The 144,179-nt window shown below is 37.9% G+C and overlaps 4 protein-coding genes, 4 long non-coding RNA genes and 1 pseudogene across 34 annotated transcripts; 7 read left to right on the top strand and 2 right to left on the bottom strand.

Moving 5' to 3' along the window:
- Positions 1–8,362: 8,362 nt before the first annotated feature.
- LOC112164421 (receptor-like protein 2) lies at positions 8,363–9,658 on the bottom strand. Its single transcript, XM_024300614.1, has one exon. It carries the CDS (start codon positions 9,656–9,658, stop codon positions 8,363–8,365), a length of 1,296 nt encoding a protein of 431 aa, XP_024156382.1.
- Positions 9,659–29,708: 20,050 nt separating this feature from the next.
- Positions 29,709–34,552, top strand: LOC121053051. Of its 2 annotated transcripts, XR_005810588.1 has the most exons (5): positions 29,710–30,054; positions 30,446–30,617; positions 31,085–31,145; positions 31,236–31,323; positions 31,528–34,552. It is a non-coding gene; the product is annotated as an uncharacterized LOC121053051 (long non-coding RNA). The 2 variants fall into 2 exon arrangements; XR_005810587.1 differs by having other exon boundaries at positions 29,709–30,617.
- Positions 34,553–46,830: 12,278 nt separating this feature from the next.
- LOC112164420 lies at positions 46,831–107,180 on the top strand (annotated as a pseudogene).
- LOC112164704 lies at positions 82,733–85,237 on the bottom strand. The gene is made up of 3 exons (XR_002922453.2): positions 85,203–85,237; positions 84,780–84,806; positions 82,733–82,891 (listed from the first exon to the last, which is right to left on the bottom strand). It is a non-coding gene; the product is annotated as an uncharacterized LOC112164704 (long non-coding RNA).
- LOC112164701 lies at positions 93,670–98,575 on the top strand. Of its 25 annotated transcripts, none has more exons than XR_005799602.1 (12): positions 93,670–94,047; positions 94,139–94,236; positions 94,341–94,400; positions 94,562–94,684; positions 94,858–95,044; positions 95,130–95,210; positions 96,252–96,371; positions 96,827–96,912; positions 97,209–97,327; positions 97,502–97,568; positions 97,860–97,982; positions 98,144–98,575. It is a non-coding gene; the product is annotated as an uncharacterized LOC112164701 (long non-coding RNA). The 25 variants fall into 25 exon arrangements; XR_005799603.1 differs by having other exon boundaries at positions 94,858–95,059; XR_005799614.1 differs by lacking the exon at positions 95,130–95,210 and having other exon boundaries at positions 96,887–96,978.
- Positions 107,181–117,520: 10,340 nt separating the features above from the next.
- LOC112164419 (receptor-like protein 2) lies at positions 117,521–118,366 on the top strand. Its single transcript, XM_024300613.1, has 2 exons — positions 117,521–117,604; positions 117,746–118,366. Exons 1-2 carry the CDS (start codon positions 117,521–117,523, stop codon positions 118,364–118,366), a joined length of 705 nt encoding a protein of 234 aa, XP_024156381.1.
- A 22-nt stretch (positions 118,367–118,388) lies between these two features.
- On the top strand, positions 118,389–119,339 carry LOC112164418 (receptor-like protein 2). The gene has a single exon (XM_024300612.1). The coding sequence runs from the start codon at positions 118,389–118,391 to the stop codon at positions 119,337–119,339; it is 951 nt and encodes a 316-aa protein (XP_024156380.1).
- Positions 119,340–125,333: 5,994 nt separating this feature from the next.
- Positions 125,334–128,901, top strand: LOC121049112. Of its 2 annotated transcripts, none has more exons than XR_005799341.1 (5): positions 125,334–126,715; positions 127,554–127,675; positions 128,167–128,235; positions 128,527–128,611; positions 128,695–128,901. It is a non-coding gene; the product is annotated as an uncharacterized LOC121049112 (long non-coding RNA). The 2 variants fall into 2 exon arrangements; XR_005799342.1 differs by having other exon boundaries at positions 128,167–128,240.
- Positions 128,902–136,576: 7,675 nt separating this feature from the next.
- LOC121049309 lies at positions 136,577–138,071 on the top strand. The gene is made up of 5 exons (XM_040506060.1): positions 136,577–136,890; positions 136,997–137,140; positions 137,241–137,300; positions 137,396–137,446; positions 137,530–138,071. The coding sequence occupies exons 1-5, from the start codon at positions 136,755–136,757 to the stop codon at positions 138,069–138,071; spliced, it is 933 nt and encodes a 310-aa protein (XP_040361994.1). The 5' UTR covers positions 136,577–136,754.
- Positions 138,072–144,179: the final 6,108 nt, after the last annotated feature.

Raw genomic sequence — 144,179 nt, 5'->3', positions numbered from 1 at the left:
ACAACTCACCTAGAGCAACAACAGCAAGCCCAACTCAACCCGACGTTCAAACCTCCCCCAAAAATCTCACCGGACCTAACCCAACACAAAGCCGGCCAATAACTCTCACTCTCGGAATACAACCCCTCACAAAACCCACGCACACCAATGCCCTCAGATAAACTCAGAAAGGTCAAGAGACGGCGTACCTGCTCACTCCTCCAAAAGGTACAGTGACAACGTCTCTCACAATACGACAATTTCAATCTCCTCACGACAAACTCCGAGCTCCAAACACACCAATGGCCTCAAAGTTCACCCAGTTCTTGTCTCAATCACCAACATGAACACAGAAACAGTAAACATCTCCATATCTCTCCTCTGTCCTTATATAAGGACCTTGAGATCACCGCGACCGTTGGAAGTGTAAGGACGATGGCCCCAGATCTCACCACGTGTCCGACATCCCTGAACGTTACAGAGGTCATGTGTTGTTGCCTTGGCTCCTCACCACTACGCCATATTACACGTTACAGACTCCAGTACACCGGTCTTCCCGCACACGAAAACAAATGGGATTGCCACACGTGTCGCGGGGGCATAACCTATGCGCCAAAGGAAGCACGCAACCCCACCGCCGATTCGCGATAACGACACAACATCGAAGCCTACACGACCTACTCACCCCAGCTAAGACTCCTCTTAGGTGGGGACTTGGGGGACTGGGGGTAAGGGTTGTACGGAAGCCACGTGGCATAAACTCGCCTTGAACTTCCGATACTTTTACCAATGACAAACTCCCCACCCAAGAGAACTCTTGACCGGGGACTTGGGGGACTTGTTGGTATACACATACCTCTCAGGCACAAGTATCAAAAGCACAAGGCTCGTATCGCCAATACACTAGCTAGATAAGCTCCCAGCTGGGGAGGTCCCGATACCCCATAGGGTGATATCGGGATCCTAGGCATCCCACATCGAAGGAAACAGGACCAAGCTCCCGTAAATCTGCTATATCAAGTTCATCTCCAATAACCTAAAGAGGTAAATATTTCTATCACTATCTATTATCACTATCTTATTTGATACTGACTTAGGCATCGGAGCGTTGAAGGCTGACACACCCGGTCTTCCCTTTGACCTCTATCTGTTTTACAGATAGGCGAAACTGATAGCGATAGTCTCAGGTCAACACATCCCGTGTTCAGTGGGACCTGACTACTCCCGAGACCACTGAAACACTTTCAATTAGAGCTATTGTCATGCCTTTACGTGCTTTCACTACTTCTAATCATGCCTATAATATATCACACTTGATATGCATTTACATGTCTCCACGATCCTTAGCATGTTTACAACAATGCAAAAAATATTATTAGCATCCACATTACAAGTACATGCTACACATGCCATGTTTCTATTTAATTACAATTTAATTAAATAAACATGTGACCATCAAACAAACTATGCCATATCTAGAAGCTTGTGACACCTATGACTTAATTAAACATGCTCGGATAAACGACTTGCTTGGGTTACGACTCACTTGGGTATCGAGCATGGCCACGACTTGCTTGGGCCACGCCCCGCATGCTCGCACAGCTCCTACCCGCTCAACTACACCCAACTTGCTCGAACACAACCTAACTCGCTTAAACACACCCAACATGCTTTAATTAACTTCCAAGTTCACAATGCTTCATACTATTCACCGGGAGCTGCTCCTAAAATTTTATATGGACACCCATTACACTTGTCACTATCTATTGTGCCTGTTACATGGCCATAAGATCCATATATTATTACTTGCTATACTTATTTGTCATTGTTCATACAATTACAAATTTTACATATACTTTATATGTAAGCATATGGTCTAGCCTCCAGTCACCTTACTTTGTCAAACTTTCCCCACGGGAAAGAGACTTAAACAGGTCTAGACTCCACGAGTCTAGGGTCTACTACCAACCGCCAAGCGGTAAGGCAACGCCTCATCATGTCGATGACCGCTACACGACATTGCAGTCAAGTTTTTCTCCTCCGGGAAAGAGTAAAGGGACCGGTTAACGCAGCCCACGGCAGCCATTGATCCGGCAGTTAACCCCGACGCTTGGGTATCAAAGATTAGGTTTGCTACCTAATGCCCACCGCCTCCACGGCACCTCCAAGCTTCCCGCTCACGAGATCTAACGCTCACGCCTCAGTGGCACCCCCGAGCTTCGCTCTCTTGCCTTCACGGCACCTCCGAGCTTCTCACTCATGAGCTCTAACACTCACGCCTCTGCGGCACCTCCCGAGCTTCGCGCTCTTGCCCCTGCGGCACCTCCGAGCTTCCTACTCACGAGCTCTAACGCTCACGCCTCTGCAGCACCCCCGAGCTTCCCGCTCACGAGCTCTAACGCTCACGCCTCTGCGGCACCCCTAAGCTTCGCGCTCTATCAGGTTGGATTGACCTGATATAGTTGTCACAGAAGTATGAGTAGGCAATAAGTTTTAAAAAAAAAACTTCTTATCTCGGAGTATGGTGTGCGTAGTAGCACTATCAGCCAGACAACAAACTTCCCCACAAGACATGCCTATTCATATATTTAATTCAATGGATCACATGTATGAAAATAAATAACTTTAGTGAATTAAACATCCAAGCATACCAAATTATGTAAAACTAATGTACATACCTCCAACAATATGGAGGATTTACTACATCACCAAGCATAAGTAACACCCTCCTTGGGAGGGCCCACAAGCCATGGTGGGGCCCAACCGAGACATGCATCCTGTAGCCTGATGTCCAAGCTACGCCACGGTAGTCGAAAGCGGCCAATACCTCGCCGGAAAGCCACCTTCTCGGCCTTGCCAACATGCCTCCACAATATGGCTTTCTAGACTAGAATAGTGGTTTCTTATCCCACATTGGAAAACATGTAAGGGAAGGAGCCTCCCTCCCCTATAAAAGGAGACTCTTTCCCACTTACTCACCATCCCATTACACACTTTGTAATCCTCTTGGGCCGGAAGGCCCAACACACATAGTTAAAGCTTTCAAGTGGACGTAGTCTCCCGCTAAGGCGGGAGACGAACCACTATACTTCTCGTGTCTCATTTACTCTCTATCTCTCTCTCTAAATGTTAATTAGACCCCCTCGGTCACTAACATTAACAACTAATATTCCAAAAATCACCAAAGATAATCTGCAAAATAGAAAGCATTATTCATAACAATAACATAGATATGGCACAAGTGCCTATTATGTCCATGTCCTTGAGTTTTCAATCCTCGATGTATCCATTGGCTGCTTGGAAATCAGTAATCTCCAAGGTGGTATCCATAGGGACTGACTCTTCCACAAGGTTGGCCTCTTGAGTTCCGCGTCTGGCGTGATACTCTCCTATCTCTTCATCTGTTGCACGACAAGTGCGAGACAAACGGTCAATGCCTCCACATCTATAACATAGATTATGCTGATTTTGAGGGCGACAGGTCAGGCCAGCGTTCTCTCTAATTTGAGCTTGTTGGACTTGGGCATTTCAGTTTCCACCACGTGGGTCTTGTTCACGTCCTCCTCGACCCCTGGGGCCATTGCCTAGGTGGTCACGGTCATATAGGCCATTTATGGGCCCATTTCTCCTTCCATGCCTCGGACGTTTAGACCTTCTTCCCCTTCCATTGCCCCGGTTCCTCCTTCCACGTTTATTTTCGTGATGGGCAATAGTATTTGCTTTAGGCAAAGGAACTGCTCTAGTGCCGGTGGGCCTTGCTTGATCATTCCTCAGAAGTAGGTTGTTGTTCTTTTCAGCGAGCAACAGGATGGTGACTAATTCTGAGAATCTAGCAAAGTTTCTCTCCATGTATTGTTGCTGCAGGACCATACAGGAAGGAGGGAAGGTGGAGAAAGTTTTCTCCAGTAGGTCAGCTTATGTGAGCTCTTCTCCACATAATTTTAGGAGTGACTGAATCCAGATTTTAGAGTTATACTCATTGATAGTCTTGAAATCCTGGAAACGTGTGTTCTGCCAATCGTGCCTTGTTTCCGGCAAGTAGATGGCCCTTTGATGGTTGAATCGCTCTTCTAGAGCGACCCAAAGAGATCGTGGGTCCTCTTCAGCTAAATATTTCACCTTGAGTGCTTCCTCCATATGTTTTCTGATGAAAATCATAGCCCTTACCTTCATGTCTTCAGGGGTGATGTTGTCAGCAATAATCGTTGATCTCATCTTATTTGCAGTTAGATGAAGCTTGACATCTTGGGTCCACTTGAGGTAGTTCCTTCCAGAAACTTCCAAAGCGACAAAGTCATGCTTGTTGAGATTTGACATTATCTACAAGGATTTAAAGGACAATAGTTAGTGCTATGGGTAATAACTTCCATAAGCAATCAATAAGAACTTCAGGTTCTATAACATGGTATAAAAAAATCGGATTAAACATGTAAAGTGAATTTGTGAAGAAACTTCAAGTTCCTTATATGGTATTATCGAAGCTACAGGTTCGATACACGTGAAATATTATTACTCAACCCTTTTGGTAACTCCAATTAAATACGACCAAGTAAGAAGAGATGAGGTTTAGGTGGAGCGAGGCTCGCTTAAGTACACAGCCTCATTGAATCTTACCTACACATGCATCGCATCTAACTGGATGAGCCTACTTGGAAAGATTCATAATCTTTCAGTGTTGTCGAAACTACAGGTTCGATACGTGTGAACTTCTGGTTTAATATTTATGTGTGAACTTCTGGTTCTTTAAGTACCTGCATTCCGCACATATATATCCTAACGCAAACAATTTAAGCGCAAACAATTTAAGCGGGTAAAATATTTAAATTTAATATGAGTAGGTAACACCACAAAATCACTATCATAATAAATCATGAAGGAAAGATGTATTATATATACTGACTACGAAGTCTAAACAAGTATATATAAATATTTGTCACAATATACATGAACTGAAGAAGTTGATAGCTAAATTAAAAGCTACTGATTTTCCTTTTTATCATTCAAATATGTCGATTGTAGTGTAAGAGAAATAAGTGTCTCTCATAGAGGATTAAGTGAAACTAAATGCTTCAACAAAAGTCATAAAACGTGACTGCAATTCCTACTGAACAACAGTCGAAAGACGAACAGAAACGCTAAGCAAAACTACCCAGAAAAATATAAAAATTTACAGAGATGCAGTAAACACACAAGGGCTCCAGCATGCAAAATTTGGTGAGTTTTGGAGTTGAATTACTATTTTAAATAAATACGGGAACACAGAGAACAGACGGTAAAATGAAACAGCAAAATCTGGTTTTTGCTTGGAAAAACCTACTTGGTTGTAGAGCTGGTAGATTGACGTTGATTGAATGATGAACCACCTCTTCTCTGCAACCCAAGAGTTATTCACCTCTTCTCTTGGCAATCTGCAATCCGAATCCTAGAGCTACTCGTGCTGATAACGTGTTGTAAAATGAAAGTGAAAGTGTTTCAGAAAATGGAGAGAGCTTTGATTCATATAGATGGGGTGTAGTATGTTGTGTATTTTCTTCTCCCAATAGAAGGGTTTATATAGGAGGACAAACTAGTGTGAAAGCCATAACAATAACTCTATTGTTATGGCTGCATTAATTACAAAGGATTATGTCAAGAATGTCAAGATCTTGCTGCAACTCTACATGGTTTCTGCTGCTCTACTTGCTGCTACTTCACATAGCTTCATGACACACAAGTCAACATATATTACCCTATACCTATTTACATGATATAGCCATAATAATTTACAACATGATGAATTATTTGCTAAAATCATCTTTTTGAACTTATGTTATGTCTTCCCTTTCCATATTTCTGAGGTTATGATGAAAAGAAGTTTTTCCATTTTCCTTTCCAATCAAAAACTTGCTTGCTTTGATAAAGATAATGTCTGTGAGAAGTTGGTAGTGTTTTACTCCAACCCTGAACTTCTGAAGGTTTGGAATCTCAAGTTTCGTACTTGCATGAAGGCCATAGGAAGGCACTTGACCTATGTATTGCAACGTACGGTTGCTCGAATAGTCGAATCCTATTTCACTTGGTATCACACTATCACTCCATCTATGATCTAATTCTTGAGGCCAATGCTCATATGGGTAGATTCAGGGTTAGGAGGATAGTTATCAGCCCCATTTTTACCCTCCAAAAGATAATAAAGTTATCGGCCCCATCTCCTTCCCTCTCTAGGAAGTTTAAGTGATTAGTGAAATTATATCTGGTGTGTTGTTTTGCTCTTTGTACTATTGGTCATTGTTTCCCTGAATTAATTGTTCATTTAGTAAAGAATGAAATTGCAATGTCCTTTCTCCTTTTTAAGCAAGATATAGTGGAGCTGCTGGAGCAGATATTCCAATTAAAAAAAATTCAACAGTAATTTAATTAGATAGCCTTATCACAGAAGGAAAAAAAAAATGAAGCCAATAGTTCTTGAAATTGTTATATTGTCATTGATCATTTATAAAACACTGAGCAAACAATCCTGAGTTAATAAACTTTGGCAGCATGCATAGCAAGCAAATTCTTCAAGGGAACATATTTCATATGTAGATAAGAATGCCTTTGAAGTGAAACCAGGACCAAATTTGCATTTCTTGAGCTCTGAAACTTCAATTCTATATCGTGTTGCTGTTTAATTTGCTGTGAGTAGAAGGCTCTTGCATGAACATCCAGCTTCTTAGCCGAGTGTTTTCTGTTTGAAGAAAAATCTTTAACCCAAATTTACACTGGAGAATATGTTCCCATTTAGAAGTTAAAAGTGCTTTTTTTGGCTCCTATCATCTTTCTTTCTGTGATTAGGCTCGAAATGAATTACTCCATCGGAGACTCTATCAGTCTGTTGCATGCTAGACCTTATTTAAGTGCCAGTCGAGATTATGCTAATCTTTGGTGGACTAATGTAGTTTCCTTAATGGTGTTGCAGGTAGAAAGAACTAAAATGAAGTTGGAATTGGAAGAAGGATAATGTGTGCATATGTTTTCTATCTGTTGCAAGAATTTTATGCTTGTTGCTCTCAAGTTCTCTCCACACAAGTGGCCTACAGAAGCAAATATATGTGTATATGATTATCTTGTTTTTTTTTTTTTGAAATAGAAGTTGATATCATTAGATCAACAACAAAAAGGCTGTAGTCTACCAAAACTTACATAAGAAATCCGGCAAGAAAATCCGGAGAACCTACCTAAGCTAAAGCACACTATTAAGGATCACTGGGACGCTCACATTTAAGCGAGCCTATACGAGAATGAAAAAACCTCGCCTCCTACGGAAAGAAATCATTCAACTAGCCCTCACTTGCCAATCACGCAATTGTGGTACAAGCAAAAAACTAGAAACGTCGTAGAAGACTCATAGAAGTTTATCCAACCTCACACAGGCTCAATACCCTAATACATTAGGGCCCAGCTTGCCTTGACCTGGGTCCAAGCCCGTAAGCCCCAGCCTAATCGAATCTTGTCCAACAAGAAGGTTTTCTTGCCCCATCAGCCTAAGCCCATAAAATTGAGCCCACAGATTTGAGCCCAACCACCCAACTACCCAAGCTTGACCCCAGGCCCAAGGGCCCAAGTCCAAACCCGAGCCAAGAGGGCAGAAACCCTAGGCCACTGCAGCAGTGCCGCCTCCGCTGCCGTAAGGCCCTCCGGTGGCCAGCCCATCCTCTGCTGCATCAGAACTTCGAGCAGAACCCCCGGTGGCCTTCCTCGCCTACCGGTGCAACCTAAAGCTAAAACCACCAGCCAAATCAAATCACTGCAGAGATCACAGATCCACACTCTGCAATCTGAGCACCTGCACAGTAGCCGGCGACTCGTTGATGCCTCCGGTGACACAACGATGTAGCTCTGCCAATTTCGAGCACCCGAAACAGCCGAAACCAGGGAGATCGAAGTCGTCCGCAAGCCACCTTCTCCACATCGACACCGTAGGACGCTCACGGGCTGGATCGAACCCAGAAAAAACAAGGTCAGAGAGGCCTCCAATTCAAAAACCTCTCGCCACAACCCACGATCGACGCTGAGGATCCGCTCCGCGCCGCCGCCTAACCACGCCGCTCCACGGACGCCGCCTTGCCTGAAGGAAGAACTTCGCCGCCAGTCGAAACCTAGGTTTCGAAACCAAAGTCGCTCCGAGAAGCTCGGAGACGCTTTCTTGAGAAGTTTTTATATGATTATCTTGTTAGGTGCCCAAAAAGAAATAATGTATTGTTATTTCCTCTGTTTGCCAACTACAGGCACTGATCTACACCATACGAAATATAAGTAACTATTATATGTGAAAATTTCATGCTTGTCAATGGAAATTCGTGGGAATGGTTTATTATGATTATTACAATAAGAGTAGTAGAGTACAGTGACTACTATCTAACTTCTAAACAAACCTTCTCTTCATGCTTGCCATACGCTTTGCTATCATCACATGGAACCTGTCTTGTACATTGTCTAGGAAATGGTAATATGCATACCTCCACTTCGTCATAAGCACTAAAGGACCACAGACTCCACAAAATCCTGTAATGAACCCAAGTGCCACAGAAACATAAAACCATGGAATTTGATGCTCCTTGGTGTCTACATCTTGGGTGCTCATATCAGGTGCATCAGCCCTCGTTGTTGTCCTACACTTATTCGGAAGTGGGGCACCACAAAGTTTCAGATTCCCCTCAAATGCTGAAGCATTGAAACTTTGGAGTTGAGTGCTTGATGGTATTGGTCCACCAAGATTATTGTAAGAGACATTCAAACTTGATAAGAAATTAAGACTTGTGAATGATGCCGGGATTTCTCCAGACAAATGGTTCATGGAGAGATCCAGTATCTCAATGTACTTCAGGTTAGATATTTGGTCTGGAATGTTGCCAGAGAAGTTGTTAGCACTAAGATCCAGCCATCGGAGAAGCTGCAATTGGCCAATCTCAATAGGTATATTCCCACTAAGGAAATTGTGACCTAGGTGTATAAATGGGTTAAAAAATAAATAATTGTACTGTTTTGTTACTGCATCAGCACTAGGTTGGTAGTAGATAGGCAGTTCAAGATAAAAACGACCTACTTGAGCTGCAGCTTGTCCAGATACTAACATAGGTAGTGTGCACAATTCCTTTGGAAATTCTCCAGAAAGTTGGTTGAATTCCATCAATAAAGCTTGCAGCCTTGGAAGAGTCCCCAGCCAACTTGGAATTGAGCCAGTGATTCTGTTGTTATTCAGATCCAAGACCAGTAACATTTTCAGCTTCGATAGCCATGAAGGAATTATACCACTGAGGTTACATGAATTCAAATTTAAAAGTAGAAGATTTTGAAATCCATTAAAATCCACCATTTCAACAATATTCGGCATTTCCTCACCTAAAAAACTGGATGCTAATGATAGGAATGCAAGGCGTTTGCAACCCATCAGTATCCTCATTGCCTCTTTGATATTTGTCAAACGTTTGTTCATACCAAGTGAGAGGAAGGACAGGGATTTCAATGAAAGAATTTCAGGCTCTATTTGAACCTCTAGATTATTGTTGGCCACTTGAATTGCTTTCAAGAACTTGCACGAGTAGAGGCTTCTCGGCAAGATACCAAAGAAGTTATTTTGTCGCAAGTCGAGTTTACTAAGTTGGCTAAGTTTGGAAAAATTGAGCATGGAGATATCACCTCCCAAGTTGTTGGCTCCCATACGTAGTTCAACAAGGTTTGTGCAATTCATCAAAGATAGGGGAATGAACCTTCCAGATGGTTGAAATCAAGGAGAATGTGTTTCAACTTGGAGAGCTTCCCAAGATGGGGAGGGAGCACACCACTCAATTGGTTATAGGAGAGGTCAAGGGTTGTAAGGTTGGTGAGGTTAGAAATTCTATCACTCACTGCTCCATACAATGAATTCCGAAGTAGTGAAATCTCTTCAAGTGTGGTAGAATTAAACATATCTTCTGGAAGCGATCCTGACAGGTAATTGTAACCAGCACGGAAGACCTGCAGTTTGGAACACTTCTCCAATCCAGAAGATATACTACCATTGAACTTATTGAAGGAAAAATCAAGGTGTCGTAACGAGGAAGAAGAAGGATGACAAATGGAGGATGGGATAGGACCGGAAAAGGTGTTGTTACTGACATTGAAACTAGTCAAATTCCAAGCTTGTTGGAAAAAAGAAGATGAAACTGCACCATGTAACCTATTGCTGGAAAGATCCACCATCCGAATATGACTGGATGGTAGAGAAGATGATAACACTCCAAAGAGAAGGTTATAGCTCAAATCTAGGATTTCGAGATCATTCATGGACAAGAAGAATTCAGTTTGATCTAGAGAACCATAAAGTGAATTGTGGGAGAGATTCAAGTGGGTGAGATGTGTGAGATTTCCGAGTGATGATGATAGAAAAGTACCTTCTTTGAGTTTAAGTCCTTTGGAAGGTAACTGCAAATGGGTGATCCAACCACCCTGATTACATGTGATGCCCTCCCAATTGCAACAATCAGCGGAAGTCCAATTCAACTGAGGAGAAGACAAAGTGAGAGCGAAGGACAGCAGAGAGCTGCGTTCGCTTTGGTTGCAAGCATGAATGTTTTCGAATGTGATATTGGAAGAGAATATCAAGAGCAAGAAGAAAAGGAATGCATTAGCCATTTGGTGATAAAGCTGCACTAGCAAGTCTGTTCGTTGTTTAGATCAGATTTCACTCATGTATTTATATTGAACTAAAATGAGGTCGATCAGCATTGCCACTTTAATTGATGACCACATGCATAGGTTCCCAGAATTCCGTCCATTACCCAGTCCGAACGGCTAAGAAAGATAGAGGCCGGCCATCATTTTCAGCTTGTCTTCCTTTGCTCATATAATTATCTACTGGTCACTGTTAACTTAGAGAGTACATAGCCTTAAAATTGAAAAAAAAGAGAGAAAAGAAATAGAAAATAAAGAAGAATTTTTTTTAAGAAAAAAACGAATTGTGCCTTGATCAGTTGAATTATGTTCACTTTGATCAGTTGGTGTACTACAACAAGTGAACAAGAACATTAAAGGAAAGCTGAGTTTCGACTCTGTTTCCAATGTGTCGGGGATTCAAGCCAAGAAGCTATTTCTTTGGGTTTCCGTGACTGGGATGCGTATGGAACAAGGGTCAGATTCATTGAGTTTTACGGGGGCTCTTTCCAAGAAATTGCCTGCTACTGTTGAGTCAATGTAAGGGAAGGATTGACAAAATAAGCGGACAGATGACTAGCTAATATCTTCCAAAAGAGTGAAAGATTCTCCAAGGCACTCTATGAATATGATTGATCATCTTAATTAGGAGTGAAAGATTCTCCAAGGCATTAATATGATTGATCATCTTAATTAGGAGTGAAAGATTCTCCAAGGCACTCTATGAATATGATGATTTGATATTTGGAGTTGACTTGCCCAGAGTAATCCGGTCTTCAATCTAACAGCCTCTGCTTGAAGGACTGGAGCAAAGCCAATAGGAATCGAACCTGAGCAAATGGCGGCAATTCCATTTTGATCTCTAATGACGAAGCTAGCGAAAGCTGTACCGCGTCACTTTTAACTAATCCATCAAAATTTAATTTGTAGTAATTGGGTAAAGGAGGTCACCATCCAATCATAGTTCTTCTCCTGAAAGCCCGTGGTGAGATTTTATTAGCTGCCCAAAAGTCAGTACGAAAAGTTTTAATACGAGTCATTGCATCATGAATTGTAGGAATTTTTTGTTGGAAAACAAGCTTATTTCGTTGATCCCATAGTTTCCAGCAAACAGTGATGACTTTTTCAATGAGTTAATGATGAGAAGAATTCCAGTTAGAAAGAAGCCAAGGAATGCATCTGAGATAGAAGGAATGTTAGGAATAAAACAGGATAATGATTTTCAAAGTTCAGACGAATAGGGACAATGGAGAAAAACATGATCAATGGATTCCGAATGTAGAGTACGAAATGGGCAAATATCTGGAATACTAGTGTAACATGCAAGTCGATTCGTAGTGGATACTGGATAGTTTGTCCTGAAGAAGAAGCCAAGCGAAAATTTTAATTTTGGGAGGCAATTTTAATCTTGGCACTTGACCTATGTCTTGCAACGGTTGCTCTAATCCTTTTTCTATGATCTAATTCTTCAGGTTAATGCTCGTATGTGTGGGTTCAAGTCAGTAGGAACGTTATCAGCTCCATTTCCAAAAGAGAAAAAAATGTTATCGGCCCATCTTCTGTTGACGAGTCTCTACGTTGACTCATGGTCAAGGCTGGCTGCTTATGGTGCTAGCAGAAAGGTGTTGATGTGGCATAGTTTGTTGAATGCCTAGCTGGATTTACAGGCTGTAATAAGTTTGTTAGAATGTTTGTTAGAGTATTCTAGTGGTAACTATAAATACTGTTGGCTTGTAATTTTGGGGTTTGCGGTTTGATTGTAAAAATAAACCTTCTGCTACTTTTCTGAAATTCTCTCTAGCTCTGCTTCTTCTTCTTCATTTATCTTTATCTTACACTGTGCTCAAGCATCTATGGCAGTCATGTTATCATCTTCTGCCGTCTATTGGAAGTTTAGATGAATAGTGAAATGACTAGACATGAAGCCCGCGTGATGCTGCGTGTTTATGTCTTTGTCCCTTAAATGTTATAAAAACCAATAAACATATATACTTTGGTCTCAATCTCCTCAGGTAAAGGATCTCATTCGTAACATGTGTGCATATGGTAAAAAACCCTAAGACGCCGCTCTTGATGTCCCAAACTCTAATATCAACTGCAACGGAAAAATGTCCATCAACAGCAGCGCGATGAGATCCATTGATGCAGTCACAACGTCCTTTGTAGCCTCTTTGGCCTTGGCCGGCAATGATGTCATTGACATCATCAAAATGGAGGGAGGTACGTAGCGGAGGGCGACACATTTGTATTTGCTTGCCAGACCTTTGGCACCAAAACTGGTGCTGAATGATCTCAGGCGACTATTTCGTCGAATATGGGTTTTGGAGGCGGGCTTCCAAATCCAACAACGAGCTGAGGATCGTTTTCTCATCTCTATTGATCTCCGACAAGACTACAACAAAGTACTGAGAGGTGGTCCATGACGATACAACAAGGCGCCGGTAATCCTGTAGATCTTTGATAGGGTGTCACCAATTCATCAGTTATCCATGACTGACCTCTTCTTCTGGGTGCTCATCACAAACGTACCACCAGACTTCGAAGAGCGCCATACGATCAGAAACATTGCATCTGTTGCTGGTAAATTTCTCGAACTTGATGACAAGTTGTTTAACACTACTGGAAGAATTAGGGTTCGGGTATCCCATGACATCTTGAAACTTTTTCACTTCAAAAAAACCCTAAAGTTGGACACAAATGTGATTGCTGAGATCTTGTTCTTCTTTGAGAATTTGGGAAGTAACTGTGATGTTTGTCATTTAATCTTCCATGAGAATGGAATCTGTCCACTAGCTGCTCAAGTGGTTCCTACACCACCGGTAGAGAAAACTCCAGATATAACATGCCCTCTGCTAGGCTTTGCAAATCAGATTGTTAATGGCACCTTCACTTTCCAGTGAGTGAAGACCCCTGTCCTCCCTCTTGTGAGTTGAATGCTATTTGGTCTGAAGGAACAGATATGAAAACCGATTATTATTTGAGAGCATGTGCTCCACTCCAAGGACATTGGGGAATGCAGCAACACAGAGCTAGCCCTTGTCCCTGTCAACACCAATGTCCCAAAACAGGGTCGTCCAACCTCTCCTTTCTCTTCACCAAAAAAGCTTAAGGGGATCTTGGAACTACTCGCCCTACCTGCATGCTCTGAAGCTCCTACTAAAAAGGTGAAGCACCTGGAGTTCACATCCAAGTTTACTAGCAAATCCCTATCCTTGGTGGATGCCAGGCTGTGTACTTGTCCCAAAGGAGGGGAATGGAACTAACACAAAGAAGAAGAAGCGGGGAAGGCCCCTAGGATCAAGGAACAAACAACCCTCTGGGAAGAGGATCGAGAAAGCACAGGAAGCCTGCTATGCTTTCCTTACTTAACCTCCAAGCCCTAGTGTAAAGGGCAAGGAGAAAAGTTAAGTTTTTATGTTTTAAACTTTGCCTATTTGCTTTGCTTTTCTTGCTTAGTACGTAGGCTCTCTGAAATAAGTGAGCATGGGAATATTCAAATGCGTAGGTCTAGTCTATGTATCATTGTGGTTGGTCCACAAACTTTTTATCTACCCATAGTCGGTAGAGGGAGGATATGTAATGACCTATTCTGGCTTGAGAAATTTATATAATATCGACATGATATTTATTCAAAAAAATCTCCTTAGGTAAAGGCTATTTTGACCAAAATATATGTATCCATAACTACTGAACAATAAGTAAATAATTAGATAAATAAAGAACTAAAATGTGAGGCCTTTGAAATAAAATTGGGCTTAAAAAAATAAAATAAAATAAAAAAAGAAGAAAGAACAATTGCAAAGAATGCAACAACCAGCTAAAGTAATTTCATAAAATGTTACAAAAGATAACTCAATCTTTCAGTTGTCTTCAAGTACATTGATGAAATTTTGAAAACTATGCCCTATTGCAAAAAAGTTTAAGAGACTCTCAGTCCTTAAGTCAACAACATTCAACCACACCAATTTCTTTCTCTACTCTCTTTTTCTTTTTTCCATGGCATGAGTCACCTACACCAATGTTAGGGTTAACCTCAACTATCTTCCCACTTCAAAAGTTGGCAAAAGCCCACATTGTGTGGCTTAATGTCATATCAAACTTGAAAATACCAGATAGAACAAACTGTTTAAGGTGATATAAGAAATGCACTTCAAAGCCAACACAACAATTGCTAACGTAGTGTAAACCTATCCACTGAGGAAACTTCACTGTGTGGCTTGCGACGTAGCCAACACGAGAAAATAAATCCACTATGAATCAAAGTGTTTACAGTAAACAAGTAGTGATGTTCATAACAATCACATTCACTAGCAACACAGCTAACTTGATTTACAACTGATCTAACTTTCTTTCCAATCAAGACAATATCTAAACAAGTCTATCTCCCAATCATCCTTGATATCAACGTCCCACTGATCTTGAGACTAAGGTATGCAAATGAACACAATATGCAAGGAGAATGAATAATATGCAAAGAGAGTTTTTGCAAAAATGATTTGTGATCACTTAAGCACCAAAGAGAAATACTACACAAATACTCCAAAAACTCTGCCCTTAGAATCAGTTTCAAAACCTTTTATAGAGGAGCAAGACTCCCCCTCAATCAAACCTCTGTATCAAATCTAATAAGATAAGGAAAGGTTTAAAATCTGATTTCAATAACCAATTAATACTTTCTAACTGTATGCAAACTTGATCTCTATCTGATATGCATATTGAAAACCTTTTGATGCAGATATGTATATCAATTTTAAATCATGTAAAATGATATGAAATGAATACCGCCTTTAACTCAAGATCAGTGAGAGTGATTCTCCTTGATTTTCTCTTCATGTTCTGCACGTTTCTTTATTCTTCCTTGAATCACCAAGAATGTTGGAGCAGTCCTCTCCTGGTCTTGTGCAATTTCTGATTTCCTAGTGACTTTGGGAAAGTTATGTGTTGAATGGTAATAGTCCAATATACTTACAAAACTTGTTCTATTCTGTCATCTTCAAGTTTATTGATGAAATTTTGAAAACCATGCGCTACTACAACAAAGTTTAAGAGACTCCTCAGTCCTTAAGCCAACAACATTCAACCACACCTCTCTACTCTCTTTTCCATCAGCTACACTAACGTTAGGGTCAACCACATCTATCTACCCAATTCAAAAGTTGGCAAAAACCCATATTTTGTAGCTTAATGTCATATCAAACTTGTTCTTTTCTGGTTAACCTGCATATCCATCCTCAAAGATTGAACACAAGAACAAAATCAAGATTGAGTTTACATAACTGGTGAAAACTGAAATCTATTACTTAACTTAAAGCTGCACTCAACATAAGAACAACTTAAATACATAGTCATACTATCATAAATAGAAGACATTAATCGACTAAGGCTGCTAATCCTCCTCTTCCTGCCAAAAGAGGAAGAAGAAAAAAACAATTCTGATGCCAAAAAGAAAGCATTACCGCCTATAACAAATACTTTCGTTACACTACTACATGCAATTTATATGTGTCAATATTTAAAAATTAGAAGGAAAAAAAGAAGAAAATAAATGGATTCAACTATCTTCCCACTTCAAAAGTTGGCAAAAGCCCACATTGTGTGGCTTAATGTCATATCAAACTTGTTCTATTCTGTCATCTTCAAGTTTATTGATGAAATTTTGAAAACCATGTGCTACTACAACAAAGTTTAAGAGACTCCTCAGTCCTTAAGCCAACAACATTCAACCACACCTCTCTGCTCTCTTTTCCTTTTTTCCATGGCATAAATCAGCTACACCAACGTTAGGGTCAACCTCAACTATCCACCCAATTCAAAAGTTGGCAAAAACCCATATTTTTAGCTTAATGTCATATCAAACTTGTTCTTTTCTGGTTAGCCTGCATATCCATGCATCCTCAAAGATTGAACACATGAACAAAATCAAGATTGAGTTTACATAACCGGTGAAAACTGAAATCTATTACTCAACTTAAAGCTGCACTCAACATAAGAACAACTTAAATACATTGTCATACTCTCATAAATAGAAAATTACACACAAGTATGATTTTGAAACTTTAATTGGCCATAAGGCCACCTAATTTATCTTGTACACATAAGGCCACTTGAATGTTCAAATTATCTCTTTTCTGACGATTTTACCCTTCCACCTAAACTAACCGCTCGACCCATCTTTCTCTCTATCTCTCTTGCGAAATCATCTCTCTCCTTCAGAGCCGTCTTCTTTTCCTCGTTCTAAATTTCTAGGGTTTTCTTCAATTTGAGCCGTCCGGTGAGGGATCTGAGGTCCGATTGCGGCGTCGAAAAGTCAAACAACAGAGCACTGAGGTCCAATTGCGGAGTCGGAGCAGGTGCAGCTTTCCGAGTCGAAGTAGGCCGGAATCGGAGCTGATTTCGAATCGCCGCAACAACAATTGAATTCGACGGCTCACGGAGGTCTGATTGGCAAGGCCGGGGAAGCAGGTCCAGTTGTTGGAGTTGAAGCAGGTCGAAGCCGAAGCTGAGTTCCGATCGCCGTCGAAGCATGCTGGAGCTTTTCTTCTTTAACTGCTTTGCAGATCCGGTTAAAATATGGAATTCTAGTGGTCAAAGCTGCCGAGCGTTGGAGGCCTCGACCTCTCCTATTATCCTTCAGTGGCGGCGGCGACAACACTATTCATTTCTTGACCTTATGGAGGATCTGAGCCTCCTTGCTCTTCTCCGGCAAGAAACTTGGCAGATGATCGTTTTTTTTTTTTTGGGAATAATTGACAACACGAACATGTCCTTGATTCTTTCATTTTTTTTTAAGATTTGTTTTGTTTTGTATGAGGATTGGTGATCTCTTCTTCTTTGGTTGATGATGAATGTTCTTCCTGGTACGAATTCATATATTTTGTGGTGATTGAGTTTTTTTATTTTATGTGTTCATTTGGTTTATGGTGGATTCAGATTCATTTGGATGTTCATATGTTTGTGTAGATTTAGATTCATTTGGATATTCATTTGAATGTTTTTCCTCGTATGACTTTGAGTGATCTTAAAGAAGAAACGAAAATTTTCTTTTGTTTTAATTGAAGCATTTGATATCGATAGATTTCACGTTAGTAGCTCTTTATAACTGTTATAGTGGTTTTTCAACATGGTGATAGTAGCTTTCAATGTCTCCGTTAGTATATTTTTAAGCTGATGTTAGTAGCTTTTGTTATAATGGCTTTTTAGCACATGGACAGTAGCTTTTTATTTTCATAGCTTTGTTAGACTTTTGATCATAGCTTTCTCAACCTATGAGAGTAGCTTTTTTTTCTACTTGGTAGTAACTTTTGGTTTTTTGTGAGAGTAGGTCTTGGTGTTGGTTAGTGTAGTTTTTGTTTTGCTTGATAGTAGCTTTTGGTGATGGTGAGGGTTGCTTTTATTACTGGTGATGGTGACAATAGCCATTTGTTGCTTGTGAGAGTATCTTTTTGTGTCGGTGACAGTAGCTTTTGTTAATAGTGTTAGTGGCTTTTGATTTTTTGGAGCATATCTTTTATTGGTAACAATAGCTTTTGTTACTGGTGATAGTAGCTTTTGTGACCTTGCCGGAAATCTCACCAGCATAACTTTTGTTGCTAGTAACAGTAGCTTTTATTGCTAGTGATAGTAGCTTTTGTGACATCGCCGGAAATCTCACCAGCGTAGCTTTTGTTGCTAGTAACAGTAGCTTTTATTGCTAGTGATAGTAGCTTTTGTGACATCGCCGGAGATTGCCGGAAATCTCACCAGAGTAGCTTTTGTTGCTAGCGACAGTAGCTTTTGGTGTTAGTGACAGTATATTTTGTAGTCGTCGGAGTTCGCCGGAGACCCACTGGAAGTTGGTCGGAGGTCGGTCGGAGACCTGCCGGAGTTGACCGGAGACCTCGCCGGAGAAAAGAGAGAGAATAGTTGTTGACTTTTTACTTTAGTGGCATTTATGTAAATATGTTAGTTTTTATATCCAAAATATAACACAATTTTTAATCTAGTGGCTTATGAGGGAAAAAATTAGTTGGTGGCCTTATGGCTAAAAAAACATTCAAAGGTGTACTTATATGTATGGCTAAATACTAGTTAGTACCCTGTTGTTTAGGTCCAAAATCAATTCAGTCCTTGAACCTCTAATTTCATCAAAAACACCCCTGCACTTTCAATTTTGATCTAATAGGTCCAATTCATTAGTATTCTATTATGAGTTCAAGTTATAGTTTGATTATTTGTTGAAAAAACTATTTATTTTTATTAGTAGGACTCACTCCTAAATTGACTATGCAGACCACCTCAACACCACATCATAAAACATAGGCCATATATGAGCCACATTAACAAGTTAAATAACTCAATTGTCAGAAAACTAACAAATTGGACCTATTAGATCAAAATTGAAAGTGTAGAGGTGTTTTTGATGAAATTAGAAGTTTAGGGACTGAATTGATTTTGGACCTAAACCACAGGGTAGTAATTTGTATTTAGCCCTTATATGTAATTAACTCTTATTATTATTTAGGGTTAATGCTCATACACCCTTGAATCATGAAAATACTTCTCATACACCCCTCTGTCTTATTTCTCTTCCTCTTTACACAATTTTTTCTCCCTTTTCTTCCTATCTACCTATCTTGTCAAAACCCTTAATAGTAGTACCCTTCTTTGTTGTCTTTTTCAGTTTGGTTTGCTGTCTATTTCATTGTTTACTTAACGAAAGTTTTTGAAATGTGGTGTGCCCATCAGAGTTTTATTTGTTTGAATATATATGCAGAGTTAACAGTCATCTTTTGATTCAAAGGTAAACAGTACGTATTACTATTCATAATTTCGATCGTTGACAGACTTGAATTAAATGCTATTTGCAAAAACACTAGCAAAGAATTGAAGAAAGAAAGAGAAAAGTTGAAGAAATTGAAAGACTATAGAGAAAGTCTTAATAGAGAAACTCTCAACTACTACTGAGATATTATTTATAGATTCCAAACTAGGATCTATAAAATTGAAGAAGATATTGATAATCTCTTATATGTACTTGAAGAGGAACAAAAACCTCTTGATTATTTGAACATTAGTTAGATTCGCAAATCACTGGTATCAGAGCCTATAAAGGGCTCAGCGGGGGAATCCCCAATGGGGACAATGTCTGATTTAATAATAGAGAGACTGAATTCTTTATTAAAATCTTCTGATGAAAAATATCAGCACCTGCAGAAAGAAATATCTAGATATAAAGATCATCTAGAAAAAATACCTGTTATAATCCACCAATTAGAAAAATTGGAAAACAAACTGGATTATATTAAGGAACTTCCAAAAATGGAAGAAGAAAAGCTAACAAGTGTTAGTACAAAAATCAATGAACAGCAAAAAACGCTGGATTCTATGAAAAATATATTGAAGGACAAGAAAGTGCCTACAGTAAAAATAAAGAAAACTAATGGATTCAAACCATTAGAAAGACTAGAAAAGAATCATGTTCCAAACATGATTTTTCTGGATCCATCAACTAGTTCCACTTGTATTCGGTATGAAAATCCGAAAGAAACTCGAGATGTCAAGATGATGAGCATATTCGGGAAAAAGAAAGGAGTACAACTCTTAAATGCTGAAGAATTCGAATATAACGAAACCGAGCATGAGGTAAAAAACGCCTTAATTCCAAAGCTAGATTTCAAACAAATCTACAAAAGGGGAACATTTGATCTGATGGATAGCCATCACTTCAAATTATTGTAATTTACAACCCCCTCCACAACAGGAGAAACAGATCTACTGCTGATCACTCCTGAAGAAGTTGCCAGAGCAAAAGCAAAAAATGATCAATTTATGCACATTGGAGCAGTCCAAGTCGGCATAAAATTACTTGCTCGAGAAGGCATAAACTGTTCAGTTGTATGTGTCTTACAAGACAATAGACTAACAGATTTTCAAGCTAGTCTTTTGGGAACCCTTGAAGCATCTTTATGCAATCAAGTGGCTTATTTCAACTGCTTCCCAAACTTCTCAACCAGCTTGAAAGATGCAGCTCACTGTCTAAGACTGAGAGTCAAGACAGATGACATATCCACGGAAAAAGATATGCAACAACTCACAATAGTATACAGAATATACTATAAACTGATGAGTACCATAGTAGAGCCAAAGACAAGGATATCAAATATCCCTGGTCTTACTACTGGATTCCTTACCAGTCAGAAGAACCATTCACAACAGATTCATAAGGTTACTTGGAATGAAGTAACTTTTCCTATTGAATGGAAATTATCTGGTCCGAAGCTACCAGCAGAAAATGCAAAAGCTAAAATTTATGAAAGTAGAAAGACTGGAGAAATCAGTCTAAATTTTGACAATCACTGAAAAAGTGATGTCTGTCCTGAAAACATCAGGATAAACAAAAATCTTCTCAGAATAAGTTACAGCACTAGAGAAGCTAGTGTTAGTGGTACAAAAAACTCTAAAGAACCATCAGAGTCCATCACTGAAGAAGAACTAGAAGCTAATCTAAATAGACCAGTTAATATGCTTAGAGCACAAAAGCTCTATGATCTCTATGAAGAAGTAGAATTCTGCGAAAATCCTGAACGATTAGAAAAACTAATTGAAGAAATGAAAAACTTCAATCCAGGAAAGGAAAGAAAACTCCTTCCCTACCAAGATATTGAAATGGAAGAAGGAGAAAGCTCCAAAACTTTCATCATTAGAGAAAAGGGAAAACTAAAACTTCCTATACAGAAAGCCCCTACGGGCAGAAATGGAGAAAGAAATTCTCAAAGATTTGTCCCAGAGGACAAGATACCCAGAGTACCGATTTCAAATTATGGTATCTGGCTAGATTTAGACAAAGCTCTTGTCACACCCCTGATTTTACACACTTGAAAATCGATATATATAACCCCATAATTATATATGCGTGAACATCCAGTCATCAATACAAAATACCTGGAATCTTTTTCCCTTTAACTTACGTAGATATTGATGCACTGAACCCTCAAAGTTAATATACACTCGCTCCATAGAGTTATATATTACACAAGCTTACGAATTAAATTGTCAATAACAAGATAAAACGTAAATGTAGCTCAGAGTAACTATACAACGGAAGTCCTTATCAACGGTAAAGTCACAAAGATGGCTTCCTACCGTAAAGCTGCAAAAGCGCCACCTCAGCTTCAGCCACGATTTCCCTGACCTGCAGGATTAACCCCTACACCATTCCATTGAATAGTGCACCGGGTTTCCACACAACAAAACCCGGTAAGCTTATAAAGCTCGTATGAGTAACTCAAAACCAATTACACAAATTTCACAAAAGCCTCATGCTCATAACCTCACTCCTAGCATTCAATTACACAAATTTTGGTCAAACAAGACTTCCTCAAGCAATGTTTGACGCCATCCTAACGCACTACGGCGAATTCCAACATCACACTCATTTCCCATTCCCCCCTAGGAGCCTTTGTCATCAACATGATATCAAAGGTGAAAATCAAAGAGTCACCTTCCTATCCTCAACACAGAGTACAATTCGTCACCGCTATGCTCTTAAGATAAATCAAACCATCAATCAATACAATCAAGAAGAAACAAGGAAATCACATATCAAAACAAGCCAAACAAATCATAGTAACCCCTGCATATAATTTAGTTCAGGAGGTCACATTAAGTCAAGCAATTCAAATCGTAGTAATCCTACACTCTGACGTCTGTAGGTAACCCCAACCATCACGGCAGTCCTCTCGATCTTTGTTAACTTAATAACAACTCAGCTCCGCTACCGAACAATCATCACACTGATCATCACCTAGATTTCCACCGATCATCACCCAGATATTCATCGTCCAACTGATCATCACCTAGATTTCAAGGATCATCACATAGATTCACGCAGATATCGCCACTCATCGCACAGATAGCGATCATCACATAGATTTCGTTGGTCATCACATAGATAGCGATCATCACATAGATTTCGCTGGTCATCACATAGATAGCGATCATCACATAGATTTCGCTGGTCATCACATAGATAGCGATCATCACATAGATTTCATGGCTAGTCATCACATAGATATCAACCATCCTACTCATATTCCTACACAAGCTACACAGATATTTCTATACAAGCTTTACATGACAGTCATCACAAAGATTCACCATACTGATGTCATCGATTCATTACACAAATATTCCTACATAAGCTTTTCATGACAATCATCACAAAGATTCACCACGAAGTCACTAATACATGAATATATATGTATATATATATACCCCATAATATATATATATATATATATATATATATATAGACACACATAGTCATCCACTCAGAAATGCCACCAATACCAACTATAGTCGTAGTTAACCTAATAACTCCAAAACAATAGGGTAGTCATGCTCATAACAAATATCGATCATATTCATAACAAATATTGATCCTGCTCATAACAAATAACAATCCTGCTCATAACAAATATCGATTCTACTCATAACAAACATCGATCCTGCTCATAACAATTATCGTGAGATTTCCCCAACAAACGATAAAGGTAATTCGTTCACAAATGAACCTTGTGAGATTACTCACCTTGAATCTCCCGCTGCGTCTTCAATTCAGGACAAGGCAGCCAATCCACAAAATAGCCATCCAAGGAGTACTACGTCACGTACCTAAGGAATTACAGCTCTCATTCAGTCAACGAATCACAAGGAATAACATTCGAAACCCTAAATCGAACCAAAATTCCCAAGGTGACGCCAAATGAGGCGAAACCACATCCGAGACCTCCCAAAGTCCTCGGAATACATCCACGATCGATGTGACCAAACCACAAGTCGATCGGACGCTCGAATCCTCAAGGATCGAATAAATCGATCGGTATGAAACTGCAAAAATCATAACAATTCCATACGAACTCCAAAATTTGCATATTATATATCGAAACGCTCGTATCAACGAGTAGAACATATATAATACCAAAACCAATTCCTTAAGTGGCCGGAACGCCACCACAGACGGTGGTGCACCGCCGCCGGCCAAAAACTCATTATTTCACAAAACTCCCAACATCAAAGTTCTTCATCTAAGCATGCTTGTGAACTTTTATAACTGGATCGAAGTCAGAAAACAAGCCTAAGGGATCGAAAACTACCTCACAAGCCGTGAACAGTGATCCCAACTGAGTTGATCGAAGTTTCACGTGAATCGATCCAAACAACCACCAGGGATCGATCGGCGAGGCTGCTCTAAGCTCAACCAAGAAGACTTGAAGCCTCACCGACGTCGGAACAAGGAATTCCGATCGGGTCCGAAAACACCAACCTGCACCGCCTTGCAGCGCCGCCGTGGAGGAGAATCGGTGCTAGAGGACACCAGAGGGACGACCAGACGGAGGAGACGATCCTATCTGGAAAGTTTCGTCGCCGGAAAAGTCGGGTCTGACCGTCCGGGTTCGGGTCGGGTCAGCCGGATAATTTCGATTCTGAAGGTAGCAGCCGAGAGAGAAGAGAGAGAGAGAAAGTAACTTCCGAAAATGGAAGAAATGAAAATAGTAAGTTTCCAACTTGCGAAACTTCTATTTATACCAAAATGGAAATTCCTTCCAATGGCCATAACTTTCTCATACGAACTCCGATTCTCGCGTTCCACATGTCCACGAACTCGTATCGACGCGCTCTACAACTTTCATGAAGGAAGTTTTTGGAGAATCCCAACGAATAAAAAGTCAATCTTTGTCAACCCCCCTAAAACCATATTCTTCAATTAATTATTCGCCCGAAACACTTCCGCTCCATCCACGAGCCACGAAACCGTCCAATAGTTATAAAATTAATTCCGGAAAATCCTCGGAAAATAATTACGAATTTCGGGGGCATCACAGCTCTAGACAAGAGAAAAACTCTTGACCAATGAGTAGACAGCCTGATGATGGCCTCTGCTCTTACCCTTGGAAAATTTGAAGCTTCTGATCTTCAGATGTACTTTGAAACCACTCTTACTGGAGTAGCAAAAAAGTATTACTTCTCTTTCAAGGAGACAGCCCGAGGAAAAGAATGGCTGGAAGAAATCAAAACTTCGAAATCTCCGTATGATTTTGCAGTACCCTTGTACAATCAGTTCTGTGGAGATCTCTCAAATCTGAGTGAAAAGGCTAAAGAAACGGCCAAATCAAATATCTATGCTCTCAAAATCTATGACATGAGATATTTTGAAGACAAATGAATGTTTTGAGAATCAAAAACTGGGAAGAAAGTAAGACAGAATCCTTAATGTCTTCTTATTAGGTGAACCCTAGTACATTCGTTTATAACTGCTTATGTCACGAAAAGGATGGTCTCCCTATTTTTGTGAAGAGTCAAAAAAGACTTATCACAAAGAATGCTTCATAGCTGAAGTAAGAAGAAAAACCAAGAATGGCCTTGTCAACCAATTGGTAGAACAAGAATATGAAGAATATTTCTCTGAACAAAAGGAGAAAAAGGTAAAAGCCTTGTTCCAAGAAATCATGGAACCATCTTCCTCAAAAATAAAGGAAGAAATCATCGATGAAGAAAAAATCGATGAAAATATTGAACTGGTTGAACCACCAGAAATTGTTCCAGAAGAATGTAAACCTTCCAAAGGAACAAGCTCAAGAAAATGAGCTTCAACAATCGAAGATCGTCTCTACTAGTAGATACAGCAACTACATAGAGATTGGACTAAAATTCCCTGATCACAAAAAATATATGACTACATGCCTTTGTAGATAATGGATCAGGATTTACTGTTGCAAAAAGATTTGCAATTCCAGACGAACTCTGGAAAGAAGATAAGAAAAAATCTGCTACTGGTGTCACATTTGACGGAAGTCACCTCACCATTAACAAAGTAGCAAAAAATGTTCATATCACCATTGGTGGAGGAACATTTATCATCCACAATGTCTGGCAGTCTGAAGGCCAAGGCTCAGATTTCTTGTGGGAAATGATTTCATTCTCCAACAGAGATTTATTCAGGATGAAGAAGTAATAGGCTTCAGAAAAGGAGAATGGGTGTTCTGGGCCGACAGGCTTACCCAAGCTAGAAATGTAGTAGGTCCAAACTTTACTACATAATATCAGATATCGCAACAGAATAGTGGTGATCTTACCCCCTACAAACCCAAATTTGAACCTATACTCCAAATCAAACAACAAGAAAAATTACTTGTTGAAGAATCTTCTGAAGAAGAAGAAGAAGAAGAAGAAGAAACTAGTGAAGAAGAAGAAGCTAGTTTCATCCATGAGCATAACCTTAAGCATTTACAGAATAAGCTTGAGTCTCAGAAAGTTCCCACTCTTGATAAAATCAAGAAACTACTCGAACAGAATATCGATGTAGATCCTCATAAGTTTTGGGAAGAAGACCCAGTGGTATGTGAATTAAGATTACATGACATGAATGCTATCTGTCATGTCAAAACCATTCCTCAATACAAAGAGGAAGATAAAAAGAATTCAGAAATGATATTGAAGATCTCCTGAACAATAGATTAATTCAACCTTCCACTAGCCCTCATCATGCTCCAGTATTCTACGTGAGAAATCATGCAGAAACTCTAAGAGGAAAAGCTAGAATGGTGATTGACTACAGAGATGTCAACAAGAAGACTGTCAAAGACGGTTATCAAATTGCTCAAGTAAGAGTATTGATCAACCAGCCCAGAGGAGCTAAAGTCTTTTCAAAATTCGATGCAAAGTCGGGTTTTTAGCAAGTCAAGATGCATCCTGAGAGTGTACTTCTCACTGCATTTGGAACACCACAAGGACATTATGAATGGTTAGTAATGTCTTTTGGTCTAAAGCAAGCTCCCTCAATTTTCCAGAGAAAGATGGACAACATCTTCAAACATGTTGCGGAGTTCTGTGTCGTCTACATAGATGACATCCTTGTCTTCTCCAAAAACAGAGAAGAACATATGAAACACCTCCACGAGGTTGTAAAGCTGATAGTTCAGCATGGAATTATCCTAGGAGGAAAGAAGATCTTCTTTATCCTTGATGAAGTTGATTTCCTAGGAATAACTATAAAAAATGGAGTGATAAAACTTCAACCTCATATCCTTGAGAAGATCTGGAAATTCCCAGATAGAATTCCTGTTGCTAAGAGTCTAGAGAGATTCCTTGGTGTCATAAATTATGGGAGAGATTTCATTCCTAAAATCTCAGGGTTAACAGCAATGTTATCACCTAAAACAAGTTCCAAAAGAAAATGGAACTTCACAGAAGATGATGAAAAAATTGTGAAGCAGATAAAAAATCTCTGCAAAAACCTCCCTCATCTACAACAACCAGAGGAAAATGATGAAATTATCCTCCAGACAGATGCGAGTGATAATTATTGGTCCGGTGTTGTTCTGGCAAAAACGCCTGGAACTAATATTGAAAAGATTTGCAAATTTTGTAGTGGCAAGTTCAGCCCTGCAGAACTGAATTATCCCACAAGGGAAAAAGAAATTTTGGCTGTTAAGAAAACAATTTTAAATTCTCCAGCTTTTCTTGGAAAACCCTTTACTGTACGCACCGATTGTGCTAGAGTAAAGAATTTCAAAAATTTCAAACTTGATAAAGCTGCTGATAGAGGAAGATTAGCAAACTGGCAATTATTTCTTAACCAATATGATTATGTTGTTGAATTAATTGCAGGAAACAAGAATTATCTTCCAGACACCTTGACCAGAGAACTGGCAATGTTCAGTCGAAAAGATGACGACGAAGGTCGTAATCCCAGAAGCAGAAGAACTGGGAAAGAACATGAAGTTGCTGAGGATCCCAAAGAAAAAATCCTCAAAAGATTCCTGCTAGGTCCAAAAGGACTAGCCACAACTGATCAATCCCAGGGTAAAGGATTGGCTAGCCTGTCTCAAACGGCAGACGGTAAAGGCTCATCAAGACCGTTGACGGCTGTTGCTTTGCCAAAAAGCAAACCTACTCCAACTGGAATAATAAATGTTTTTAACTATGAACTTCAAACATTTGATGCTCCTGTGTTCAGAACTGGCAGGAGACTAGTTTACCACCAGAAAGCAATTCTGGATAATCTCCTTTTTGCTTTTCAGGAAAGAAGCAGTGGTCTGATATTCCCAGCTCTCTTTGCACTAGCCGAAGAGCTTTATGAAAATGCTAGACCACAGTTTGAAGAACTCCATACACAGCAGAGTGCTGTTAGAAAAGAAAAAATTCACTTCCTAGAAGATCTAGAGAGTGCTAGGGTCCCTATCATAGCATTCAAAGAATCAGACTGGCATGACTTCCATAGTCTAATAGGAAGTCATAATTCTGAAGACCGTATTTCTCCAACCCTCTTCATTATTGCAGAACCATATGTTGGAAGATACTTAGTCAATGTTCAGAGTGAACATCCGCAGGTGCACAAGCTTTGGCTTGTTGAAAATGGTTTTGTCCATAATCTGTGGACTAAAACAAATGATGATCTCAAAGGTTTGCCGCCTATCATTGTCAACACAGTCAAAAATATTAGAAAAAATGACTGCATGCTTCGTCTGAAGTTTAGATCCACTCCTCCAGAATGGATCGAGAAGGCAAACGGTGAAGTTGAGTATATTTCTCCATATCATTATGAGAGAATTATTCAAAGGAAATATCTTCAGCCTGCCTGTGTTGGTTACAATGGCCAGCCAAACTCAAGTATCCCATGGATGAAAGCCATGGCTCTAGAATATATCAAAAAGATCATCTCTGAAGATATCAACAATATCTTCCTGGCAGCAGGAGAAAAAACTATTATCACTGCTTACGATCATCCTGACGTAGTCAGCAGTGACCTGTTCCTATCTCTTACCAGAAAAGAGATAGATTCGACATTGGCATGCTTACAGTGGGTGGAAAGACTTGAAACTGACAACCACTGCAAGATGTATGTTGATACAGACGTCGAAGACAACGCAACAATTGTCAGAATGGCCCAAGCAGACAACAACTCCTTTGTCTTTGGCCACAACTCAGAGACTGATGAGAACACGTGAAGCTACAGGTGAAGAATAAGCACCGAAAGTACAACTGTAGAACTTTTGACTTTATCAAAAGCTACTTTTGCTTTTTCAAAAGAAAAGAAAGGGACATGTCACCTACCATCTTTATGCCTTCCCCATCCGACCTCTACCAAAAAGAGCACTCAGGAAAGCAGAAGAGTTACAGAGTTGTTCTGTACATTTTGATGTTTTGAATTCTCGTTTGAGTTCTGCTCCCTATATAAGGAGCCTTAGTTTCAGTTGTTAGATATTCGAAAATTTCCATATCAGCTCTAGAGTAAAAAAAAAAAAAAAAACAGATTAGAAATATTGAGCAGAAGAGTCTTCTCTCAAATAGTATAGCGGTGTGCTTCTCTTCCTGTCTAAGTGTGAAGTAGTGTGCTTTCATTTACAAGTAAGTATCTGTTCTCATTCTTATGGATAGGTAAACAACCTTTTGTTGTTTACCTAAGAATGAGGCTCTGAATGTTTAACATGTATGTATATTTGAATAAATGAATTCAGATGGTTGCTCACCCACTTCTTCAACAAATATAGTTGTCATTTAGTTTCCTTAATTATATTTTGTCATCTAGATGCATGCATCCTGTAGAAATCCAAGGTTTTAATTGTATTATTCACCTGAAAAAAAAAAAAAAAGTTATAAAACAAAAAATTAGGACAAGCAACAGTGATTCCGCCTGTTAAAGTAACCGTTAGGTGAAAAACTTAAGCATGTTGAAGGCTAGTCTTGTTTTGGTTTGGACGTTTGAAAGCGAAGTTTTTTTTTTTTGGTTGAATAATATCGCTAAAACTACGGGTCAACATAGGATACAAGAGACATTATCCTGAAAAGACCTATCCCTATAAGTCTTTTCCTAAAAGTAATAGTGTAATACAAAAGTATTGTGCGGTTGGGCAAAATACAGAAGTTTTTTGAGTATACGGAAAAGGACACTAATTTACTATATACTAAAATTCACTTACTGTTTATTTAACAGTAAAAAATAGTAAAATATCGGTTCTGCCCTTGCTCGCTCTTTTCGTTTAACAGTAAAATAGCGGTTCTGCCCCCGAGTTGTATGTCGAAGTAAAAAGGCCTCTGAGTTTTTGTAGCGTGTTCTGGAAGCCTCCGTCGAGTGCAGCCAGATACAAACGGTTCATTTTACTTTCGGTTTTGTTCTCGGATACAGACACGCAGCGTGAAGAAAGAAGACGTAGATATCGATCCTTCACTATGAAATATAAAGTGCTGGATTTTTTTTCGTGCATAGAGAGAGTGAGAGACTGTGAAAGGAGAAGAGGAGCAATCGATCTGGATTCGTTTGGGTAGAGGTGCAGAGACGGAGAGAGATTGTGTAAGGAGAAGAGCAGGAACCGGTGTTGGTTTGGTTGCGAAGAGGTGGGTGCGTGCGAATATTGGGATCCAGTTTCAGCAAAAGCAAACTTCCAGGTAAATTTGGATCCTCTCCTTTAGAGCTTTTACCTTCTCGGGTGTCGTTACTTTGATAACGATTGATTCAATTATTCATATCTGATATCTAATTACGCGGATTGAGGGATTATTTGGGGTTTATGTGAAGTGGGTTTGCTTGAACAAGAGGTTTGCTTCTGTTGGGGATTTGTTTTTTTTTTGGTCTGGAAATTTATCTGGTGATGCAAGGCATTTACTTTTACCGAGCTGGAGGTTAGACGACTGTGGGTTTTCTGTGAAATTGGTAATTTTAAAGAGTTGAGATTGGTGATGATTGGTTTGATGAAAAGATTAGCATAATTATAGGAAAGGTGAAGGAAGAAATAGGTTCTGCGGCTTTGATTTTTTGTTTCATTGTTCACCTTTTCAGATCCGAGAAGGAGTTTGGGTAAAACCCAAATAAAATTGTAGTTGATTTCATCACCAATCTTTGCACTGGAGCGGTTAGGATTACCTGGGGCAATGTCTTCCTTGAGTAGGGAACTGGTGTTCTTGATTTTACAGTTCTTGGACGAGGAGAAGTTCAAGGAAACAGTTCATAAGTAAGTTTCGGTTTTATGATGATGTTTTGTTCAAGGAAAGAAGACAAACGTAAATAAGCATCCCAATTAAACCAAAACAGTAATGATAAAAGAGTGTAAAGCAAAGACATTATCATCTTTCTATTGGACTATTGGTTTAATTGTCTCTCTCTGTTTTTTTTATTTAACGAACATTAATTCTGTACTCTGAGCCTTGGCCTTTAGATTTGTATTGACTATTGTAGTTGTCCTCTTTAAATACAACTGAATATTTGCTCTCTTTAATCTCTCTCTCTCTCTCTCTCATAGAAATGTATACAAACGAAAACAAGCGAAATTCTAGGTTTCATTTCAATGATTTCATTTGAAACAAAAGTCAGGGTTTTTGATTTCTCGCTGTTATGATTGTTCTCAGCTTTGATTTTACTAACTGATCTAATCTCAATATGGCTTATTAACACACAACTATTCTGTCTGCATATCTTCAGGTTGCTATTCTTGAATTCTGTTTCCAAATAAAGAGCTCTAGAACTGATCCACAGTCTCAGAGTAATACTCTTCTTTTTGAAACTGAATTCTCTCCACCCACTATACCTAATCTTTCCTGAAAACTGAGAAATTTGCTGGTTTTCTGTTAAGGGAAAAAAATAAGTCGGTTCTGCAACGCTGATTGTGAATCTTCGACAGCCCAGTTGAGAGAACAGCTCCTGTTGTCGACAACGCTAAGGTGAAGCTTTAATTTCATCATCATATAGATCTGACATATTATATACCTTTCTTTGTATGAATAGATTCAATATTTGTTTGATCTATGAAAATGGTATAGGTGTTTTTTGTTCTTTCTTTTGTTATAGGATCAGCTAATTTCATATATACAGATTTGCATATATGAATTGGTTATAAGTATTTTTCTTTCTTTCTGTTTATGCAGAACTGGAGCCAAGGGGAAGAGAAGCATTTGGGTCTCGGTTTTGATAGGTGCAACGATATTGATCCAATTAGGTGTGTTTTTCCTTCTTTCTTTTGTTGCAAAATTGTTTTAAATCTTCTTTGATTTTGTTTGTGCTTTGTTTCCTTTGGCTTCTTTTGATTGATCCTCTTGAAGCTTTGTGTATAATTTGAAAGTCTATTCGATTTTGTAGTTTTTTATACAGAATTATTGTTTCTTTATTTGCTGAATTTCTGCTTTCGATGTAAATTTGGGTCATGCTTCTTATTTGAATTGGTCTAATCTGTGGGATTTGGTTAATTTCAGTGAGTGGTTTTTTTTTTTTTTGGTTTGGTTTTGTCTTTTTATTGCAGGCGATTTTCTGAAATTTGTTCTTAATTTCTTTTAGTGTTAGTGTTTTTAGTTAGTAGCCTAGCTATCTACCTATTAATATCATTATACTGTGCTAACAACAAATTCAAAGTTTAGATAGATTAGTCTCCAACATGATGGTGTATGTATGTACATCTTTTAAAGATAGAACCTTTGGTATCTCTGTTGTGTTGAACAAGTCACCTTTAATATCTTTGCTAGCCTAAAGCACTCTCTGATACAATCATAAACATGCTAGAGGCAAATCCTGCTGAAAATAATAGTGTAATTGAATCCCCTCCTATATTTGATTCGATTTTGTAGGTTTTTTTTTTCCTTCATGTTTTTTAATGTTATTTGTTGCTGGGATGTCATTATTTCCAGTTTTTTGTCAATTAACATTGGGATTTGTTTGTTGTCTTACAAGTTTTCGTGCCTTTGGGGCTGAAATTGTTACCTTTTTCATATTTTGGTGTCATGATCATTTGATTTGATTAAGGTAATTGAACTTAGTGGATTATATCTGCAAATAAATGAAAATGATAAACCTTATTAACATAGATTTTCTACTTTAAGCTTTTTATCAATTTTATGTCCCGTATAAAGAATGGAAGTGTAAAACTAATTAGGATTCCTAAACCTAATTGTGCCCACACTTTGCCGATATATCAAAAATAGTAATTTATGAGTAATTCCATCATTAAGAAGGCTATTTGAATACCAATTTCCAATATTCAAATTATTATTCTTAATGTGAAGACGCTTCTTTCTTTTCGAGATTTTTTCTTGAAATTGGCTAAAATCTCGTTCTACTTCACAACTAATAAGAAATTCATATGCACATAACTTTGCTTCCGTGGGCCACTTGTGTGAAGAGAACTTGAGAGCAACAAGCATAAAATTCTTGCAACAGATAGAAAACATATGCACACCTTATCCTTCTTCCAGTTCCAACTCCATTTTATTCTTTCTACTTGCAACACCATTAAGGAAACTACATTAGTCCACCAAAGATTAGCATAATCTCGACTAGCACTTAAATAAGGTCTAGCATACAACAGACTGATAGAGTCTCCAATGGAGTAATTCATTCAAGCCTAATCACACAAAGGAAGATGATAGGAGCCAAAAAAAGCACTTTTAACTTTTACATGGGAACATATTCTCCAGTGTAAATTTGGGTTAAAGAATTTTCTTCAAACAGAAAACACTCTGCTAAGAAGCTGGATGTTCATGCAAGAGCCTTCTACTCACAACAAACAGCAACACGATATAGAAGGTTTAGAGCTTAAGAATTGCAAATTTGGTCTTGGTTTCACTTCAAAGGCATTCTTATCTAACATATGAATATGTTCCCTTGAAGAATTTGCTGATTATGCATGCTGCCAAAGTTTATTAACTCAGAATTGTCTGCTCAGTGTTTAATAAAGGATCAATGACAAAATAACAATTTGAAGAACTATTGGCTTCATTTTTTTTTTTTGGTGATAAGACTATCTGCTTAAATCACTGTTGATTTTTTATTTTTTATATTATTATATACGAATATCTGCTCCACTATATCTTGCTTAAAAAGGACGAAGGACATTGCAATTTCATTCTTTACTAAATGAACAATTAATTCCGGGAAACAATGACAAATAGTACAAAGAGCATAACGACACTCCAGATATAATTTCACTAATCACTTAAACTTCCTAGACAGGGCATGAGATGAGGACGATAACTTTTTTATCTTTTGGAGGGTAAAAATGGAGCTGATAACTATCCTCCTAACCAAGAACCTACCCATATGAGAACTGGCCTCAAGAATTAGATCATATATGCAGTGATAGTGTGATACCAAGTGAAATAGGATTCGACTATTTGAGCAACCGTTGCAATACATAGGTCATAGGCCTTTTCTATGGGCTTCATAAAAAAATGCACACAAACATACATGATGCAAGTACGAAACTTGAGATTCCAAACCTTCAGAAGTGCAAGGTTGGAGTAAAACACTACAAACTTCTCACAGACATTATCTTTATGAAAGCAAGCAAGTTTTTGATTGGAAAGGAAAATGGAAAAACTTATTTTCATCATAACCTCAAAAATATGGATAGGAAAGACATATCATAGGTTCAACAAGATGATTTTAGCAAATAATTCATCAGAATTCTCCGATAAAAAATTTAGAATGACTACAAAAATCTCTTGATCCTGCAATTGTTGCTCTAAAAAACCAATCGAAAACATTATCTTCCTTTTCCTTTGTTTGATACTTTGATTCGGTTATCAACACTAATGGCATAAACATTTCACACATGTTCAATCACTCATAATTAAAACCTAAGCTCATTCTTCATGTACAACAACAAATTTTGTACAAAGAAACTCAGTCTTTAACTTGAAGTAGAAGTAAATGTTGGCTGTGGTTTCTTTGCTTCTTTTGCCCAACTCTTCAAAGTAAAATACTAAAATTAGAAATCTCAGAAACACAAAATCCAGTCTTTCCCATATAATTCACACAAAAACAGTAAAGGCATTACTTTTCTTTTTGAAGTAAAATTCCAAATTTACCTCACATTGGCTCCACACTAGCTCCTCCTCGGCAAGCCTTGCTCTTACATACAGGAATATCCTCGAACTGTTTAGCAGGCAATTTCTCGGACAGGCCCCAACGTAAAACTCAAGTGAATTAGACCCTTGTTCCATATGCATTCCTGTCACAGAAACCCAAATAAATAGCTTCTTGGCTTGAATCCCCGACACATCGGAAACAGAGCCGAAACTCAGCTTCCCTTTAATGTTCTTGTCGTAGTACACCAAGTCACCAACTGATCAAAGTGAACATAACATGGGTTTTCGAGATAGATCTCGAAGGTTCCATCGTCAGAGAGAGTGTAGGATCTTACGTTGTCGGGTAACAGACCCCTTGGGAGGCCGTACTTGGGGGGGGAGGTCATGGACGTCTGTGATTGATTGGAGCGAGGTGGATGGACAGTCGGGGTTGGGTTTGAGGTCTCTGCGGGATTAAGTTAATTGGGTTTCTGAGAAGAGGGTTAGGAGTAGAAGGAAGAGAGAGATTTGGGTTATGGATGAGGCCATTGATGATGTGCTATAGGAGAAGAAGGTGGGAATTGACTTTGGGAAGAACAGGGCCACAGGGGAACAGAAGCGAAGTAATTTAGATGAGTAGGGAAGGGTAAAGATGGGAAGAAAATTGTTTCATTGTTAGTAGGTACTTCTTGTTGGAGGGAAATTTCCGAAAGAGAGCATATATGTTGTAATAAAAGTTTTTTTTTTTTTCAGTCAATTATATTTCACTAAAATCAAAATTTGGTTCTTTCTTGGCCATCCAATATCCAAATGATACATAGAAAGAGATCTGAATAATTTGCATTGAGCCAATTTGAAAGTTTGAAGTCTAGCTAAATAAGACCCCATCCAAATTCAAATTGAATTTAAGTCTAGCTAAACTCTCGTTACTTTATTTTTATTTTTAAGTTGTTTGCTACCGATTTAGTTGATTTCTTTGATATTTATAATTTATTAGGTTAGTTCAGATGATAAGATGATATTTGTTTTTTTTTTTTTGAGGGCAACGGAAGACTAATCCATTGATCGAAATCATGACGACCTCACTCGATCAAGCATGAAGGGTACAAGCACCCCTCATATTACAATGCAAGCTCACGAAGAGTACTAAATAAAAAAGAAATCCATACTTGAAAACTAAAATCCTAAAGGAACTGCTGAAAAAGAATATGCAGAATGGAAAAAACTCCCTAATCCTACACTGCCCAAAAATGAAACCAATGTCCTGAACATCTTGACGCCTAAGACCCTTTTGGTGTACGTCGCGACATTCAACACACCCACAACAACATTCTAGGAACAGATGCAGGACAAACCATCCCAAAAAGCCCAAACCCGACCCAAGTGTGAGAAAATTAGGGGAATTGGGCTGTAGACCCAAGTCTCTAGACTGCATCCCTGCAGCCCAGAAAGGCAGAGGCCCAAGGCCCACTACCCACACCTTACGTGCCTCACACCCAGCCGCCAAATCTAGCCCTTCCGAGAAGCCTCCCGCCACCGCCAAATTAGTCTAACGGCCTCCCCAGGCAGAAAACCGTGGCAGCCATCTCGCCGCCCACCAAAGCCTGTGCTAGCCGCCGATCTGAACGCTGATCTCTAGCAGGAAAGCTCCGATCTCGCTCCTCCTCTAGTCCCGAAACCACCACCGATCTCCTCTTCTAGTCCCGACGCCGATTCACTCCGACTGGAAGCCGATGATGCAGGAAGAGCCTCCCCCAAAAGCCTGATGCTGACCACCGCCGTCGACCACAACGCAGCCCGAAAGAACCAAAATCGGGCTCGACCACAACGCAACTCGAGATCGAAGTCTCGTCCCCCTTGGTCTGGAAAACGACGCCGGAGCGCCCTGCTGCAGATCGGAGCCAAGGGACGCCGCTGCACTGCTCATGAAACCTTGGTTTAGGTTTCGGAATCACTCCGACTTTTTTGGAGCCCTTACAAACACTACAATTTACGATAAATTCTTACACCAAAATAATTAGATGATAAGATTATATTAAATAAAATATCTCAAATATGTACAATCCCTTAAATAAAAAAATAAAGGGGAAATGATCAGTTACCCAATTTTAGGCACCAAATTGCCCACTTGCTCCACTAACATTTTTTTAACCCCATTTACCCAAAACACTCTAAGGGATTATTTCCCTAATGCCCAATTAATTCTTTTTTTATTCTTTTTTGGGGCTTTTTTGCCCTCTCCTTCTTTCTCACTTAGAGAGAGAAGTCATCTTCCACCTTGATGTGCTCCGGTGACCAGTGGCCGGCCGTGGTCTCCTGCGACCGGTGACCTAAATCCGGCGACTAGTCACCGAAATCCCGAATCCGACTCCCGGACTGGTGACCGGATTCCGGCGTCTGATGTTATTACCCCCCAATAATAATATTATTGCCCCCCAGTAGCAAGTTTATTAGGGATCAATAATTAAAGGGTCAGGATCAATGGACACATTATTTGACACAGTTTTTGACACTTCATTTGAGCCCTCAGATATAAAGACATTTAATGGTCATGATTAATTATGGCAAATGACTTGGCATAAAATTTATTCTTAACAAAAAATAAAATAAAATAACGTAAAACTTTTGTAAAAACAAAAATAAAATAAAAGGTTTAACAAAAAATGATTAAGAACTGATAATACAGTCAAAAAGAACAAAGAAAAAAAGAAGCAAGAACAACATAACACGATCTTAGATTCTTGTTAAGTGAAAGATTGATAGACCAATTGTTCAGTACATCAAAAGAAAATAAAGAATAACCCAGAAACATTCATGGAGGAATCATTGAACATAAAGCCAAGAAAACCACAATAAGTAGAGAGGGAGAAAGAAGATGATTGATCACTACAATTTTGATTCTTAGTTATAGGTTAGAGAACAATTAGAAAACCATATCCATCAAAATTATGGTTGTAGGTTTCTCTTTATTGCATGATTCAGGTTTTGAAATTGGGGTTAATTATTTTTAGACTTTGTGAATTGTAAATAGTTAGAGAACACATACACACAGATATAAATATACATCTAGGAGAAGATCAACAAACCAATTTTGTAATAGAATGATTAAAATTTCTTGTACCAAAATATGGATTGTCAAAAGAATTCTTATAAAAAAGAAAAAATTGTGAAGAACTTGTGTTCGCAATATTTAGGAAATTCCCATTTGTTTCATCTTTATTACTTTGCCAAAGAATGAATGGAAGAATGGAAAATGACATTCTTATTCATAAAATGAGTTCTTGCTCTTTTGATCTTTCTTTTTTTTTTAACATGTTTTTTTGTTTTCTAATATCTTGTTAGACTTATTATTTTATTTTAGAAAAGAATTTTTAACAAATTTTATGTTTTTGTTGGGAGGAAATTTAATACCATGTCATTTTCCATAACTAATCTTGACCACTGAATGTGTTAATATCTAAGGGTTAACATAACGTGTAAAAAATTGTGTCAAATAGTGTGTCCATTGATCCTGACCCATAATTAAAAATGAAGATGTTTATAATTTTGAAAGTTTTTGTAGGTTTATCCAAATAAATAATCTTATTATTGCCTCATAATAATCTGATTACTGCCCCAATAAATATGTTATTTCCCTCCAATAATCTTTTTACTGCCGCCCAATAATCTTATTATTGGTGGGTGTAGGACGTGTGGGACGACAACCTAGAGAGAGAGTGAGAGAGAGAGAGAGAGAGAGGTGGGTTTGGTTTTTTGTTGGGTTTATTGGGATTTGATAGTGGGGTTGGGGGTGGAGGTTCACGCGTGGGGGGTGGGGAGTGGGGATGACGTGGGAGAGTGGATATCCTGCGCGTGGAGCTTCTACCATCTCCATCATTCATCATCATCTTCTACTTTGGTCAACTTCAGTTCAATTCCATCCACATCATCTTCTACCCAGAACCCAATTAGCCTCAAAACCTTTGAATTCGTTGAAAACAATCAGAACCCCTATTTGGTTATTTACCAAACAACGTTTTTCTCAATTGGGTCACTGAAAACTCCCCCTCCGTGGAGCTCAAGTCGGTCCTAAACGCAACAAGAACTGCTGCTCACCTCGTTCGATTGGAACGAGGCGGCCTGGATCGCATCGGATCGGACTGATCCGATTTGGACTGGGTTTCACAGATGCCTTGCTGTACTCATCTGCGGAATGGCTTGGAGGTGCAGGTTCGAGGTTTGCCGGGCGACGTCTAATCTGTCGCAGCCTGGATCGCATCTGATCGGACTGATCCGATTTGGACTAGGTTCACAGATCCAAGCTGGGGATCGATTTGCTTGGAGGAGGCGGCACTTTTATTTGGCGCGACGGGGATGGCGGAATGATGGCGTTGCCGGATTCGGGGGATGGAGGAGAGAAATCTGTGGGGTGGGGGGGGGGGGGAGAGAGTTGACAAGGAGAGAGAAATCGTTGGGGGGAGAGAGAGAGATAGATAAGTGTAATTCATTAATTAAAATGAGGGCAATACTGTCAATAGATGTTAGATTGGATAAATGGGGTTAAAAAACTCTTAGTGGAGTAAGTGGGCAATTCTTAAGTTGAAATTGGGTTAGTGGTCACAGCCCCTAAGATAAGAGAATAAGATAAAGGGAAATGATCAGTTACCCAATTTTCGGCACCAAATTGCCCGCTTGCTTCACTAACATTTTTTTAACCCCATTTACCCAAAACACTCTAAGGGAATATTTCCCTAATACCCAATTAATTGTTTTTTTATTTTTTAAATTTTTTTTAGGGATTTTTTTGTCCTCTCCTTTTTTCTCACTTAGAGAGAGAAGTCATCCTCCACCTTGCTGTGCTCCGGTGACCAGTGGCCGGCCGCGGTCTCCGGCGACAAGTGACCAGTCACTGGAATCCCGAATCCGACTGCCGGACTGGTGACCGGATTCCTGCGTCTGATGTTATTACCCCCCAATAATCATATTATTGCCCCCCAATAATAATATTATTGCCCCCCAGTAGCAAGTTTATTAGGGATCAATATTAATTAAAAATGAAGATGTTTATAATTTTGAAAGTTTTTGTAGGTTTATCCAAATAAATAATCTTATTATTGCCTCGTAATAATCTGATTACTGCCCCAATAAATATGTTATTTCCCTCCAATAATCTTTTTACTGCCGCCCAATAATCTTATTATTGGTGGGTGTAGGACGTGTGGGACGACAACCTAGAGAGAGAGTGAGAGAGAGAGAGAGAGAGAGAGGTGGGTTTGGTTTTTTGGGATTTGATAGTGGGGTTGGGGGTGGAGGTTCACACGTGGGGGTGGGGAGTGGGGATGACACAGGAGAGTGGATATCCTGTGCGTGGAGCTTCTACTATCTCCATTGACCATCTCCATTGTTCATCATCATCTTCTACTTTGGTCAACTTCAGTTCAATTCCATCCACATCATCTTCTACCCATAACCCAATTAGCCTCAAAACCTTTGAATTCGTTGAAAACAATCAGAACCCCTATTTGGTTATTTACCAAACAACGTTTTTCTCAATTGGGTCACTGAAAACTCCCCCTCCGTGGAGCTCAAGTCGGTCCTGCACGCAACAAGAACTGCCGCTCACCTCGTTCGATTGGAACGAGGCGGCCTGGATCGCATCGGATCGGACTGATCCAATTTGGACTGGGTTTCACCGATGCTTCGCTGTACTCATCGGCGGAATGGCTTGGAGGTGCAAGTTCGAGGTTTGCCGGGCGACGTCTAATCTTTGGTGGCCTGGATCGCATCTGATCGGACTGATCCGATCTGGACTAGGTTCACAGATCCAAGCTGGGGATCGATTTGCCTGGAGGAGGCGGCACTTTTATTTGGTGCGACGGGGATGGCGGAATGACGGCGTTGCAGGATTCAAGGGATGTAGGAGAGAAATCGGTGGGGTGGGGTGGGGTGGGGGGGAGAGAGAGAGAGATAGATAAGTGTAATTCATTAATTAAAATGAGGGCAATACTGTCAATAGATGTTAGATTGGGTAAATGAGGTTAAAAAACTCTTAGTGGAGTAAGTGAGCAATTCTTAAGCTGAAATTGGGTAAGTGGTCACGGCCCCTTAAGATAAAGATCCTATACGACGATTTTGTTTCTTTTCTCGTCAAAAAATTTTGTTACTAAGCAATTAGTATTCCTTGTACTTTGGTCAAAACCCTGAAAGTTATTCATGTGCTTTCTGTTCTGTTTTGTGTGTATTGTTCTCGATGCCTCATAAAAATTAGATTGAACAACTTTAGCCTTATCGACCCTCTTTAGTGCGGTAAAAGTTGATTCAAATGCTACTGGCATCTTCTTGTATTAATCGAAGTTAGATTAGATTAAAAAATTGGCTCAAAGTCTTTGGATGAAATATAAGAATATCATTGGTTTCACTTCCCTGTTAGGACTATGAAAATGTCTCAAGTTTAAAAGTGCTGCGAAGAGCCAAATAGTTAAGTCTGTTATCAATCTAGATGATGGAGCAAATCTTGAGGGCTGAGAGACAGAGACTGTAAAAAAAGGTTCTGAAGCTGAGGATATAGATTAGCACATGTAATATAAGGAGTAGAACAACAATGCTGGCTAATTAAATGATCAATAAAGTAAAAGACGTGCATTTTCATAGCATTTAAGACATCTGTGAGATCAAGAGAGTGGTTCAGGAGCCTCTTTGAAGTCCTTGTAGGATCACTTTCATGCAAACATTATCTGACCAAATGCAAGTTTAAGTGATTCATATTGGGACGTTTCTTACATTTCTGGTTTAAATGTTAATGTTCAATTCCTGTCTGCATAGTCTGGATGAAGATTTAATTGTGTTGTTTATGAGGTCATTGTTGTAAATGATAATGAATATTCATGCAATAGGTATTGCTTAATGTATGCGATTGACATACTCATAATGTATGCGATTGACATACTTATAATGTGCGATTGATAGACTCATAATGTATGCGATTGATATACTTGTAATATGCAATTGATTAGTATAACTATTATGTATTGCCTTTTGTATACATGATGTAACCATATATAAACCTCATGGTGAGATGAATACAATACAATACAATACAATTTTTCCAATTCTCTACAACATGTTATCAGCACGAGCCCTAAATACAAGAAAAAAACCAAACCAGAAAATTCTTCAAAACCTGCCACTGCCATCTTTTGAGCCTCACTGCCGCAGCTCCTAGCCCACGCTAGCCTCACCTGTGCACCTACCCCTGCAGCACCTACGCGCCCCTGCGCACGCATCCCCGCAGATTAGTCCTTTTATTTTTCAAGAATTTTTGTAATGGCAATATGCCTTAGTCAATAAATGACAATTGTGTTAAACACTTTCTTATGTGGTACACCCAATGAAATATGATGTCTAGGAAAGTCATTGAGATTAATGATACTTAAGAGAGCCTCGCTCCACCAACATCTCTCTCTACTTTCCTGGTCATATTTGATTGGAGTTACCAAACGGATAGAGTGACTACAATGTGTCTTAGTTTGATTTTATTTTGGATTAGACTTTTTGGGACCTTTGATGTAATCATTGGCTATCTTTATTAATAAAGTATCGTATTATTATTCGATGTCATGGACATGTTTTAAATCCGAACTTTATTATTTTTCAGTATGTTTCCTGGAGAGTTGGAATGCCTTGTTGATAGTGGCACCACACATACTATATTGCAACATATGCAACTATTTCTATGGATGACGCCTAGTCGATCTTCTGTGACTACGATGGCTGGACCATCACAATTGATTCATGGTCGAGGACCAGCTCAATTTATGTTGCCAAATGACACAAGTATTAATGTCATCGAAGCTCTATATGCTTCTAGGGCTGGAAGGACCCTATTGAGTTTTAAAGATATAAGAGCCAATAGTTTTCATGTGTAAACACATTGTGAGAATGGACAAGAGTTCCTTTGCATCACCTCTAATGACTACGGACATAAACGAGTATTAGAGAAACTTATGTGTCGCTCTAGTGGGTTGTATGCAACCACTATTTGAATTATTGTATCCAACCATATCATGAGAGATGACTTATGGGATTCTTACACATATAGGATTTGGCATGACCGTTTGGGACACCCAGGTCATGATATGATGATCCGTATATTAAAAACTTCACACGGACATTCATTTTTCAAAAAGAAAAGAAGTCAAAACCAAAATTCGATCCAAGGTATGGCTGGCGCCACTTACCCCTGCGGCCCAAAAGTGGTATTGACGCCACCAATACCTCCTTGGTTCCTTTTTCTACTTCTAAAGTCAATTGTGACTTCGTGGCTCAACCAGATACTTCCCTGGTTGCTTCTAAAGCCCCTCTTTCATTTTGCAAAGCCTGCTCTTTAGCAAAATTAGGATCGAGACCATCCTATGCAAAGGACACTAAAGAAAATATTCCATTCTTACAAAGAATCCAAGGTGATATTTGTGGACCTATTCAACCAACTTGCGGACCATTTAGATATTTTATGGTGTTGGTTAATGCATCGACATGATGGTCACATGTCATGCTATTGTCCTCAAGAAATGCTGCATTTGCTAAACTCCTAGCACAAATCATTAAATTAAGGGCTCACCACCCTGATCATCCCATTAAGTCAATTAGTCTTGACAATGCTGGAGAGTTTACATAAAAAACATTTGATGATTATTACATGTCCATTGGGATTGAGGTTGAACACCCTGTTCCTCATGTTCACACCCAAAATGGTCTCACAGAAGCTGCCATTAAAAGACTTCAAATGGTCGCTAGAGCATTGGTTATGCGCACTAATCTTCTTGTTTCTGCTTGGGGCTAAGCAATATTGCATGCAGCTGTGCTCATTCGTCTGAGGCCTACTGCCACTCAACCCTTTTCTGCGTCCCAGATGGTTACTGGATATGAGCCTGATGTCTCACACTTACGCATATTTGGGTGTGCAGTTTATGTGCCAATTGCGTCGCTACAGCGCACCAAAATGGGTCCTCAAAGACCATTAGGCATTTATGTTGGATATGACTCTCCAACCATCATCCTCTACTTAGAACCCTTGACAGGGCGATCTATTTACCGCTAGATTTTCGGATTGTCACTTTGATGAGACAGTCTTCCCATCGTTAGGGGGAGATAGGAACAATAATGTTCAACAGGAATGACAAGAATTGTCGTGGTCTGTCCCCACTTTGTCTCATCTTGATCCCCGAATCGCACATTCCGAAATTGAAGTGCGGAGAATTCTCCATCTTCATAATGTAGCAGACTCTATGCCTGATGCGTTTTCTGATATAGCTAAAGTGACAAGATCACATATACCTGCTGCAAACGTGCCTGCAAGGATTGATGTCCCTAAAAATCATAGACATGGCGCCACCCCTAGGGGTATTGGGCATGGCGCCTCCAACACTAATAGTGATGGCAATATGGCTCAGGCCGGGCTCCCAGCAAGGAAACGTGGGAGGCCCAAAGGTTCGATGGATTCTCGCCCGAGAAAGAAAGCGAGTTTGGCACAGAAAGATCCATTAATCATCGACATAAATAGCCCGTCTCATGAAGATATTCCGGATTATGGTTAAGTCCAAGAGACATCATTAGGGGACGCTCCAATGTTAGAACCAATTCCAGGGAATAGGGAGATCTCCATGAATTATACTAGTGTACATGAGACGTTGAATCGAGATTCTATTATCCTTGATGATGTGCTTGCATATTCTATTGCTCAAGGAATTATAGAACACGATGATATCGAACCTCGCTCCGTTTAAGAATGTCAACAAAGAGCAGACTGGCCTAAATGGAAAGATGCGATCCAGGTTGAATTGGATTCACTAACAAAGAGACAGGTATTTGGGCCTATAACACTGACACCCCCAAGTATAAAGCCTGTTGGCCATAAATGGGTCTTTGTTAGAAAGCGTAATGAGAAAAATGAGGTTGTTAGATACAAAGCCCGCCTTGTGGCGCAATGTTTCTCACAACGCCCTAGAATCAACTACAAGGAGACATATTCTCCCGTAATGGACGTTATAACGTTCCGCTACCTTGTTAGTTTAGTAGTTTCCGAAAAACTTGACATGTAGCTTATGGATGTGGTTACAGCATATCTCTATGGGGATCTAGATTCAGAGATATATATGAAGGTTCCAGATGGACTTCAATTACCCAAGTCAAGTGGCTCTAAACCACGGAGCGGGTTTTCAATAAGATTGAGACATTCACTATATGGGTTGAAACAATCCGGACGGATGTGGTATAACCGTCTAAGTCACTACTTGATTGGGAAGGGATATGAGAACAATGAAATATGCCCATGCGTGTTTATAAAGAGGACAGGTTCCGGATTTGCAATTGTAGCAGTTTATGTCAATGACATGAACCTAATTGGAACTCTAGATGAGTTAAAGGAAACTGCTAAGTACTTGAAATCTGAATTTGAGATGAAAGATCTTGGGAAAACACGGTTTTGCCTCGGACTAGAACTCGAGCACCGTAGTGATGGGATTATGATCCATCAGTCAGCATATACTCAAAAATTATTAAGGCACTTTAATGAAGATAAAGCAAAGCCTGTGAGTACTCCCATGATCGGTCGTAGTCTTGAGCCTTAAAAAGATCCGTTTCGTCCAAGGGATGAGGATGAAGACTTATTAGAGGCTGAAGTGCCCTATCTAAGTGCAATAGGCACATTATTGTACTTAGCTCAATACACAAGACCAGACATCTCATTAGCAGTAAACTTGTTAGCTCGACACAGTTCTGCGCCAACACGCCACCATTGGATTGGCATAAAGACAATCTTTCGATACTTGAGAGGTACGATTGATATGGTCTTGTTCTATCTGTACAGAGAGAAAAGAAATAACGGAAGTGTGGGATTGGACTCCACAAGGCAAAACGCTACCTTCCGTGCTCCTCCTCCCTTCCATCAAAATGACAACGATGTCTTGATGGGTTTTACTGATGTAGGGTATCTCTCTGACCCTCACAAAGGTCGCTCCCAAATGGGTTATGTCTTTACCATGGGAAGCACTGCGATATCTTAGAGGTCTACAAAGCAGACCCTTGTTGGTACTTCCTCAAATCATGCAAAGATTATCGCTCTACATGAAGCCATGTGAGAATGCATATGGCTAAGGTCTGTAGTTAGACACATTCGAGGAACTTGTGGTTTGAAGTCTACCACAGATGAACCTACATGCATTTATGAAGATAATGCAGCTTGTATTGAGCAAATGAAGTTAGGTTTCATCAAGGGCGACAACACCAAGCATATATCGCCTAAGTTCTTTTACAATCAGCAACAACAAACACTTCTAAATATTGAAGTGAATCAAATCCATTCAGAGGATAATGTAGCGGACTTGTTTACCAAGTCATTACCTAAATCCACCTTCGAGAAACATGTGAAGAGCCTCGGATTAAGAAAGTTATCCGAACTCCCATAATTGTAGAAATCAGGGGGAGACCTTGACATCAGGGGGAGGTATGATGTCTACATGTTCGATCTCGAAGAGTGAAGGACGTGTTGTGCTCTTTTTTCCCTTCGACCAGGGTTATTTTTGTCCCACAGGGTTTTTGTTACCTGACAAGGTTTTTAGTGAGGCAACGATCAAAACGTCATCACCGAGTTTGAGCGGCACATGGGGGAGTATGGAAGGATGTCGACTACTCCACATTCACGCTCGCTGTGCTCTTTTTCTCCTTCGACCAAGGTTGTTTTTCCCACAGGGTTTTTATTACTTGGCAAGGTTTTTGACGAGACAACTTAGAAGTGCATAGCAGAGGCAACACTATTGATATGGAATATCCAAGGGGGAGTGTTGTAAATGATAATGAATATTCATGAAATAGGTATTGCTTAATGTATGCGATTGACATACTCGTAATGTATGCGATTGACATACTTGTAATGTGCGATTGACAGACTCATAATGTATGCGATTGACATACTTGTAATGTGCGATTGATTAGTATAGCTATTATGTATTGCCTTTTGTATACATGATGTAACCCTATATAAACCTCATGATGAGATGAATACAATACAATACAATTTTTCCAATTCTCTACAACAGTCATCATCATTCTTGGGCTTCAGAAATAGATGTATCGATTATCGAATTTAACAAGTCCCGGAATTTGTAAATCGTCTTTACTATCACTTTTCTTTCTAATGGATAACACATATACAAACCATTTGAAATCTACTTCCCTTCTAAATAGAATGTAATATGAAATCTGCCATCATGAAGGAGCTTAAGGAGCTTACAATGCCAGATTAGATTTGATTTCTAGTGGTGTAAATCATGGAGTTTTAACTAAGCATATCCACAGAACATACCTAAATGCTTGCCAAAACTTTTCTATTGTTATTGTCACGTATAAAGAGCATGTATAATGGCTGGTAGCTTCTCATTGGTGGTTCTTGCTTACCTCTATACTTATAATTTGGTAAAATCTTCTTATGTCAAGCATCCTGACATGGCTAGTTTTGCAGGTTGACTCCGTATCATGCTATTGCAAAGTAGATGCAGGCTTAAAAACAGTTGCAGGGGCAAGAAAGTTTTTCCCAGGATCAAAACTTTGTATCCAGCCTGATATCAATCCAAACTCACACAAGGGGAAAAGTTCACGTAGGGAAAGGACGAGAATCCAGCCACCTCTTCTGCCTGGCCTACCTGATGATCTTGCAATTGCTTGTTTAATCAGAGTCCCTCGGGTGGAGCATAGAAAACTCTGTCTAGTTTGCAAAAGATGGTATCGCCTTCTGGCTGGAAACTTCTTTTATTCTCTTAGGAAAAGTCTTGGAATGGCAGAAGAGTGGGTTTATGTCATCAAAAGAGACCGCAATGGAAGAATCTCTTGGCATGCTTTTGATCCCACGTACCAGCTCTGGCAGCCACTTCCGCCCGTTCCTGGTGAATATTCTGCAGCGCTTGGTTTTGGTTGTGCTGTCCTTAGTGGTTGCCACTTGTACTTATTTGGAGGAAAAGATCCATTGAAGGGATCTATGAGACAGGTTATTTTTTACAGTGCTCGGACAAATAAATGGCACAGGGCACCAGATATGCTTCGAAAACGGCATTTCTTTGGTGCTTGTGTTATTAATAACTGCCTTTATGTAGCTGGTGGAGAGTGTGAAGGAATACAAAGGACTCTCCGTTCTGCTGAAATTTATGACCCGAACAAGAACCGGTGAAGCTTTATTTCAGATATGAGCACAGCTATGGTTCCCTTTATTGGGGTTGTTCACGATGGTATGTGGTTTCTAAAAGGACTTGGATCGCACCGTGAGGTAATGAGTGAAGCCTATTCTCCTGAAGCTAACACTTGGAACCCCATTAGTGATGGGATGGTTGCTGGTTGGCGCAACCCAAGTATTTCTTTAAATGGGCAACTCTATGCTCTGGATTGCCGTGATGGGTGCAAGGTTAGGGTTTATGATAGAGTGACAGATTCATGGAACAAATTTATTGATAGCAAGCTTCATTTGGGCAGTTCTCGTGCTTTGGAGGCTGCTGCACTTGTTCCTCTCAATGTGTTGCCTCTGATTTTCACCTCGGCCTATACAGTTGAGGGATCAAGGAACAACTGTCCTTCTCAATGAATAGAGTGCGGAGCGTGCCAGCACACGGCCAGAAGGCCAAGTGTGCAATTGTAGGTGTAGTAGATGTAGTGCCCGTGATTCTGACTTCGTCGAGCGATTGAAAGACGAGGAAGGAACAATCTCAGCTGAGGGTTCGATGCCTCTAGATTAAGGACTTGATGGCTGAAGGTCGGGTGAGTTAGGTGTGGTCGTGAGAGTATGAGTAAATATGAATTGCCTGGTCACAGGGCTTAGGTCAATTGGATCCAAGTAATAACAAGTAACTGAAAAGGTGAACTCGTAACGAATGAAATCTTCAAGATTAATAGCTACTATGCGACTACGAACAGTAAATAGCACGATCAAACAAGTAAAGCATAAAGACAATAAGGAGCAAATAAAAGATAATAACAACGAAACTGAAATCTGGAATGGCTGAAAATTATTAACTATTGTTTGAAAGAAAACAAAGAGAACAATTCAAAATCTATACTAGGCTACAAGGAAAGTAAAGTAACTGAAATTGTAACTAGCAGAGCAAACTAACTAAGGAACAAGCGGAAATTCTACCTAATGCAAAAGGTAAGGCGGAAACAAGAAAAGCTTGATGGCTTGAGTTTCAGGAGTTATGTGTCTATTGTCTTCTTTCGATGCTTCTATTTATATTGGCTGCTTTGTGACTTGAACTGATCTCTTGACTCTTTTAAATTGAGTGGAATTCGGCCTCCTCTTGGCTCAGTGACTCTATCTTGATTTGGCTCCAATACTTATCGTCGGTTGACTTGACACTGGACTCTATCTTGCTTTGGCTCTGATGGTCATCATCAACGGCTGTAATTAATCTTGAAGTAGACTATCTTGGATTGAACTCTCCTCATCGGCTAACGAACTTCAATTCGATTGAAATACTAACTTGATCAAATTTCATCTTTATCACTTATCGGCCTTCTCTGTCAATCGGCTATTATCTTCCCAAGTTGAGTTCGAGTTGGAAACTGAGTAGAATGACTTGAACAATCGGCCGATGGGCTTTTAGATAATAAATCTCTTTTCCGAATTGATGACTACGGACCGGCCGATAACTAAAAGCCTAGCTTTTATCTGACTCAACTTGGACCAACCAAAGTGTCCAAGTATTCATCGGCCACCATTTCTGGCTACGAGCCCAAATTACTTGTTGAGCGGCTCATTGTAATTAGAAGTCATTCAATAATTATGCACTTTAGCTATGTTTGAGTGGACATGCAAATGTGGGTACAAACACAATGGAAAGCTTTGCATTATTCGTAATAACATGAGCATCAGTTTAGTTGATGTTTCAAGCCTGGATAAGCAGGTTGAAAGCAACCCTAGCCTTTGGGAAAATATTGCTGGTAAAGGTCATTTCAGAACTCTAGTCTCGAATTTATGGTCAAGTATAGCAGGCCGAACTGGTTTGAAGAGTCACTATACACTGTCAAGTGCTCCAAGCATGACAACTGGTATTCATGTTGCTTCTGCGTGTGGGAATGTGGGAGGCAAGACTTGAGATGTGGAGCACTGTTGTTGTATCTGTAAACCCAAGGCAGTCATCTCCTGCGTGCTATCTGGTATGGGACTGGTGATGTTGGTTTCGGTAGTAGAATTTCGAGGTTGTTGTTGGTCTCGGCAATAGAATTATGTGATCATTTCTTTACTTTAATGAAGAGAGAGATAGGGAGCATTCACCCGTAAATCTTGTTGTATTGGTCTAGGCCTTTTTGTCTTGTGCTATGGGGATTTATGTATTAGTAGTATGTATCTTAGAGATGCTTTGTGAATATACATGGGTGATTAAAGATCATTCAATATATACGTGTTCATCTCTGGAAATTATTAGCTTTCCAATAGCTGTAGTCTTCTATTTACTCTTGAATATCTAATCAGTGTTCTTGACCAGCCAAGAATTGAAACGGTGATTTACTATTAAAAAGTCATGTAAGATGGGGTTCAACTTATCAATGCATTACAGTCGTCTTTATTTTTCTCAAGTATGAAGTATCAATGTGCACCAGCAAAGAATTGAGTACACCAGCAAAGAACAAATCAATCGATCTCCATTGTCTCATCTTATTGTTATAGCCTTAAACAAAAAAATTCAATATCTGAACATCCCTAGTTATTTTGTTCGTACAAGACTCAGATTTTAAACCCCACGAGCAATCATTTCCTGAAACCTTTTGAATGATTCTTCCCTTTGAATCTTTAGCTGGTTCCTGAACTTCTTGATGAAGGCATCAGCCATGTCATTAATGTCGCCTTGCTCATCCGCTGCCATCATCCTTCTGCTCATTGCAGTCAGAAGGAACCAAGAAACAAAGGAATTTTAGGGTTTTCTAATATATTTTATTAATCTTCTCCAAGAATGGAGTATATATACAAGATACAACGTGTCCGTGTCCTATTAGGAAACAACCAAAAGACAATATTCCTAATAATATACAAGATATACAACCCTAATGATACACGGTATAACTCATGCCAACACTCCCCCTCAAGTTGGTGCATACAGATCACGGATGCCCAACTTGTCGAGTGAGTCATAAAAAACTTTCCTTGATAGAGCCTTTGTGAGAATATCTGCCAATTGTTCTTCAGTAGGAACGAAAGGAAACAAAATGACCTTTCTATCAAGGTTTTCTTTAATGAAATGTCGATCTACCTCCACGTGTTTCGTACGATCATGCTGAACAGGGTTGTGAGCAATTTCAATTGCAGCCTTATTATCACAATAAAGCGGCATAGCCTTGTTCTACTTGAACCCTAAATCTCTCAACAAATTTCTCAACCACAACAGCTCACAAAGTCCTCGGGCCATTCCTCTATACTCTGCTTCTGCACTAGAACGAGGCACCACTTTCTGTTTCTTGCTCTTCCACATAACCAAGTTACCACCTACAAAAGTAAAGTAGCCCGAAGTAGACATGCGATTTGTAATATTACCTGCCCAGTCTGCATTTGTGTATCCGAAAATATCTAGGTGACCATATTTTGAAAAAATTAACCCCTTCCCTGGAGCAGACTTTAAATACCGCAAAATACGAAATACAGCACCCATATGAGCCTCACTGGGATTATGCATAAACTGACTCACCACACTAACTGCATAAGCTAAATCTGGTCTAGTGTGAGATAAATAAATCAATCGTCCGACTAACCTCTGGTATCTCGCTTTATTTGTAGGTACTTGATCCAAATACTCGGCCAATCGATGGTTCTGTTCGATAGGCATATCGACAGGTTGACAATCAAGCATACCTGTTTCTGCCAGCAAGTCTAGAACATACTTTCTTTGACTCAACACAATACAATCCTTCCCACGAGCAACTTTAATTCCCAAGAAATATTTCAAGTTACCCAAATCTTTCATCTCAAATTTAGAAGATAACTAACCCTGTAACCTTTGAATCTCCTCCAAGTCATCACTTGTCACAACCATGTCATCAACATAAATTATCAACCATACTGACATTTGAGGAACAAGGTGTGATCTGCCGATACCCAATTCTCTTCATGAACTTGGTAAACCGGCCAAACCACGCTCTGGGAGACTGCTTCAGACCATAAAGAGACTTCTTCAATTTGCATACCACTTGCTCTTTAGTGGAAGTACCATAGCCAGGAGGCAAATCCATAAAAACCTCTTCATGTAGATCACCATGCAAGAATGCATTCTTAACATCAAACTGTTGCAAAGGCCAATCAAGATTAGCAGCTAACGAAAGAAGTACCCGAATTGTGTTAATTTTGGCCACTGGTGCAAACGTCTCATCATAATCCACCCCATACTTCTGAGTATAGCCTTTGGCCACTAATCTAGCCTTGTACCTGTCTACCGATCCATCCGAATTGTGCTTCATAGTAAACACCCACCGACAGCCTACCGTTTTCTTTCCGGGTGGTAATGATACTAATTCCCACGTACAATTCTTCACAAGAGCATCCATTTCGACTGTCATTGCTCGCATCCACTTCTCATCCCGCATTGCATCCTGCACTTTATTAGGAAGATACAGAGAAGATAATTGATTCACAAAGGCAACATAAGGTTTAGACAGCCTATAGGTCGACACATAATTAGCAATAGGGTATTTAGTTTTTGCATTGAGTGTGGGTTCATAGCGTTTGGGGGGCTGACCACGGTTAGACCGACTAGGCATATATTTGGTGGGAACACACTCTGACACAGAAGATGGAAGAGACAAAGGAGGAGAACGTACCTCAGGTGATGTTGGGGCAGAGGAGACCTTTGAAGAAGAGGAGGGACTGTTCACTTTTGAAGAAGAAGGAGGACCGAAATCTGCAACTGAATCAAACCCACTGTGACCGGAATCTGTAACTGAATCAAACCCACCTTGAGCAACAACGGAACCAAAATCGGGTACTGCTGCATCTCCGGCCGACTGGACGAGTTCCGTTCCTGATGCCCATCTCCGGCTGATCCCCCCAGGTCCGGATCCCCATCTCCGGGTGACCCAACGTCCGACACAAACTGCCGTGCCCGATGCTCATCTCCGTCTGACCCGATACCCAGCGCCGGTCCTTCTCCAAACATTCTGATATCCGTCGCCGGCCCCTCTCCAGCCGGCCCAACATTCCTGTGCATGTACGCGAGGTCCAAAGTAGACCCGTTGTGGATCGGTGGACCAGTGTTCTGACCGGTCTGTGTTATACGGTGGCCGGACATGTTAGGCTCCTGTGGGAGCGATGCGCTGTGTTTGCTGGAGGTGGAACCAATCAGTGGGGAGCTGTCCTTGGAGGTGGGACCCATCAGTGGGCAGCTGTCCTCTTTGTCACGTTCAGGTCCCAAATACTCCAGACGAGAGAACTCAGGCCACCCATCTTGCCCACTGAACAAGTCTTCATAATAACACGACTTCTCCCCCTGACGATGAGTCACAGGAGGTGAAAAATAATAGGCATCTTCATTGAACGTAACGTCCATAGTGACATAAAAATTTTGGGATTGGGGATGATAACATTTGTAGCCTTTTTTATGAGAGCCATACCCCACAAACACACACTTAAGGGCTCTAGCATCCAACTTTGTCCGCTGATTCTTATATAGATGAACATAAGCAATACAACCAAAGACACAAGCAGGAAGGGTGTTAGATGATGGAATAGAAACAAAGTGGGACAAAACCTCAAGTGGGACATGACCTTGAAGAGAGGTAGACGGAAGACAATTGATAAGATGAGAAGCACACAAAACAGCCTCTCCCCAAAGATACTTAGGCATGTTAGCACTAAGTAGAAGAGACCGAGCCATGTCCAGAAGATGACGATTTTTCTGTTCAGACACCCCATTTTGCTCGGGAGATTGTGGATATGAGGTTTGATGTATTATGCCATGCTGCTGGAAATAATCATGAAAAGAATGACTGACAAACTCACCCCCATTATCGGAACGAAAAACCTTAACATGAGCATCATATTGAGTACAGATAAGATTATGCAATGCTGTGAAAGCAGAGAAAACTGAATCTTTGGACTTAAGTAAAACAACCCAAGATAATCGAGTAAAGTCATCAATGAATAACACAAAATATCGCATTCCAGAAAGGGTAGAATGTTTAGAAGGACCCCACACATCTAAATAAATTAACTCAAAAGGCATAGTACTAGAATGAAAACTTGAAGGATAACTAGATCTATGACTCTTAGCCAAAGCACAAGTTTCACAATGTAGGCTAGACTCACTAACTCCCAAAAACAATGAAGGCATGGACTTCTTCATAACTCCAAAAGATGGATGACCCAACCGCCGGTGCCACAACCATAGTTCACTCAATCGGTCAAAATTCAATGTCAGGGCCAAAGGTGGTTCCGGTGCTTGTGTTGGCTCTGCGTACATGCAATCCAAGTGAAACAGTCTTCCCCTCAGGTCTCCCTTGCCCATGATCACCCTGGTACACAGATTCTGAAAAATAACATACATTGGGTAGAAAGTTACAGAGCACTGGTTTTGTGACCCCAACTGGGAGACAGATAAAAGATGATGAGACAACGAAGGTACATAAAGCACATCATGCAATACAATGGATGATGTAACCTGAATATACCCAATACCTAAGACCGGAAAAGATGCACCATTCGCATTAGAAACATGGGATATAGAGGGGGATGACATAGACATAAAGAATGACTTATCATAGGTCATATGGTCAGACGCACCAGAATCAATTATCCATGTATTACTACCAGTAAAGTCAGAAACATGTAAAGCGACACCAATTTTACCTCGAGTTTCCTTAGTTACGGAAACATTACCCTTTGAGGGGTCTTGTCCCTCAATGCTATAGAAGTCAGGTTCTGGCACCAATTGAATTGCAGCTTTGCCTCTTTGACCACCACCGCGTCCTCCATGACCTCCAGTATTATTGCCTCCTTTCCAACCAGAGTTGCTATAATTAAACCTTCGCAGCTTAGGGCATTGATTCTTGAAATGTCCAACGTCCTTGCAATAGTTGCAAGTCATTTGGTTATAACTCTGATTCTGCTGATATCCCTGAGTCCGTGGTTGAAACTGGTTCTGAGATGGAACTAGGGTAGATTGGGATGTAGCATGGATTGCTAAACTAGAAATTTCAGTATGAAGATTCTGAGCAACAATCTTGTTACCTTCATCTCTTCGGATATAAGCAAAAGCTTGCTCCAACGTAGGTGGAGTTGTAAGACGCAATAACTCATTCTTTGCCCCTTCACAGTGAGGGTCCAAGCTGGCAAGAAAAATATGGACATGTATCTTGTCCTGCTCATTCTGATAGGAATTAATATCGGCTTCACAAGTCATAGGATTAGGGTTCCTCTGATCAAGCTCCTGCCAAATTGTCTTCAAATTTGCATAAAATGTTGCAACAGGCTGTCCACTCTGAGTTATTTTGAAAGCTTTGACATTCAATTCATGAACACGAGCAAAATCACTCCCATCATAATATGTAGCAGCAACAGAATCCCAAATAGCTTTGGGAGAATCATAGTTAGCAAATAATCTCATCACCTCCGGAGTCATAGCTTTGAGAAGAATTCCCATCACATTATTATTTGCCGTATCCCATTCATCAGCTTTTGGACCTGCAATAGGTCTTGCTGCACTACTGGTAACATAATTCCACCTTCCAATCCCCTGAATATGGATCTTCATAAGTCTCTGCCATAACTAATAATTGGTACCATCAAGTTTGACACCAAAACTTGAGTTATCTGTGACATTCTGAACAATTACAACTTCACAGGCCACAGAACTTGTCTCTCCAGACTCACTTTTCCCGTCAGTGATCTTCAAGTCCACCATCTCTTTCTTCCGTGAATGCTAAATAAAGGTATACCAATTGTAGCAACAAAGGGCACTGACCAATGAGTAGTCAAAGAAACAAATATTCAAAGAACCAAAGCTATTGGCTTTATTAAAGACTATCTTCTCCCAAGAAACCACAAAGGTCAGCAACAATCAAGACCAAATAAGGGGACCACCAATCAATAGCCACGAACTAGATTGATAGATTAATTTCCAAAAGAACAAGGACCACCAATCACGAACCAAAAGAGCCAGCAAACGAATCCACAAAAGGCCAAGAGACAAAAGAGCAAAAAACAAACAAATTTTCTCACAGCGGAAACTGAATGGATCTCGGCTCTGATACCAAGTCAGAAGGAACCAAGAAACAAAGGAATTTTAGGGTTTTCTAATATATTTTATTAATCTTCTCCAAGAATGGAGTATATATACAAGATACAACGTGTCCGTGTCCTATTAGGAAACAAACAGAAGAGAATATTCCTAGTAATATACAAGATATACAACCCTAATGATACACGGTATAACTCACGCCAACAATTGCCTGTTTCTTTATATTATCCTTTTCCTTCTGCACTCGTTGGCTTCCACTCGCAGCAACCTCTCGACGAGCATCCATGACAGCCGCTTTGGTAAGATAGCTCAAAGATTTCTTGATGTTGGATTGAATGAGGGGGTTGGAGAGAAATGTGCCTCGAAATCCCTTTGTGTTGTCTACAACGTTCTCAATGATTTATTTATAGCACCAGTACCTCTAACTTAGAAGCATGAGTTTATTATGGGATGAAGCAAAGGAAAGAAAGTGCAAAGAAGTTACAAAAAAGAAACAAGCCACTACTACACAAAAGGCTTCACACGACGGTTTAAAACTGTCGTCTCACGTTTTGCATTTCCGTAGTCTATCGAGGCGTCGTCTGATGAAACGCTATCAGACGGCGGTTTTCAACCGTCATATACCGATCATTTGGTCGACGATTTTCAGCTGAATTCGTCGTCTGATGGACCGGCAGATCTGCCGACATGCTGTCGACAAGCTGTCGACAGAAATATGCCGTGGTGTGACTTCCATTCATACCACGGTTTTTAGGATTCCAGCGTGGTGTGAATTCTACTCATACCACGATTTTTGGATTCCAGCGTGGTGTGACTTCCATTCATACCACAGTTTTAAGGATTCCAGCCTTGTCTCTTTGTTGTTCAGAAGTCGGTTTTTAATTTTAAGACGTTGTGTAAATTGTATACACACGACAGTTCTTCCAGCATAAAATGTGGTGTGATGACCTAATAGTTCAGTGTATGTGTGCCTTCACACGACAGATATAACTCGAACCGTTGTATTGTGACATTTTAGACGATGGTTTTTGCTAATACTTGTTGTCTTTGTATGCATCCAACAATGATATCGGTAAGAACCGTCGTGTGAATTGTTGAAAATTTGTTTGATTCAGCCCTATAATCCTCATCAGACGACATATTTTCCTTTTTTCCAACTGTTGTTTGATTTGGTAATGGTAAACTGGAAACAAAAATGGACAAAATGAACAATAATTCTGTCATAATAAATAGCTATTATAATCCCACAAATGGTTCCGAAAATAGTAATTTTATCCACAAAACACAAGGGATCACGTACGTCTACGGATCTCCAATAGCAAATACATCCACAAATGTGGCTAAAATAGTCTCGTCCTACGTACATAATCTCATATATAGAAGACATGCAATTCGATCAGGCCAACCAAAAAATGACCAACTAGCCTAGCTAATGCACTTGAAACCTTGCATTACTGCAAGCAGGCATATATGTACCCAAAAAAGACCAACACATGAGGCCAACCAAAAAACGAGCAACATCCAGCCTAATGCACTTAAAACCTTGCATTACTGCATGCATGCATGTACCCAAAAAAGACCAACACTTCATAGCTTCAGCAGGTTCTTCATCACATAATTTGCAATCTCATTACGCACTTCATCAAGTTCCACTTGACCATAAGTATGGTTGGCTCTCCTACCCCACTGTTGACAATTTCAAATCAGAATTTTAAACTCATACACATTCAACAATAACAAGTTAGAAACCAAAAGTAACCATAAAATTTTAATGTGCAAATAGCTTTGTCACTGTCCTCAGACTTTAATATATGGAAGAATGCTTTCGAAAATGAAAATTTATGGTTACCTTATCTGCAAATGACAAAGTTGTATCATGGATGATATCCCTTATGTATCTCATTACAAAATAGCCGCACTCTTTGTCGTTTGGCTGTGGTGGAATACCCTAAAAAAGTCAACAGCGTGTCATCAAACAACAACATACATATAACTACTAATTATATATCAAGTAAATCATCCTCTGAAAATCAGGTATAAATATATATATATATATATATATATGTATCACATACTGCCATGTTCTTCCATTCAACAGAACCTCGTCCTTTCTTGATGCGGTCTGCCTTAAACAATCCGATGACCCTATATATAAGCAAACCGACAACATTAGATCGACTTTCATAAGAATATATGTGATCACACTACAAACTTCCATTGAAACAATCAGTTTTGAGCAACTTACGTGTCTACAACATCTCTCCATTCTCCAGTGATTAGGCGTCTTTTTAATGGATCCATGAAATAGACGGTCCCGGTTTCCGGATTGATCACAGTCAACATCCAATGAGAACTAATATTCAATAAACAGATTTTAGTGCAATATCGATATGAATGAAAAGTCAAGTTTAAGCATAAATAATTGACCAACTTACGATGCATTGTAAGGCAATAAGAAAATCTGATTTGGAGAAGCAGTTATCAACCGATCTTTTATATTTTGGGACCTTTGCGATGGACTCCCACACCCTATCTCACCGGTCAAGGTTGGGTCAATAAAAGCAACCATGTCTTGCATTTTAAACTGTTTTAATATATCATGCAAGTACCTAAAGCATAGAGATGATTCACATAATTAAGTCACCTAATAATTAAGTCACCAAAGTCACATAATTAAGCAACCAAGTGTAGCATTTACCTCATATACACCACTATGCAGCTGCTTGTTATTTCTGCCATGTGTGCAAGCCTCATAACATCTACGTCAAGTAGAAAGCTCTTAGCATGATAACCAAATACGGGCTCTTCTTTATAGAAGCAAATGGCTTTCCCATCTTTGAACCCTTCTTTTCCCCACTCACATAACTTTTTCAATGAGGCTGGCAAGCTAGATGGGAGTGACTGCAAGTCAAACTCAGCATCTGAATATGGGCTAAACTGATTCCTTTTTTGCTTCTTCCTTGCTTTACCACTCGCCTTTTTCTAGATCAAGCAAACAATTCAGTTAACCTTATAATCACTGCCATATATAGGTAAAATATAATCATCGTATACATCTATACCTTTTCATCATAAATGATAAGGTTTTTTGGCCACATGACCTAGCTCCCCATAGCTTGCTTCACTGTCATGATCTCATCCTTTATTGGAAATGGAATCATAGCCTGCTCCTTAATGGCAGCATAAATAGAAACACGCAAATTTTCATCTCCCAATGGAGTCCCATGACACATTGCAGATGGATCATCGCTTGTCATCACCGTTGCAATAGCAACAATATGGCCAATATCACCCAATGCCAACTTGCATTCCTTCTCGGTAGGAGTTACCTAAGCCAACAACATATAATCAATAAGTTATAATTCATCATCACATACGTGCAACTAGAACAATGTATGGTGATCATTCATAAAAACAAATGTACCTTCCTTTGTTTCTCTATGCTGGTCATATCTACCACCTCTATTTCCAAATTATCATTGTTCACTGCAGCAAGGGTTTCCTCATTCTCCTTGGCTCTATCTTCAACTTCTTCAGTTGGTGCTTTAGCAATCTTAGGCTTTGAAACCTTTGTGGTCTTTTTCTTATGTTTTTGCACCATATTTCTCTCCATCATATCCAAGCATTTTGTGACTGCTCCTTCCATAGTGTTGTCGAGTTTGGTAGCAGACTTAGGGCTGGTCTTAGAACAACTTGCTTGGCCGGATATGTACTCATTTGCTGCAGCTTTGCCTTCTCCAACATGAGGAACTCCCTCCTCAAGCACGGTTCCATTAATTTTTGCTTCCAATTGTTCAATCCTAGAACACCAAAATGCCCTTTCAGCTGCCACTATCTTTTCCCTCTCTTCAGCCAATATCTTCTCCTTTAATTCTTCCTCCAACTTCTGTTTCTCTTCTTCAAATATCCTCCTCACGCTTAGTCTCACCGACTCTTGGACGCTTTCTTTTTTGCGTTTTGGAAGGTGGAAGTAATCAGTTGGATTTACATAACCCCCCACACCTCTAACTCTTCCAGGGTGCTCCGGAGTCCCCAAAGCTAATGTTAGGACATCATCACTTCCAGAAATCTCTAGTTCTCCACTGCGTTCCTTTTGCTTCAATGTTTCCTGCCATATACAAAGTAAAAGAATTAAAATATAAATCTCACCATTCATAAACATGTACATATCCAACTATAGTTACCCCTTTAAACTATAGTTATAATCTATATATACATGTCTTAATATAAAAGCATTTTGAAAGTCAGTGGCCCAAATCCACCCCATTCTATATGATCAGCAGCTCATACATATAGATAATACTCATCATAAATCATCAAACAAGTTCTACAATAAACGTAAGAATGAATTAATTATCCAGCATTTGTTTTCAACCAGTGGAGACACGAACATGCAACTCATATGCAATAATAAGTTCAAAATCAGTGTTTCAGTATAGATTAGCAAACTAGCTTCAATCTTTTTCGCATGAAAATTAGTTATAAGCTAATTCCAATAATATACTTCCCCTTTCAAGAACTGAAAAATAGAAGATAAATTCAATTATTCATGCATATCAGCAACTCAAAAACTCATAAGCTAGAGACAAATGGCACATAAGTGTAAGATACATACGATTTTATCAGCAGTGTCCTTGAGAGCATCAACTTTAAATGTCCCCTGTTTCGTTTGGCGTCCTTTGATCCAAAGCATTGCTCTGTCAATCTCCTCCTTTGGCATGGTTTGAGACTGTACCAGAAAAACTCTCAGTTTTACATATTAGGCAGTGGTGAATGCTTACAAATAAAAAAAGTTGGACACTCGTACTAACCAACTCTTCTCTTAGTCCTGCGTATCCCTTACGAGACATATGGTGATCATACTGATTCTTGAGACGCCTCGCCTTTTGAGCCTCATGTAATTCCTGCATTTCATTAAGTTGATTAGCACTGATCGATATAAATGATTAAAGTTGATAATATTGTAATTACACTCAGTTTAAATTAATCACTTTGAGGAGAGTCTGATTTGCTAAAGTTTATATTGCTGACATTTTTATGGCTGCAAGATATACCCTTCTATCATGGTTCTTAAGTATCTAGCTTTTTGGCTAGTTCATAGTATTACAACTAGGTTCAAACATAATGTCCCAAGTTCCAGACTTGTCCCATTTTCACACAACAGTATACATGTATAAGAAAGAACAAAAACAAAATCAATTCCTACATTTGATTTAGTTGATTAGCGCTCCTGTATACAATGGCATTGACAAATGTAGGTATAATATATATAATGTCAAACATGCAACTTACCAAAAATGCAGGCTTTGTTCTTTCTGTTACAAAAGCAGTCCACTCATCAACAGTAATAAACTTATAGTCATCTGGTGGAAATTGTAACATCTCCGGATCATCCACATATGGCAACACATAGACGGTGGTTAGTCTGCTCTTAAATTCCCTCCATTTGGCTCCAGCAGATTGTAACACCATTTTCCTGTGTTCAGGTCCTAATATGAATGCCGTCTACAAACATGTAGAAAAAAAAAAAACAAAAAAATTCATCAGTGAGAATCAATAATATTAATAAACACATGTAACATGAAAAACTCAATACACAGCTTCATTGAACTCACTAATAATCACTCGACACTTACCAAAACAGTCTCCCAAAGCGTGTTTTTCTTTTTCTTGTCAACACCAGGCCAAGATGCAATTGAAATTGGGAACTTTGTTCTTGCCAAAACACCAATGTAGGATTGCATCTTTTCTGCATTTTTCCCCACCGGAGAGCCATTCCTATCAAACTGGACTCTAAGCCTCTTCTTTAGAACCCTACCCTTGGTCATCTTTGACATTGTAACAGGGTGACGCTTGAGCAGCTTCAATCCTCCTGTGCTTCCTTCATCCTCCTCTATCTTCTTTCCACGATTCTTTCCTTTACTCACGCTTGCAGCAGATGTACATACCTTCTTGGACTTTGACGACTTTGACTTCCTTACTTTGAGTGACTTTGTAGTATTCTTAGTTGGGGTTGAGACAGCCTTTGAATGTGCCATTACCTGCACATACAGATAAGTCAATACTTCGTAAACGTAAACATCAAGCTAAAATACAATACAAGTCAATGCATTAAGAATAATTTATTTCAAGTACATTCATTGTAACACAATACACACAAAGTAACTACAACATTGAGGATGAAACAACTTGCTTTCAAGAACATCAATATGAATTACATTAAACACCAAAAACCAACAGTTCATTCAAAGTATCATTACAACAACACTTTTTCATCAAACACAGCAGTTTCGCTATTCATTAACCAGAATCCCCTCATTGGCTACTCTTATGTAACCTATTTCTCCCTCCTCACTCTCAACACATGGCATTCTATCAGTAATGGGCTGCTGATCAATTATGGTGTCCCCAAGCTCATCATCATGTGCCAAGTCCAAGAATTCCCTTTGTGGGACTCTTAGAACAACTGACCACCTAGGATCTACTGGGTCTTGCACATAAAAAATTTGATAGACTGAGGTAGCCATAGCAAATTTATCATTCAGATGGCCTTTCCTATTCAAATTTACTAAGGTGAAACCGAGGTCATCCACTTTGACACCCCTTGTACTCTCAGCCCAATCACACTTAAAGAGAGGCTTGCTAAACTGAGTATAATCAAGCTCCCAAATTTCATCTATCACCCCATAGAAGCTCATGTCGTCATCTATAGGATTTCTGTCCCTAGCACTAGCAACAAGCATAGTATCGGCCTCTAGGTAAACACCACTATTTTGACACGCTCGAACATCATCAAGAGACTTTGTGTAAAACTGAATTCCGTCAATTTTGTAACTGTAGAACTTTGCTACTTCATGGCTTGGTCCATCTGCAATCCATCGCACGGTTTCAGATATGTTGTTTTCAGGTTCACTAAGTTGTTGCTCCACCTGCACAGATCAACCATACTAGTGTCAAGTATTCAAACCAAGCATCAGTTACCTAAATCAAGCATTTTACAAAACCGACTTACCCGTATCTTCAACCAATTTGCAAACGATTTGTTTTGTTTATCCTTCAGCCACTTCTTATTCTTTTTGAACTTAGGAAAAACTTCCTTCAAATATTCCATATGCTCCCTGTCATCAGAAAAAAAAAAAAAAACCAACAAAACAATGAGCTAAGTGATTGTAAAGAGATGAATAATAAATATATAGAAGAGAAAATAGCTAAATTAAATCTCTTGACTTACAAAAAGTAGCCTCTGAACTCTTCCATGTTTTGTAGAACACAAAGATGTGCTTGATTGAACTCACTGCCATAGATAGAGGAGACTTTAGCACCTGAGGTGGGCTTGCAGTCCTTACATTGCTGTTTAGGAATGCCAATCGTTTGATCTGACAATAGGCGTTCTGCTAAGAACTCAACAGCTTCTTCGGCAATGTAATTCTCTACTATACAAGCCTCAGGATGATTTCTATTGCGGACGTATCCCTTGCAAACCTTCATGTATCTTTCAAAAGGATACATCCATCGATAGAAAACTGGTCCACATAGTTCCACTTCTCTAACTAGGTGAACAGTCAAATGTATCATTATGTCGAAGAATGAAGGAGGAAAATATATCTCAAGCAAGCACAAGGTCTCAACAATGTCACTCTGTATTTTGGGCAGCCTAGAAACTTCAAATGATTTGCTGCAAATGTCGGTAAAGAATAGACATAATCTGATCACAGCAACTCTAACCGGCTTGTCTAATACAGCCCTTAATGCAACAGGAAGCAGTTGTTGCATTAAAATATGACAATCATGAGACTTCATCCCATTAAGCCTTAGCTCATCCATTGAAACCAGATTATGAATGTTAGAACAATAGTTATGAGGGACCTTCATACAAAAAAAACAGCCACACACGGATTTCTTCTCATCTAAGGTCAGATTCCAACTCGCCAATGGTAAGCAGTTTTTTTTCGGCCCATCAATATTAGGTGCAAGTTCTGTTCTAATACCCATCTCAACCAGATCCAAACGGGCCTTGATCCCATCTTTAGTTTTTCCAGGAATATTTAACAGTGTCCCTAAAAGACTATCACAGACATTTTTTTCAATATGCATAACATCTAGGCAGTGGCGAACCGGAAGGAATTTCCAATATTCAAGTTCAAAAAAAATCGACTTCTTCTTCCAACAAGGTCTGTTTTCATCATCATCACCTTTATATGGAGGAGGAGGATGTTTCTTCCCAAACGGCCAAACTAACACTTCTTCTTCCATCCTTTTTAGAACTTCTTCTCCACTCAATGGAGAAGGAGGAGGATCAAATTCTTGGTGGTTATCGAAAGCAGCCCGTTGCTTTCTATAAGGATGGTTTCTTCCTTTCCACCTTCTATGCCGCATATACGCCATCTTTTGTCCATGAACCAGCCTCTTTGGTAATGTCTTTTCAACACATATTGGGCATGCATTATACCCTTTAACAATACTCCCGGACAAGTTACTGTAGGCTGGAAAGTCATTAATTGTCCAAAACAGTGCAGCCTTGAGAGTAAAATACTCATTTCGACTTGCATCATAGACTCCTTCTACTCCCTCCCAAAGAACCTTCAAATCATCAATTAATGGTTCCAAATAGACATCGATGTCATTTCCAGGTTGTTTAGGCCCAGAAATCAACAACGTTAGCATCATGTATTTTCTTTTCATACAAAGCCAAGGAGGAAGATTGTAGTTTACAAGAATAACAGGCCAACAACTGTATTTACTACTTAAAGAACTATGAGGATTAAAGCCATCTGATGATAGTGCAAGCCTAAGGTTTCTTGCCTCCGAACCAAAATCAGGCCACTTCTCATCAACTGATTTCCAAGTCAATGCATCTGCAGGATGACGCAGTAGCCCGTCTTTCGGTCTATCAGTGGAGTGCCAAGTCAAACTACTAGCTGTTTTGGTAGACTGAAACATTCTCTGAAATCTAGGAATAGGTGGAAAATACCATAGTACCTTAGCAGGTACACCTTCCCTCACCTTTGAATTTTTTCCTACTTTCCACCTACACACTCCACATGTAGGACAGTGGGTATCATCTATGTACTGTTTTCTATATAAAATACAATCATTAGGGCAAGCATGTATCTTCCTATAATCCATCCCTAATGCCCCCAAAGTCTTCTTTGCCTCATAAACAGAAGTAGGGATTTCATTACCTTCGGGAAGGTGCTCCCCGAAAGCAATCAGCCAATCAGAATAAGCAGCATCACTCATTCCATGTTTAGCTTTTAAATTATACAACTTCACTAGGACACCCAACTTGGTGAATCGAGTGCAGCCAGGGTACAATGGTTTATTTGCATCCTCAACGAACTCCTTAAACTCATTGCACTCTGATGAAAACTCATTGTCATCATCAGACCTATCCATCTCTACATTATAATCTGCCCCAACATTCCCATCCACCGAGTTCGATTCAATCGAACAAGAGTCTACATCTTCACTACTACTCGATGTTGTATCTACTTTCTCCCCATGCCACTTCCATATCTTATAACTTTCATCAACCCCATTATAATATAGATGAGTCTTAATAACAGAGATTGGAAAGTCATCCATATTCCCACATTTACAACATGGGCAAGGCATATTGTTACAATCTTTCCCATTTTCTATGGCAAACTTCAAGAAACTTGCCACCCCTAACTCATAAGCTAGAGATCTTCTATCCACATGCATCCAAGACCTATCATCCATCTAAACAAAAATAACAGCAACAAACAAGTTATATCACTACCAAGTCCACAACACATGCAAATAACAATATTCTTCATCAGACCTGCGTCTCGATCATAAGCATTCATAATCCAAATTCATCATTAACCTAGCCAATAACAATATAACCCAACATGCATGTGCAGCACATATATCAAAATTTTGTTCTCCTTTAAAAAACAATAAATCATGTAACACTGTTGCACGCACAATTTCATGGAGTTATGCTCAGCCAAACTACATTACATTGCCTTCATGTATGAATTACAAAGCCAATCATGTAACTTACAATCTCCATATAACCAAAAACAGTTAATCATGCAACCATCAAACATAAATCAAGCATATATTCAGCAAAATACCTTTTGAGTTTCCAGCAGCGTATTAAGAGTTTCCTTCTAATCAATATCAACTTTAAACTTCAGTTTCCAATCAATATCACCCTTGCAAAGAAGAAACACATAAAGAGAATCAAAACCAATTTCTGAAACTATACATTACTGTTTCTGCTATCTGAAACTAGGCTCATATAAAGCCTTATTGGTTATTAGAAATAAGATAGCTTACCAAGCAGCGATGTTTACTTCTGTTTGCTTATCCTTTGTCTTCTTTTCTAAGGCACAACACGATATCGATATAAGAATCAATTTCCATACAAGAATGTCATCCTCAGTAGGCTAAGAAATTACTATGCAAGTTTCTTGAATCATAATCCATCACAAGCGCATCATAATGTAAAGAATGTCATATGGTCTAGTTAATCTCATTTATATTTTGTTTACTTTTCCATGTCAAAACGACTTGATCTAACAAAACTTTTAAATACTGCAACCAAAAGATGCATCTGATAACACCACAGTGACCACATCCATGCAATTGGATCTACTGGTATGCCTTCAAAGCTAATTTATATCATTCCTGAACTAGCAATCCTAAGTACCTACACAATGGCAGCATCTCTTCCCAACTAAGAGGTCAAAACAAATTGAAATTTACTCACATTCCCAACGAAAACAGAACATTCATCAGCTGCTTCCTTGTTTGCCTGAGAATCAGCAGCAGTAGCAGGATCTGTGCAAGACAATAAAATCAATCACATATATACAAGGTTAAACATAAGACTACAAAACAAACAAAGTCATTACACAAGATTCAGAAAAGCTTAAAAGAAAAGCAGAATATTTTGTATCCTAGTATAATACATCAAGCGCGATAAGTAAAATAAATGGCACTTACTTGCTTAAAAGGCTCAAGTATAGAAAATTGCCCTCCAACTCCTTTGCCTACAAATAAAGAACTCACACTCATGAGTGATCAAGTAAAATACATAAAACACAATGTCGTGAAGTAACTGAATCTGAAGAATTAATACCTCAAGTTTGCTCTCCCAATCTACACCATACAGATTACTTAAAATTGGGCCGGCCTTAACAATAAACTGTGGAAGCTCCTTAAAGAAATCCACAATGCTGGAAGCAACCGAAAAACAAAATGAGAAGAATTGATCATGAGCAACCAACATAAGCTACAAGGGGAAAAAAAAGTAGATTGACAAACAACATACTTCAGCTTAGCAGCTCTCAATTTGTGAATTATCAGAACTCTTCTCACTCAATGTTTTCACCGAGAACAAAACAAACGAAAACCAGAACTGTTCTGCTAATTCTTCAGGCTGCACACAGAAATGTAGTTAAGTTGCATATTGAATGACACAAATTTTCATCATGAATCAACAATGTTACACACATTCAAGAACTGATAAAACATACCGTTCCATTTCCGATAGCTGATAAATTTGATATTAGAACATGTTTCGTTTCTATCAGTAGCTTGATAGCTTGTGCCACTAGGTTCTCGTCCAACAACAATCCACTGAAATCTTCCGTCAGCCTAATAGGGAGAAGGAAATCAAAGCAAATCACTAGTGGGTTCACATTTAAAGTTATCAAAACCAGAAAAACAACAACAGATTGATATAAAATCTTCCATTAAAAATCCGTCTTAAACTAGTGAAGAAAATCAAAACAACATTCTCAATTTGTTCAAAGTCAGGGCCGGAAAATGTCCAATTAATCAAAACCCCAAATCAAAAGATGAGAGTGATGGTATTATATACCTTTATCAGAATCTCCAGTTAGTTAAAACCCCAAATCAAAAGAGTGATTTGTGAAGAACTCGAACTCAACACCTGAAATCAAAAGTGAAGAACCCGAACTCAACACCTAAAATCAAAAGTGAAGAACCCAAAATCAAAAGCATGATTTGTGAAATCAAAAGAATGAGATTTTGAGAAACCAGAAACCCCCAAATTTTAGGGACGGGCTTACCAGATTCGAAGACAAATCTCCGACCTGGGGCTTCGAAAGCTTCGCACCAGAGTCGGGCCTTCAGAGGCGGTGGATTTAAGGTTTAGGGCCGTGGAGTGAGTCAGAGTGATTCGGAGAGAGTCCGGGTAGCTATGGAGTGAGTCAGAGTGATTCGGAGAGAGTCGGGGTTTGGAGGCGCTGTGTCGAGGTATAGTTGAGGCAATGTTGTGATCGAGTATAGTTTGGCTGTTTGGGGCAATGCGCGCTGTGTCGAGCGGCTGCTAGGTTAAGCATTAGTTGTGGGAAGGACCTTTTTTTTTCATTAAGTGTTCTAGGTAGGACACATGGCCGGGCAGATCGATGAGCCATTAATTAGTTGATCGATATATGCGTGCATATACAAGACATTAGACTGGTTTTTCACATTGTTGTCTGAATGCCACTTCAAAATTTTCAATTTTCCCACCCACCTCATATTGCCTGCTGAGAGGGAACTAAATTTGGGGGGAGACAAATGGAGGGAAATATGGGAGGGAATGTCGGTGAACATATTTTAACTTGCAAATCTATAGATTCACACCACAGTTTTAAAGTAAGCGTCGTATAAACACTACATGCTGAGTAAATTTAACTAGTGCCGATTGGTACGAAACTTGCGGCCTCTATTACAATTTAACCTCACACCACGCTTCCATTTATAAACGTCTTCTGAAGCAATACATAATTTCAGCATGAAAAACACCCGTTGGTTGAATGCATATTAGAAGACGGAAATTTTACAACCGTCGTCTCAATAATGAGAAATTATTCACACCACGGAAAACAGTGTTACGTCGTCTGAGAGGTGTCGTGTGAAGCCTTTTGTGTAGTAGTGAGCTATGCTTTGTCAAATAGTGATGAGCGTTTTATGCTTTCTGAGGCCAATCAAGGCTAATTAGATTTTCTATTCTATTGCCTACTGGGTGAAAGAAATTAGCTCTTTAATTTTCAAGGCATCTCTTTGGTCAAATGCCATTAACAATTGCTTTATGTTATTATGTATCAATATTTAATATATGTTGATTCTCCCTCGTGGATGGAGATGGATGATGGAGACTTTATGATTAACTAATTGGTCTAATTGTGCAAATCGGACCATGGTCTTAGTGTTAACTACTGTTAAGTTGGACAGCATCGAAAAAACTATTGTTAATTAGTGCATGCTAATGTGAACGTTGGGGTTGATGATAATAGTTTTATCAGTTTCAACTTTCGACCATAGCCATTATTGACCGCAAGGTTCAACCGTCCAAAAAATGAACGAGTCTTTTAGAACATTGATGTGTCCGAGTCCATCATTAAATATATAGTATTCAATCAACTAGATCTTAATTAGGTTCCTCATCTCATAAGCTCATATGTTTACATAATAATAGTGAATACAGAGGCTGTCAAACCACCATTGCTAGGCAACAGCGTCAAATAAGCAAGGCAACTTAATTAGTCCTCAAAAGACCAGCGTCCATTTCCACGTAGCAATTAATTTAGGTTATGTCATGTGAACTGCTGGAAACATGTAAATGTGTGGCTAACCCAATAACGAAAGTATCTGGAACACCGCTAAGGCCTAAGGAAGCATTTCCAGTTTGCATCAAGCTAGGCATTCAATGGAGTAATTTCATTGCCTTATTAGGCCACCATATTCCATACAAATGAAAATCATTGGAGCCATCAAAACCAACATCAACTTTGTCACGGTACATAGACATATATATCCTCATGCTGTCAATTTTACTCTATCAGAATACGGGAATTTGACCATTATCTTATTAAAAAAAGTAAGTCGTCATTTCCTCTCTAGAGTCTAGGAATAAAATTTTGTGTTTTCATTGAAGTAAAAACAATAATGAGTGAGCCACGTACTAATTTTCCGGCTGCCATGAAATTTTTAACAGTATATATGCAACCATTGCAATGCCGGTCAGACTGGGTTTGGACTTGCTGGTTCTCCACTAGCTACTTGTTAGTGCGTGGGGCTGATCTAGTTCTTTGGCATCATTGTGGACTTGAAAATAAGGCTTTATCTTCACTAGCTTACAACAACAAACAACAAAGGGATCACCATCGATCCATAGTCCACGCAAAGACTAGGAACCAAGGGACGAAGGTTTCACCTAGTGAAATAATTTTCTTTGGTTTTGCTTTTACTCTTGCATTACTTTGCTCCTGCTATATAAATACACAAACCTGTGAGCAATCGATCTAAATCTACCTCCAAGAAAGAAATGCTAGTTCAGCCTGCAAACCACGCAATGGTTTCATCCTTAAGCCGCTTCCTTCTCATTTTCATGTTATTGTTTACGCATAATATTCATGCATGCATCCAAACTCAACGTATTTCTCTCTTGTCCATTGCCTTCACTCTATCTTCTCCTTCCTTAAACTGGACTTCTAGTAGTTGTTGCTATTGGGAAGGCATTACTTGTAATCGAGATGGTTGGGTCACCCATTTGCAGTTACCCTCCAAAGGGCTCAAACTAAAAGGAGGTATTTTTCCATCATTATCACTTGCAAATCTCACACATCTCACTCACTTGAATCTCTCACACAACTCCCTTTCTGGTTCTCTAGACCAAACTGAATTCTTCTTGTCCTTGAATTATCTCGAAATCCTAGATTTGAGCTATAACCTTCTCTTTGGAGTGTTACCATCTTCTCTACCATCCAGTCATATTCGGATGGTGGATTTTTCCAGCAATCGCTTACATGGTGCCATTCCATCTTCGTTTTTCCAACAAGCTTGGAATTTGACTAGTTTCAATGTCAGTAACAACACCTTTTCAGGTCCTATCCCATCCTCTATTTGTCATCCTTCTTCTTCCTCGTTACGACACCTTGATTTTTCCTTCAATAATTTCAATGGTAGTATATCTTCTGGACTGGGGAAGTGTTCCGAACTGCAGGTCTTCCGTGCTGGTTACAATTACCTGTCAGGATCGCTTCCAGAAGATATCTTTAATTCTACCACACTTGAAGAGATTTCACTACCTCTAAATTCATTGTATGGAGCAGTGAGTGATAGAATTTCCAACCTCACCAACCTTACCACTCTTGACCTCTCCTATAACCAATTGAGTGGTGTGATCCCTCTCCATCTTGGGAAGCTCTCCAAGTTGAAACACATAATCCTTGATTTCAACTATCTGGAAGGTTCATTTCCCCTATCTCTGATGAATTGCACAAACCTCGTTGAACTACGTATGGGAGCCAACAACTTGGGAGGTGATATCTCCATGCTCAATTTTTCAAAATTTAGCCAACTTAGGAAACTCGACTTGCGGAAAAATAACTTCTTTGGTATCTTGCCAAGAAGCCTCTACTCGTGCAAGTTTTTGAAAGCAATTCGAGTGAACTATAATAATCTAGAGGTTCAAATACAGTCTGATGTTGTTTCATTGAAATCCCTGTCCTTCCTCTCACTCGGAGGGAACAAACGTTTGACTAATGTCAAAGAGGCATTGAAGATACTGATGGGTTGCAAATTCCTTGTAGTCCTATCATTAGCATCTAGTTTTGTAGGCGAGGAACTTCCGGCTGATCTTGGGACAGTTGATTTTGATGGATTCCAAAATCTTCGACTTCTGGATTTGAGTTCCTGTAACCTTACTGGTCAAATCCCTTTGTGGATATCAAAACTCAAAATGCTGGAGATCTTGGACCTGAATCAGAATAGAATCACAGGCTCAATTCCAAGTTGGATGGGGAATCTTCCTAGGCTGTATACTCTATCCATGGAATCCAACCTACTTTCAGGACAACTTCCGAAGCAATTCTGCAGGCTACCGATGTTGGTGTCTGAACAAGCTGCAGCTCAACTACATCGTACTGATATTGAATTGCCTATATATATACCCAGTGTTCATGCAAAACCTTTACAGTACAATTATTTATTTTACGCTCCATCAATATACCTACGTGACAATTGCCTTAGTGGGAATATACCTATTGAGATTGGCCAATTGCAGCTTCTCCAACTGCTGGATCTTAGTGCTAACAACTTCTCCGGCAACATTCCAGACCAGATATCTAACCTAAAGCATATGGAGAGACTGGATCTCTCCATGAACCATTTGTCTGGAAAAATCCCGGCATCATTCACAGGTCTTAATTTCTTATCAAGTTTCAATGTCTCATACAATAATCTAGGAGGACCAATACCATCAAGCACTCAACTCCAAAGTTTCAATGCTTCTGCATTTGAGGGGAATCAACTTTGTGGTGCCCCACTTCGAAATAAGTGTCAGACAACAGAGGGTGCTGATGCACCTGATATGAGCACTCAAGATGCAGACACCAAGGAGCATCAAATTCCATGGTTTTATGTTTCTGTTGCACTTGGGTTCATTACAGGATTTTGGGGAGTCTGTGGTCCTTTAGTGCTTATGACAAAGTGGAGGTATGCATATTACCATTTCCTAGACAATGTACAAGACAGGTTCCATGTGATGATAGCAAAGCGTATGGCAAGCATGAAGAGAAGGTTTGTTTAGAAGTTAGATAGTAGTCATGGTACTCCAAAAACTCTTATTGTAATAATCATAATAAACCATTCCCACAAATTTCCATTGACAAGCATGAAATTTTCACATATATTTACTTATACTTCATACGGTGTAGATGTGCCTGTAGTTGGCAAACAGAGGAAATAACCATACATTACTTCTTTTTGTGGCAACTAACAAGAAATTCATATGCACATATACTTGCTTCTGTAGGCCACTTGTGTGGAGACATCTTGAGAGCAACCAGCATAAAATTCTTGCAACAGAGAGAAACATATGCACACCTTATCCTTCTTCAAATTCCAACTCCATTTTAGTTCTTTCTACCTGCAATACCATTAAGGAAACTACATTAGTCCACCAAAGACTAGCATAATATCGACTGGCACTTAAATAAGGTCTAGCATACAACAGACTGATAGAGTCTCCAATGGAGTAATTCATTCAAGCCTAATCAGACAACGGAAGATGATAGGAGCCAAAACAAAGCACTTTTAATTTTTAAATGGGAAAATATTCTCCAGTGTAAATTTGGGTTAAAGAATTTTCTTCAAACAGGAAATACTCGAGTAAGAAGCTGGATGTTCATGCAAGAGCCTTCTACTCACAGCAAACAGCAACACGTTATCGAAGGTTTAGAGCTTAACAATTGTAAATTTGGTCTTGGTTTCACTTCAAAGGCAATCGTATCTACATATGAATATGTTCCCTTGAAGAATTTGCTAATTATGCATGCAGCCAAAGTTTATTAACTCAGAATTATCTGCTCAGTGTTTATTAAAGGATCAATGACAAAATAACAATTTCAAGAACTATTGGCTTCATTTTTTTTTTTAATAAGAATATCTGCTCCACTACATCTTGCTTAAAAAGGACAAAGGACGTTGCAATTTCATTCTTTACTAAATGAACAATTAATTCAGGGAAACAATGACCAATAGTACAAAGAGCATAACGACACACCAGATATGATTTCACTAATCACCTAAACTTCCTAGACAGGGCACGAGATGGGGACGATAACTTTTTTACCTTTTGGAGGGTAAAAATGGGGCTGATAACTGTCCTCCTAACCCTGAACCCACCCATATGAGCATTGGCCTCAAGAATTAGATCATAGATGGAGTGATAGTGTGATACCAAGTGAAATAGGATTCGACTATTCAAGCAACCGTTGCAATACATAGGTCAAGTGCCTTTTCTATGGCCTTCATAAAAAAATGCACACAGACATACATGATGCAAGTACAAAACTTGAGATTCCAAACCTTCAGAAGTGCAGGGTTGGAGTACAAACTTCTCACAGACATTATCTTTATCAAAGCAAGCAAGTTTTTGATTGGAAAGGAAAATGGAGAAACTTATTTTCATCATAACCTCAGAAATATGGAAAGGAAAGACATAACATAGGTTCAACAAGATGATTTTAGCAAGTAATTCATCAGAATTCTCCTTTTTAAAATTTAAAATGACAACAAGAATCTCTTGATCCTGCAATTGTTGCTCTAAATAACCTAAAAAACCAATCGAAAACATATCTTCCTTTTCCTTCATTTGATACTTTGATTTGGTTATCAACAGAAATGGGATAAACATTTCACACATTCAAGTTCAATCACTCAGAAGACCAGAATTTTTCAAACTTTTAAACTTCTTAACTAACAGAATATGGACATAATTAAAACCTAATCTCATTCTTCATGTACAATAACAAATTTTTTACAAAAAGAAACCCAGTCTTTAACTTGAAGTAGAAGTAAATGTTGGCTGTGGTTTCTTTGCTTATTTTGCCCAACTCTTCAAAGTAAAATTAGAAATCTCAGAAACACAAAATCCAGTCTTTCCCATATAATTTACCTCACATTGACTCAGCACTAGCTCCTCCTCGGCAAGCCTTGCTCTTACATACAGGAATATCCTCGAACTGTTTAGCAGGCAATTTCTCGGACAGAGCCCCAACGTAAAACTCAACTGAATCAGACCCTTGTTCCATATGCATCCCCGTCACGGTAACCCAAATAAATAGCTTCTTGGCTTGAATCCCCGACACATCGGAAACAGAGCCGAAACTCAGCTTCCCTTTGATGTTCTTGCTGTAGTACACCAACTGATCAAAGTGAACATAACATGGGTTTTCGAGATAGATCTCGAAGGTTCCATCGTCGGAGAGAGTGTAGGATCTTACGTTGTCGGGTAACAGACCCCTTGGGAGGCCGTACTTGGGGAGGAGGTCATGGACGTCTGTGATGGATTGGAGCGAGGTGGATGGACGGTTGGGGTTGGGTTTGAGGTCTCTGAGGGATTGAGATAATTGGGTTTCTGAGAAGAGGGTTAGGAGTAGAAGGAAGAGAGAGATTTGGGTGACGGCTGAGGCCATTGATGATGAGCTATAGGAGAAGAAGAGAGGTGGGAATTGACTTTGGGAAGAACAGGGGAACAGAAGCGAAGTAATTTAGATGAGTAGGGAAGGGTAAAGATGGGAAGAAAATTGTTTCATTGTTGGTAGGTACTTCTTGTTGGAGGGAAATTTCCGAAAGAGAGAATATATGTTGTAATAAAAGATTTTTTTTTTTTTTTCAGTCAATTATATTTCACAGCAAGTTCGGTTCTTTCTTGGTCATCCAATATCCAAATGATACATAGAAAGAGATCTGAATAATTTGCATTGAGCCAATTTGAAAGTTTGAAGTCTAGCTAAATAAGACCCCATCCAAATTCAAATTGAATTCAAGTCTAGCTAAACCTTCGTTACTTTATTTTTATTTTTAAGTAGCTGGCTACCGATTTAGCTGATTTCTTTGATATTTATAGTTTATCAGGTTAGTTCAGATGATAAGATGATATTAAATAAAATATATCAAGTATGTACAATCCCTTAAATAAAAAAATAAATCTCGAGTAAAAAAATGTAAAAGAGATACATTTTTAGAGTATGGTTGTCTTTTACTGTTTTACATGTCTACAATATGTACGTATCACTTTTTGTGAGGGTCACATTGACATTGTCGATCATGCTTCCACATGGTCACAAAACTTGGCTATAGATTCCATGACAAAATATGGGCCAAATATCTTCCATAATTTGTCTATATGAAAATGATACCGGTATGTCTTAATGTCGTTTGGACTGGGTTATGGACTTGCTGATCCTTCTGGGAACTTATGCATGTGGTCAGTAGAACTAGGTTGATCATGGCACAGTTTTTTGTTTTTTGTTTTTTTTATCACGGCACAGTTCGTTCTTATAATAATTATACATTTGTTTTAGGGAATCAGAAATTGAGAGATAATCGCTGTGTGTTCTCATTGATAATAGGGGTCTCTTTATATAGAGGATTACAATGCATAGAGTTAGAATCATACAAGGAAAGATAATCTCTAGATTCTTCTAATTAAACCCTATTACCACTAGGTCAAGTAACCTAGAGTTTGGGCCAAACACAAATAGAGATATCCTTAAACACTCCCCCTTGTGTTGTCCAAACGCGGTGCTTCTCTCGTTGCCACGTTAAAAACCTTGCCGAGTAACAAAAACTCAGTGGGACAAAAAATAACCTCGGTCGAAGGAGAAAAAGAGCACAACATACCCTTCACGTTTCGAGGTGAACATGTAGACATCTCCCCCTGATGTCTGCGCCTCCCCTTGATGACTACGATCATGGGAGTTCAGATAATTTCCGCAAGCCAATTCTTGCCACATGTTTCTCGATCGTGGATTTGGGCAATGACTTAGTAAACAATTCTGCCTCACTGTCCTCAGATTGAACCTAGTTCACTTTGATATCGAGGATAGTCTGTTGTTGCTGATTATGCTTGGTGTTATCGCCTTTGATGTAGCCTTGCCTCATTTGTTCAAAACAAGCAGTATTATCCTAAATGCTCGTAGGCTCATCTGTGGTAGACTTCAAACACAATTGTTCGAACATGCGTAATTATGGATCCAATCCATATACATTCACGAACCACTTCGTGAAGAGCAATGATCTCTGCATTGTTCGAAGATATAGCGACTAGGGTCTATTCTGTAGACCTCCAAGATGTCACGGTCTTTTCCCATAGTGAACACTTGACCGGATTGTGAATGACCTTTGTGTGGGTCAGAGGGATACCCAACATCAGCAAAACCTTCCAAAACACATGTCGTTTTGGGATGGGGATAGTGGACGCAGGCCAGTGTTGGCGGCGTACCTGGTGTGTGATAGGTCTGAATCCATCATCTCTTTGTAGGGATAGAACAAGCCCATATCAATCATACATCTCAAATATCGAAAGATATCTTTTACACCAATCCAATGGCGTCGCTTTGGCTCAGAGCTACATCTAGCTAACAAGTTCACAACATATGAGATGTCTGGTCTTGTGCATTGGGATAAATACAATAATACGCCTATTGTACTAAGTAAAACACTTCTGCCTCTAGCACATCTTCGTCATCATCCTTTCGACGAAGAGGATCCTTTTCAGGATCAAGACTATGGACGATCATGGGGGTGCTTGAAGGCTTGACCTTGTCAAAATGCCTAAGGATGCCTAAGCATCTATCGACACGATGCTCAAGTTCTAAACCGAGACATAATCGTGTTCTCCCAAAATCCTTCATCTCAAACTCAGATTTCAAGTGTTCAGCGGTTTCCCTTAACTCTTTAAGGGCTTCTAATAAAGATCATGTCCAACATGAACCGCAATAGAATCCGAAACTTGTCATAGAAACGCGTGGGCATATCCCTTCCCAATCAAATAGTCACTTTAGTGAGCGTTTCAATCTTATTGTAAACGCACTCCGTGGTCTAGAGCCTCTTGACTTGGGTAAATGAAGTTCACCATGAGCCTTCATGTATATTCTGTATCTAGATCCCCATTGAGATAAGTAGTGACCATATTTGTAAGCTGCATATTCAGTTATTCGGAAACTACCAAACTGACAAGGTAGTGGAGTGCAATGACATCCATTACGAGAGAATATGTCTCATCGTAGTCGATTCCAGGGTGTTTTGAGAAGCCTTGCGCCATAAAGCGAGATTGCCATCTCTTTTTCTCATTACGCTTTCTAACGAAGACCCATTAGTCAATAGGTTTTATGTTAGGAGGTGTTGGCATCACTGGCTCAAAAACCTTCCTCTTCGTTAGAGAATCCATCTTAACCTGGATCGCATCTTTCCATTTAGGCCAAATTTCTCTATGTTGGCATTCATTCATCAATGGAGCGTGGTTCGATATCATTGGACTCAACAAACTCATGCGCAACGAAATGTGCGACTACATCATCAATTATGATGGAGTTTCTATCTCACGTCTCATGTACACTAGTGTAAGTTTCATAGAGCTCTATATTCTCAAGAATAGGTTCTGACGTTGAGGCGTCCCCCAACGATAACCATAACCCGGAAGATACTCATGAGACGGATTTTGAGTGTTGATGATCCAAGGATTGGTTTGTGCCAAGGTATCCTTCGAACCCACGGGCCTCCCACGCATCCTAGCTGGAGCCATGGCCTGTAACGCCAGAGTGCCACTCTCTTTGGCATTGGCGCCATGCCTACCTCCGTGTAGGGTGGCGCCACGTCCTCTCGTAGGGACGTCCTTCCTTGCAGGCATGTTTGCAGCATATTTGTGTGATCTCGTCACTTTAATAGGGATCAAGATGAGACATAGTGGGGACAGACCACGACAATTCCTGTCGTTCCTACTGAACATCTGTGTTCTTATCTCCCCCTAACGACGGGAAGACTGTTTCATCAAAGTGATATCCGCAAATCTAGCGGTAAGGAGATTGCCTTGCAAGGGCATTAAGTGGCGGACGATTGTTGGAGTCTCAAATCCAACTGAGTTGCCCATTCGTCTATAATGACCTACCATAGTGTGCTGTGGCGGCGCAATGGGCACATAAATGGCTCACTCTAATGTGCGTAAGTACAAAATACTTGTACCCAGTCACTAGCTGTAACGCATAGGTACATTGAGTGGCGGTAGGTCGTAGACGAATTAGCATAGCTACATGCGATATTGCAGCACCCCAAACGGATATAAGGAGATTGGTGCGCATTACCAATGTCCGGATTACCATCGTAGTCGTTTCCGCAAGACCATTTGGGTGTGGACAGGGGAATATGATGTCCAACATCAGTCCCAATGCAATAGCCATCGAGAGTCTTCGATGTAAACTCACTAGCATAGTCAAATCCAATTGACTGAATATGATGATTCGGGGAGTGAGCCCGTTGTCATATGATATGTGCTAGGAGTATAGCATAAGTAGCATGACAAGTGGACAATGGCACAACACGTGACTAGCGTGTTTGCGTGTCAACCAACATCATGAGATATTTAAACGTCCGTAAGTTGGTTGAATCAGTCTACAGAATCCCCACGGATTCGATGTAAGAACAGAATGAGTATTTTCATATCCTTTGCATAGGACAGTCTCAGTCCTAATTTCCCGAAGGAACAGGCTTTGTAAAGTGAGCGAGGGGCCTTAGAAGCAACCAATGAGGATTTTGGTTGGGCCTGAGCGTCTGTAGCGCTATTAGAAGCAAAATGTGTGACTACATCTCCCATCATGGCGAGGGAGCCATGTAAATTATGGCCAGTAGGAGGAACAACCATGACGTTATGCTCATGGTTGGCGCCATTTATGGCGTCATTAGATTCTTGCTTCGTTTTGCTCAAAAGGATGGATGTCCGTGTGAAGTCTTTAGTAGACGGATCATCATATCATGACTAGGATGATCTATCCTATCGTGACAAAGCCAATATGTGTCTAAATCCAAGAGATCTTCTCTCATAACTTTTATTGGATTAATAGCTCGAATAGTGACATAGAGTCCACTAGAGAGACACATAAACTTCTCTAAGATGCACATTTGTTCGCAATCGTTAGAGGTATTTGCAAAGGAACTCATCTCCGTTCTCTACATGCGTTTTCGCATGGAATCTGTTGGCTATTCATAGGGCAATTTGCCCTAAGAGCGTAGAGGGTTTCTGTGACAATAATTAAGATGCCATTTGGCAAGTGGAACTTGGGCTATTCCATGTCCTTGAATTAATATTGATGGCCCAGCCATCGTAGTCACAAAGTAATATGCTCAGAATCAAAATTGAGTCATAATGAAAAGAACTCGAAATTTTATTCATAAGCCAACAGAGTACATCATTGTTTCTTTGATCAAAGAAAATCTAATCCAATAAACTAGTTAATGCAAAACAATGGTAGTCGTCTAACTCCTTTCGGTATTTCCAATGTAAATGTGACCAGGTGAGTAGAGAGATGTCGGTGGACCAAAGCTCGCTTAAGTACCACTTATCTCAAAACCTTCCTAGACATCACACTTACATTGAGTACGCCTACTTTGAAGAAAGACTAATATCATTGGCATCTACTACAAAAGTAATATGGCAATCGCCTACATCTCTTGGAAAATAAAAAGACTTAATCAAAATCGCCAGTTTCTGGGTCTTGATCCTTGTAGTCTTCCACCCTTAGATCGAGATCGCCATCTTGATCTTCTTGTTCCATGTAATTTGCTTCCCTTGCTTCACGATATGTCTTGTATGCGTTTGCAACATTCTGGGGTGTTGTACATGTTTTGGCCCAATGTTCAGTTGATCCCCATCGAAAACAAACATCATTATGGTCAGGCTCCCTTGATCGAGGCGCGATTTGGACAACCTATGCTCTTGGTGGCTTTACCACCATGTCGGAGGCTTCGCCTCTCTCTCTCTCTTCACACGTTGACCTCCACGGTTCCGTGCACGCCTCTCTTGGCGATTTCCTTCCTCTTTAGGGCGAACATATGGACCAGAATGTCCAGAATTGTCCCTACTCTTAGGGTTTCGCTCCTTGCCTCCTCCATTGGGGGCGCGACTATAGTTAGACTCCGGAATAGGCTTAGTTCCCACGGGTCTAGCATTATAGTTCTTCACAAGTATGTTGTCGTGCTTTTCAGCTACGTTCATGGCCCCAATAAGCTCATGAAACCTCGTGATACGTCTTGCTTTCACATCAATCCGATAATTCTTTGAAATCATCAGGGCAGAGACGGGGAAGGTAGAAAGAGTCTTCTCGATCAACATCGTATCAGTTATGGTTTGGCCACAAAACTCCATCAGAGACTTGATACAAAGAGCTTCCGAGTTATAATCAAGCACAGACTTGAAATCACAGAAGCGGAGGCTATGCCATCGCACTTCTAAATCAGGAAGCAGGGAGTCACGAACGTTGCCAAATCACTGCTCAAGTTCAACCCATAGCTTTCTTGGGTCTTCCTCATTGAGGTATTCACTTTGGAGCGCGTCATTCATGTGCCTTGTCATGAGAATGATGGCTTTAGCTTGATTTGCTTCAAAAGCAGTAGCTTGCTCAATGGAGAGCACATTCTGACTAGGCTCTTGGATGGCTTCTAGAAGTCCATCAGCCTTAAGATGTTGGCGCACATCTCGGACCCACCTATGGTATCCTGCGCCAGTTGTCTCTAGTGGAACAAAGTTCAACTTGTTCAAGTAACTCATCTTGAAAAACAACACAAGATTAGGGTTAGTTTCGGAGCGAAAAAGGCTGCCACGAAAAAACTATTAAATTCCTGAGCGTAGTCGCTTCCAAGAAAAATCTAATTCCAAGAGGGGTTTTGGATTAGATCGAAACAACAATGTATGTGGTCGATCGTTTTCTTCTCAACAAACTCTAAGTTTGGAGGACTCTACAAGCTCCAAGCTCCAAGCTTGGAGTGAGCACGAACCCCCACAGTTCGGCTTTTGGTCTCCCCTATGAAGAAGAAATGGGGGTAGAAGAAGGGATGTTGGAAGTCCCCGAGAAAAGAAGAAGAAATTTAAAAAAAAAACTTCAAAAACGGGAACTTTTAGAAAAAAAATTACCTTAAAAAGTAGCCGAAAAATTGTCGCCAAAAAGTCGTCGGAAAGTGGCCGGAAAAGGTTTACCGGCGTTGACTGACCGTTGACCTGGGTGCTGACGTGGACACTGGTGCTAACTGGACGCTGACGTGGCAGTGCTGATGTGGCGCCTGAGGTGGGTGACGTCAGTGGGCCACGTTGCTGGGCTTCTTGGCTGCTCTATGCCTCTGGGCTTCGCTGCGCTTCTGGGCCTCGTCGATCCTTCTGGGCTGGGCTTACAGGGACAGGGCAGAGAGAGAATCTGCAAGCTGAAGGTGAGGCGGCGGTTCAGGGCAGGTGGACTTCTGGTGAGCGGTTCAGAGACCTTTTAGCCTGTTCTGGTGGTGAAATTTCCGGTTCCAGATTTCTGGGGTGGAGACGCTACAGGTGGTGGAGTATGGCTGCAGGAGGTGGTGAGGAAGTCTTCGAACCGGGCAGATAGGATTTCTTTATTTCCGGGGGCCGGTTCGAGTATTTTCCGACCGGTTCTGAAGGTGGCACCGCCGGTTCTGGCTTCCTGGAATTTGGATCTTCAAGGTGGGCGGCGGTGGTATCTGGAATTTGAAGGCTACGAATTTAGGGTTTCAAGGTTAGGGCTTCATGCTGATAACGTGTTTTAGGGAATCAGAAATTGAGAGATAATCGCTGTGTGTTCTCATTGATAATATGGGCCACTTTATATAGAGGATTACAATGCATAGAGTTAGAATCATACAAGGAAAGATAATCTCTAGATTCTTCTAATTAAACCCTATTACCACTAGGTCAAGTAACCTAGAGTTTGGGCCAAACACAAATAGAGATATCCTTAAACAACCTTTTATTTATTTTTTATTTTTCAATTTTAAGGCTATGTACTCTGACCAGTAGATAGTTATATATGAGCAAAGGAAGACAAGCTGCCATATGATATTAAAACAAAATCAGAAAAAGAAAGGTCTCTGTCACAATACTTAGATATAGATTCCACTAGATAACAATCAGAACCATAAACTAAGAAACGTTTATTGGTGAATGTCATAACTTTACATATTACAAAAGCTGGTATTTAAGTAGATTTGTATATTTACATATTGCAAAAATGGAATTTTGGGATAGAAGCTTTGCCATCAACAGTTACGTGTGTATGAATGCTGCAGAAGAATCTCCAATGACTACAGTATTTCCTCATCAACATTCTGAACACAGTTGTGATCAATACACCAATCAAAAGCCATCCCACACGTTTTATTAACAGAATCAAAATAGAAAGTACAATATCTGAATCCTCCCCTGCTTCTGCATTATAAACTGCAAGTTTCATGAGAATGTGTCTTACCTAAATCATCACGTCTCCTGCCGTTCAAGGTTCACTACATAATCTTTGATTAAGATTTTCACAGCTCAATTTTGCTTCCGGCTATGCTTCAGGTAGGTGTCTCTTTTCAATACCAATGAGCATATAAGCCAGGTCAACTCCTAGAATGAAAAAACAGCTTAATTGCTGAAGTTGTAACAAAGAATTTGAACAGCAGGTCAACACAACAATTACCTCAATGCCTACATTGTAACAAAAAAAAATTCTGCTACCAAGACCAGAGACCAACTCCATAAGTTATAACTGATAAGAAAAGAAGAATACTCCTTTTGAAAAGTCCACAGCAGGATCAAAGATTGAGCCAATAATAAGTGGGTATTGTTTATCTTGTACGTCATCCCTAATTTTCATGTTATTCATCTCACTGGGCAACCGTATTTCCACTGCCGTCTCCTAATTGATAAGAGCACAAAGTGTGACGTTTTTAATATGTATTTTCCCTCATTTTGCTAAGTTATTCTCTTAAAATTAATAATTATAACACAGTTTATGTTTTTAGGTACTTCAAGGACTGAAATGGAGAAAACAAGCGAAAAAGAGCAGAAATGAGAGTAAATGAAGGATGACTTATTTTAGAAACTTTCCTCTTTCATTTTAGGAAATATTTCCTATTTTGTTTTAAGAAACTTTCTTCATTTGAACTTTTCTATTTCTAATTTTTATATTTTAATGAGAGTCCATCACATTAAGAACTCTTGACTGATGAATTCAAGGAAAACTTAAAACAAAAATCATGAAGAATTCAAGGAGATAAAAGGGAGTGTTTATGATCAATATTTATTCTTGATTATCTTATTTACTATTGATTATAACACTAATTAAATTCTGATTTTTCTTGATTGTAGGAGTTCATTATGTGCACAATTGGAAGAAGAAATTAGTGCAAATCAAAGGAGAGGAATAAGGGATGTATCTGGTCACTATTCAAGGAATATACAAGGAGTCATTAAGGGGAAAAGAGATCAGAAAAATCAAGACTTTGTCATGAGAAAATCAAGTAAATTTGGAGGAGAAATCACCTCAAGATGATTGGCCATGATTGCATCACAAGAGATGACAAATCCACTATAAATAGCAGCCATTCTCTACTCTAAAATCATCACTTCTTCATACAAAATTCAGTTCATTAGCTTAGCTCTCTTCTCTCCAAAACCCTCTCCAAATATTCAGAAAAAGCCTCTGATCGTGAAGAGCTTTAGGACTTCTCCAAGGCTGTTCGTGTTCTTGAAGGCCAAGCCTTGTGTTCTCTTGACGTTCTCCAAGCTTCCTTGAAGATCAAAAAGTGTAATTCATGGCCCTTATTTCTGTTTTCGTACTCTTTAGTATTGAATTTCAGATTTCTTTTATGAGCTTTATTATTGGAATTGGATTTTTGTTGAGAACGAGTTTATGTTAGTAATTTTCAGATTTGTTTCTTTATGTTCTTGATTTGTTTATGATATCTTTACAATCTGATTTTGTGCCATCCTGTATATCTTTAAGCATATGATTTTGGTTGAATAATGATGTTAATCTGCAGGTTGATAAAGCCAAATTTGTGTTCTGATTCACCTAATCGTTTTGGGGCATAAATTGAAGTGGTAAAGGCTATGTACAATGGTCGAGATTATATGCTACATGTTTGTGCGTTTGTAACTTCTTATGGATGCATACATGTTTGGATTCAGAATTCTAATTGCACTTAATGATTCATATTTAATGTTGACGGATGCTCTTCAGTATTAACGTGATGTTTTATATGAAATATTTTGAGTTACGGACTTTTCCTAACTTAGGAGATTCAAAAGAAGAATTAAAGTGGTACTCGATCTCTTCAGACTTGTACTTCGAATTCATTTCTGATATTTAGTGTTGGCACGATTTTAGGTTGTTTAGATTGAAATAATTCATTGCATGTTGATATGGTTTGGAAATTCTGATTTGAGTGTGAAGAAGTCGATCACATGTATATATTTATCTTTTTGTTTTATTTCGTAGGAACTTAGAAACCAAAACTTGAATCCCCCCTTTTTATGGTTGTTTCTTGTGTAAATTTGTAGATAAATACTTGTTAATATTTGTTTTATTAATTACTAATTTAAATTGACCTTTTTGTTTAGGTGTACCCTACAATCCTCGGACTGAACGATCCCTGCTTATCCTATACTAACAACTATATTTTGCAGGGTTAAATTGTGAGGCTATTTCAGCCGCATCACTAATCCAGATGAAGGAGCCACACTTACAGAGGCCATGAGCACTATCAAGAACTGAGATAATTGTCTTCTAGATTCCCTCTCACCTCAATCAAAATAAATCAATAGCATCCCTACAGAAAACATATAAACATATTAGCATTAATGTTAAACGACACAAATTATGTTAAACCATTGATTACAGTGAACTCTTTAGATGCTTCACATTTCACAATTCAAATGTATGATCAAATATTCAAATTTATTGAATTTAGGTTTGGGATTGAAAAACCCTGGAGCAATTCCAGCGTTCCAGGGTTCTCTGAGTACGTCCTAGAAAACACACAAATAATATCGCACATAATTTCAATCTAATGAGCAAGGAACCATTACATCTATACAAATTCTATCCCTATGATGGAGTTAAATTCCAAGGTTATTGCATTCGACATAACAGAAGAATCTCGAAAAGTAAAATAGTAATAAATTTTCTAAGCATTTTCAATAAGCTGTGGTATAGTCTGGCTTACTTGGACATCCATCTCTGGAAAAGCTTATTTCTTTGATTGTTCACTGATGTCCACATGTCGTCGTCCTGCTTATTCTCAGCTTCCTCGATTAAAATCCTCCGCTGCATTCTTTTCTGCCATCTTAATTAAGCAGAGGTCTTATATATTACAACTCACGTTCTGCAAAAGATAGGTATTGAAATTCAGGAAAAAAGGAAGATACATAAAAGCTTAATACACTAATTTTCAGTACAACAAATTACTTCAGCAGTAGGAAAAAAGCCAAATGTTATTTTCACAGCTAGGTTAAACCCAATAAATAAAGATTTAATGTTACATTATAAGATTAACAGACTTCATGTTTAACCCCAATCTGTGGAAAACAAAAAAATTATGTCAATAAGACCACTGTGCAACACAGCAATATTGAAGCACATTAGAGAAGAATCGATCACATTTGACATTGCGAGTATTTTGAGAAATGAAAGAAGAACGCATCACATTTGACACTGTATTTCGGCTTAATGCAACAGAGCAATATTGTATAGATTCTGGTCAACTTAAATTTTTTGAGTTTAGATAAGTTGCTGACTGATAAGCTCATAAATGTACGTGATTTTGTATTGATTTCTTCATGTTTTCTTAGCTAGTTTTCCATCTATTTGAGTCATTTACTTTATTTTTATGTTTTGTAGGTGTTATGGAGCAAAGTAGAGGAAAGGAAGCTAAATCAGTAAATCTACCTGTGCAGATCAGTCAACTTCGACATGAAACTGAGAGCAGTTCAGAATGAACTAGACAGTGAGCTTTATATGCTTGGAAAGCCTTGGATGTCTAGTTTCCAGAACTTTTAACGGTTCATTTATATCATTTTTCTACAAGAATTTATGGACGATTTAGTACAGCAAGGTCGGGCAGTCCCAGAATCTGACACTTTGACGGAAATCCATGATTTGAGGCCCAAATTCCTTTTAGAAGCCCACCGACGAGTATTAACTGAATATCTCTATTTATTAGAGATATATGACATATTTTTATGGGGGAAAAATTATTAGGAATCTTAGAGGAGAAGCTACTTGAATCCTAAAAGGAAAAGAAGTGAAAGTCTCCTAAGCAATAAAGAAGGGAGACGTTTAGTGGAGTAGGGACGTTTGGCCGCACAAGAGTAAAGAAGAACGGCATCCTTTCTGCCATCATCCAGCCGCCATCTCTTCCTCTTCCTTCTTCTAGTTTTTGTTTTCTTCATGACTATGTCTAGCTAAATACTTTTGTAGCTAGGGGCGATTTCAAAGCCCCAAACATGTTCAATTCATATTGATGACAATTCAGTTTTTGGTTTTCTATATTATCAATTGAGTGTTTGTTTCACTGTGTCTACAAGATGAATCTTTGCTTGTTTGTTTAGGTGCGCAACTAAATGAATAGGTTAGGGTTCTAATGCTAGGAGTAACACTAGATTCGTATATGTCGTGTGTTGATTCCAATTGAGTAGCAAAATGTTTTCTTGAATTACATGTGACTCAAACCCTAGGTTTAGCAAGACTACCAACGTACTTGTGACCCTAGATTTATCCAAACCCTTTTCTTGCTTAATGGTTTTGATATGTTAAACTTAGCGAGCTTGTGTCTAGGTTGCATAATCAGAAATAGATTAAGTGGTGAGCTTGTATTCACTTAACGAGGAACTAAGAAAGAGTAATGGGTTAATTCGAGCTTGTGAGTTAACTTCGGGTAAATTTAATTGAGAATTAAGATTCCATAACTGAGCTTTGATGTGATTCTCAATGTTTGGTGGTGGAGAATGAGTCCTTAGCTTTGTATCTGTCAATAGTTTAAAGTTATAAAATCTGTTTCTGCTTCATTATATTTTTGTGTTCAGTTTTACGTGAATTATTTCATATAACAAATCAACTCCGATTGTTCTGAAATTTTGTATGTGTATTATTCAATGTGTCTTTAGTGTTCTGTAAAATTTACAGAAAATTCCATTGAGTCTAGGTTAGTTAATTAATTTATTTTCGTTAACTGTTCAGTAGCATGTTTTAGAGTAGTCTGTGACATTTGTTTAGCAGTTTAGGAACAATCTTCAGCGGGTAATGACCCTTGCTTGATCACTATATTACCAACGATGTTATTTGAGTGCAAGGTTTAAGTTGTACATCTTTTTAGACGTATCACTGACTAAAATCAATATTGTTTAAGCTTGCTGGTATTTTGATATTGCCGTGAATTTGGGAAGGACGATGGGTTCCATTTGTCAGATCCCATCTGCGGGAGCAAAAAAGTTGCTGACTAAATATTGTTTAAGCTTGCTAGTTTGTGCTGGTTTTGGGTGAAATATAAACATTCAAATCAAAGAAATAAGCAGATTAGAGAAGATTTCATATAATGCAACACATCAATATTGAAGCACATTAGTGAAGAATCCATCACATTTGACATTGTGAGTATCTCGGTTAGTTAGTTTACAGAATGGTCAAGATTGTGACAAATGAAAGAAGGGTCCATTTCGAGAAAGAGAACAATACCTGGTTTGCAGGAAGACAATTAAACTTAATAAACAGGATCTTAATCCTAACAAAAATGATCAAATAACAGACAATTGAGATAACCATATCATTTTTTTTTTGTCAGACAAATCATTTAATTGTGGGTGCTTTCATAATGAGCATGCCTATCATCAAAGATGTAAACTTTAGTGTGCAGATATGAGAGAGGAAGCATACTTGAATATGGTGTCAATGTGGGTCATCATTGTTCCCTCATCCTTTAGAAAAAGTGAATATGGCTGAAGCTCCTCAGCAACACTGTCGCCTGAAGGCATTTGCTCTCTCAGCTATGGTGGCCTGTTTCAACACACAAAATCAACAGCGTCAGCTACTATATTCGATGACAAATAAAGATTAAACCTTTTGTGGACAATAAATACAGATTCCCAGAAGGCCAAAATGGGTTGGAGTGGGGGTGAATTATACAATTAATCCATATCGTGAATCGAACTTTCCCACATGTATAAAACTATCAAAATTATAACCATAAATCTAATGTTATATACAATGGTAGCAAGTCAAAGACATACTCACCTTAACAGCCCGAACATAATCTTTCAGGGGCTGACATCGATGGCTGGAGAAAGATTTGAGAGGTTTTGCTGTTGAATGATGCGGGAGAAACTCAAACTAAGAGAAGAGGAAGCGGTGGGTTCCAAGTCTTGGTGCAAACTAACCTGTACAGGTGAAACAGAACATCTTCCGAAACAAACCCAACCCTCGATTGTTTTCTTCGCTCTTAGAGTTGCTCGATCACCGTTTCTCGAAGCCTCCAGCGTCTTATCGTAAAACAATGGCAAAATCATAGTTGAGGCAAAACCGTCGCTCCATTTCGGGCCAAGATGAATAGTAATGTACTATTCATGAACAGTATACAGTGCCAACCTAGCTATATCAAAATCATACTTATCTTTCTTAGCGCCGGTCAGACTGGGTTACTATTTTTTTAGTAAGTGATCATCAATTAATTTGGCAATGCTGAACGACCTGATTTTTAGTTCAATATAAATACAAACGTGAGTGAAATTTGATCTAAACAACGAACAGACTTGCTAGTTCAGCTTTATCACCAAATGGCTAATGCATTCTTCTTCTTACTCTTGATATTCTCTTCCAATATCATATTTGAAAACATTCATGCTTGCAACCAAAGCGAACGCAGCTCTCTGCTGTTCTTATCTCTCACTCTGTCTTCTCCTCAGTTGAATTGGACTTCCGCTGATTGTTGCAATTGGCAAGGCATTACTTGTAATCGAGATGGTTGGGTCACCCATTTGCAGTTACCCTCCAAAGGGCTCAAACTAAAAGGAGGTATTTTCCCCTCATCATCACTTGCAAATCTCACACATCTCACTCACTTGAATCTCTCCCACAATTCACTCTCTGGTTCTCTAGATCAAACTGAATTCTTCCTGTCCTTGAATGATCTCGAAATCCTAGATTTGAGCTATAACCTTCTTATTGGAGTGTTACCATCTTCTCTACCTTCCAGTCATATTCGGATGGTGGATCTTTCCAGCAATCATTTACATGGTGCAGTTCCATCTTCTTTTTTCCAACAAGCTTGGAATTTGACTAGTTTCAATGTCAGTAAAAACACCTTTTCAGGTCCTATCCCATCCTCTATTTGTCGTCCTTCTTTGATAAGAGCATATTTATGTGATGTTAATAGCGTTAATCTCCATACTTTCTTTGTTAGTTTAGTGTATTTTCTAGTTATTTACTTTTTTTATTTGTTTTATAGGTATCTTGGAGTAAAGAAGAAGAAAAGAAGTAAAAGAGGGATTGAATCGCAAAATCCGCAAATCTGCCTGTGCAGATCAGTCAACTTCGACAGATCACTGAGACCATCTCACAATGATCCAGATGATGATCTTTATATTGATGGAAAGCCTTGGATGTCTAGTTTCCAAATCTTTTTACGGCTCATCAATATCATTTTTCTAGAAGAAGTTATTGCCGATTTAGTACAAGAAGGTCAGGCTGCGCGTGAATCTGAGGTTGGACGGGAATTTATGTTTCGAGGCCCAAATCACACCAAGAAGCCCGAGGACGAGTTTGTGCTTCATATTCCGACTCATGATGGACAAATGGCACGATGTGAATGGTTAGAATAAGTCATCAAGTTCAAGAGCCAATAGGAAAACTCCACCTAAGCAAGTGAACCCTAATTCTTTTAGGTTTTGATTTCCTAACCTCTAAGCATATAAAAGGAGATCAATCTGCAGCAGCTCTCTCTCTCTTCTTCTTCCTTCCTTGTTCATTATTTTGTGTTTTTGATTCCAATTATGTGTAGCTAAATTTCCAGTAGTTAGGGGGCAGTTGAAGCCCCTAGACATGATCCATAACATACTTTGACATTCAATTTGTTTTCCAATTAATAAAGTTGAGGTTTTGTTTACCGATTTCTCATTGCTGAACTCTATGTTTGTATGCTTTGGAGGCCTACTTAGTATGCATGCTAGGGTTCTAATACTTTGATTGTTTGATGCCTGGATCAATAGTTGGATTCCTCAAATTGTCTAGAGAAGTAATTGGTAGTTTTCACTAGCAAGAAAACAAAACCCAAGGTTTAGCAAGGCTCTAAGTTATTTGCGATGCCTAGTGATTGCTCAAACTCTTTTCAAACTTAATGATCTCTGCATGTTTAATCTAATAAGCGTACATTTAGGTTGCATTGCTTGGGAATAGTCGAGGTGTAGAGCACTTCCTGCCTAGCGTGCAAAGTAAGAAAGAGTAATAGGTTGTGTTCAAGCGGACCGAGCCAATCTGAGCGTCTTCAACTAAGTCAATTGGAACTAAATTGGACAAAGTGTGTTGTGTGTGATTGTTGGAGGTGGATACTTCCTTCCTAGCTAGTTTCATCATCTTGATATCAACCAATCTCAAATCTGTCTCAGTTTCGTTTCTCCTTCTGTCCTCTGTTTTCACGTATTTTATTCTCATAGTAAACGAACTCCAAAAATTCCCAAATTTTGTGTGCTGGACGCCTTGTGTGTCTAGTACGTCTCTGTAAATTTTCATATTTTTCTGGGTTGTTTTGGTTAGGATTTTAGTTTTTTTCTCGACTGCTGTTCAGTAGGAACTGCAGTCACTTTTTGTGACTTTTGTTGAAGCTTTTAGTTTAACTTAATCCTCTGCGGGAGACCCTTATTTCCCTATATTATAATTGACATATTTGCAGGAGAATAAGGAAAATCAATAGCTTATAAATTTAGCTATCATTCTTCTTCCTCGTTACGACACCTTGATTTTTCCTTCAATAATTTCAATGGTAGTATATCTTCTGGATTGGGGAAGTGTTCCAAACTGCAGGTCTTCCGTGCTGGTCACAATTACCTGTCAGGATCGCTTCCAGAAGATATGTTTAATTCTACCACACTTGAAGAGATTTCACTATCTCAAAATTCATTGTATGGAGCAGTGAGTGATAGAATTTCCAACCTCACCAACCTTACAACCCTTGACCTCTCCTATAACCAATTGAGTGGTGTGCTCCCTCTCCATCTTGGGAAGCTCTCCAAGTTGAAATACATACTCCTTGATTTCAACTATCTGGAAGTTTCATTGCCCCTATCTCTGATGAATTGCACAAACCTAGTTGAACTACGTATGGGAAACAACAACTTGGGAGGTGATATCTCCATGCTCAATTTTTCCAAACTTAGCCAACTTAGTAAACTTGGCTTGCGGAAAAATAACCTCTCTGGTATCTTGCCGAGAAGCATCTACTCGTGCAAGTTCTTGAAAGCAATTCAAGTGAATTACAATAATGTAGAGGTTCAAATACAGCCTGAAATTCTTTCATTCAAATCCCTGTCCTTCCTCGCACTTGGTGGGAACAAAGGTTTGACCAATGTGACAGGGGCAATGAAGATACTGATGGGTTGCAAACGTCTTGTATTCCTTTCCTTGGCATCTAGTTTTTTAGGTGAGGAAATGCCGAACGGTGTTGAAATGGCGGATTTTAATGGATTTCAAGTCTTCGACATTTAGATTTGAGTTCATGTAACTTTCACTACTAGAATAACTTAATCACACGACAGCCATCAGACGACACATGAGTTTTTATTGTCGTCATTTTTTAAACCTGTCGTCTCACCTCTACTCATCCAACACATGAACCTTTGGTATATTTGAGAGATTTCAGACAACACTAACAAGAATATATGTCGTCTGAAAAACGAAAAAAAACTGATTTATATTTATTTTGGGTCTTTCTAAATGTACCCAATAAATATCTAAATAGACCCAGCATTTATAGAATTATCCTGAACTTTCCAACTATACCCTTATGTTAAAAAGACTTCTAAACACACCCAGCATCGATCTGGCTTTTTGCTTCCACTCCTACTCCGTTTGCAATCTTCAACATTAGCGATATGAAATATGAAATATGAAATCTGAGGGATATGAGGAGGAAACCCATGCTTGGTAGCAAGGCTGCAGCGGAACCAATCAACTTTATTGGCTTATGCATGCAAATGATGCAATCATACCCCATAGGTCCGTTATTCATGTTTTCAGTTATTTAATAGTTCCAATAATATATTTTAGTTAATTGGATAATATTTGCAACTAGTTCAGAAGAAAGGATAAGCAAGAATGTATACATATTGGAGGGATTCAAACAATAGTTAATCAGCAAACCCACTGTTCGAGAAGAGGCCAAAGAAATTTGGTATCGGAGGGGAGTTACTTCCCTAGAGGGATTTGACCCGATTCATTAAATTCCAAGGCTGTTCAAATTAAGAGGAAGAAAATGATCTTCAAGCAGAGGTTGAAGTTTCCTCTAGCTTTGAATCAGTTCACCAAGACCCTTGACAAAAACCTCGCTACAAGCCTGTTCCAGATGCTTTTGAAGTACAGGCCTGAGGACAAAGTAGAGAAGAGCGTCTTTTGAAAAGTCCCTTATTTTCCTTCATAGGGGACTGTCGTACGATAAGGTCGAGTGGTCGACGGCGAAATCTGATGTGGAGTTAGAGAATGCTGGGTGCTGGGTGCGTTGAAATATAGGGGTAGACTTGGAAATCTATGGATAAAAAGTGAATGTTGGGTGTGTTTAGATTTTTGCTGGGTCTATTTAGAAAGACCCTTTATTTTTCCCCCATAGAGGTGGCAAACGGGCCGGCCCGGCCCGGCCCATTTTAAGCGGGCCTAGTCGTGCTTCGTGCCGGGTTTGGGCCGGCCCATTTATTATCGTGCCGGGCTCGTGCCGGCCCATTTACTTAAACATTAAGCCCGGCCCGGCCCATGGCCCGAGCCCACATCGTGGCGGGCCGTGCTCATGCCGGGTCAATAACGGGCCGTGCTCGTGCCTACTCACTATAAAGCACGATTTTAAAATATTAATTAGAACAAATAAAAATTAATTTTATTTAACTATTTAGAAAATTAAAATAAATTAAGTTCTACAACGTTTTTCTTAATCTTAGCTTTTTAAGATTAGATTTCTAATAATTTTTTATATTTCACTATAAGAAAGAAAGAAAGAAAAAACCAAAATATATTGTTTTTAGTATACTATTGTGAGATTAATCTTTATTAATATAATGAAGATTTAGTATCTATTATTATTTCCTTCATTCTATAGTTGTATTATTATGAGATTAGTCTTTATTAATAAACATATATTTAATATTTAGAAAAAATACTTATGTCAAAACAAGGATATAATGTTTTGTTTCATTATTTTGACAATATAAAGAAAGCATTGGTGGAATTGTCATGAGATTTTAAATAAAAATGTCTCATATTCAAATCTTATCATTGTAGTTTTTTAATATATATATTTTTTAAAATGAAATTTTATGTTTGTAACGGGCCGGCCCACAATATGTCGTGCTCGGGCCGTGCCGTGCTCGTGCTTAGTGGCCCGTTTGCCACCTCTATTCCCCCACTAAAAACACTCAAAGCCTTTGTGAAAAACACGTGTTTCCCTCCCTTAGCTAAAAATTTAGGTCAGTACTCCCTCCCAAATTGCTCTCGGCCTCCATCTGACTCAGTATCGCGCTCACCCTCCCTCTGACTCAGTATCGCGCTCAATCCCCCTTACCATCGCTCTCTCCTTTAATCCCCCTCACCCTCTCAACCTCATCGACCCTTGCTCTCACTCTCAGCAGGTTTTTCTTACTTCAAGCTCTGATACAACAAGGCCCAGCATATAATTTGTAGAAGTAAGGAGATCGAAACGAAGAAGGAAGAGATCGGCAAACTGATTGCAGACCCACTCAGGCAACGATTAAAGCAGAGAGAAGACTCTAGTGTGAAATAGGAGCAACTGCAGTTTGAGAAAGCTGTCAAAGGCGCAAATCAAGGTCCAATTTCAACGCTTTAAGTATCTAATTTTTGAAATTTCCAATTGGGTTTCGCGATTTTGATTGTTATTGAAAACCTAATTGCATGCAGTTCTGTTCATTGCTTCTGGAGACGACGATACGATTAAGTGTAGAAGCGGTGGGCTTAACTCTCCTCTCCATTTTGCTGCAGCTAAAGAGCACAACGAGGTCGTTTTGCGTTTTCTTTTTTTCTTTTTATGGGTTTGCTTCCCATTTGAAATTGATGATCGTTTGGTTTTTCTGATTTTGGTTCTTTTTTGGCTTTGATTCAGATTATTTCATTGCTTTTGGAGAATGGAGCTGATGTAAACTCCAGAAATTACTGTGGGCAGGTATGATACTTGGTGCTGTCCTAATCTAATTGTGAGTTTGTTTATTTGATTTTGAGCATTCCAGTCTCTGTTTGAGTTAATTCTGAGATGTGGGTAGTTAGAAAGATTGTAACCCTGTGTGTTTTGATGCATAAATTGGGACCTGGAATTGAAAATTGAAGATCATGATGGGATAATTGGACTCATGCCTTGTAGTTTGCTGCTTGTGTTTGTGAGTTATGTGATGTATATATGCCTTGTGGACTTATGGAGCTGATGTAAATTCCAGAAATTACTGTGGGCAGGTATGATACTTGATTCAAATTCGGATATTGCTGTTTCTTAATTATTGGGTTTCTGAAATCAATTGATACTTTGAATTTTGAAATTGGATGGTTGCTACTTTGAATTTTGAAATTGGATTGTTGCTGCAATTGTTCATGTTTGTAAGTCTGGAATTCCTCTTGTTTCTTAATAGTTAAAACTCAAGTAGCCATTAAGATGCTTTCGCCATCATCAGTTCAGGGGTTTCAAGAATTTCATGGAGAGGCAAACATCTTGCTGACTGAAAACTTCCAAGCCAAAGTATCTGATTTTGGCCTATCCAGAAATTTCCCTACAGACCTTGTGACACATATAACAACTGGCGTTGTTGGTACTCTCAGGTACCTTGACCCTGAGTAAGTAGTACTTCTAGATTAATTTTAGTTTACTGATCATCATTAGTTTTTAAATGATTGTTGGCATTAGCCAGAAAGAGAGGAATACCTTGGGTGGAAGGGTTGCCAATATAAGTGCAGGAAGAATTGCTGGATAACAGTCTCCGGGGAGGTTGTTATTCCTCTTTGATCTTCTTTCTTTGGATTGTGTTTATGGGTTTGTTTTCCTTTTTTATGAAAAAAGAAAAAGCTGCTAATTCTAAGAAGAGAAAAGAAACACCAAGCCAAAGGAGAAGAAATTATAGCTTAGAGATTCCTCTATTGGTAATCTTTCAGTAGCAGTGATGGTTTACAATTTTGATTCGAATTAGTTTACAAATTTATTGGATATCTTTTTACCTCCTCAGCTTAGCTTGATAAGAGCACATTATAACCACTTAAGAATATAACTTGGTTGAAACAATTCAGAACCCTCTCGGAGGTAGGTTCCAAGTATTGGGTTATCGGCATACAAAAGCCATTTTCAGTACTGCATGCAATATAATGTCCAGACTAACTAGAACAATATTCTCCATCCATATAATTTTGCTGTTTAATGGTGAGAGTTCCTCACAGGGAACTCATCAGTTTCGATTATATCAAATCTTGGGTGTCATCATTATTGTTCTTACTTCTGGATATATCATTTTACTTATTAATCTAAATAAATGTTATTTGCCAAAAACATACTTTTTTTTTTTTTTCTCTCTCATACCTAATTCTTAATTGATTTTACAACTTATCAACTCGATCAGCTTTTAAACCATAGAATCCAACTTGAAACTAATCATCAACCGTCTGTGATATCATCTTTTAATTAGAATATTTGACTCAAACTAATTGATTTGTATTACACTTAGCAAGACTCAAAATTTCCAACCTCGAATTTTATGTTATGTCGAGTATTTTATTACGTTTAAAATATTGTTCATTATGAGGTAAAACCTCATCAGGGAAGGCCACAAGTAGTTCTGCACCTGTTTCCTATTTTTTATCAATGTGGGTGAGGATCTCCTTTAAACCTCCTCAAGTTGAGATGGTTTTGGTGGGAGAACAAATAATTTAAAATTTTTAGGAACAGGGACACAGCTGGAACTGACCCAATTTCATAATCACTCTCCAATCTGCTAATTAAATAAAGAAAGAATGGTTTTGAAACCACCAATATTTGCAGGATGAGCTGTGTAATGGCAATGACATTGATAAGCACACCTACTAGCATGAGCAGAAAGCAATCCTATGGAGAAGGATGGCTTGATGGTGAACGCTACTGGGTTAAATACTTCAAATATAGGTAGTTTTCTTTAGCTGGGTTTGTTATTTTCCTGTTATGTAGTCCAGTTGTTATCTGTTGTTCAATAGTTCAAATTCAATCCAGCGTTACCTGTTGTTCAATAATAGTTGTTATCTTTGAATGTCTTATTATTATTTTTTAATAAGAATCTGTGTTCAGTATTTATAACATGACTGGCTTATGATTCAGTATTTACAATATGAATTGCATTGGGCGAGGTTTTTCAAGTAGACCGACCTGATGCATTAAAATTACTGGGATCTGAAAGATAGATCATTCAAATCTCTCAAAGGTTGATTGGTTGATTGGTTACTGGGATCTTATTTATTTGGTTGATTGGTTTTGAATTTCGGTGCATGCAGTTTTGGGTGGTGCAAATGAATTTGGGATGTTCAATTTTGTCTAGATTGGCCTTGTTTTCTTCATACTTATGCAGATAGTTTTAAAAATTCCAGGTTTGGCTGAAAATATTTTCAGTCATCTCCTAACTGGTCTGGGTGCTGGTTTCTTTGCAGTATCTACTGGGTCTCCAGTTGATGTGGTACACATTCTGAAACCTATTAGCCTTAATAATAAGTTTGGTGCTTCTATTTATGATCATAAGGAGGTAAACATGTGTGTAGCTGTTTAAATTTCAATCATAGTGACTTGCGTACGCATTAGATAAGATATTGAAACCTCAAAGATGTTATTGACACAATCCCTTTTCTTTTTGTTATTCATCAGCATATATTGTGACTGTGACTTTTAATGACCCAGTTCGTCTTTTTGTCCAAGTTTATGTAGAGTTTGGTTTTCTGTTTCTTTTAAGTTTTGTTTTGGGTCTTTTTGTTGCAGCAAATCTGATATAAAGAGCATAAAGGTGAGGCTAGGGGCGATTAAGAAGAGGAACGCTGTGCTGAATACATGTTGCTGATCTTCTCAAGATTGGCCTCGATATTAATGTATATAGAAGGGTAAGTTATATGGTTCATTAGATTTTTTGCCCAAAAGAGCTTTCATATCTTGGTTTTTGATTATTGAACACTATTTGTAACTAGCTTTATGATGTGTGAATTTCACCATTGTTTTGTTTGGCCTTTTCAGTTCTCACCCAAAATATAAAGAAGCTCATTTTTGTGCTGCTGTAGGTGGAGCTAGGAGTAGCACAGCAGGTCGAAAAGGCATGGCTGATGCTCTAGCAGATATGACAAAAAGGTATTTATGTTTTTCATAGACCCTTTCATTGAGAATTATAGTAATCTAAGTAGAAAGAAAAAATTTAAAACCATTCTTTCTATGTCTCAGATCAGCATCAGAATATGTATGCTAAAAGTGCGAACAAGGGTTGTATGCTCTTTTTTGAATGAGCCTGAGCACCTAATATCTAATCATAGTAATCTGGTGATTCTGAAGTAGCTTATTTGAAAATGTTCAATAACACTTACACCAGAACGTCACTTCTTTACAAAATGATGCATTAACATTCAGCTTCACAATTGACATTAGGTTTGAACTGAAGCTGAAGTTTCAGCCTCTGGTGTCAAGGTCCATCGCTTGGGGGGGGGGGTGTTGCCCTCGGAGGCTTGATCGTGGACACCAAGGTGTTCTACTGGCCTAGAAAGTATTTTGGTATGGATTTCTGTTTTCTGTGTAGATTTGATACTTCTCAGTTTTGCTGTTTGAAATTTTTCAGTGTTAGAGTTTATGTTTTGGTGAGTAGATAGTTGGTTCTTTGGCATTTTTTTTTTCTCTATCTGATTTCCCTAAACAATATGTAGTGGCTTTTGCAGTGCGCCTAGCTTTGCTGATTCAAGGACATGAGTAGGAAAAGGAGCTTTTCTTCAGCTTCAGAAGGCACTCTTTTAACTTGAAAGTTTGTTGGATAGTTTTGTGAATACTAAGTGCAAACCAATTTGTTTCAGTGGAAGAGAAGAGGGAAGGCAGCATATACGCAGCACCATATTGATGCAATCAGAACAAATTAAGTGGGCAAAATTTGTTGTTAAAACATATATGTAAGCATAATCGCATCCAGCTAGTTAGTACTTAGGTTTAGGAACTTATTTTGGTAACCTTGATATATGATAGACTTGCTATATTAAGGTTCTTTTGGTTTCAATTGTGGTTGATCCGAATATGAATTTGCACTTTGGTTCCAAAGTTGGATATGACAATGTATGAAATAGATGGCAGTAATCTATGACAATGTGGTATTTTGGATATATGTGTTTTGGACATGGAATTTCATATTTGCAACCAATTGTGAAAGCCAATTTAGACATCAAATATAGGTCAATTGCCAATTTAGACAATAGATATAAAAAAACTCATGTTGTTTGAACTCCATTCATACAATATGACAATGTGGTATTTTGGATATATGTGTTTTGGACATGGAATTTCATATTTGCAACCAATTGTGAAAGCCAATTTAGACATCAAATATAGGTCAATTGCCAATTTAGACAATAGATATAAAAAAACTCATGTTGTTTGAACTCCATTCATACAACAGATATAACAAAACCTATGTTGTCTAAACTTTATTCACACAACAGATATAACAAAACTCATGTTGTCTGAACTTTATTCACATAACAGATATAACAAAATCAATGTCGCTTGAGATTCATTTCACTCATCAGATATAACAATAAACTGCTGAATGACATTCATAAAATACAACTCAAAACAATAAAATATGTCGTCTGAGTATTAAGTTAGATGACATATTCCATTTTGGCACTGTTATGGTTAATGCATCTGGTACAACTGAGAAAAATGAGGCATTGTCGCCTGAGATTCATTTCAAACAACAGAGGTATCCCAACAGTGTCGTCTGAGATTCATTTCAGACAACAAAGGTATCCTAACAGTGTCGTCTAAGATTCATTATACACAACATCGTTCTCTTAAAAGTGTTGAGGTAATATAATGTTTCTCAACATCAAATAAATGAATTGTTGTCTGAATGTCTAACAGACAATAGTTTATCCAAATTAAAATAGTTTGGTAATTTTCAGATGACAGTTATGAGCTTATATATGTTGTCTGAATGTAACACAGACAATAGTTTTGAACTGTCGTCTGAGCGAAGTCAATCAGACCACAGGCTACTAGACGACAACACATTTTTCACTCAAACGACAGTTCAGGAACTGTCGTCTGATTAACTTTGTGGTGTAGTGACTTTAGTGAAGTGTGGATGTCCGCTTCAGAACCCGCCTGTATGTATATATATATATATATATATATATATATATATATATATTGATATTTAATGCATATGAGTTTTTTCCATACATATGAAAATTATAAAATGATTAAAGTATATATGTGCTAGTAGTCAGCAAGCAGGTACATACATATGAATGTTACAGTTAATTGGTTTATATACATAAGCCTATTTTCTATCAAGTCATCTTTGCAAATTAAATTTGCTTTCAATGAAAATTATTCTGCCATGATATCAGGTTGGCTATTCTTGATTTATGATTAGTTGACCGTTATATGAAACTAATATTTCCTATGATATATATAATGTCGCTACTCGAGGTACGTACATCTTGATTATTGGTTTTATGAGTTATTCTATTGTATTTACATACATATAATAATTGTTTGCATACAATTAAATATGTTAACAATTATATTATGAACGCAATTGACCTTATAGTCTATTACAACTCTTTTTTATTTGGATTGCAGATAAGGCTAGTAGAAAGAGTTGCTTTAACAACTCGTTGTGGCCTGGTAGGTAGTACTTGGATGCATCTATAAATCCATTTTCATCTTTGCATTAGTAGTATTTCTTTATATACTTTGCAACACATATTTCAGTTTTACTATGCATGGTTGAGGTTGTAACAATTTCTAAAATTTGCATACACCTTGTCTCATTTTGCTATCTTGATTTTTCTTTTTAAAGGTAAATGGGAGAGCCTTCTGTTCTGGTGCAGATGCTATTTCCCTTTATCAACTAGTCATTCAAGGTATACTTACGTTCCCCTTATCAGCTTTCAACTCAAGAGTAGTTGGTTTTCATCATTTTGTTTAATCTGCAATAACTTATGACAACAAATTATTCAATAAGTCTTAATTTTTCAGAATGCCATTTCTGCTATCTAAGTGACAGGTCGGTTTTCTTTTCATCTGTTTTAATAATGTGCAGGGAATGTTGAGGAATGCAGAAAGTTTTCTGAGACAATGTATAAGTTTGTATATATTCAAGGAACATACTTGAAGCCACATGTAAGTATCAGATAAGAGCTTCTTTTGAAATTTATCATATGGAACAGTTGGATATTATAATGTTCACTACATTGTTGTTCTTTGTATCTAACTTCTAGATTACTTCTACCAGTTTACTTAATACTAGTTTAGCAGTATATATATGTGGGATCATGTGATTTTCTTTCACATGCAAACAGTAGTATGTTTTGATCTGTAGCATACTTTGTTCTATACATGTTAATATTTCTTTAAAAATAACGAATTGTTTAAGCACAGGAATGTACAATCAAGTACCTAGACAAACTTAAATGTGCTTTTGATGATCACTTAATCAAAACTCATGCAGGTAGCTATCTTGGATGGTAAAACTATGGGACGTGGGGCTGGAATTTCACTCCCAGGAATGTTTGTGTGGTGACTGATAAAACTGTACGTGACTGCTGCTTACATAATGAACGAGTTTCACTGGTGGTTCTGTTTTGTTTGAAGTAGTTGATTCTTTTGGCATATCATAATGTTTACACCTTCTGTGAAGCATCTTCCAATCCTTGTAACGAATACAGTTCTGCATCATTTTTCTCTGTCTTAAGTGAGGTGCAGATTGTGTCATGTCTTATTGACGTGCCACATTTTGCAGGTCTTTTGCAATCCAGAGGCTCAAATGGGTTTCCATCTTGATGCATGAGCTTCATATTATCTTTCTCGTCTACCTGGCTACTTAGATAACATAAACTTAGAAAATTGGAGATGTTCTGCCTTTATCAGAATTTCAAGTTCTACATTTCTAGATAAATGAAGTTTCATTCACCGCCCATTCTTTGTTTCATTTGTGCAGGAGAATACTTAGCTCTTACAGGGGATAAGGTTAATGGTGCAGGAGAATACTTAGCCTGAAATTTATGCTATGAATGAGCCACACTCATGTCAACACCAGCAGTACCAACTGAGTACACTCACAACAAGCAAGCAGATTCGACCATCCAGCAAAACTACCTCGCCCCCTTCCAACAACCAAAATTTACTCTATAACACTAGCATGGGGGGACACAAATATTCCTTTCAACTTCATCTTTAACCTACTTTTCCGAGTATCAACTCACCTAACATAACCTCGTTAACTCCTTAATGCTCAATCCCCTAATAATTTATCCAACACTTTATCCAATTTTCATACTGACTACTTTTGGAGCGTTTGTGGTCGAGTGGCATCATGACGGCATTGGAAATTTAAAATTTAAACCAAACTTTGAAGCACCACAAAAAGACAAACAAAATAATTTTTCCAAGGAATCTCAAAGGTATCTTTACTTTTTCAAATCCAGTGACAACTCTTTGAACAACTCAAAAGTAGCCTCAATGAAAAATATTTGCAAGTGAAATGAGGTAAAAAGGTATCATCCGAAAAGAGTAAAATAAAAGAAAGGGGTCAAAAACATATTTTTGCCAACATATTGTTAAATGCCCAAGAAAACCGAGTGTTTTGCTCAACCAAATTCGACAGTTGAAAAATTTGAAAAGGGTTCCTAGTTTGGCAAAAACAATTTCAAAAGTACTTCGCAACCAAGAGCTCTAATACCAATTTACTGTGGTGACCCGAGATAGGGGTCCCACAGCTCCGCGACCCCGAGCCAATGAGAAACCGACATGTCACTAATAACATCTCGATAACTCATCAACTCGAAATCGCAAGGCCTTTTAGGTTTAGGTTGTTGGTTTACATGCAAAACACTTTCTTGGACAAAAGTCAGAAAACATTCTAGCAACCGAACAACATATTTTCGAAAGCGGAATTTAAAGTGGGCTAAAAGATTTGGGCTTACAATAGGAGCCCAATTTGGAAAATAACAAATCACCAAGTAAAAACAAGTATGAGAGACGCGCCCCAAGGTTACGGGTCTCCTGAAATTTTGTAAATAAGTGAGTAGAAAAAAAATTAACAAATAAATTAGTGAGAAAGTAAATAAATAAGTTACTTCAAAATCTGATAAGGGACAAAAACCTTCTTTTAACAAAGTCAAAGAAAAATGCGTCATACCGGGCCATGTGCCTCCTCTGTACGCTCCCCGACCACATGCTCAAAACCTGCACACTATTGTAGGGGTGAGCTTTCGTCCTCGCATGCCCAGTAGGGGCTGACCCAACCATGCTAGGTTTGAAAGATAATATACTTGAAAAATATTTACTACATAATATTGTGCATGTTTATCGAAAATACTTTAAAAAAAGAGGCAACCACAAACATTTATTCTTTTTTATAAAACATATGCAGCATGCTTCACACAACTTGGAGCTCCGTGATACTTACCTGCCGGCTAAACTAAAACAAATCGGTGACTGACCTAGTTCGTCATCCTTCGAGAACCGGCCAACTACTCTGTAGTCCTTGTGACTACAAGTAGCGAAAGTGTCCATTTCCTGGCCCTGAGTCTCCTATGACTGGTTCACTGTCGGTACTCACTCTTCCTCGACAAACATAGGAACACAGCCCCCTCCGGAGGTTCTCAGTTATCAACACCGTGGGATCCCTAGGAATCTACGCGTCTAGGTCCCATTCACTTTCAGGTCACAAGTACAAACATACAAAGGGTACAGTACCTCAACACGCAAGTCTAGCCTCAGTTTTCACAATCAGCAATTATCAGTTATGAAAACACAGGTATCACGAGGCATGGACTAATGAACAACCAAAAACGTACTTGCAGGCAATATACTATCATAGTAGAGCATTCCACATATAGAAAAGCATCTAACAAGGAAGGGACAGCTCACCCTACCTAGATATGGAGTGCTCATCCACACGAAGGTACATTCCCGATTTTCCAATACTTGATCCAATTCCATGTGCACACGCTTGAGTCCTTAGAAATAAATTCAAACTAATGAGTAACTCCACACCATCAGGGATATGTTAGTGCTAATCCCAGTAGGAGCCTTCTTTGGTACCATGACCACATTTGCCAACCATCAGGGATACGTTAGTTCCCGGACGAAGTTGATGACCATGAGCTTCTTTACTTCCGCCTGGATAGCCCTATACTTATCATGATTAAAAGCTCGGAGCTTCTGTCTTACTGGTTCCGTAAAGGGAACAATGCTAAGTTTGTGCATGGCTATGTCCGTGGGGATCCCGGGCATGTCCTCGTATGACCAAGCGAAAGCTGACGCGTTGTCACATAAGAAGGAGATCAAATTCTTTCTGACAGTTGGGGTTAATTTGGTACCAATCCTGACTGTTCTGTCCGGGAAGTCTTCAGACAACACGACTTCCTCAATGTCTTCCACAGCACCGGGCCGCTCTTCATTGGAATCTGTATCATCTCTGGGATCCTCATACCGGTCTGTGAGGGGAAGGTCGGTAGCAACTGGCAACATCTCTGATTTTCCCTTTCCTTGGGACACTGTTAAAGAATAGCAATGCCTTGCTGCAGCCTGATCACCTCAGATAGTTGCTGTTCCCACTGGGGTTGGGACCTTCATCATGAGCATGTGGCCAACGATAAATGTCCTTAAACGCCAAAGTGCCGGTTGGCCCAAGATAACGTTGTAGGATGAGTGACAGTCGACCACAAATGAACTCTGTTTTGATGGTGGAGCAGTTTGGACTTTCGCCTATAGTGATCGATAAGTAATCTGATCCGAGTGGCTGGACGATATCCGCGGAGAAACTGATAAGGGGTTCGTTGTCCTGTGACAACTTGGATCGTCCCCAGTTCAAAGCTTTGTACACATTGCGAATTAACACACTAACAGAAGCCCTGGTGTCCACGAGTACCCGAAAAGTAATATAGTGGTCCATTTGGAGCGTGATCAAGAAAGGGTCATCATGGGGAATTTTTAGACCAGCTTCCTCCTCCTCACAAAAGGTGATAGACTTCCATCCGGTCATGCTGTCTTGCTGAGGGGTGCTGTGGAAATTAAAAGCTTCCTGATGGCCAAAACCGGAGCTTCTCTTCCTCCTCCAGGGAGGTATGTCTTTCGGGCCTCCTCCATGGATCGTGAGGATTCGATCGTATACAACGATGGCTCCTATTTCTTTGGCAAGGAGGTACCGTTGAAGTTTGCACTTCTAAACGAGCGACTCGATCGTATTCTTTAGGGCCATGCAGAGGTTGGTATTGTGTCCGACATCTTCATGATATGTACAGAACCTTCCAGTGTCTTGTTGTGTGAGCTTGCTCTTTGGGAATTTTCGGGGTGGTGGTCCCTATATCTCTGCTCTGTTCTCGTTCCATATAGTTTCGTACGAAGCGTTTAGCAGTGTGAAAACTTCGTACCGGGGTGGAGGTGGTGGCTTGGGGTTCTGTTGTATCTGGTCTTCGTGGTGGGACCGATTGTTTGTGTACCCCTGGATCTGGATGAAGATTCCCTGTGCAGTTTACCCGAGTTGTCGGGTGACCGTTCCTGATCCTGGGCCCATTCCAGTTTCCTTGGCTCATCCCTGACCACCGGGGCTGGGTTGGCGGGCCTCTTTTCGGGTCTAACACTGTCTCCGTTCGTTTCAAACTCGGCCTGAGCGTGTTTGATGGCAGTGGCCATTAGCTCGTCGTAGCTAGCTGGGGGATGATGATTAATCTCATAGAGGAAATCCCCGGGTCTCAAGCCCCTCCTGAAGGCCAACTCTGCCAATTCCTTATTAAGGTCCCGACACTTGGCGGTAGCCGCCTGCCACCTATTGACAAAAGATTTTAATGTTTCATTTTCTCCCTGTTGCACCTTCAACAGTCCCTTCGGGGTATGTATTCCATCAGTACGTAGGATGAATCGGGCTACGAATTTGTTCGCAAGTTCCTTGAAACTCCATACAGAACTGGCTGGCAGTTCGTAGAATGAACTCAAAGCCTCCCCTGATAAGGTCTCTTAGAACATGTTATGACACACCTCGTGACCGGAAAGCCTGCAGGTGCTGATACGGGTCCCCAATTCCCGTATAGTCAATCTTCAACGGCTTTGATGTGTTTAAGCGTATTGCACCTCTAACCTCTTGGGTGAAAGGACCCGGACAGTCTTCGAAAGTTGTCAGGGGACGCCAAGTGTCCCTGTTCTCCGCTGCCTCTACCCTTGCTTGAAGGGCATTTAAGGAGTTGCTCACTTGTACGAGTAGTGTCGTGTTCGGATCAATTACCAGTGGCTCGCTTTGAGTTGGCTGGGGCAAAGGCCGTGGTGGCATATGCCTCAAGCTTTCCGGGTACAGATCTATCAGTACATGGATGACTTGTTGACCTCCATCCGTGGACGGAATTGTCACGGTACCAGTCGCTCATGTAACCGAGGCAGTATTTAACCCTGTCGCCATTACTTGAGATGCTCTAGCTAGGCCTTGGGTGAGAGCCGCATTATGCTGGTGTCTTCGGTCCAATGCCCGAGCGAGTGCGGTGTTTTCGTCCTTCAACTCCTGCAGTCTCTGTTGTGAAAGGAGGTTAGTTTCCCTATCGATTCTTTGTTGTTCCCGGTCGATCCTGGCTTGTTCCCTGAAGGCGGCGATCTCTGCTATCATGGACTCTAACTCTAAGGCCGGGGCCAAAGGGTCCGGCAGGACTCGTGGACTATCTGCTCCCTGTATGTTTAAAGCTCCCAGACCATGGGTTTCTGTCCCGGTACTTGGCATTTCCGTTGACGAAGTGCCAGGGGTAAATATCAACTCTCGAGTGACATTCCTGCCTCAGCCTGCCGTCTCTTCCAGTTCCGCTATAGTCAACAGTCATCACTACCTGGCGCCCCAATGTTTCTGATGGCTTTCTCCGGGTGCCTCACACAGAATGCTATACCACTCGGGGTACCGATCTCACTCCAGTATCCTGTTAGAGGAATAAACAGTACCAAATGGTTTATGCCTCTCTGATGCCAGAGTAAGATACCAATATGTAAAAGGACACAGTAACAGTACTAGGGAAGGAGTTATTACCCTAAAAAGGTGGTTGTGCTGATCCTTTAATACTCGAGCATGGGAAAGGAGTTTTCCATCTCTTCAATGTGGGACACAAGTTACCCTTCTGCAATTCTATCAGCTTTTTGATGTGTAATTAGATGAGTTGTGCTGATTAGGCCCGGGGCCCCTGGTGTTGGAAACGTTGCCTCTGATGAGCACCGGCATGGTGGGTCGTGATCTAGGCCCATGGGTTGGTGTTAGGATGCTCCTACGGGCCCCAGCTGATAGTGCCAAAACCTAGTGTAATATCAACTAGTATGTACACTCTCCTCGTCCACAGCGTTTGAGAGGAAGTCAGGTCAAGAGACGCCCCGACGACTGCACCACAGGGTGCTAGCACGCTCGCGCACTCAAAAGAGACTATTTGCACGCCAGACTGGTTTTGGAGCCAAACAGATAGCAAGCTTCATCTGGGCAGTTCTCGTGCTTTGGAGGCTGCTGCACTTGTTCCCCTCAATGGGAAGCTTTGCATTATTCGTAATAACATGAGCATCAGTTTAGTTGATGTTTTAAGTCTGGATAAACATGTTGAAAACAACCTTAGCCTTTGGGAAAACATTGCTGGTAAAGGTCATTTCAAAACTCTAGTCTCGAATTTATGGTCAAGTATTGCAGGCCAAACTGGTTTAAAGAGTCACATTGTACACTGTCAAGTTCTCCAAGCATGACAACTGGCATTCATGTTGCTTTTGCTGTGTGTCAATGTGGGGGGCAAGACTTGAGATGTGAAGCACTGTTGTATCTGTAAACCCAAGGCAGTCATCTCCTGCGAGCTATCTGGTATGGGACTGGTGATGCTGGTTTCTTACTATGCCAAAAAGTCCATTAGACGATAGAACTGTTCTGTCCTCTGAAGGAACTGAATTATGTCGTCTAGTACGGTGTCATGTCTTGGGGGTATCAGACTACATAACACTTCTGTTGTCTGATTTTTCAGACGACAGAAACAAATAAAAGTCTTGTGTCATCTGATGAGTTTTGCATTTCGGGACCAATGTGATCTGTATCTTTAAAAGCGGTAACACAACAATTTTGTGTTGTTTGAGAAATAAAACAACCACAGTCTTATATAAATTCTATTGTGTGAAGCATATTTGCAAGACAGATTTCTGGTTAATTGTGTGGCGTGAATGCCCTTAAGTAAGAAATATGAAGCCTCATATGTAGTCTCTTCTGCCATACAACAACAATTGAATGTTGTGCAAATTGACTTTAAACAACAATTATATGTGATCGTAAAGTGTTTCAGACTACAATTAAGTGTCAGTCTAGGGTACATTCATATGACACTTAAGTGTTGTGTGAAAGGTTTTGAAACTTTATGTATGTGATGTTGGTAAATGGTTAAGACACTAGATAACATATTCTTTCTGTTATGTCAGTTTCATTACGATGACAATTTACTGTTGTTTGAGATTATTAACACGACAAATATTTGTGGTCTGAATATAAAAGGGACCACAAATATTAGGTCTTTTATATTGTCTGCGATTAAGTCCAGCCATACTTATTTGTTGTTGTTATACGCTTTAGCCAACACTTTCGTCTAACATATTCTACAATTTTCTGTCGTCCCAATGCCAAAAGGACAATAGACTTTTAATTGATTTTTGTGTTGTTTTTGTTCAGCTGCAACCACATATTTTAGTGTGCTTTGTTGTAGCTTGCAATTTGAGATAACATATATTAGTAGTCCCCGGTTACAATTGGTATGCATGCATTTGAAAATTAAAATTGCCCATTTATAAAACTATAAAATACACATCCAAAATCATTCATTGCAATTTCCACTAATCCACCATTGTCTCATGTACACAAACCTAATCATGAGTATCAGTTCAAAATGGCCCATATCTACTAATCTGAATCTGCAGACAAGTCCAAATGCTTAATGAAGGAAGAATTTCTACTAGACACAAGTTAAATATAGGAACTAGCTAGCTGTACTTCTGCATTACACCTGGTGGCTTCCCTTGGGGATCACGTAATCTCCATAATTGTCCCTTGACAGCTACCTACACAGAAGCATGCATGATATCACCAAAATAGGGGAGAAACAAACATAACATGTTAATAGGAAATCTCAATTAAGAGGCCAGTCTTGTAGAAATGAACTAATATAACATGACCAAACATACTTGGGGCACTCATGTGCTTAGACAAGAATATATTTTGGTGTAAGAGTTGCCTATTTTAGTTTCATATATAGAAATAAACAGGTTCATAACAAAAATGTTTGGAAACTTGGCATAAATTACTGGATACTAATGATTATAATGGCCAGGACTCATATCCAATGCTCAAAACAAGAACAAATGCAGATATCCACGCAAGAGAAAGATTTTATGTGTGCATATGTGGGTGTAGCAATTAGCTGGGAGTTGAACATCTCAGTTCGATTGAAAATGGATGATACCTGTAGAACTCCCTTGGTTGTGAAGTCAAATGTAGTTTTGAGAGAGAGAGAGAGAGAGAGAGTAACGTCATTACTACTAAATTCAAGCTAGCCTTTCTATATTAACTAATACTATCAACCTTGAGGTATTTTAATTATTCAGACTAGAGCTTCATCATGCCTATATAACTTTATTCATATAGAATAATTGAAGTGACTGTGGTTCGTTGATCTGATTAGTTGAATTGGTGCTCAATAAACATCAATATATTATAGCTTGGTTGTAGTCCAAACCATGACCATTGTAGTTGCAAGAATCCCAATACTCCCCAATGGAAAAAATTGGTTTTGCTCCTTCAATATACTCTTTCACATATTTAGCTGCATAACTAATTGAATATTCGGAAACACAAAACAGAGCTGTAAGCTATAAATAAATAAACCCAATTCGATGGAATATATGTTCTGAGGGAGGTAACCCAATTTTTTGTAGTAAACCTTTTAATTGGTGCTCAGATCCATATTTAGAATTGAGGGAATGTATGTTATGAGGGAGGTAACCTACAATATGAGGAAAGCGAAGTGGACATGATGATCAGGTCATCTATATGTAGAAAGAATAAAAATCAACTTGATGAATTTCATGCACCAACCTTCCGGGGCAAAGGAATGAGTTGATGGCGGCAACCATGCTGATGTAAATCCAGATTTTGCAATATCTGGAACTTTACTTTCTAAATTTTTCCTACAGTGATATCAGCATGCTCGCAGTCTCTGCATATATACAATATACAAGTTTCAGAGTATGATTACACTCTCGATAAAGGTAGAGTTTAACAAAATCAACATATAGTTGGTAGCTTCTTTTGGTAAGACTCTCACCTGGTACAAAATAGGTCCTCTAGCCACAAAATAGGTCCTTCAAAACACACATAAGTACCCAACCTTAGAAGTCTTTAATTGAATAGGTATTCATGACTTAGTAAGATAAACAACCAAAAGTAATGAATAAAACTACTCCAAGACTACATGGTAACCAAAATAAAGCAATTTAGAATCATTTTGTCAAACACCTTGTGTGCATGAAAAATTGATACTGAACAACAAAAGAAAACTAACAAAATCACACTACAAATAACAAGGTTCCAGCTCCTCTTTCAAGAGTCAAAACAAAATGAAGAAAGAAGGAAATTAACCTTCAAAATCCATTGAGAAACCAAAAAGGTTGATCTCCCCTTAGTTTCGTCAACACCTAAACCAAACTCAATTCTTATCGTTTATTCTCTTCTCCGACCTAATTTCCTGTCCAAAGCAAGTTCTCTACCCACTCCTAAAAGCTCCAGCACCCTCCCTTTACAAGTTTAGATAGGAAGGAATGAACAAAAGAGGAGGTTTGGAATAGAAGTTGTGATTTCAAGGCACGAAATTCCTTATACACAGCTTTATCCAAGAAGGAGAGGGTGAGAATCAGCCATTGTGACACAGCTAAACAAGCATGGAATCTTCTTCAGGTCACTTATAAAGGAAATAAAAAGGTTAAAGGTCAGAAGCAGGGATCTTAATTTGGTCCCTCATCTCATTGTGTTAAGGGAACTTAATTATTCCTCAAAAGACCAGCGTCCATTTCCACTTAGCAATTAATTTAGGTTATGTCATGTGAATTACTAGAAACATATAGTGTATGGCTACACTACTAGCAAAACAACAATTACCCACAGATTTTAATCTGTAGGTAATAAGACTTTCTCACACGGATTTCGGTGTGTGATAGCTTTTGCACACAGTACACGCACAGATTGGTGTTACCGTGCGGTTTGGAGGGGGGTAATGCTCATCTCACACGGATTATGTTGTCCGTGTGAAATACTTACGTGGGCCCCACTATAATTCCATAAATATAAATTACCGTAATGGAACGCAATCCGTGTGAACAACTCTATTTCACACGGATTTCTGTAGCAAATGTGCACCTATCTCACACGGATTTCTGTGTCAAATATATACTCATCTCACACGGATTATTTTATCCCTATGAATATTAGACGTGGGCCCCACTGTATTTCCATGAATATAAATTACCGTAATGAAATGCAATCCGTGTGAATAACTTCCTATCTCACACGGATTTCTGTGTCAAATTCTTTTACCTTAACTCTTACTAATTTCTGTGTGTAAAAGTGATAGTATTTATAAAAAAAAAAAAAAAAATCTGCTAATTAATTAGGAACCAATGAAGATTCTGCATTACTTGAAGAAAAAAAATATCATTCTAAAGATGTCAATAACAGTTGATAATACAACTTATGAAATGATCAGCGTTTTTGCCTATGCCCCTAAATTTGAAAGATTGGTCGAGCTTCTGTTCTGGTGAACTAAAAATCTCCTTTAATTCTCTCTTCACTCCATCATCAGCAAATATAAACTTTGCCGCTGGATTTGTTGTTGCAGGGAGCAGGGAACCCAATGCATTTTAAGAGACAAAGTTTCCTATCCCTAAAATTATGAGTTTACAAAACATTCTACCAAGGCATTTTATCAAAACATCATGTAATGCAGGGAGCAGGGAACCCAATGTACTTATATAGAAATGCCACAGCAGCTGTGCGAAGAGCCAAGTAAACAAATTTCAGAGACACCTGAGGCTATTGAATATGCCAAATTAGTTATGATTAAAGCTGCAATTACAGAAAGAATCAACATGTGAAGTCAGAAACTTTAGAAGCCCGAAATAGAGTAGCTGAAGCAAAAGAAAAGGCTCGATTAATACGGAGCTTTAAGGTGTACATTATATATACACAATTGGGACTTTCATTGTTAGAACTATGTTAACATAGCATATGCTAATATGCTATCAGCAAAATGAAGGGAAAAGACCGGATTAATAAAGAGTTGTAAAAAGCCCCTAAAGATAACTTGGATTTGGAACCTTTTAAGTGTCTTAATGAGCATCAGATGGGTAGTGGTTGAAGTAAACATTACCTGGGGAAAGCTTTTATAATTACAAAACCAAATAAAACAAAAAAAGGATCATAAAAGTCTTTGGATGATTCCTTGTTTTGTGCTCTGTGGTTCTGTAAATTTTGCCCAACTTCTGAGCATGGATAAATGAGCAATGCTTGGGATCTAATGTTACCATGATCAGAAGAACACAGAAAAGTCAACAACAATTACAATCCTGAAATAAACACGGGTTGCCGTTGGGTATCATTAAACAAGACCTAACGGCTAACACTGTTTGATCAAAAACCCTAACACACATAATAATCATTTAAAGCTTTTTAAGGGTCTAGTACATCACTTGTGGTTTACGGTTTAGATCTCAAGCTTTGAGACCCGCAAACCCAAGAGGGAAGAAACTCTATTTTGAAAACAGCCCTTCCCATTTGCATAAAAAAGAATTTGTCTTCCCCTTTTGTTCACTCACACAAAGAGCCATCTTAGGTAATGACTTCTGAAAACATATTCGTACAATACTACCTAAAATCTAAATAATCTTGACTACTTTCGTATTCATTTTATTTATATTTTGAAATTAAGTGAGGTTTTTAGTTAATATATGTCAATCATTAGATCTCATTTTAATGATACTCCAGTAGACTAAGCCGTGTTCAAGCTACTCTATTTCTAGAAATCCCTTCACACTATGCACAGAGGACAATAAAAATCACTTCTCATACAATAGGCTTTATGCAAAATTACTATTTCTCACCCTGAAACCTAATCAAAGGCATTTACAGCTATACCTAGATCAAGATAACAACTTCAGACCTACAGATCAAATTTTTAGGGAAAATTACCATCTCCAACCATAAAACCCTAATCAAGGGCATCAACTCACATACCTTGACCGGGAACTTGGATATTACACAGAGGGCACTCTGCTCCAAGATTGGTCCGATTGGGTACACAGGTGCTGCAAGTAACACCCAAAGCAAGAAAAAGATCAGAACTTTGAAAATCGGGTCAATCGAAGAAAGAGACGAACTTGCAGAAGATGTGATTGCATGGAAGCAATGTCGGCCGATTAAAAAACCCTAGGCTGTAATTCAAAAACAAAATCAAATATCAAGACTCAGATTCAGATCGCCGGAAACACAAAAATCAAAGATCTGTTGGTTTCTGATGAAATTGAAGACAGAGAGGAGAGGCGGATACGAACCAGAGGGGGCAAGTGAGCTCGAGGCTGAGCTTCTGGAGATGAAACTTGAGGGGGTTCTTGTTCATCTGCGAAACGACGCCGTCGCGGTAGTTATCGAAATCTGAAGAGTGCTTGGCGGAGGACTCGACCATTGGGAAATGTGCAGAGAGAGAAGTGGTGAAGGGGGGAAATCTCATACATCGGCCTTTTCATCAATGAGTGGGGATGAAGAGAAGAAGAGGAAACAAGATGAGAGATCGATGAAGGGAGAGATCTGGGTTTGCGGTTAGTTTCATTTTTTCCAAAAGAATGTTTAAGTAAAAAGTTTGGGGGGAAATTAGAATTTAGCTAAAAAGGGTGAGCGGGATTCTAAATTATAAGTAGAATTCTCACGGAAATCCGTGTGAAATACATATATACTTGCAACTGATATCCGTGTGTATTTACTTCGGTGTCTAATAAGTAATAACTGTCATGTTAATTATCATTCGATTGTTTACACAGAATTCTGTGTCTAATAGAGTTTTTCACACGGAATTCTGTAGCTAATGGTTCTTTTCACATGGATTTCCGTGTTAACATTTCACACAGATATCCGTGTGTGTTACTCATTTCACACATATGTCTGTACCAAAAACCGGTCAACCCTTTAAACACTTCTACTTCCCTAAGGGGAGCCGACCCTTGAGGAGATAAAATTTCAGAAATTTTTACATTAGTTGATATAGCTTCGACACATGAGAGCATGAGAGTTTACAGATCAAAAAAATAAGTTACGAGTGAGCGGTTATGAGCATATTAGTTTTATGTAGTATTTAAGGTTTAGAGTTGACCTACTAGATCGAAACCCAAACGACGACGAAAATAGCTGAAATTTTGAACACAACCATTTATTCTTATTATGATAACATCCTACGGTCGATTATGATAAAGTCTATTTCCTACGCATTGTTGCTTATGGAAGGTATACTTTTCATTATGACTAATAAACTAGTTATACCACATTAGTAGACATATAAGAATTTTGTGCAATCCAAAAAATAAAAATTGAAAATTGATAAATTTAACATTACCCATCTATTTATAGCGTATTAATAGGTATAGTGTAAAAAAATTAACTCAATTCGTCGTTATTTCAATGTCAAATAAAGTGGTTAACCTTATATACACATATACTTCCCTAAGGGGAGTAAAACCACGAGGAGATAAACTTTTCAAAATTTTTACATTATTTAGTATACCTCATATTCATGAGAGTATGAGAGCTAACAGATCGAAAAAATAAGTTGTGAATGAGCAGTTATGAGCATATTAGTTTTATGTGGTATTTAGGGTTCAGGGTTGATCTAGTAGATCGAGACCTACTAGATAACAAAAATACCTGAAATTTTGACCATAACTATTTATTCTAATTATGACAACATCCAACGGTCGATTTTGATAAAGTCTATTTCCTCCACATTGTTGCTCATAGAATGTATACTTTTCTTTACAACTAATAAACTAGTTATACCACATTAGTAGACATATAAGAATTTTGTGCGAACCAAAAAATCAAAATTGAAAATCAATAAATTTGACATTACCCATTTAGTTATAGTGTATTAATATGTATTGTGTAAAAAAATTAACTCAATCCGTCGTTATTTCGATATCAAATAAGTGGTCAACCTTATGTACTTTTTCACACGGAATTTTGTAGCTAATTGTTCTTTGCACATGGATATCCTTGTGAAAAGGTTTTAGTTTTTACGTACACAGATATCTGTTACTGTTGTTTATTCACACGGAATTCGGTGTTAAAATGTTACACAGATATTCGTGTGATATTCATTTATTTCACACAGAAATCTGTTCTAAAATCTTATTGTAACGGAAATCCGTTCCTCCATAAATCACATAACATAAAAAATTAACGATTTCTAAATAAACTAATATTTAATATGTACAGAAATCTATTTGAAATACATTTTTAGCAAATGTAAGATGTTCGTGTGTTATCGTTTTTTTTTTTTTGTTTCTTTTACAACAGTATCCATAGTAATCTGTGGGAATATTCAAATATTGAGCGGGCATAAATTGATTAACCCGCCCTTATTTTTTGAAAATAAATAATTAGTCATTAGCTTTTATTTTTATTGATAATAATTTTATTTCAAGTTATTTTTCCACAGAAATCCGTGTGAAATACTTATATAAAGAATAATGGCCAAATTTGATCAATCTGCTAATTATAAGCAGAATAACCACGGAAATCCTTGTGAAATACTTACAAGTTTGCAACTGATATCCGTGTGTATATACCTCGGTAACCACTAACTGTTATGTCAATTGTCAATCGATTATTTACACGGATTTATGTGTGTAGTCTCATTTTTCACACGGAAATCTGTGTGTAGTGTTCTTTTTCACACGGAATTCTATAGCCAATTGTTCTTTTCACACGGATATCTGTGTCAATATTTTCACACGGAAATCCGTTTGTATTACTCATTGCACACATAAATCTGTATGAAATACTTATTGTAACGGAAATCTGTCCATCCGTAATTCACATAACAAAAAAAAAATTAATTATTTAGAAATAAACTAATTTCTAATATGTACAGAAATCAGTGTGAATTGATCTTCACACAGATATCCGTGTAAAAATATTTGCTCTTTTCACACGGATATCTGTGTCAATATTTCACACAGATCTTTGTGTGTTACTCATTTCACATATAAATCTGTATCAAATACTTATTGTAACGGAAATCCGTCCCTCTATAATTCACATAACATAAAAAATTAATGATTTCGAAATAAACTAATTTATAATACATACAGAAATCAGTGTGAATTGATTTTCACAGATATTTGTGACTATTGTTTATGCACACGGACTTCCGTTGATATTATTATTGTATAAATTATTGTGGGCCCGATTATGCTTATTTCACACGGATTTCTGTTAGTATTTCTATTTCACACGGATATTTGTGGCTTTTAACTACAGTAAATCCGTGTATGTTGTTATTTTGTTAGTGGTGCTAACCCAATGACGAAAGCTTCCGGAACAACATGCATTAGCACATACAAATGAAAATCATTGGAGCCATCAATGACGAAAGCTTCCGGAACAACATGCATTAGCGCATTCAATGGAGTAATTTCATTGCCTTATTAGGCCACCACATACAAATGAAAATCATTGGAGCCATCAAAACCAACTTTGACACGGTATATATATATCTTCCTGCTGTCAATTCTACTCTGTCAGAATACGGGAATTTAACCATTATCTCACTAAAAAGAAGTCAGTCGTCATTTCCTCTCTAGAATCTAGGAATAAAATTTTGTCTTTTCATTGAAGTAAAAACAATAATAATGAGTGAGCCACGTACTTATACTCCCGCTGCCACGAAATTTTAATTAGTATGCATGCAATGCCGGTCAGACTGGGTTTGGATTTGCTGTTCCTCCACTACTGCTTAGCGCGCGGGGCAGACCTAGTTCTTTGGCATCATTGTAGACTTGAATTCTTCACCTTGGCTTGTACGTACTGAAGTATTATTTCGAGGCTTTTCGTTTGCTTTGGCTTATAGTCAAAATACAACTAGCTAGCTAGCTTACAACAACAAACAACAAAATACAGGATCCTTCTTTGAGAAGATCCCTCCTCACTTAAACTACCATCAAGGAGATTTCTTCTCACGGAGTCTCTTCTTAAAATCGTTCCCAAAAATCTCCATCCCCACATCCTGCTGTGCTTTTCTTTACATTCGTTTACTTCTTTGATCGTGTACCGAGTAAGAGTTTGAATTTCACCTGCCATTGGCTTTTCGTTTGCTTTGATTTATAGTCAAAATACAACTAGCTAGCTTACAACAACAAACAACAATTAAGGGATCACTATCGATCCATTGTCCACGCAAAGACTAGGAACCAAGGGACGGTTGTACCTAGTGAAATAATTTTCTTTGGTTTCGCTATATAAATACACAAACCTGTGAGCAATCGATCTAAATCTACCCCTAAGAAAGAAATGCTAGTTCACCCAGCAAATCACGCAATGGTTCCAGCCTTAAGCTTCCTTCTCTTTTTCATGTTATTGTTTACGCATAATATTCATGCATGCATCCAAACTCAACGTACTTCTCTATTGTCCTTCTCCCTCACCCTGTCTTCTCCTTCCTTAAATTGGACTTCTAGTAGTTGTTGCTATTGGGAAGGCATTACTTGTAATCGAGATGGTTGGGTCACCCATCTGCAGTTACCCTCCAAAGGGCTCAAACTAAAAGGAGGTATTTCCCCCGCATCATCACTTGCAAATCTCACACATCTCACTCACTTGAATCTCTCCCACTTCACTTTATGGTTCTCTAGATCAAACTGAACTCTTCTTGTCCTTGAATAATCTCGAAATCCTAGATTTGAGCTATAACCTTCTTTTTGGAGTGTTACCATCTTCTTTACCATCCAGTCATATTCGGATGGTGGATCTTTCCAGCAATCGTTTACATGGTGCAGTTTCATCTTCTTTTTTCCAAGAAGCTTGGAATTTGACTAGTTTCAATGTCAGTAACAACAGCTTTTCAGGTCCTATCCCATCCTCTATTTGTCATCCTTCTTCTTCCTCGTTACGACACCTTGATTTTTCTTTCAATAAGTTCAATGGTAGTATATCTTCTGGATTGGGGAAGTGTTCCAAACTGTAGGTCTTCCGTGCTGGTTACAATTACCTGTCAGGATCTCTTCCAGAAGATATCTTTAATTCTACCATACTTGAAGAGATTTCACTACCTCGAAATTCATTGTATGGAGCAGTGAGTGATAGAATTTCCAACCTCACCAACCTGACAACCCTTGACCTCTCCTATAACCAATTGAGTGGTGTGCTCCCTCTCCTTCTTGGGAAGCTCTTCAAGTTGAAACACGTACTCCTTGATTTCAACTATCTGGAAGGTTCATTGCCCCTATCTCTGATGAATTGCACAAACCTTGTTGAACTACGTATGGGAGCCAACAACTTGGGAGGTGATATCTCCATGCTCAATTTTTCCAAACTTAGCCAACTTAGTAAACTCGACTTGCGACTAAACAACTTCTTCGGTATCTTGCCGAGAAGCCTCTACTCGTGCAAGTTCTTGAAAGCAATTCGAGTGGCCTACAATAATCTAGAGGTTAAAATAGAGCCTGAAATTCTTTCATTGAAATCCCTGTCCTTCCTCTCACTTGGCATGAACAAACGTTTTGACAAATATCTCAGAGGCAATGAAGATACTGATGGGTTGCAAACGCCTTGCTGTCCTATCATTAGCATCCAGTTTTTTAGGTGAGGAAATGCCAAACGGTGTTGAAATGGCGGATTATAATGGATTTCAAAATCTTCTAAATTTAGATTTGAGTTCATGTAACCTTAGTGGTATAATTCCTTCATGGTTATCGAAGCTGAAAAAGTTACAGGTCTTGAATCTGCATCACAACAGAATCACTGGCTCAATTCCAAGTTGGCTGGGGACTCTTCCAAGCCTGTATTTTTTAAATATGCAATTCAACCAACTTTCTGGAGAATTTCCAAAGGAATTGTGCACACTACCTATGTTAGTATCTGAACAAACTGCAGCTCAAATAGGTCGTATTTATCTTGAACTGCCTATCTACTTTCGTCCTAGGGCTGATGCAGCATTTTTACAGTACAATTATGTGGTTTTTGCCCCATATATATCCCTAAGTCTCAATTGCCTTAGTGGGAATATACCTATTGAGATTGGCCAATTGCAGCTTCTCCAACAGCTGGATCTTAGTGCTAACAACTTCTCGGGCAACATTCCAGACCAGATATCTAACCTAAAGTACATGGAGATACTGGATCTCTCCATGAACCATTTGTCTGGAAAAATCCCGGCATCATTCACAGGTCTTAATTTCTTATCAAGATTCAATGTCTCGTACAATAATCTCCGAGGACCAATACCATCAAGCACTCAGCTCCAAAGTTTCAATGCTTCTGTATTTGAGGGGAATCTGAAACTCTGTGGTGCCCCACTTCCAAATGATTGTCAGACGACAACGGGTGCTGATGCACCTGATATGAGCACCCAAGATGCAGACACCAAGGAGTGTCAAATTCCATGGTTTTATGTTTCTGTTGCACTTGGGTTCAGTACAGGATTTTGGGGAGTCTGTGGTCCTTTAGTGCTTATGACAAAGTGGAGATATGCATATTACCATTTCCTAGACAATGTACAATACAGGTTCCATGTGATGATAGCAAAGCATATGGCAAGCATTAAGAGAAGGTTTGTTTAGAAGTTAGGTCGTAGTCATAGTACTCTACTACTCTTATTGTAATAATCATAATAAAGCATTCCCACAAATTTCCATTGACAAGCATGAAATTTTCACATATATTTACTTATACTTCATACCGCGTAGATCAATGACTGTAGTTGGCAAACACAGGAAATAACAATACATTATTTCTTTTTGTGGTAGCTAACAAGAAATTCATATGCACATATATTTGCTTCTGTAGGCCACTTGTGTGGAGAGAACTTGAGAGCAACAGGCATAAAATTCTTGCAACAGATTGAAAACATATGCACACCTTATCCTTCTTCCAATTCCAACTCCATTTAGTTCTTGCTGCCTGCAACACCATTAAGGAAACTACATTAGTCCACCAAAGATTTACATAATCACGACTGGCACTTAAATAAGGTCTAGCATACAACAGACTGATAGAATCTCCAATGGAGTAATTCATTCAAGCCTAATCACACAAAAGATGATGATAGGAGCCAAAAAAAGCACTTTCAATTTTTAAATGGCAACATATTCTCCAGTGTAAATTTGGGTTAAAGAATTTTCTTCAAACAGAAAACACTCTGCTAAGAATCTGGATGTTCATGCAAGAGCCCTCTACTCACAGTAAACAGCAACACGATATAGAAGGCCATGGTTTAGAGCTTAAGAAATAAGAATGGTAAATTTGGTCTTGGTTTCAATTCAAAGGCATTGTTATCTACATATGAATATGTTCCCTTGAAGAATTTGCTGATTATGCATGCTGCCAAAGTTTATTAACTCGGAATTGTCTGCTAAGTGTTTAATAACGGATCAATGACAAAATAACAATTTCAAGAACTATTGGCTTCATTTTTTTTTTTTGGGTGATTAGACTATCTGCTTAAAATACTGTTGATTTTTAAAATATTTTTTTAAATTTTATATAAGAATATCTGCTCCACTATATCTTGCTTAAAAAGGACATTGCAATTTCATTCTTTACTAAATGAACAATTAATTCAGAGAAACAATGACCAATAGTAAAAAGAGCACAACGACACACCAGATATAATTTCACTAATCACCTAAACTTCCTAGACAGGGCACGAGATGGGGCCGATAACTTTTTTTATCTTTTGGAGGGTAAAAATGGGGCTGATAACTATCCTCCTAACCCTGAACCCACCCATATGAGCATTGGCCTCGAGAATTAGATCATAGATTAGAGTGATAGTGTGATACCAAGTCAAATAGGATTCTTTGACAAAAAAAAAGTCAAATAGGATTCGACTATTTGAGCAACCGTTGCAATACATAGGTCAAGTGCCTTTCTATGGCCTTAAAAAAATGCACACAGACATACATGATGCAAGTACGAAACTTGAGATTCCAAACCTTCAGAAATGCAGGGTTGGAGTAAAACACCTACAAACTTCTCAGACATTATCTTTATCAAAGCAAGCAAGTTTTTGATTGGAAAGGAAAATGGATAAACTTCTTTTCATCATAACCTCAGAAATATGGAAACGAAAGACATAACATAGGTTCAACAAGATGATTTAGCAAATAGTTCATCAGAATTCTCCTATTAAAAATTTAAAATGACTACAAGAATCTCTTGATCCTGCATTGTTGCTCTAAATAACCTAAAAAACCAATCAAAAACATTATCTTCCTTTTCCTTTGTTTGATACTTTGATTTGGTTATCAACACAAATGGCATAAACATTTCAGACAAGTTCAATCACTCAGAAGACCAGAATTTTTCAAACTTTCAAAGTTCTTAAATCTTAACAAACAGAATACGGACATAATTAAAACCTAAGCTCATTCATCATGTACACAGGGCGGCTCTCAACATGTGCAACAGCACAGGACCTCTAATTGAGAGGGCCCCAAAAAAAAAAAATTTTAGGTGTTTTATGTATATATTAATAAATATTAAACACTATAAATAATATGAAATAAGGCCCCATAATCCTTTGTCTACGTTCACAACTTCACACACCTGACACCTACCTCTCAATTTAGAGGGCCCATTTTGTTTTTCATGGTTTTATATTTAAATAAATTAATATTAAAAACTGAAGATGAAATTAGGTGCTACAGTGCCACACGACCAAACTTTATCCTCATCTTTTTTCTGCTTTCTGTCTCTCCTCCAGCTCTCCTCTCGTCAATTCTCATCGACCATTCGACCTCAGTACCTCTCTACTTAGCCTCTCATCAAAGATTCCGACTTGCTCAACAAGAACGACACCCAACCCAGACGCCTCAGCCTCATCGACGTTTCCCGCGAGGACGATTCCCTCATCGACTCCTTTGCCTCAGGTCATCTTTTCTTTCTTTCAGTCTGTTAGGTTTTCCAACGAATTTGACTATCTCTTCTTGATTTCAAGCTTATTGCACTACAACAGAAAATCTTTTTAGTGACCAATTTTTTTACGAGGAATTTATTTTCCTCAATAAATGTCACTTTTTACGAGGAATATTTCTATTCCTCACTAAATGTCATTAGGTTTTTTGCGAGAAACATATTTTCCTCACTGTACACCACTTTCTACGGGGTCGTCTTGGGTACCTTGATGTATGTCATACCCTTATTTTTTTTTTTTTTTTACTTTTAGTAAATTAATATAGTGGAAACCTACTGAACTGGTCAACAGGTTACCCAATTAAATATCAACATGTGTCATTTTTAAAAATAAAATTTACCATATTAACAACACACTCTTTCTTGATATGTAATATTGTTAAAAATCATGTAACAAGTATTGTCAAAATAATAAATTACACATAGTTGAACTACAATTACGACTTATGACAACAGTTGTTGTGGTTCTTGTAATTGAGTGGTCAAAGATGTAAATATCATATTTGGACAACTTTTATCAAATTTAGAACCTTGATTATCAAGTGGAGAAGCTCCTTACAATACTGAGTTTTTACATATCTTTTGGTCTAATTTTAATTTTACCATGTTCACAACACAAATATTGTTGGAATTGTAAAATGGTTGGTAATCTTGTAAATGGTATAGTTTTTGAAGTAATTACTACAATTAGAACAAAAGTTACCGCTTTTACACCAATAGTTGCGAGTTATGGTAAAATATGTAGTCATTGAGTAATTATTCCATTAATGATAAAGATATAACGATTTACCCCTTTGACAACAAATTTGTTGTTGCACTTGTTAAATTGTCCATAAATTAGTACATTAGTTTAGGTTGAGTAATTACTATAAATAGGACAAGAGTTACCACTTTTACATCAATTGTTGTGATTGGGGTAAAATGTGTAGCCATTGTAGTAATCATTTCATTAATGATAAAAACATAAAGATTTACCACTCTGACAACAAATTTGTTGTCATACTTGTTAAATTGTCCATAAATTAGTACATTAGTTTAGGTGGAGTAATTACTATAGTTAGAACAAAACTTTTCATTTTTTTGTCAATTGTTGGAATTTGTGGTAAATTACGTCGATTAAGAGTAATTACTAATTCGACGATGGACATTACACAATATATTACTTTCATTACACAAGGGAGAACTTTATTACAAAAATGAGAACGGGTAAAGCTATGGACATTAACATTTCTCATACATGTTCTATTTTATATAATATTTACCACTCTGAGGACACATGTGGTAATTATAAAAAAAAATCCTCATTTTACTTTAGTCTTCGTTAGAGTAAAGTAGGTTCTCATTTGAGTAATTAAGTCCTAAAAGTGGTAATTGTAATAGGTTATCATTAGAGTAAAGTAGATTCTCATTTGAGTAAATAAGTCCTAAAGTAGGTTCTCATTTGACTACATTTAAAACAAATATTATTTATTTTTACACTAATTGTTGTGGTTGTCATAAAATGCATGTAAAAAGAATTATATTTGGTTAAGGAAACTACGTACTAATGATATAATTAATTGGTAATAAAGACTACTTAACTAATACTAATTTTGCAAACTTAGGTTAGAAGGTTTTGTTTTTAATAAGGAAAAACTTAATTTTCAATTGTGTAATTGTCCATTAATAACAAGCATTAATCAAACATTAATTCACTAATAATAAAATTAATTAGTAATATAGACTATTTAACTAATAGTAATTCGGTGAACTTAGGATAGAAGGTTCTTTTAATTTTTTTTGAAAAAGGAAAAATCATAATTGTGAATTGTCAATTGATAATTAAATATTAATTGGCTTTATTGTTTTCACTATCTTTATTGTTTTCAATTCAATTAGTAGTTTGTGTTAACATTTTTGCTTATTGGAAATGAGTAGCAAAATTAGAAAGGCCAAGGGCTAAACAAGTTACCAATTTGTTAAATATTTTGAACCATTGGATATATTACTAATCCAATGGTCTAAAATATTTAACAAAATGAGGGTATGGCAAACACCAAGGTATCCAAGAATTCTCCCACTTTCTACGACGAATGTTTCGGTTCATCACTAAAGGTGACCAGAGTTTGGTCTCCTAAATCAACATGTTATTAGCGAGGAAATATGGGACTCGAGTGAGGAATTTTTTCATCGTGAAAATGACTTTCAACGAGGAAATAATGATTTCGTCGTTATTAGTTTGGCGGAAAATTATGTAAAACCCGCCAAATTCAAAGGCGACAAAACTATTGTTTCCTTGCTAAAAATCTAGGTTTTACGAGGAACTATTTCCTCGTCAAAAGAAGCAATTGGTGAGGAAATAACGATTTCGTCGTTATTTGTTTGGTAGAAAATTATGTAAAACCTGCCAGATTTCATGGCGACAAAAATACAGTTTCCTTGCTAAAAGTTTGTGTTTTACGAAGAACTATTTCCTCGTCAAAAGAAGCAATTAGCGAGGAAATAACAATTTTGTCGCTATTAGTTTCGGCGGAAAATTATGTAAAACCCGCCAAATTCAATAGTGACAAAAGTATGGTTTCGTCGCTAAAAGTCCGTGTTTTACGAGGAACTATTTCCTTGTCAAAAAAAGCAATTAGGGAAGAAATAATGATTCGTCGTTATTAGTTTGGCGGAAAATTATGTAAAACCCGCCAAATTCAATAGCGACAAAAGTATGATTTCATCGCTAAAAGTCTGTGTTTTACGAGGAACTATTTCCTTGTCAAAAGAAGCAATTAGCGAGGAAATAATGATCTCATCGTTATTTGTTTGGCGAAAAAATTATGTTAAACCTGCCAAACTCAATGGCACAAAAGAATGGTTTTCTCTCTAAAAGTCCGTGTTTTACGAGGAACTATTTCCTCATCAATTAGCGAGAAAATAACGATTTTGTCATTATTAGTTTGGCGAAAAATTATGTAAAACCCGTCAAATTCAATGGTGACAAAAGTATGATTTCCTTGCTAAGAGTTCGTGTTGTACAAAGTGCTTTGCATTAGGCCTCATCAACGGGCCGGGCCGGGCCTTATTACATTTTTAAATAATAACGGGCCGAGTTTTATTGTAAATCGAAGGATCCAAGCCCGTCCATATAAAGGCAGGGCCTTGCAGGTTTTTTTGGGCCTGGACTTGCGGGCTTTATTTACAAATAAATCTTTGAAGATACTAATTTTTTTATAAACCTATATTTATATATCATACATTCCAAAGAGCAACCTCTATCAATTCAAAGAAAATGAGAAAAACGACTGTTGGATGAGATTATTACAATAAATTATGAGTGTGGTAAAAAAATTTAGCCAATTTCACCATATTTTCGAATCCGATCGAATTGGTCAATTGTTGTCACTTATGTCTTCTTGGTTGACTGATGGCATGACGACCGTGAAACGTGTTTATTTTTGACATCACGTCTATAAAATATTCCATCGATCGATGTGTGTGGACATAAGATAAAAATTTCAATTTTAATTATAAAGACGTTGGCTTATACCAATTTGCCTCCTAAAGTTGTATTGACTTATACATTACATTTAAATTGTTGAGGTTTATTCTAAAGCAACCATGAAGTGGAAAATGAATATAGAGAAACCAACCGCTCGATGGAGAGATTGTAATGTTTTATGGTGGTTGTAAAAAATCCAGCCAATTTGGTTCTCGTTTCAAATTAGGTCAACTATAGGTCAAACTTAGTTACTCTTATAAACCTATATTTATATATCATAGACTTCAAAGAGCAACCACTATCAATTAAAAGAAAATGGAAAAACCAACTGTTGGATGAGATTATTACTATAAATTATGAATGTGGTAAAAAAATATAGCCAATTTCACCATTTTTTCGAATCCGATCGAATTGGTCAACCTTCGTCACTTGTATGTTTTCTTGGTTAACCGATGGCGTGACGACCGTGAAATATGATTGCATAGGGGGTGGTACTCTAGACACTACACATGCAATTTAATTTTGACAATCTAACTGTTCAAACTTTAGATCTTTATATATAGATTGTCTATGCAAAATACTCGGACCTTCATACATAGATTGTATATGCAAAACCTTTTACAAAATAATCATTTAGTTAGCCATTATCATAACATTAGCCTTAAAACCTAACCCCTAATCCCTAAACTCTTAAACCTAAACCCTAAACTCTAAACTCTAAATCCTAAACCCTAAACGTACCCTAATCCCTAAACCCTAAACCTAAACTTTATATTTTTATATTGTATATACAAAACCTTTTTCAAACTGAAAATCATTTAGTTAACTATTGTCGTGACCTAAGTCTTGAATCCCCTAAACCCTAAAGAGAAAGATTAAAGCGGGCTCTTAAAAAAACCAAAAAAAAATTGAAAGTGGAGCATTTAAATGTTCAAAGTGGCAATGAAAAAAGAAATGGTGCCCAAGACGAAAATAAAAAACTTAATTAATAGAGAAACACGATTAAAAAAATAAAAATAAAACCCAATTCTCTCGACCCTGGCTTTCTCTTTCTCTCGCCTTCTCGTCAATTTCTTCTGGGTTGATTAGGGTTTTGCTTCTTCACTACAATTCTCTCCATCCTTAGTTTCTTTTTGTTTCAATTTGGAGAAATCCAATCAAAGATGCCCCAAAATCCCCAAATCGACTGCCCAAACCCCAAAATTGCATCTTTTCCGCAATTCCAATCAGCATGATTCCTGTGAGACTCAAGCGGAAGGAAATGGAGGTCCGATTCGCGACAAAACCGAAGGCAGTGGCGCTACTACATCGGCGACGACAACGCCAGGTCGTCAGAGGAGATGAAGTCGTTGAGCCAGATCTTGAGGTTCAGAGAGGTGGACTCGCACCTTGTGCGTCGACGTTGTGATTTTGACCCAGCCAGTCTTGCCTCCCTCGCTGCTCCAAAATTTCTGAGCAGGACCATGCGAAGCGTAGTCGTCTTCGTCAAACACAGTCGACTCGGAAGCTTAAGAACAAGAACTTGAATTTGGCTCCTTGTACTCTGCTTGTTGAATTGTAAGATCATTCCTGCCTAAACTAATTGCAATTGTAGAGCTTGCTATCATGCCATGTGATCTATTCTGCTTATTGATTGCCCCTTATTACGTGGATTATCAACGCAATCTTCTTAGGTGATGGTATTTGGTGTTATAAGGATGATATGTTGTCATTTGGTACTCTGTGAAATCTGTTCATTGCTTGAAGATATTCAATTGTCCTGTGCCACATCCCTTCCCATTTCTTGTTTTCTTTTTTATCTATCTTCTTGATTTCATTTATGCTTTTCTTTCAATTTTCTTTCGTACAATTACCAACGAAGTTACCTGTTTTCATCATTTTCAGTTTTTGCTTCTGTACAATTACCATTCAAAATCAAAATACGTACAATTACCAATCAATTTTGGTTTGTTTTCTGCAATTTTTCCTTCTTTCTCATCCTCTTGTCTATAATCTTTGGGTTTGAGGCTGTGGTCCTTTTCCAGGACTACTTGTTATGGTGCAGAAGTTATATGGTTGCTGCATCCTTGGGTTGTCAAGTAGGAGGTGGCTTTTATTCTCGAAATTGAAACAAGGATTATCCTAACATAAGGAAGACCAGGGTATTAATGGCCATCATAAGGGTTTAGCACGGTGTATCATCCATTACCACGTTTTCCCTTCTTCTTCTACCTCTAGACTACACCTAAAATTCCAGCAGTTCCTATGTAGATTCAGATTATTAATTGCTTATTTGTGTAACTGTAAATGACATTCACCCTATGAGTAAGATTTTGCACACTCAGATCTATGGTGTTGCTGGATTTAGCCTTTACATCTAACTTTAAAAGAGTTACTGCTATTTTCCTTCTTGTAGTATCAGTTGAAGCTTGTAGGAGAAACATCAAGTTCAATGGTTCAGTTGCATGTTCAAAGGTGGAATCACATCTTGTTGACGCTCGTGTGCATATGCTCACCAACCAAAAAGAATGTGATGTGGTATGCATATGATATCTTTTTCGCAAATCATCTGTTAAGAATTGTTTACCTGAATATGATTAACAAGTGCTATCAATATCCCAAACTTGAAATAAAATAAAATAACATTAGAATTTTATGGACTTTTACTGCTTGGGTGAATTTTAGGTTTGCACTACCTCTGTTTCTCATGTGTACTGCAACGGATATGGCTGTAGTATGTTCTTGATTATACCTTTTCCCTTGAATATGCATACCATGAAACTCTTGATAGTTTCACTAGAAGTGTAACTCGTATTATCTTGGTAAACTAGTTTTTAGCATGTCTTTTTCATACCTACTAGTTTTTAGCATGTCTTTTTCATACTTACTAGTTTTTAGCACCTGGAAGGTCTAGCTTTCTACTGAGATATCATTTAAGTGTCTTGACTATGTTTTGCACCTTTTATGTTTTTTTTTTTACATGTTTTAACTGAAAAGACTAAAAATTTGAGCTTCCTGTTGGATTTCAGTGTAATGGTTCAGGGAAGGGCACATAAGGAGCAATCTGGGTTTGATTGTCAAGATGCAATTAGATTCCAGTAAGGTTATTAGAGTTCTGATTGATGGGCGTGAACTCTTATTCTATGTCTTTTATTTCTTTGTATTATTGGTAGCCTAGTGTAATTAAAGACATTAAATGGTTCATATGCTTCATGATCTAGTATTATGATATATTCCTGGATATGAAAGATTTGTTGATTGATAGTTTGCATTTGTTAGATGTGTTGGATTTATTGAATGCGGTGTTGAAGTTTTGGTTTTGCTCATAGTCTGTTGGTTGATATTGATTTATGTTATTTTCACTTGAACCAAATATCAAACCTTTTCAGGTTTTGTTGATATTTGGCACTCCAACTAGATCTTTGCCAATGAGTCACTTGAATATCACAAAACCTGTGCAGGCGTGTTGTGAAGGTAATTTATGACAATTGTATGTTAAGCACTATATGATGATTATATGCGAAGCACTATATGCTCACCTCTAGTAAACATTGCAGGTACTGGACATGAAGTTTAATCTTCCATTTTGAAGAGCCTTGTGAATAATGTGAAGATGTGTGAGGCTTGTCCCGTTAAGCTTTTTTGAATAAAAGTTAAAGCTGCTAGTATGTACTTTTGCCTTTGAAATATAGGTTTGGATCTTGTCCTTCCTTCAAGTCTGAGAATAATGAACTACTAAGAGAGTTTTGTATTGTAAACCATGTTTGCAGCAATATAAGTTTCTTTTGTTCCAAATTCATTCTTAAGTTCTTTTATTTCCTTTGTCATTTTGTTTATTGTTTAACTAGTTTTGAATAAGAATCCTCTGTAGAATAAAATAATATCGCCCACAGGCCATATTGTAATATGCAGACAATTGCAACAAAAAGAATATTTCTTTGCTATAGACTAAAACTAATAACGACAAAAGTAAATTTCCTCACTATAGACGTTAGATCCTACGCTGATGGAAAAAACATTCCTCGTTATTGAGTATTTTAGTGAGAAAACTTTTTCTCGTTGAAAGGATATATATTGTGATGAAATAAAATTTCCTCGCTGAAAACGGCTTATAGCGAGGAAAAACTTCCTCGCTTAAAGCTATTTATAACAACGAATATATTTTCGTCACAAAAACTAGAGTTTAAGTAATTAATTTATTTATAATTTTTTAATTATTGATTATCATTGGCAAGGAAAAAAATAATTTAGCGACGAAATCTTGTTTGTCGGAAAATATATTTAACGACTATTTGATAATTCTCGGACTTTTTTAACGAGAAAAAATTTGAGTTGGGTGAGGAAAAATATTGTCGCTAAAGAATAACAACGAGAAAAATTAATTTCATCGGTAAAAGGGTTTGGCGAGGAAATAGTTTTTTCGTCGTTGAAGCTTTTCTTGACAAGCTTTCTCCGACGAATTGAAGACCAACAAAATTTCCTCGTAGAAATACTACAACAACGAAATGTCAGTTTTCAGTGAGGAATAAGTTCCTCGCAAATGAGGTTTTTTGTTGTAATGTTGATCTTGTTTCCTGCGATTACAGCTCGGATGAATGCTTTGATTTGTTTTTGGAAATTCAAACTCACTTGAAAGCTTGTTGCTTTAGTCATTTCCGATATCTAAATTTGGGGATCTTTTGGATACCTGGTTAGGTTTACAGTTAGATTCCCGAGTTTTGATACTAATTTTATTAAAAGAGTAATCTTGACTTTTGTTCTTGTTTGCACAGTTCAAAATTAGAACGCAAAATTGTGATAAGCTAATTGATCAGTTTGCAGGTAAGAAGGCAAGGAGATGGATTTTCAAATGAATATCAATCAACACTGCTAGAATGTGTTATTTTGAGGGTTTCAGATCAAAGAATCTTTTTGTAATTATTTTTTGCTGCAAACTTTATATTTGTATTGAATATTTAGCCTCTTTTGTAGGCTAATCTAATGATATTGATCATATATTATTGGGTATTTGATTTTACATTGTGAGTTTGTTCGAGTATAAATTTCATATGAGATTGAAGTTTGGAGGGCTGCATCTTAAACTTTCGCACAGGGCCTCCGAGAAGTTTGAGACGGCTTTGCATGTACAATAACAACTTTTGTACAAAAAGACTCTCACTCTTTAACTTGAAGTAGAAATAAATGTTGGTTGTGGTTTCTTTGCTTATTTTGCCCAACTCTTCAAAGTAAAATTAGAAATCTCAGAAACACAAAATCCAGTCTTTCCCATATAATTCACATTAAAACAACAAAGACATTATCTTTCTTTCGAAGTAAAAATCCAAATTTACCTCACATTGACTCCACACTAGCTCCTCCTCCGGAAGCCTTGCTCTTACATACAGGAATATCCTCGAACTGTTTAGCAGGCAATTTCTCGGACAGAGCCCCAACGTAAAACTCAACTGAATCAGACCCTTGTTCCATATGCATCCCCGTCATGGAAACTGATAGGAGCATGATTATGCGATATTAATAACGTTAATCTCTATACTTTCTTTGTTAGTTTAGTATATTTTCTCGTTATTTACATTGTTTACTTGTTTTATAGGTATTTTGAACAAAGAATTCAGGAGAAAAGAAGTAAAAGAGGGATTGAAAGGCTAAATCGGCAAATCTGCCTGTGCAGATCAGTCAACTTCGACGGATCACTGAGACGAGCTCACAACGATCCAGAGGGTGATCTTTATATTGATGGAAATCCTTGGATGTCTAGTTTCCGAATCTTTTTACGGCTCGTTAATATCATTTTTCTGAAAGAAGTTATGGCCGATTTAGTACAGCAAGGTCGGGCAGTCCGGGAATCTGACACTTTGACGGAAATCCATGATTTGACGCCCGAATTCCTTTTAGAAGCCCACCGACGAGTATTAACTGAATATGTCTGTTTATTAGAGATATATGACATATTTTTTATGGGTGAAAATTATTAGAAATCTTAGAGGAGAAGCTACTTGAATCCTAAAAGGAAAAGAAGTGAAAATCTCTTGACCTAAGAAAAAAGAGGGGACGTCTACTGGAGACGTACGTTCTGCCGCACAAGAGAAAGGAGAGAACGACATCTTCTGCCATCATCTAGCCGTGATCTCATCTCCTTCTTTCATCTCTATTTTTCTTTTCAATTCTCTTGATGTATGCATTCAGCGAATTCATGACTATGTCTAGCTAAATACTTTTGTAGCTAGGGGTGATTTCAAAGCCCCAAACATGTTCAATTCATATTGATGACAATTCAGTTTTTGGTTTTCTATATTATCAATTGAGTGTTTGTGTTTCACTGTGTCTACAAGATGAATCTTTACTTGTTTGTTTAGGTGTGCAACTAAATGAAGAGGTTAGGGTTCTAATGCTAGGAGTAACACTAGATTCGTATATGTCGTGTGTTGATTCCAATTGAGTAGCAAAATGTTTTCTTGAATTACATGTGACTCAAACCCTAGGTTTAGCAAGACTACCAATGTACTTGTGACCCTAGATTTATCCAAACCCTTTTATTGCTTAATGATTTTGATATGTTAAACTTAGCGAGCTTGTGTCTAGGTTGCATAATCGGAAATAGATTAAGTGGTGAGCTTGTATTCACTTAACGAGGAACTAAGAAAGGGTAATGGGTTAATTCGAGCTTGTGAGTTAACTTCGGGTAAATTCAATTGAGAATTAAGATTCCATAATTGAGATTTGATATGATTGAGTGTGTTTGGTGGTGGAGAATGACTCCTTAGCCTTGTTTATGTCAATAGTTTTAAAGTTATAAAATCTGTTTCTGTTTTGTTATCTTACTGTGTTCAGTTTTACGTGAATTATTTCATATATCAAATCAACTCCAATTATTCTGAAATTTTGTATGTGTGTTATTAAATGTGTCTTTAGTGTCCTGTAAAATTTATAGAAAATTACATCGAGTCTAGGTTAGTTAAATAATTTATTTTTGTTAACTGTTCAGTAGCATGGTTTAGAGTAGTTTGTGACATTTGGTTAGCAGTTTAGGAACAATCTTCAGCGGGTAATGACCCTTGCTTGATCACTATATTACCAACGATGATATTTGAGTGCAAGGTTTAAGTTGTACATCTTTTAGACGTACCAGAAACCCAAATAAATGGCTTCTTGGCTTGAATCCCCGACACATCGGAAACAGAATTAACCGAAACTCAGCTTCCCTTTAATGTTCTTATTGTAGTACACCAACTGATCAAAGTGAACATAACACGAGTTTTCGAGATACATCTCGAAGGTTCCATCGTTGGAGAGAGTGTAGGATCTTACGTTGTCGGGTAACAGACCCCTTGGGAGGCCGTACTTGGGGAAGAGCTCATGGACGTCTGTGATTGATTGGAGCGAGGTGGATGGACGGTTGGGGTTGGGTTTGAGGTCTTTGAGGGATTAAGATAATTGGGTTTCTGAGAAGAGGGATAGGAGTAGAAGGTAGAGAGAGATTTGGGTGATGGACGAGGCCGTTGATGATGAGCTATAGGAGAAGAACAGAGGTGGGAATTGACTTTGGAAAGAATAGGGGAATAGAAGCGAAGTAATTTAGATGAGTAGGGAAGGGTAAAGATGCGAAAAAAATTATTTCATTGTTGGAGGGAAATTTCCAATTGAGAGCATATTATACTATATACGAAAGGCCGGTTGGGTGGGTACTGTTATTACTGTTCATCAGGTCTTGAAAAGTCACTTTTGCCCTTGCTTTTGGATTCATATCAAGGTCAACATCTTCATACCGTTTTGTCAGTTTCCAAACCGTGTTTCCAGATTCTTTGGAAAATATCTGGTTTTTGTCTTCTTTATCAAGTTCTAGATCGATCTGAACTTTACCCCAATTTTCAGTTCTGCGATTTGCCCTTTCTAGAAGCATCCTTCTACACCGACATCAACTCTTCCAGACTATAAATTGAAATTTCTGGAAGCATCCTTCTACACCGACATCTCTACACCGACATCAACTTTTCCAGACTATAAATTGAAATCAGCAGAGGTGAAACAGCCCTGAACCGTGAGAAGCATCCAACCGTGAGTTTCTTCTGTTTTCTCTCTTTTTCTCTTCTACCAATTTTTTTTTACGTTCATGTCTCGATCTTCTTCTGTGTTGATTTCAATGATCTTCTTCTGTGTTGATGTCAATGATTTTTATTCTAAATAGAAGTTTGGGTTATGGGTTTCTTGCCTTTGCTTTTGTTCTGAGTTTCTAACCTTGGAATTGATTGTAGGCTATGTAGAAATACTCCTCATTCTTTCTTCTTTTCATGATTAGACTAATCAGCAAAAGAAGAAGAGGTTTCATTTTCAGCCAAGGCAAAATAAGAATTGGGGTCTTGGTATTGGGTGTTCTTCGATTATGTCGGATTGTGGTTTTCATTGAGTTATTTGTTTGTGAATTTTATGCGACACTAGATGGTGGCTCACTTGATTTGATGGCTTCAATTGTATGATGCCTATTTTCAATTTTTTTTTTCTACTGGTAAGTGATAAGATTGTGAGTTTGTGATGACATGAGAGGTTCATTTCAAATTCTATATATACTCTAAAGTTACCAATTGATGTATGAACATTACCGAAGAACTCATAGATTACAGCAGAAACAAATAGAAGAAACTCATTAGAAATCAAAACTCTGTTTTGCTTATTATTCTATTAGTTTTTATGTAATACGGCTACTATTAGATTATCTATTGTTCTCAATTTTAAACTGATACCAGTTTTTATCTTCTACAGATTCTGTTTGCTCTGCAATTTCACATCTTGGTGATTAATTACAACAACTTCAAGGTATGCTTTTGATCTGTCACAATTTCAAACTTTTCACTACTGATCTATAGCATTTGCTTTGTACTCTTAATTTCAATAATTCAATTATCTTCCAGTAAAACTAATTGTCTTCCAATGTTTTTTTTCAATTTTTTTTCAGATTGATGTAAACTTTAGGCACTTAGTTTCTATGAATGTATAGTTTAGTTCATAGATTGTTTTGAGTTCTTCAGATTTATACTTTTTCAATTTGTCAAGCAAAGTTTTAAATTATTAACGTTGACCATTATGAAAACTTGGTGACATTTCAGTTTAATAGAATCAATAAGAATACACTCTAAATTGATTTGATTTCTTGGATGAGATTTGATCCAAAACCTTTACATAGTTGTACAACTGAGTTAAGTTCTTAGTTGCCTTCAGAAAGTGAAGATATAAGATATCAGGTTTGGGTTTTATTGTTTATTGGCAGTCTAAGAAAGTCCTGGTGAATAAAGTCATATAGTTTGTTTCTTTGTGAACGGTTTCTGTGCCTCTGTTCTCTGATCAAGTTGCTTTAGTGTAAACAAGAAGTGTCTTCTGGGTGATTAAGCAAAGAAGAAAAAGACAACTCTGTGTCTTTATTTATTTGGGAATCTTTTCAAACACATTTCTGTCTAAATTAATCAGGTAATTAAATAGTAACGTTATGTTTCATATTGGATTGCTAGGAAAAATATCAAGATGCTACTATTTCATGACTTCAAGGTTATTGTCGTTAAACACAGAGAGAACAAGTTCATATGTCATGAAATAGATACTGTTATTACGTATATATACAAAAGATTCAAGTGCATTTCATGAAAATTGAAAAAGTGATAATTCTCTTTTGATGGAAAGATCAAAATGTTTAGCAGTTGTTGAATGTATCGTATTAAACCTCAAAATCTAAGGAATTTTTCTCAAATCTGAAATCGCTTGGATACTCTAAGAGGACCTCCATTTTTTTTTTTTTACTTGAATCAACTATAGATTTGCTTGAGTGAACTATTGATAACTTATACAGTATACTTAATAAACTACTTTGTTTATTCTCTCCTGTGATGATGAATGAAGTCATATGGTTTGTTTCTTTATGAATAGTTTCTATATTTTTGTTGTGTCATCAAGCTGCTTTGGTGTAAACAGGAAGTGCCTTCTCGGTGATTGAACAAACAAAAAGGAGACAACTTTGTGTCTTTGTTTGTTTGGCTATTGTTAATCAGACAACTTTTGTGTCTAGGTTAATCAGGTAATTACATCTGTATCTTTGTTTTTTCAAATTTAGTAGTCTTCAAGAATAGATTTTCAGTTCTTTTGCTTTTTGGTTATATGAGATTTTTATAAAATTTGTTCTTAGTTTGTTACACTATTCTACACCTCCTTACATGTGATTTTTATTTGATCTATAATATCAGATTCATATTTAATGTATTTGCTATACATTAATTTTATGATTGTCAATAGGACAGATCAATCTTTCTTTGTTTTGGAAAAGGTAGATATCATGATTTTGATTGATAACATTGATTAGAACAGATTGAATACCTAACCTTGATACTACTTAATTTCTGAACTTTACTGTGTGTGAAAACAAAAACCTCTGTTGTTAATTTGTTTTCTTAATTAAAATCGTTTATATATGAAATTTAGTCCGATTCTGTAGCTTTTGCTGTACTTTTTGAATACTTCCAACAACTAAACTCTTTTGGTACTGTTAAACACAACAAAATAAACTAAAAGAAATATAAAAAAATATCTGGTTTTTAATCTGATTTATGTTTGTCATTTACTAAACTATGATTCTTTTCTAATGCAGCTTCTGTTGTGTTTCTTGGACTGTTTGGATTTGGTCAGAGGAAGTTTGCGATAACCAAATTATAATTCGAAAACAAGTAAGAACATTACTCAATCTGTCATTTTCGTGTATCAATTCTGGTCTCAGGTTTTCAATTGAATTAATGGTTAGGTATCTCCACGTTTTAGCCAACATTGAGATTTTTGTTCATTTATGTACAATTATGGCACTTATGCTTGCATTTTGTTTAAGATTTCTCAAAAAATATGTACCCCCATCCCAGCAAAAAAACAAAAGTATATATGTGTATAATGAACATGAGAGAGCAGATGATCAACGAACCTATATTAGTTACTTTTAGCAGGAGGGAAAGTAGTCACAGTAGCACTCATAATGTTAGTGAGCTCTCTTTTACCGTCTTACAGTGTTTCGCCCTTTAAAAAATTGTACCACAATAACATAAATGTGTATGCATTTTCATCTGTTTGATTAGCATTCAGGTCCCAGGAATCAGTGTACTTTTGGTAATTGGTAATTCTAAGTGTTAAATAAATTGGGGATGTGGTAAGTGGTAATGTCCCTTTTGTCAAGTTAATTAAGCAGCTATGTGTTTGATGCTGCATATTTATGTGTATCTAGCTAGCTTACCTCAGCTCATTTACAATAAAATTCAAAGTAATATAGTTGAGCTATCCTTTCCTGTTTTTCCTTTCCCGCGAGGATGAAACAAATTTAATTGAGCTTTGATGAGGAGGAGTAAAAGTTAAACAATTTCATCTGATTTTAATAACTTATGATCTTCTATTCACTATTTATCATTTATGATTTCGTTTTTGTAGTATTTTAGTATGAGCTTTACTTTATTAATAGGATTACAAGTTGTAACTAACCCTAAAAAGAATTCAGAATAATGTTTAGTCTATTACTAATTTCTGTAGCAATTATGATTAGTGTGTCTATTATAAGGAGTAATCATTTGTCATTTGTAACTATTATGTACTTTTGAATGCAGTTATGGCACCAAAGATGAGGCACAGCAAGATGAAGATATTATTACAAGAGCATCAGGCTGGAGATCATAATGATAGAGATAGAATGCAAGAAATGTATGATTGTCAGAATCTTTATACCAGTATAACTAAGGCTGAAGGTGCTGTTTCCTGTCTAGATTAATTATTGAATATTAAGTGTTCCATTGAATGAATGCTTTAGCTGCAAAATCAAGCTAACTAACATTTTTTAGATTTTGTTTACAGGATCTGAATCAAGAACTTCTCGATGCAACAATGTCAACGTATTTCAGCATCAAAAGAAACGATTAAGAAGTGATGAAGGAAATGTTACTGCAATAGAAAAGGAGTGTGTATTCAGCAATCCAAACTCAAACGTTTTTGCCACAGGTATGATACATAATCTGTACAATTGGTTTAAGATGACGAACGTTAGAAAACACACTGAAATAAATAGTATTGATTTCTTTATATTGATTTTCACGTGTAGAGGCATCACGGTGTTTAGAAAACTATTGTTCTCAATTTGTGCGTGCATCTGAAATAAGAGGTTTATTTTTTGTAATTAATAATCAGTTCATGTTTTTACAATACAAGTAGCCTTTATTTCTGGGGTTAATCGTTTTGCCCAAATTTGGTGTTCAGGTCAAGCTACGTATATAGTTGGGCAAGCAGCATATCAAAGAAGTAGACAAGGTAATTCGTACTTGATTTCACTTACTATTTTGAAATGATAATATTATATGAATTGCTGACAAGATATCAAATTTTGATTACAGTATCAACTGTGACGTATGAAGATTCAGGCGATAATATTCATACATGCTCCTACTGTAACGCATCTTTTTGGTTTGGAGAGGCGCTTAAACGATCATCATCAAATCAACCTCTTATTTATACAAACTATTGCAAGAAAGGCCAAATCAGACTTGAAAAGCCAAAGCCAACACCTGCTTTTCTTGAAAAATTATTGGAACCAAATAATGGTTTACAAAGTCGACTTTTCAGAGAGAATATCAGAGTTTATAATTCAATGATTTCTTTCACATCAATGGGAGCAGCAATTGATTATAAAATAAATACTGGATCAGGGCCTTATGTTTTTAAAATTAGTGGTCAAGTTCATCATTTAATGGGTTCTATATTACCTTCTAATGGGGAATGTCCTAAATATGCTCAACTATATATATATGATACAAAAAATGAGGTTTCAAATTGTCTTAATGCTATTGATCCTACACATGATAATATAAATATCAAATTAGAAATTGTTGAAGGACTTATTAAAATGTTTGATGAAATTAATGAATTAGTGAAATAATTTCGAACAATAAGGGATAAATTTGAAAATCATTCATTACCTTCATTGAATATGACTATACTTAATCGTCAATTTACTGATAGTAAACAATATGAAGAACCAACAAGTGAAGAAATTGGTGGTTTAATAGTTGGTGATATTGGAGAACACAATTCAAATAGAGATATTATTATTGAATTAAATAGTGGAAAGCTACAACGTATTTCTAAAATACATCCAAAATATATGTCACTACAATATCCAATACTTTTTCCATATGGTGAAGATGGATATAAAACAAATTTACAAGAGCACCAAATTGGAGGAAGTTCCACACAAAAAAGACAAAAAATATCAATGCGAGCTTACATTACATATCATATTCAAGATAGATATAATGAAATAAGTACTTTATTAAAAGGTGGACAATTATTTCAACAATATTTAGTTGATGCTTATGCAACAGTTGAAGAAGATCGCTTGGATTGGATTAGAAGGAATCAAAATAATTTCCGAAGTGAAACTTTTAAACATATTTGTGCTGCTGCTTCAGCTGGAGTTAGTAAAGGTCGTGATCTAGGACAAAAAATTATTTTACCAAGTTCTCATACTGGAAGTCCTAGAGATATGATTAACAATTATCAAGATGCTATGGCAATTTGTAGACAATACGGTAATCCTGATTTATTCATAACTTTTACGTGTAACGTAAAATGGCCAGAGATAGAAAGATATTTGAAAAATATACCTAAGTACAAAGTTGAAGACAGACCTGATATAATTTCAAGAATGTTTAAAATAAAATTAGACGATATGATAAAATATATCAAATCTGGAAAACCTTTTGGAGAGATTGAAGCAGATGTTCATACAATAGAGTTTCAAAAAAGAGGATTACCTCATGCTCACATGTTATTCTGGTTGAAAAAAGATTACAAATGTTATACAGCGACTGATATTGATTCTATTATTTCAGCAGAATTACCAGATAAAAACGTTAATCCCGAGCTTTTTAAAGTTGTTAGTGAATTTATGATCCATGGACCTTGCGGAGAAATAAATCCAAAATCTCCTTGCATGCGAAATGGAAAATGCTCTAAATTTTTTCCAAAACTATATAACACAAACACTATATTTGAAACAAATACACCACCAATATATAGACGTCGTGAAGATCATGCAAAATTTGTAGTAAAAAATAATGTACATATTGGAAATAATTTTGTTGTCCCTTACAATTCGAATTTATTATTAAGATATAATGCTCATATTAACGTTGAATCATGTTCTCAATCAATGTTAATTAAATATTTATTTAAATACATTAATAAAGGTCCAGATCGAGCCCGACTATTGCTGCATGATGACTTAAATGATGAAATTACAAGTTATTTGAATTGTCGTTACTTAACTCCTCATGAATCTGTATGGAGATTATTTGAATATTCAATTCATTCTCGACATCCAGCTGTACAACATTTGCATATTCACATGCCTTTAGAGCAAAATATTGTATTTAATGAATTTCAATCTGTTCAGTCAATAATCAAAGAAAAAAGTACAGAAGATACTACGCTTACTGGTTGGTTTAAAGCGAATTCTATTTACCCAGACGCATCTAAATTAACTTATACAGAATTTCCAAGCAAATTTGTTTGGGACAATCGAAATAAATGTTGGACACCAAGAAAACAATGTCAGACTATTGGTCGAATAGTACATGTACCACCTACTTTAAGTGAATTATATTTTATGAGAATGTTATTGAATATTCAAAAAGGTTGTCAAAATTATGATGCAATAAAAACAATTAATGGTATTACATATAATTCATATCAAGAAGCTTGCCAAGCTTTGGGATTATTAGGTGATGATAAAGAATGGACTGAAGCACTAAGTGATTCTTTACATACTGCAACAGCTTCTGAAATTCGACAACTCTTCATTACGATAATTTTATTTTGTGACGTTGCAAATCCTGAAAAGTTGTTAAATTTGTTTTGGTTAAATATATGTGATGATATTTTGCATAACACTAGGATTGAAGTTGGAAACCCAAACTTAATTTTGTCAGAATCAGAACTAAAAAATAAATTATTATACGAATTAGAGCAAATGCTTAATAAATCATCAAGTTCACTAAAAGATTATCGATTGCCAATGCCTAATGTAGATAAAATATTAAACTTAAATAACAGATTGTTAAAAGAAGAATTAGATTATGATTGTATTCGATTAAAACATGAATATGCAAATTTAGTTAGTCAACTAAATCCAGGTCAAAAAATTGTTTATGACGAAGTAATTAAAGCGATTGGAGAAAAAACATGTAACACATTTTTTGTTCATGGTCATGGAGGAACCGGTAAAACATTTTTATGGCATACAATAATATGTAAATTAAGATCTGAAGGAAAAATTGTTTTAGCTGTTGCTTCATCTGGAATTGCTTCATTATTACTTCCAAAAGGTAGAACTGCTCATTCTCGATTTAAAATACCTTTAACAATCAATAATTCATCGATATGTCTAATAAAAAAAGGTACCCATCTTGCAGAATTGGTTAGTAAAACAGAGTTAATTATTTGAGATGAAGCTCCAATGTCTAATAAATATTGTTTTGAAGCATTAGATAAATATTTCCGTGATATATTATCTAATCCAAATAAATTGGAAACTAATAAACCATTTGCTGGTAAACTCATGTTATTAGGTGGAGATTTCAGACAAATTCTACCTGTTATTGCAGGAGGAACTAAAGAACAAATAATTGAAGCTTCATTAAATAGTTCATATCTTTGGTCATCATTTAAAGTATTTCATTTAACAGAAAATATGAGATTATCAAGAACAAATTTAACTAATGAAGAGAGAATAAATATTTCAACTTTCGCAGATTGGCTATTGGAAATTGGAGAAGGTCGTATCTGTTCAATTAATGATGAAAATGATATAGATACATCTTGGGTTGAAATCCCAAGCGATCTACTTATTTACAATTACACAAATCCAATAGAAGCTATTTTCCTTGCAATTTATTCAAATTTCAAAACTAATTATGATAATTTTAATTATTTAAAAGAACGCGCAATTGTTACACCTTGAAATACCACAGTTCAAGAAATAAATGATTACATTATTAATCTATTGCCAGGTGATAAAACAACTTATTTAAGTGCTGATGGGTGTGTGTGTTTGGTGGGGTGGTAAGGCTTTGGTCTCATATATAAGAGGTCAAGAGTTCGAGCCCCATCAAGGGTGGGAATGGGGTGGGGTTTTTTAAAAAAAAAAAAAAAAAAAAAAAGTGCTGATAGTATTTTATTAAATTCTGGAGATAATGAAAACATTAATGCCTTATATCCAATAGAATTTTTGAATAAACTTGAATTTAATGGATTACCATCACATAAATTAATTTTAAAAATTGGAATGCCCATCATATTATTAAGAAATTTGAATCAAATGTATGGCTTATGCAATGGTATAAGATTAATAATAACAAAATTATTTGATCGATTAATAGAAGCAAAAATATTAACAGGAAATAATATAGGTCAAAAATGTTTTATACCAAGAATTGTTCTTACTGCATCTGAAAATAGATGGCCATTTATTTTTAAAAGACGACAATTTCCAATTAGACCATGTTATGCTATGACTATTAACAAAAGCCAAGGTCAATCATTAGATCAAATTGGTATATATTTACCAGAACCTGTTTTTACACATGGACAATTATATGTAGCACTTTCAAGAGTTACTTCAAGAAATGGGTTAAAAATTTTGATAAATAATAATAATGATATGCCAAATACATATACCAAAAACATAGTATATAAAGATGTGTTACAAAATTTATAAATAGAACCATATGTAACATTGTGTCACTAATGAGTCTCTATATATTCTATACATTAGCTTATATATATGCTACAACAAACAATTTGTTCATCTTGGTATGACTTTTTATTTTTTTCATTCACAAATGAATATATATATATATATATATATATATATATATATATATATAACATTTAAGAGAGAGACAGAGAGAGACAGAGATTTGAATGAAACTCATTCGCTGCATTTTCTCTAGCTGCAGCTACTGTAATTTAAGTTTTTGGACAAATGCAGCTAGCTAATCAGCTAAAATGTTTTGTACAAGTATGACTGGAGTTACTAACTTTTTGAACAAACTCCAGTAAATATGTGAACAAACCTGTGGCATTGCGCAGTTCATTTTCAATAAAAAACAGTTATTATTTCATTAAATTATTCATTAATAACAATAAATTTCGCAGCAAAGCGCGACACTATTTCCTAGTGATGATGTAAAACTGTAAAAGGCCTTTTTTTTTTTTTCCCTCAGTCAATTATATTTCACTAGAATTAAAATTTGGTTCTTTCTTGGTCATCCAATATCCAAATAATACATAGAAAGATCTGAATAATTTGCATTGGAGGATCCAATTGAAAATTCTCATTTTTCTCCGTCTTCTCAAATGTTACCTTACAAATTTCAGGTGGCATGGCAGAATTGTGTTAATCAGATTTCATTGATGTAATTTTGTTGTTCACATATCTTTCGAGAAAGGAACCAAGTGATATTGGCCAATTTTGGTTCTTCGTTGACGGACTTCACTTGGTGGGATTCATATCCATATTTCATTAATCAATTTGCTTTAGAGATAAATTAGGTCTTCCTAATTTTCATTTTAGATGATTCCTTTTGTTTTGGCATTGGGAGTCATGCTTCATTGTTTATTGGTGTTTTATTTGTTCTGGAAGCACATGCTATACTACACAGGGCCAGAGGTTGTATAGTATCTTTAAATTATTAATAAATGCTTTTGAAAAACTAAAAGAAAGACATGAATGAATGTTGTGAAAGAAAACATTGGTATGTATCTCAAAACATTAAAGCTGGAATATATCTTACATTAAGTATACTTTAGGTAGAAAAAATTTAGGCTAGACTTTTCTCTCTAGCCGCCTCTCTCATCCTTAAACCCTAGGCGGCTCCCGACCTCCAATAGTTGCTCGTTCGGCGGTGGCCGGCTTCAGTGTTGATCTTGGTCGCATTGATGTCGTTGCTGCTGCCGGACGGGTGTTGAATTCTAAGCCTAGTCTTCGAGATGGCTTGGTCGAAGGTTGAATGGTAAAACTTGGTTTTGTTCTTGCTCAATGCATCGATGTGGTTGACTTTTGTGTACATTGATGGCGAGGAGGGGTGGCACGAGCATTATCAGTGGAATCTGGTGGCGTTTGGTTGCAGGACCCTTACCTAGATTTATGTTTGGGTTTGGCTGTTCTAATCCAAGGCATCGTCTGTCCTCTCAATGGTGGCGGGTTGTGGCAGCGGAGGTTGAGTGGTGCGGTGGTTGGGTGGCATGTGGTGGAGCCAGGTGCGAGGGAGACATGCGGCGGTGGCCACCAGGCAGTGGTGTACGAGACTAGTTTGCACAGGGTGGGAAGAAGGGAATAGAGCTGGGCCTACTGTGGTGAGTCTTGGATTGAGCTGTCCTTGGGCCTTCTGGATTGCTAAGTAGATAGGTTAATTTTTCTTTCTAATTAATTCCCTTTTTTTTTCAAGGAGCTATGCACTTGTGTGTTTATAGTGTGCCTATTTTCTATGACAATTTCATAGTTTATAGGCCCACTTTTTGTGAGCCTTGGTTGTTTAATGAATGGTCTATTATATCCCTATGGACCATCGTAATACCCCCACAACCTCTTGTCTGTCTAGTTAATAGCAGCGGAGGGGTATGTAATGATCATTTTGGCTTGAGATTAATATATTGGCTATGCCTTCATTCATATATATATATATATATATATATATATATATCTTATAATAATTGACTTTTATAAAAGATTTTTTTTTTGTTAAGCATATACTTTATAATTTTTCTGCCCCCAAACATAAGTTTATAGTTCCACCACTGTTTGGAAGGTGGGATATTGTCTACCCTTCCTCATCATTGGTACTCTATTTTTTGAATGGTTAGGGTATGTTCTCTCCTCATACTTATATCTTCCTATACTTTAATAAAAGTTTTACCTCGCTAAACGAGGTTTAGTTAAAAAAAAGAAGGTGAGATCCTTAGGACTATCAATTTAGCTGATGAT

Source organism: Rosa chinensis, chromosome 5, assembly GCF_002994745.2.
Source record: "Rosa chinensis cultivar Old Blush chromosome 5, RchiOBHm-V2, whole genome shotgun sequence".
Lineage (NCBI taxonomy): Eukaryota > Viridiplantae > Streptophyta > Magnoliopsida > Rosales > Rosaceae > Rosa > Rosa chinensis.
This window is presented reverse-complemented; position numbering and strand designations above follow the sequence as displayed.

Bases quoted from the DNA above. Each gene is read 5' to 3' on its own strand.
- LOC112164418 (XM_024300612.1), top strand. From the start codon at position 118,389: ATGGCGGATTATAATGGATTTCAAAATCTTCTAAATTTAGATTTGAGT.
- LOC112164421 (XM_024300614.1), bottom strand. From the start codon at position 9,658: ATGGGAGCCAACAACTTGGGAGGTGATATCTCCATGCTCAATTTTTCC.
- LOC121049309 (XM_040506060.1), top strand. From the start codon at position 136,755: ATGGCACCAAAGATGAGGCACAGCAAGATGAAGATATTATTACAAGAG. The intron at 136,891-136,996 runs GTGCTGTTTCCT...TTTTGTTTACAG, and splicing joins CAGTATAACTAAGGCTGAAG to GATCTGAATCAAGAACTTCT. The intron at 137,301-137,395 runs GTTTATTTTTTG...TTTGGTGTTCAG, and splicing joins GCGTGCATCTGAAATAAGAG to GTCAAGCTACGTATATAGTT.
- LOC112164419 (XM_024300613.1), top strand. From the start codon at position 117,521: ATGGTGGATCTTTCCAGCAATCGTTTACATGGTGCAGTTTCATCTTCT. The intron at 117,605-117,745 runs GTCAGTAACAAC...TCCAAACTGTAG, and splicing joins GGAATTTGACTAGTTTCAAT to GTCTTCCGTGCTGGTTACAA.